Source organism: Pinus tabuliformis, chromosome 9 (genome assembly GCF_031772625.1).
Source record: "Pinus tabuliformis cultivar Carrire ecotype Pingquan chromosome 9, CPIR1, whole genome shotgun sequence".
Taxonomy (NCBI): Eukaryota; Viridiplantae; Streptophyta; class Pinopsida; order Pinales; family Pinaceae; genus Pinus; species Pinus tabuliformis.
The window spans coordinates 1,194,578,219-1,194,722,397 of record NC_142307.1 but is presented as its reverse complement, the minus strand read 5'-3'; positions in this window follow the sequence as shown (position 1 = coordinate 1,194,722,397).

Here is a 144,179-nt window from a genome sequence, read left to right as displayed (position 1 = left end):
GAATTGGTGGAGGATGCCCAAGCTAGCACCTTAGTGGATCTCTGTACAACCAACCCTGTTACTCCCAGAGTCAAGAATGTGGAGTTCGGCCCTGAGAAAGCATTGAAGATCAGCTCCTCCCTATCTCCTTCCCAGGAAAAGGAGCTGTGTAGTCTGTTGGCCAACCACCTAGATGCTTTTGCTTGGAGCTATAAGGAAATGAAAGGAGTCCATCCTTCGGTCTGTACCCATCATATATACATCAAAGAGGAATGTAAACCAGTTAGGCAACCTCAGAGGAGAATGAATCCAGCCCTTAAAGACATTGTCAAGGAAGAATTGCAGAAACTGTTGGATGCCGGATTCATCTACCCCATCTCAGATAGTGAATGGGTGTCCCCTCTAGTGTTGGTTCCCAAGAAAAATGAGAAATGGAGAATTTGTGTGGACTACCGAGAACTGAACAAAGCTACCAAGAAGGACCGTTTCCCTCTACCTTTCATAGATCAAGTGTTGGATGGACTGGCAGGAAAGAATTTCTTCTCTTTCCTGGATGGGTTTAGCGGGTACAATCAAATCCAAATCAGCCCAGAAGACCAAGATAAGACCACCTTCACTTGTCCTTGGGGTACCTTTGCCTATCGAGTCCTTCCCTTTGGGCTATGCAATGCTCCTGCTACCTTTCAGAGAGCTGTCTTGAGCATCTTCTCGGAGCTGGTCCATGATGCAGTGGAAATATACATGGATGACTTTACTCCTTATGGGGCCAACTTCTAGGAAGCATTGTCCAACCTGGGGAAAGTCCTAACCAAATGCACCGAGATGAACTTGTCCCTTAGTCCTGAAAAATGTGAATTCCTAATGACTGAGGGGACCGTGCTAGGCCATACCATTTCTTCCCAAGGATTGCAGGTGGATCCTAACAAAATTGCTCTCATCAAGAGGGTTCCAGCTCCTCAAAAGGTAAGGGATGTCCGGAGTTTCTTGGGATTAGCAGGATACTATCGGAGATTCATTAAAGATTTCAGCAAGCTAGCCTCGCCATTGTTTGGTCTGTTGGCAAAAGATGTGGAGTTTAAATGGACTGATGATTGTCAGAGGGCTTTAAATGAATTGAAGGACAAGTTGGTGTCAGCCCCAATCCTGAGAGGTCCAAACTGGGCCCTACCTTTCCACATCCACACTGATGCCTCGAACAAAGCCATAGATGCAGCTTTAGGACAAGTTGAGCAGAAACTTCCATATGCCATTTACTTTGTTAGCAAAAACTTGTCCAAAGCTGAGCTGAATTACACTGTAACCGAGAAAGAATTCTTGGCTGTGGTCCATGCATTGAACAAGTTCCGACATTATATTACTGGTTACCAGACCTTTGTACATACTAACCATGCTGCTATTAGATATTTGATGAATAAACCAGATGTGAATGCTCGTATTATTAGATGGTTACTTTTATTGCAGCAGTTTGATCTAACCATTGTTGATAAACCAGGTAGAGAAAATGTTGTTGCTGACTTTTTATCTAGATTGGATTTGTCTGCAGATGAGGATGGAACAGTGGACGATCAGATGCCTGATGAACATCTGTTTGCTATTTCAGTACTCTCTCCATGGTTTGCTGATATAGCAAACTATCTTGTTTCGGCACAGTTCCCTCCACACCTATCTTCCAGAGAGAAGAGCAGAATCATCAGAAAAAGTGCCTCATTCACTTGGATCGGGGGCAATCTGTTCAAGCTTGGCCCCGATCAGATCTTAAGGCGTTGTGTAAGGGAGGAGGAAGTCTTTGATATCCTCCTCACTTGTCATGATGGGCCTTGTGGAGGGCATTTTGCAGCAAAGAGAATTGCCTTCAAAATCCTGCAGGCAGGCTACTATTGGCCCACACTTCATCAAGATGTCAGAAGATATGTCAGTCAGTGTGACCAATGCCAAAGAATGGGGAAACCGACCCAAAGGGATGAGATGCCTCTCCAACCTCAAGTGACTCTTGAGCCATTTGAGAAGTGGGGCATGGCCTTTGTGGGCCCAATCAACCCCTCTTCGAGGCAAAGGACTTACATCATTGTGTGTACTGACTATTTGACAAAGTGGGAAGAGACCAAAGCAATCAAAGCAGCAACAGAAGAAAAGGTGGCCGAGTTCCTAAGAGAGAACATCTTCTATAAGTTTGGCTATCCAAGAGAGCTGGTCACCGATCAAGGGAGCCAGTTCACCTCCAACCTGGTTGAAGATCTCCTAGCTCATCACAAGATCAAGCACAGGACTTCCACCCCTTATCACCCTCAAGCAAATGGGCAGGTGGAAGTCACCAATAGAGCATTAGAAGGGATCTTGACTAAAGTGATGAGCAGCAGCAGAAAGGACTGGGCAGATCGCCTGGTAGAAGCCACATGGGCCTACAACACCACTTGGAAGACCACCACCGGTTTCACACCATATGAGCTGGTCTATGGGAAGAAAGCTTTGCTGTCCATTGAGTTTGAATACAACACCTTGAGGATGGCAGCTCAGCTGGACCTAGATCTCAGCCATACTCAACAAGAAAGGTTGTTGCAGCTGAATGGCCTGGACGAGCACCGGATGCAGGCCCTCCTTCACTCAGAAGTGGTTCAACTTCAGAGGAAGGTGTGGCATGACCAACATCTCCATGACAAGCAATTTCAGCCGGGAGATTGGGCTTTGTTGTATGATTCCAGATACAAAGATTTCAAGGGGAAGTTGAGAACCAGATGGCTAGGACCATATACAGTGGAGAAATGCCATGACAATGGATCTGTCCTCATTCAAACCATCGATGAGGAAGCCATTCCCATGCTTGTCAATGGGCATCGATTGAAGATCTACAGGAGACCTCTCTCAAGGCAAGAGTTTATCAAAACTATGGAGAAATCTGTATTGTTCATAGAGAAGGGTTCTGCCTCTGCCTCTGGCACACCCTGAAAAAATATCTGAAAAAAAAAAGAAAAAAAAGAAAAAAAAAAAGAAAAAATAAAAATAAAGATCCTTGGGTGAAAACCTCTCTGAGGCGCCCAAGGCAGGTAGTAGGGGTGAAAACCTCATTGAGGCGCTCCTATTGCTTTTGTTTATAAAAAAAAAAGAGAAAAGGTTGAAAAAGATCCTTGAGTGAAAACCTCTCTGAGGCGCTCAGGGCAGATGGCACGGGTGAAAACCTCCTTGAGGCACCCCTGTTATCTTTCAAAAAAAAAAAAAAAGAAGAAAAAAGAGAAAAGAAAAAAGAAAACACAATAAGCAAAATATGGTAAAAATTGCAGGTTGCAGATGCTCTATGGAGAAGAGGAAGCCCTTCAACTCACAGCCAAGGGTCCTTATCATGCTATCAAGGAACCTCATCAGTACCTCCTCCAAGAGCACCCATGTTTTTCAAGGTATGTGCAATTTTATCATGGTTTGAATCTTCTACAGGAAGCTGCTGTCTTTCTACAGGAAGGCATAGTCTTTCTACAGGAAGGCGCGGATTTTCTACAGGAAAGTGCAGACTTTCTACAGGAAGGCCGAACTTTCTACAGGAAGCTCTGTGTCTACAGGAAACTTCCTGTAGGAGTTTTGGACGGCCAGAATTCATCTTAAAAAGAGATTTCGCGACCATGGATTGGTTTGGATGCATGCAAGCCTCTGTTGGCATCCTTGCACGTTGCTGTCACCATGCTCCACCACCCGTGTCGACATGCGGCCAAGTCCCTGCACAAACAAAGAAAATCGATGAGTTCTCGCGGGAAAGCCATTTCCAAAGATTAACAAATGATGGAATCTCATACCACATGCATCAAGAGCTCCGGGATTGTGATCGAGAAGCCAGAACCGCCATCGTGCAGCATGCACCCAAGGAGAAAGGACTGTTACGAGACCCCTCGCGGGGATCCTGTAACAGTTCAACCTGCTCGAGTGGATACCATTCACAGCACCGCCATCCGAAATGAAACGCGGGCACATGCAAGCAAAACCACCCACTCCAGCGTTGGCAGCCTGTAACCACGAGCTTCCGGGTCTGTGTAAGTCGCACGCAGCAGGTAGATCCGCTCACCATCGTCCGAGAACTGGAAAAATCGTGTGCAGCCGCGCAGGTAAGTGTCTCCACCCTTCCTTCCATCAAATCGCATGAATCTAACTTTGAAATTGTTTGCAAAGCGTAAAATTGAATGGTTGAGCGGCCGTATGGCCAGTCGACTGGCCACGTCGGCTAGTTAAAGTGTAATTGGATGTTTGGGTGGCAGCCACGACAAAGAGAATCAACGGCATGCACGTGGGAACACTCTCGTCAGAAGCATAAGTTTAACAGGAAAGGCGGCGGCAAATCTGTGGGAATGAATGCAGCAGCAAGTGAATACGCAGGCGGAGGATGGATGACGTCGCCCAACGGTCCGGCGGGGACAGCTCATCCCCCGCGCCACGGATTGCGCCGATTCAAAATCCAATCGGCTAAATCATGCGCATGCATTTATCATCCAACACTTCAACTCGAGTAGCTATTCTGATCTCCTCTGCACTTTGATACACCGAGTTGTTGGCTACCAGAACGCTGGTCAAGCACACCGCGAGCGCGGCCAACTACAGTCCTCCCCGAGAATTGCGCATGGCTTCTACAGGAACGCAATTCTACAGGAGCGCAGTTCTACAGGAACGCAGTCTACAGGAACGTAGTCATCTACAGGAAAGCGGGTGCCTCGCGAAAAAGGAGGCCAATTAAGGAGGTAACCCTGAACTCTTAATGTAACTGGTTATTAGAAGTGGCAAGACCATCGTCCACGGTCGGGTTATAAAGATATTGGTGGGATTGTTGTTTGTTGTACCGTTGCTACCGTTCTACAGGATGTTGGTATAAGTAGTCTGTGTTGAAATTTTGTATGTGCATGCTCTGTCTTCATAGACCAAATCTCTTTTGCATCTGCCACCTTTAGTTAAAACGACCGTGTTCATCATGCCGGGTGGGTTTATAAGACGAGAGCCCACGGATTCAACTAAACTAAGGAGAAACCCGGCAGTGGTAGAGCTCTTCACCAGAGCACAATGGATGCCTTTTTGTGATAAGCTGCAGGGCTACGATGATGAAGTAGCCGAGGAATTCTTGCAGGCTTTGAAGCCTAAATCCCAAACACTGGCCACAGTAAACTTCAGAGGTCTAAGCCTCAAACTCACCCCAGAACATATCAGTCGGATCACAGAACTTCCTATGGGTCTGTCGTGGGATAAAGAGGAGAGAAAGCTGAGTCAGCAGGCAAAGAAGGAATTCTTTCCACCTGAGGAAGAATTCTCGGAGGATAAAAACGGGGTGAGAAGAACGAGTCTATCACCACCTTGGAATGAAGTCAGTTTGCAAATCATGAAATATATTACTTGTGAAGGCCGGTTCAGCATCGTGTATGCATATCACTTTCGGCTACTCACTGAGTTGAGGCACCGAATTGACCTTCCTGTAGAGCAAAAACTGAGCATCCCTTATTATCTCCTGCAGTCCCTAATGGAGTGTGCTACAAAGCTAAGAGAGGGCATACCTGATCAGATAGCCCACCATGGGTTAATAAAGCTGCTTGTGGAAGATGCATTGCACTCATATAAGGTCCCCCTCTCATGGGAATCCTTCCGCAATTTGACCAAATATGGGGATATTAAAATGTTGATCGAAGAAACGGGTTCCTCTAGCAGTGAGGAACACGAAGCAGTGGCCAAAGAACAAAGGAAGAAGCATGAGGAAAAGAAGGACCAAGAAAAAGGTGGCACACCTATCCTGTCAGCAAGGGAAAAGAGGATGAAGAGCAGAATGGACAAAGCAGAGGTGGCCCACGTCAGCCCAAGTACCTCAACAGCACCTGCACCCAAAGCAAAAAGCAAAACTCAAGCAGGCAAGCAAGCAGAAGTGGAGACACCTGTGTCTACAGGAAAGCAAAAACAGGCTTCTACAGGAAGCCCGAAAACACAAACTCAGGCTTCTACAGGAAGCCCAAAAATCATTGAAAAACAGGCTTCTACAGGAAGCCCAAAAGCAAAGACCAAGGCTTCTACAGGAAGCCCACAAACCATTAAGACACAGGCTTCTACAGGAAGCCCGAAATTGCAAAAACAGGCTTCTACAGGAAGCCCCAAAAAGGTAAAACCCAAAGAGAAGAAGGTGGATATTCTGGCACGGGAAGCAGCAGCGGTATTAGCTGGCCTCAGTACACCTCCAAAACCGAAGGAGAAAAGGGAGAGGGAGACCCCTCTACCATCTGAAACCAGGAGAAGCAAGAGGATAAAAACGGGCAAGCCACAGCCTCCACCCAGCAGCCAAACCACTTCAGGGGACGTCCCTACTTCACCCAGTGCAAGAACCCCCTCTAGAACATCAGCCACCCCCGAAAAGGGGAGCCCAAAAATAACTTCCTGGACACGAAAAATAGGCCAGTCGCCTTCCGAAGCCCGGCTCAAGGAAATAGGAAAGGGGAAGGAAGCATCACCTTCATCACCACCAGGGGCAGCAAAGGCAGGGCCGCCAAGAACGGGAAAGGAAGAAGCGCCACCCTCGGCAGAAAAGGCAGAACCACCAAAATCAGGGGAGGAAAAGTGTGCTCCGGGCTCTAGTTCTCGGCCAAAGACGAGGAGCCAGGGCAAAGTTGCTCAAGGATGAGCAAATAGTTTGCTGGGGGGTGATGATGAGCCCCAATTTTTGGTATAATTTGGGCTCATTTGGCCTACTTGCTTTGCTCAAACCATTCACTTTTTACTGCTTATGCATGCATTTCTTAGTTTATTCGTGTTGTTTGTAGGAAGAAGGGTAGACATTTTATCTACGTGACTAATGCATGATGCTTTCAGGTTTTTGGCATTAAAAGGGAGAAAAAGACAACAAAAAAGGAGACAAGGAGACAATGAGGTGGCACTGCTGGTTTTTAGGAGAGGATGTCCACGGTCTTGGGGACCTTCCTCGTGATTCCCACCAAGAACTCCGAGCTCCAATCCATCTCCCCACCGAGCTTAGAAGCAGCCAGCTGTTCTACAGGAACAGCAGTTATAACTATTCTACAGGAACAGTAGTTATGACTGTCCTACAGGATCAGCAGTTAAACTTTAGTTGGACAGCCGAGCTCCTAAAATCAAGGACATCTGTTGGATGATCGTTTTTGCATAAATACTGAGGCCGTAGCCTTGCAGAGAAGCTTTTTGAACCTTGGCATTACTCTTGTAATTGGAAAGTACGAGCTAGAGCTCAGTTTTTGTTCCTTTTTGTAAGCCAATTTGGCATGACATCAGATTATGAATAAAGAAGGCAGATTTTGATCTAGTTCTGAGTTTTCTCAAGGAGCTATAGCTCTCAGGTTAGGGCCCAACCTGAGAGCAATAGATCTCCTCAGTGTTGTAATGTGTTTGCATTTCATTCCAGCACTTTGAGTTTGTTTATTTTCACATGCAATTCGAATTCACAGTTTGGTAATTTAGTCGTTTTCATGAGCATAGATAGGACTAGTTTATGGTGATTTGCTTTCAGTTGCTTAAGTTTGATAGGAGGATAGATATAATCTCTTGGAGCTCCAAGGAAAAAAGGTTGAGGAAGTCTCCACTGCCATCTCTGTTTGGAGATTGGAGTGCAGCCTATACCAACCACAAAAATACGCAGTTCTTCACTTTATACATGCTACAACATAGTCTCGTTTATGATAGATCTTTCCATGCACTTCACTCTTGCACCATACACCTTCATCACCGCTTCATGCACATTCCTCTACACGCTTTATATTGCTGTTCATTGAGTTCATAGCACAGGTAGCATAAGTTAATGAATTTTCATCTTGGTAACAGTCATAAGCCATTTGTTTTATTTACACTGCTCTTCATCGTTCTATTACCTTCTTCTTCGTTTTGATCACGCATACAACCACATCCTTGACCTCTGCTCCGCTCTGTTATCTCCCAAACTCCTCCACTCCTTACGTAACTTCATTCTTTAGACATTTCGTTGTTATAACCTTCCATCCATCAACCCACTTCATACACTCGTTCTCCATCCTACTTCTCCACTCCTGAGCCATCACCAGCTTTATTCCTACCTTGCACATCTCCCCCTACCATTCCATCACTCCACCATCACCTCAAACACCCACGGTAGGTCATCCTGTAGCAATTTGTAGACTTCCTGTAGAAACCCCTGCGTTTCCTGTAGAATCCCCTGCAGACATCCTGTAGGAGGCCACTCACTCGGTTGTTGAGCCTCTGAACGTGAGGAACCTCTGTGGACTGATGCTAAGGATCTCTGGGGACCTCTCCTAGCCTCCCCAACCTTTCCCAAGCTTTCCTTCCTTCCGCATCACATCTGCACAACCAAACCCTAATAAGCACAAAATCGCAATCACTCCATCCACTTAAAGAAAAAAATACAAAAACATGTCTTTTAAGATGCAAGTAGATTAGATTCATGCATTTTCACTTATTAGAAGTAATGGCATCATTGGTAGAAGTTTCCTTCACATTCTTTGCATCATAGAGGTTAGACTAGTTAAATTAGGGTTTCCTAGGGTTTCCATGTTTTGATTTGCTTTCAGTTCATTTTTGCCAAGTAGATTAGTCTTCTTTGAGCTAGCTTTCGTCCATCATTTAACAAGCTTCTTCTGAGAGCCTATAAAAGTTGGCTTGAGCCCTAGCGGACTTGTGCCAGCTGACCAAGTGACAGCTGCGACAAGAGATAGTACTTGTGCATACAGCACCGTCGCTTCCAAGTTTGTATGAACTACCGGGTTGATAAAATTAAGAGACAGGAAGCCCCAGGAGTTGTAGCATTATTGCTACAATACTAGAGCTCACCAGTATGGTGGCTCTGACTGGATATTATGGGACTAGTTTCCCAATAAAGTTTGATTTGATGAATGGGTGTTTTGAATATGTAAAAATATGATAGATGGTTTAATCTATAAGCTCTAAAATATACAAATATATTATATAACCTGGGTGATCTCATAATAATTCAATTCTTGATGATTCCTAGCAGACAAATAATAATATAGATTATTTATTTATCTACAAAAAGATATACTTGAATAATGATTACTTTGTTTAAGAAATTAAACAAAGTAATATGAAAACATAGTGCATAACATACTAATATTTATTGTTGACATATGTATATAATATAACAATTCTAAATCATTCAGAAGTGAAATAATACAGAGTTGTTTGAGAACATGTGAATACATCAACAATAGCAAATTAATGGAATGTTAATTACACAAAACAAGACAAAAGAACAGTGATAGAAGTACCAATTGCATTTGAATCTCATTTATGCAAGTAACACTCTAGTTCAATCTTCTTATTCTGGAAACTCCAAGGAGATACAAAAATGTGAGTCTTTATGAAGCTCTTTCACAAAAAGTTTGAACCTCGATCCATGGCTTATAAAAAATAAATTAAGAAGTGCAGAAGTGCAAACTTCTCAAGTCTAGTTTTATACAAATTGAGGACCCTTTCTCAAGTGACATGAAAGGGTCTTTATAGTAAAATTAAAAACAAACTGTCCATAAAAATTGTTGATAGTTGTTGGAACTGCCTTTATCAAAATATGGGATTCTATTTCAAAAATAGAATTGTGATAAGCTTTGAAGAGATTCATCGCATCTAGGCTTTCTCTTGCATCTTTAACCGACAAATTGAGAGCATGCTTTGGATCTATGGAGGATGACTCATCGTGGAGTGTAAATGTCCTATGCATGTTGCATCTGAGAGCTCGAGCATCATGCGATAAATGGCATCAATAAGGCACTTGATAGTCATCTGTTGGCTGTGTGGCTTGACCAAAAAGGACCAATGCGCATCCCAGTTAAGACCTTGTATTTTGTTAAGCCACTCTTCCTTGGTGTCCAAATCTTGCTTCCATTGCTTCTCTAAAACTTTTGCCTTCAGAAGTTTTCCTGGGGAACAATCAGAAATTAAATTGGCACCATATAAGTTATCATTTACCAACTCAATAACATTATTCATTATAGCCCTGGCCCTAGAGGTAGCTCTTTCTGCTTTTATCAACTGTGTTTCCCATTCCGAAAACAATATCTCTTTATGAGACTCTTCAATCTTAGGTAAGTTAGCAGCTCTTCCATCTTCTATGCTTTTCCAGGAGAGAAAATTTGTGACTTTATCATCCACATCTTCAAATTCTAACCTAGTATTAACTGCTTGGTCAATCAGTGATGTCGTTATGATGCATAATGGATCAATAAAAGATATCTTCTGGTAGAGTAGATTCAGTTGTTGAGATAAAACCTTATTTGCCTCTAAGGCTTCCTTTTTGAACTCTTCAATCTTGGGATAATCTTTGAATTGTCCCAAGGAGAATTGTAGCTGTGTGATTTTCTCTTCTTTAGACTTAATTTCTTGTTGATGCGTAATTTTAAGCTGCTCGAGCTCTTGAGACAGTTGGTGTTGTCTCTGAATGGCCTGCTGGTCAATTTTCTGTTTTTCTATTGTTAATTGTTCCTCAATCCGATTAACATTTTGCTGCTCTCCTGCCAACTATTCTTCAAGCTGATTAATCTTTTGATCCTTTTCTTTGATTAATTAATTCACTTCAGTTGCCTTATCAATAGTAGCAGCTGTGTATGTGCCTACAAATTGAGATAACTTAGTAAAATCCTCAGAAGGATTGACCTCTGAATCTTTCCATATGACATTCATAAATTCGGATTGAGGAGTTGTGGATGATGTTTGATCTATTTTCCTCTTTTTCATCTGCCTCTCGACTACAGCCCTATGTTTTGGGCTGTAAAACACATCCAAGGGTGGAATCTCCTCGATATTCAATGTAATCTCTCTTGAAGGATTTTCAATGTATATTTCTATCTCTTTTTTAGTTGTGTCTTTGCTAGGTGTCCCTTCAATCACAATATCATGAATAATGGGCCGTTGTGTTTCAGGAGATGCTGATGTGATAATGTTTTGAGGATCATTTTGGCTTTTGATCTGTTGATCAAATTGCTCCCATTCTTTAATCAATATGGGATGGATATGTACATTAGTGCTTAGCGGCTCACTGGACTTATCACTTGTCTCTACTTCTTCAGAAACCTTCTCAATTACCTACTCTTCGTTGTGTTTTTCCTGCTGAATGATTGGTGTAGTACTTAACAAATCCAGAGGTACTATCAATAACCACTGTGTCCTGTATTCCATGAATTTGTCCATTTTCTCAGCTCCCAATTTGAATCTTTCCAGATGACTTACTGTTGAGAATAACTCTGTTGAAGCAAATAAGTCATCAAACTCATCATTCTCATGTATGAATTTACTAATTTTCACCTAAGTAGTGAAATTGAAAGCAACCTTATTTAATTGTCTTTTAGGGATAATCACTAGACTCAAATCCTTTGTTTTCTCTGATTCTTTCTCAGCATGTTTAAAATCATGCAATGTGTAGGTGCCACAACGGAGGGGAAAGGGAGGCCACAACTGTTTCTTGGATTCTTTAAGGTTTTTAGGCAACCCTTTTTCCTCTATCTGGTAGGCTACTTCCCTGGCTAATAGCTTATCTAGAATGTAAAGCGGAAGGACATGAGGATCTATAATACTACCAACAACCCTAATATAGGTGAACTTCTCCTCCCCGAACCAACTGCAAATTGAGGATAAATCGACGCTAGTCTCATCAAACAACCAAGTAGCAGGCTTATTAAAGATAGCTTGATGGACGGGTAAAATGAAACCATGGCAAATCTTGTATAAATGATTCTTGTATTCATACTTCCATAAGTACTTATGATAAATATGAATGGGGGTTGGATCTTGAACATTCCATTTCCAACGTAGGATGGGAAAGTCGGAATTAAAACAAATTGTGTCCATTATGTAATCACTGATAGGATAGTTGCCCAGTCCATTACAAAGGAGTTTATCGTTGCTTCTATCAATGGAACCATCTCAATGGAAAATCTAGCAGAGTCGAGGCTTCCGAAGAGTCTACACATCATAGCAGTAGCATAACAATATGGATATGCCAAGGAGTCCACGAAATACATACCAAATGATTCATGTTTGTTCTTGTTAGGAAAATGTCTGCATTGCTTGATAGGGTCTGATTCAATGTCATTTTCCTTGGCGAAAGCTTCCAGGAATGCTTTGTTGTAGTGTCGCTAGGGATTAGGCAAGTGCTACATTCTCTTGACATCTTTAGGTTTGAATGATCCGAACATCCTTCCATCAACTGTGAAGAAAACTCTGTCCGTTATATTAATGCTCTCAATTACACATCTCACTAGTTCATTATATGGTAAAACTTTTGCACGGGCTACTATTCTATGGAGGAAAGAGCTAGCCAAATCACTGAGTGTGTTGTCTGTTTCATCAATTCCATCAGTTGTTGCTTCATCTTCTATCTCCTTTGGATTTTCACCTTCAAGCAAAGCATATATGTCTTCCCATGAGATCTTACCAAGGCCTTGATAGGTAGTATCTGGGATTAACACCAATTTTACTTGTCCTTCTTCCACTGTAGTGGGAACCTTTATATTTTGGGATTTATTAGAAATCTTGACTACCTGTGTGATTCTGGATTAACACTACAAAATGAGAAAGAGGAGCATGATAGGCGAAAAACTTCAAGAGAAGATAATACAACAAATTGCAGACTAAAATCAGTTATGCGCATTAGATGCAAAAGATCTCATATTGTACATAGTCCCCACAGATGAAATCCTTAAAGGGTTGTAACCATAACTGCCCCTTAATTCTTTACCGTAACTTCATAATGTGAAACTTTAATGCCGAAGTAATATATGTCGCATCACAATTTTTCCAACGGTCCTTTTAGAATAGGTGCCGTGACTCTGCGATTTTCGATTAGCGATTGCATTATTTTAATATTTATGGAACTATGGCATATCACAAATCGGGAGTTACAAGCACCTGCTCAAAAGAATTCTTCATATTGTTGCGATTGTGACGAGTGGTGAGCTGGTATGTGGAGATGGCATATTTCCTTTCAAACTTGGGAAATCACATTTTTTCATTTATAATTGATTTATCCCTATATCGCGCATGTTCATAGTTTATATTACTTGTTTTTATTGAGAGCGCAATATGTGATAGTGATATCGCATCACAAAGTTTCAATGGATCGGCGATATGCGATTGTGATAGCCTTATCGCATTGCAAGGTTTCAACGAAATGTTGTGAGCTATTCCTTGGGATTAATGATATGTGAGATGCGATAGTTATATCACATCATATTTTTATAAATGGATTATTTCGATTAAAACTTCGCGATGAGGGATTTGCAATGACTTTAATCGCATTGCAACTTTTCAAATGGATGTTTATTGGTCTTAAACAATTGTGATTTGCAATGAGCGGTTCCAAATTCTCATAAAGCAACTTTTATATGAAAAATATGGAAAATCTATTTTATTCAAAAGTTTTATTGCTTTTTATATCCTAAAGGGGACCTATTTCTTATTTAGCATCTTTATACTAAAATTGAAAATTTGAAATGGGTGGGGGGTTGTTGTATAGCACAACAATTAGTGATTCACTGGAAGAACCAGTTATCTCTAAATAAAATAATGAAATTTCTAACACTTTCTTAAGTAGAATCAATTGAGGAAAAGAAAACTATCTAGGAATTAGTTAGATAAAAAATTTACTCTAAATAAAACAAAAATACAAACTTTGCAATTTCTTTTACAAACCCTAATCACAAAATAAAAACATTTTTTTTTTCTTCAAGATTTGATTGGTTGTTAAAGATAAAGTAGGGGGCTCTTCCAACTTAGCTTTTAAATTTACTCTTTTGGCATAGGTAGCACCACTGCTACCAGCAAACAACTATAGTCTCAACAGGGTTACCTTTCAACCATCAATTATTCATTGTCCCATCCATCTAAGAGTACAATCTTTTAAAGATAAATTTGAAAAGATATATATACATATACATATACATATACATATACATATACATATACATATATATACATACATATATATATATATATATATATATATATATATATATATATATATATATATATATATATATATATATATATATATATATATATATATATATATATATATATATATTCATATTTTGTTTTATTATTTGAATAAAAGTCATTTCCCTGGTTTGGTAGCCAGAAGATGACAATGCCATTCACTGGTTGTAATTAAACTAAACAAGTTGGCTCGTGATGAGACCCCTTGTCTTTTGATTTAAGCCATTACCCTGTTTTGGTATGCAGTATTGGTAATGTCAGCTTAACTAACTCCCTATGATCATGGTAAGCAAGCTCATAATGAGACCTCTTATCTTTTAAATCAGATATATTTTAGAATTACACTCTGAAAAATCATAAACCTAGTGGATGGGGTGAATATTTGACTCCTTAAGAGTTTATGGATGACAATTAAAGAGTTGTAGATGCTTAGTTGGAGAAAGTCTTTACTTTTTTATAAATAACCTTTCTCGACTGATAAAACTCAAAATGATTTACTGTGTTTTCAAGGTTTGAAAGATTTCACAAATTTAAAGAGGATTTCAGAGTTTTCTGTTTTTTATCCAATTTCCAAAACTGTAATCATTTCCTTAAAAGTTTCTATTTTTTAAAAGAAAGTAGTCACAATATTCTTTCAAAGAGCTTTTCAATAGTAGAAAGCCAATGATAGACTATTTACAACCTTATTTCTAAAATAAACCACAATTTGCATAAAGAATATGTACAAGTAAGAAGGGATTACCCCTTTAGAAAAAGAATTTCTTTAAGATAAGCCCATTCATAGGAAGAGAATCTCTCTTTCCTGATAGGTCTTGCAGTAGAAATGTTGATGAGCCTATCTTTCTAATGATCTGAAATGGTCCAAGCCACATCTTCTGAAATTTGGTATTCTTACCTTTGTCTTCATGTGCTTTGTCCCATTTCAAAATGAGATCACCAATCTGTAGTGTTTTTGAGCTGGCAAAACTTGCATCAAAAGAAGATTTAATGACTTGCTGATGTTTAGCATGAGTAATTTTGGCCTTTTCCCTTTCCTCATCCAATTTAAGAATTTGATCAAACCTTAATTGAATAGAGGAAGAAGGAGTTTCTTCAATAAATTGTACTAGGGATAAAGATGGGAGGGCTAAATTTGGTGGAATTACAGCTTCTTTCCCATACACTAAGTTAAAAGGAGCAGTATCTATTGAGGCCTTCTGAGTTATACAATCTGCCCATAATGTAAATACTAAATATTTATGCCAATTCTTTTGGTTTTGATCAACAATTCTTTTAATAATCCTAATGAGATTTCTGTTAGTTGAATCTGCTAAGCCATTTCCTTGAGGATAGTAATTTGCAGAGTATTTTAACTTAAAGCCTCTCTTAAGAGAAAATTCAACTATATCATTTCCAGAAAAATAAGATGCATTGTCAAAGATAAGTGCGTTAGGTAAACCAAACCTTGTAATGATGAACTGATCAATAAATTCAATAATCGCATCAGAATTGGCTACCTTTAGTGGAATTTCTTCTACCCACTTTGTGAAGTAGTCTATGGTTGTGAGGATGTATTTTTGTTGCTTGGAAGAATGTGGAACGATCTATCCTATAATATCAAGCCCCCACTGTTCAAATGGTTGCTCAATGTTAACTGGTTGTAAAGGAAAAGTTGGTTTCCTTTGTCTTCCGGTAGCAGTTTGGCATATCTTACATTTCCTCACATAGTCATGGGCATCTTTGAACAAAGTCGGCCAATAATACCCAACATGTAGTATTTTGTGGGCTGTAGTGTCTCCTCCAAAATGTCCACCTGTTGGGCCATCATGTAGTTCCTGCAAAACCTTCTGCACTTCAAATTTTTCAAGGCATCTTAATAGAACAGAATCATAATTTCTTCTGAATAACACATCATCAATGATTTCATAGTGTTTGGATTTTAACCTTAAGGCACGCTTTTTTTTGTAGCTGAATTCAGGGGGAGCATATCCATTTTTTAAGTAAAATATCATATTAGCATATTGAGATTCAGAATCAATGATACTTATCTTGTTTACTTGTGCAGTACTATCTGAGTCTTCATGATCTGGTATATTGGAAGCTCCTGCCAATAACCTGCAAAAACCTTTCCCTCTAACAATTTTCGCTGGTTTAATATCAATATCATACTCTTGTAAGTTTGTTACCCAATTAGCTCTTTTCTCTCCTACTTCTCTTTGAACTAGCAATTGTCTCACTGCAGGGAATGGAATTATTACTTTAGTGTGTGTTTTTAGGAGGAATGGTCTAAAACGTTTAACAGACTTAAACACTGTGAATGCTTGTTTTTCAACTTCAGAATAATTAAGCTCAGAACCCTTCAAATTAGAACTAAATAATTATATTGGTGCTTCTACTTGTTGATCGTTGATTTGTGTCAAAACAGCAAGATGTTTCAGTGGCCAAAGTATACAAAATAAACTAACTAGAAAAATTCGGAGTACTTAATGCATGAGCATTAATGATCGCTTGTTTGATCGAGTCAAAAGCCTCTTTTTCGTTATGTCCCCATTTGAAGACTAAGTTTTCTCAATCATGGATTGCAAGGGTAAAACAATATGAGAAAAATCAGGAACAAACATTTTTACAAAATTTATATGTCCCAAGAATGATTGCATAGACTTCTTATTATGTGGCAAAGGAATATCAGAAATTTCTTTTATTTTGCCAGGATCAATGTATATGCCATTTTTGGATACAATAAACCCTAAAAGTTTACCTTCATCAAAAGAAAAGAATGATTTCTTCGGATTTAAGGAAATCCCATATTTTTTGCAACGTTCAAAGATTTGCTTTAAATCATGTAGACGATTGCTCTTTTTCTTAGAATAGACAATTATAGCATCTAAGTAAACAATGATCGTCCTATTGATCAAACCTTTGAAATCTATGTCCATAGCTCTTTGGAAAGTAGCTCCAATGTTTATCAAACCAAAAGGCATTTTCTGATAAGCATATGTTCCCCATTTGGTTCTGAATGTCATCTTTAATCTATCATCTGGATGTACCAAGATCTGATTATATCCTGAAAAACCATCAAGAAAAGACATTAACTCTGAGCCTGCTACTGATTGAAGTATCTGCTCCATTGTTGGTAATGGGAAATTATCTTTCTGACATGCTTTGTTGAGATTTCTAAAATCTATGCAAATCCTAATATCACCATTCTTTTTCCTCATAGGTACTAAATTTGAGACCCATTTAGAATGTTTGACAGGAAAGATTATTTTGGCTTTAAGGAGTTTATTCAACTCTGCTTTGATTTGGCTTTCAAGATTTGGGTGAATTTTCCTTAGTTTCTATTGTACAGGTTTCTCATCAGAAATCATTGGAATTGTGTGTTGAATGATAGAGGTATCATAAGTTTTTAGATCTTCATAATTCCAAGCAAAAATATTTTTGTATTTCTTCAATAAACTGATGAAAGCAAATATTTCAGGCGATGAAAGTCCAAGTCCAAGATTGACGTTTTGTGGTTTGGCATCAGTGCCAAGATTTACCAATTCAAACCTTAAAGTTGAAATTTGAAGTTTTGCATTAGTGACCTTTTTGAATCTGTCCTTAATATCATAAAGATCTTCTAGCTTGACCATAGATTTAGGAATAGGATTTTCATTGAGTCTCTGCTTTAATTGAAGATCATGATCACTTTCATCGATAATTTGTTTGTCATAAGATCCTTCATATGTCAAGAAATTTAAGATATCCTCATCATGATTAAACACATGCCAATTGGTAACATTATCTAGGACAGATGGTCGAAAAATTAATTCAATAGAAAATCTATCTGGATTATAATCTTCAGATGGAAGGAGTTTAGAAGCAACATTAGCCAGAAGATCTCATGCTGCATTTTGTGATCTAGTAATAGGAGAAATGTAAAATGCTAGAAAATGAGTTATGAGATCTTGAACAAGCGAATGATAATGTTTTAAATGACCTGAAAGACAATGGATAGTATTTCTCACTTGTTTAATGACAATTTTAGAATCACCAAATACTTTCAGATATTGGATATTCAGGCCTATTTCTTTATAGAGACCTTGAATCAATGCTTCATATTCTGCAGTATTGTTGGTACATTCAAATTCTAATCTACATGATAGCATCATTTTTTCTCCTTCAGGACTGACTAAAATACATCCTGCTCTTGCACCATCATTAGATTTAGATCCATCAAAATACAAAGACCAAAATAAAGGCTTATTTATAGGTTTATCTACAAGTTCATCTGCAACACTAACACACTTAGAAGTATCGGTACTGGAGAAATTTTCGACTTGTGATATCACACTATTAACAGGAAACAAGGATTGTTGAGCATTGAAATTCCCAAAAAATGATTCAGCCGAATAGTTTCCAAGAATGTTATTATTGAAGGCTACAGGTTGATTTTCTTCTTCAAACTCAGTTACTGTGTGAGTCAAATGTTTTTCACGATCAATTCTAATTTGATTTGGTTTCCCATTATAGGGAAGCCACATGTGAGACCAATCAGTTGAAATATAACCATGAAGTTTTTCAAACCAATCTCTGCTAAGGATCAAACCATAAAACTCAGGGATGTCAGCAATTAATATATCAATTCTTTGGACAACCCTGGGATCAACAGATAATCTGATAGTAACTGAATTTATTTCTCCTAAAACTTGAACTTTAGTTCGATCTAATTGAACAATATGAACTGCAGATTTTTGAGGTTCAATATTTAATTTGGAGCAAACTGATGCTGGCATTATATTTGATGAAGCCCTTGAATCAATCAAGCAGTTATGCAAATTTCTATTGTAGATCTCATAAGTCAATAGAAAAGGAGGAGTATAAGAATTTGACCTATCCCCAATCAAAACGGCATTGGTAGCATCTACCTTATCAAATGGTGGCTTACCTGATCCTCTAGTAGCCTTTGATAATACACTAGTTGGAAGAGGAGAAGAAGGTACCACATTTAATTCTTTAAGCAACAACTTTTGTTGATGTTTGAGCTTGCTCAGTTCATGCAGAGAAATATTTGCTCGAGTCTTCTTCATATCTTCCACAATGTTATAATCCATGGAATCCGAAACTACTAGCATTTTAGATGATGAGGGAGGGTTGGAGGATGATGGTTGATTGTGGGGAGATACAACTAGAGCTTTCTTTGTGGGAACTTTCTCTTTAGTAACAGGGTTTGAGTTTTTCTTCTTTTGATTTGCTTGACTAGGCTCTACTATACTTTTACTTCTGGTATTTACTGGAAGAGCTTCTTGTTCACTTTCATTATCAGAGTTGGGTAAGATAAAGTCCCACATTCCATGACATTCAACTGTTTCATCTTCTTTTGTTTCTTTAGCTGATAAAACTGTATCTTCTTCTTCATCATCATCCAGGTCAGATTCTGCATTAGATATAGCATTGGGTGGTTTGGGATCAGTAGGTTGATTTCTTTTAAAGTTCCTAAATGGTCTTTTTGTAGAAGTTTCAGCTACTTGCTTTTTTATTTCAACCATTTCATTAGACATAGTTTTAAGAACTTTTTGTAAGCCTTCCATATCATATGGATCCTTGGTTTCCTTCTTCTTTGAATCATCTCTAAAGGTAACTTTCTTGGATTTCCTTTCTTCTAGAGCGTTTTTCTTTTCCAAAGCAAGGATGTGTTTTTCAACAGCTATTGCTTCCTTCATATTTTCTGCTAATGTTGGTTTGGCAACCCTATCAACAAAGATGGCTATGTTTGAAGGAAGAGTAGAAATGTACCATTCATTTTGGACCTCTTCACTAGGCTTGGATACCATAGGTATTTTATTCAACAACTTATTGAAGCATGAGTTGAAGTCCTTAATGGGCTCTTTTGATTCGGCTTTCAGGTTGGAGAGGTCATTAATCAAAGTTATTGTAGACCTATTGTCTCCAAACTTAGTTATAAATTGCTCTTGGAAAGCATCCCAACTATTTATAGAACCTGGTGGTAATGAAAAGTACCATGATCCTACTTCTCCTTGTAGAGTGTGTGGAAATAGTCTAACAAAAACATCTTCTTCCGTTACTCCATTAAAGTTAATTGATAACATGAAATTGTTTATGTGTTCTTCTACTAACAGGCCATTGTCAGGATTAAATTTAGGTAGCCATTTTTCAGGATGTGCTGGCAATTGGGTCAAAGGTGCAGGAATTTTGACAGCTCCTAGGTTGGTCCATGGCCTTGGTTGAGGTTGATTATGTGCCATTGTTGAGCTAATAGTAGAAGAGGGTGACGAAGGAGTTGAAAGTGATTGGGTAGAGGATGTTGAAGTTCCTGTACCTATTTGGACTATGATCTAAAGTTGGGAAATGGATGGATGACCTTGCAATGGTATGGAGGGAATGGATGATGAGGAGGACAAAGTCTCACTGTGAGATTCTGATGGTGTCTTTCTAGCCCTTTTTCGACTTGGTAAAGGGAATTCAACTGGTGGAATGCCAAGCTTTTCACTCTTTGCCCTAGTAAGCAGCTGGGATGGGATATATTGGGAAGTAACACTACCTTGGGATAACTCAGACTCTTCTTTGGATAATGAGATCCCTTGGAGTTTATGAATCAAAGATTGTACTTCAAGAGGTTCAGGAGAAGAATTGTCTGGCGTGTTTAGGATTTCAGCAGTGGGTTTTATATTTTTCTTTTCAACTTCTCGCTTAGGAATAGGGGATTTAAAATGCGAAGGAGAAGTTGGAGGTGATGGTGAGGGGGAATTACTCTTGGAATGGCCTATAGATTTAGATTTACTCGCCATTCACAGTCTGGCCCTCCTTCTAGCGCAAAAAATGTTGATGCCTCTAAAATCGTAGCACCAACATTGAAGGATAACCACTCGGTCTCGACCTTAGTGTAGCTCCTTATCCGTTTGGTATGGTGGCTCTAACTGGATATTATGGGACCAGTTTCCCAATAAAGTATGATTTGATGAATGGGTGTTTTGAATATGTAAAAATATGATAGGTGGTTTAATCTATAAGCTCTAAAATATACAGATATATCTATATAACCCAGGTGATCTCATAATAATGTGATTCTTGATGATTCCTAGCAGACAAATAATAATATAGATTCTTTATTTCTATATAGAAAGATATATTTGAATAATGATTAATTTGTTTAAGAAATTAAACAAAGTAATATGAAAACATATCGCATAACATACTAATATTTATTGCTGACATATGTATATAATATAACAATTCTAAATCATTCAGAAGTGAAATAATACATAGTTGTTTGAGAACATGTGAATACATCAACAATAGCAAATTAATGGAATGTTAATTACACAAAAAAAGACAAAAGAACAGTGATAGAAGTACCAATTGCATTTGAATCTCATTTATGCAAGTAACACTCTCGTTCAATCTTCTTATTCTAGAAACTCCAAGGACATACAAAAATGCAAGCTTTTATGAAGCTATTTCACAAAAAGTCTGAACCTCAATCCACGGCTTATAAAAAATAAATTAAGAAGTGCAGAACTGCAAGCTTCTCAAGTCTAGTTTTATACAAATTGAGGACCCTTTCTCAAGTGACATGAAAGGGTCTTTATAGTAAAATTAAAAACAAACTGTCGATAAAAATTGTTGATAGTTGTTGGAACTGCCTTTATCAAAATATGTGATTCTATTTCAAAAATAGAATTGTGATAAGCTTTGAAGAGATTCATTGCATCTAGGCTTTCTCTTGCATCTTTAACCGACAAATTGAGAGCATGCCTTATATCTCTGGAGGATGACTCATCCTAGAGTGTAACTGTCCTGTGTATGTGGCATTTGAGAGCTCGGGCATCATGTGATCAATGGCATCAATAAGGCACTTGATAGTCATCTGTTGGTTGTGCGGCTTGACTAGAAAGGACCAATGTGCATCCCAGTTAAGACCTTGTATTCTATTAAGCCGCTCTTCCTTGGTGTCCAAATCTTGCTTCCATTTCTTCTCTAAAACTTTTGCCTTCGGAAGTTTTCCTGGGGAACAATCAGAAATTGAATAGGCACCATATAAGTTATCATTTACCAACTCAATAACATTATTCATTATAGCCCTAGCCCTGGAGGTATCTCTTTCTGCTTTTATCAACTGTGTTTCCCATTCCAAAAATAATATCTTTTTATGGGACTCTTCAATCTTAGGTAAGTTAGCAGCTCTTCCATCTTCTGTGCTTTGCCAGGAGAGAAAATTTGTGACTTTATCATCTGCATCTTCAAATTCTAACCTGGTATTAACTGCTTGGTCAATCAGTGATGTCATTATGATGCATAATGGATCAATAAAAGATATCTTCTAGCAGAGTAGATTCAGTCGTTGAGATAAAACCTTATTTTCCTTTAAGGCTTCCTTTTTTAACTCTTCAATCTTGGGATAATATTTGAATTGTCCCAAGGAGAATTGTAGCTGTGTGATTTGCTCTTATTTAGACTTAATTTCTTGCTGATACGTAATTTTAAGCTACTCGAGCTCTTGAGACAACTGGTGTTGTCTCTGAATGGCCTGCTGGTCAATTTTCTATTTTTTTGTTGTTAACTGTTCCTCAAGCCAATTAACCTTTTGCTGCTCTACTACTAACTGTTCTTCAAGCTGATTAATCTTTTGATCCTTTTCTTTGATCAATTTATTCACTTCAGTTGCCTTATCAATTGTACCAGCTGTGTATGCGCCTACAAATTGAGATAACTTAGTCAAATCCTCAGAAGGATTGACCTCTGAATCTTTCCATATGACATTCATAAATTCAGATTGAGGAGCTGTGGATGATGTTTGATCTATTTTCCTCTTTTTCCTCTGCCTCTTGACCAAAACCCTATGTTTTGGGTTGTAAAACACATCCAAGGGTGGAATCTCCTCGATATTCAATGTAATCTCTCTTAAAGGATTTTCAGGGATTATTTCTCCCTCTTTTTGAGCTGTGTCTTTGCTCGCTGTCCCTTCAATCACAATATCATGAATAATGGGTTGTTGTGTTTCGAGAGATGTTGATGTGATAATGTTTTGAGGCTCATTCTGGCTTTTGATCTGTTGATCAAATTGCTCCCATTCTTTAATCTCTTCTTTCTATAATCCAGTATTTGACTAGCTATTTTTTCCGATAGGATGGTTGCCTAGTCCATGACAAAGGAGTTTATCATTGCTTCTATCAATGGAACCATCTCAATGGAAAATCTAGCAGAGTCGGGGTTTCCAAAGAGTCTACACATCATAGGAGCAGCATAACAATATGGAGATGCCAAGGAGTCCACGAAATACATACCAGATGATTCATGTTTGTGCTTGTTAGGAAAATGTCTCCATTGCTTGATAGGGTTTGATTCAATGTCATTTTCCTTGGCGAAAGCTTCCAGGGATGCTTTGTTGTAGTGTCATTGGGGATTACACAAGTGATACATTCTCTTGACATATTCAGGTTTGAATAATCCGAACATCCTTCCATCATCTGTGAAGAAAGCTCTACCCGTTATATTAATGCTCTCGATTACCCATCTCACTAGATCATTATATCGTAAAACTTTTGCACGGGCTGCTATTCTATGGAGGAAAGAGCTGGCCAAATCACTGAGCGTGTTTTCTATTTCATCAGTTCCATTGGTTGTTGCTTCCTCTTCAATCTCCTTTGGCTTTTCACCTTCAAGCAAATCATATATGCCTTCCCATGAGATCTTACCAAGGCCTTGATAGGTAGTATCTGAGATTAACACCAATTTTACTTGTCCTTCTTCCACTGTAGTGGGAACCTTTGTCTTTCGAGATTTCTTAGACATCTTGACTACCTGTGTGATTCTGGATTAACACTGCAAAATGAGAAAGAGGAGCATGATAGGTGAAAAACTTCAAGAGGAGATAATACAACAAATTGCAGACTAAAAGCAGTTATGCACATTAGATGCAAAAGATCTCACATTGTACATAGTCCCCATAGATGAAATCCTTAAAGGGCTGTAACCATAACTGCCCCTTAATGCTTTACCATAACTTCATAACGTGAAACTTTAATGCCGAAGTAATATATGTTGCATCGCAAATTTTCCAACAGTTCTTTTATAATAGGTTCCGTGGCTCTACGATTTTCGATTAGCGATTGCATTATTTTAATATTTGTGGAACTATCGCATATCGCAAATCGGGAGTTACAAGCGCCTGCTCAAAAGAATTCTTTGTATTGTTGGGATTGTGATGAGTGGTGAGCTGGCATGTGGAGATGGTAGATTTCCTTTTCAAACTTTGCAAATCACGTTTTTTTTTCCTTTATAATTTATTTATCCCTATATCGAGCGTGTTCATTATTTATATTACTTGTTTTTATTAAGAGCATGATATGCGATAGTGATATCACATCGCAAAGTTTCAATGGAGTGGTTCCAATGTTTTCCTATGGATCGGCGATATGCGATTATGATAGCCTTCGCAAGGTTTCAACGAAATGCAACTTTTGAAATGGATGTTTATTGGTCTTAAACAATTGTGATTTGCAATGAGTGGTTCTAAATTCTCATAAAGTAACTTTTATATGAAAAATATGGAAAATATATTTTATTAAAAAATTTTATTGCTTTTTATATCCTAAAGGGGACCTATTTCTTACTTAGCATCTTTATACTAAGATTGAAAATTTGAAATGGTGAGGGGCGGGGGGGTTGTTGTATAGCACAACAGGGAGATAGTTCATAGTTGATACTTGATACTTGATGTTAATGAATGTAATGGGTCTATGAGAGCTAAGAGCGAAGAGTCTTAGCATAGGAAGAGGCTCTGCAGCTAAGTGTGCAAAGGCCTGGGGTAGAAGTCTATAGCTGAGTGCGCAGACCCCTACAGCTGTGTGCACAAGTACATTAGAGTTTGTACTAGATATTTGAGTCAATAATAAAGAGGAGTATTCTGAAATTACCTGTGTATTTTACTGATGCTCATTGCATGCGATTATGTTATGTTGAATATTGGGTTTATGTTTTAATGCTACTCTAATGCACGAATCTATATGTTTCTCTATTTTATATGACTACAAGTAGAGATATATGCTTATGCGAAGATAACCATAATTGCATGTTAAAGTAACCAATACTTAAGCGAATCTGGTAGATACAGAAGTAAGAGTAATTACAGGGGCACATAAGTGCCTAATCTATCTATTTAGGGCCCATGAAGGACGACTAGAGACTTTCACGGAGCCTTCAAGGATGAATAAGAGAAGTACTTTGATAAGCCCTAAAGGGCTTATCGATCTGTGCAAAGGAAGGTGAGGGAAAATAACAGACATCACAACCATCTCAGGGTGTGGAAACTTGGTTCCTGCATCCCACCATACTTCTTCGAGTGAGACTTCAGTCCGTGCTTCGCGGATTGATGCCGAAAGGGCCAATGGTGTAGGGATTTGCTTAGCTGCTTAACGCTGAACCTAGGTTAGGGCCCATCAAGCCAACAAAAGACAACCACATACCTCCCTTCACAGGTAAGAAAGTGCTGCAACATCGTGATCAAAGGGTGCCACTGCTCTTCTATACAACTCCGCAATACACCTTTTTCCCAACTGAGTGATCGGTATGCTGGCTTCAAGAACATGGTGCAATTTGGAATATTTAGTTGCCCACCTTTGAAGAATGGTTCACCCTCCAAGGGCAACCCTATAGCTCTGCTCAGTGATTCTTCAATGACTTTGAAACTTAAATTCCCAATCTTGATGTGTTCCCCATCAAATTTTTGGGCAAACGATAGAGCAACCTTATCGTTATAGCCCTGAAATTTTTGTAAAAATGTCATCCATCCTCATCCTCCAAAACTCCTTTGCACTGTTGATATTCAAGACTGCATGCAAACTCGTTGAATGTAGGTTCATGATGGTCGGCCACCATGACGACTGGCACCATGATTCAGTTACAAATCCACCCTTGTAATACTGAAACGAAATTTTCTTCTCTGTTAATCAACAATTCCTCAGTCTCTGTTTAAATCGCTCCCAACATCTCAAAACTTCGGCTGAATTACAACATGGAGTCAATCATTACAAATTAAGGGAAGCATGGGATTTGAAATGCAATGATAGCAATGACCCATATGTAAATGATGTGGAGTGATGGTGTTGAGGCCGAGTGAAAGTTTTCACGAGCCATCATGATTGATCAGAGATACTATGAGATGGTAGTGGGGAGAGGATGGAGTATATGATTATACAAGATGGAAGGGAATATAGGAAGGGAATATAGGATTAAAGGATTATAGGAGTATAGTAGGAAGGGAGTATAGGATTAAAGGATTATAGAGTTATAGGAATATAGGATGACAGTAGGAAAGGAAGATGGGGTTATGATCATAATTTAGGAGAGGTGCATAACATATAGCATACATTTCAACTACTCATGATCAAATTCAAGCAACTTTAAGCACATACCTGAGCCAACTTATAATGATATAGGGTAATAATTTTGTGGAGATCACCCAGCTCTATAATAGCAGCAAGGTACTGAACAAAAAATAATGCTGATAGGAATGACACTTAGGCTGCAAGTGTGCTCTGCAAACATTGTTCTGGAAATGTAATTTTAATGGAAGAACTTAATTTTACACAGTTAAGTACAGAAGTAGAGTACAAAACCTATAAATTTCTCTTTGCATAGTGCCATATAGATTACTGAGTTGTAGAGATGACCATCCTTGGCTGATAATAGAAATGGACACTGGTTATGAAGCGATCCTTATGCAAATGAAACATAACACCAAACATGCTCTCAAAAAAATGTTGTTCTCAGAATACATCCATAATAACATACTGTAATTTTACACAGTATAGTATAGAAAGCTACTAAGTACAGAGTGTAGAATACAGAATCTAGAAATTTCTTTGCTCAATGCCATGTAATGTGTTGATTATTTCCTTTTAGAAGATAAGTAAAACCTGTTTATCACCCCATGGATTTTAACCAGGCCTGGGATGATGACTGCCTGAGGCATTTCTTATTTAGAGAGCTTGAAATGGTCGGAAAGAAGGCTCTAGGGGGGTTTATTTTCCGTACTTATTCTATTGAGTCCGGAAAAGAATAATTCTATACTCAATAGATCCCTAACTACTACTACTCTATTATTTTAATGAGCCTAAAGTAGCCACTGCTCGAGGTTGTCATATTTAGAGAGTCTGAACCACCCAAAGAAGACTCCAAGGGGCTTCTTTTCCATAAATATTTCCTTAAGGCCGGAAAAGAATAAATTTGTACTCAAGGAATCCCTAGGCTACCACTGTTCCATGTAGTTTTTATGATCTTGGATCAGTTACTGCTCGAGAGTTTCAATTTTTGAGAGTCTGAAAACGTCCAAAGAAGACTCCAAAAGGGCTCCTTTTCCATAATTAATCTATCAAGTCTGGTTAAAGGAATAAACCTACCCAAGACAAATTTCTCCTTTATTCTACATGGGTTGTGGGGAGAAACACCTAAAGATATAGAAAATGACAACCCACTAATTATTCTATATGTATATATATACATAAATAAAAGAAATCAACCAGATGAACCAGAAAGAGGCTGGTCATTTTCCTAGACCAGATCCATCTTTGGATCTCTTCTTACCTCTTGCAGAAATTGTTGTCGGGATAGCAGTTGGTGATAAATATTGAGTCGGTGGCCATTTACTACAAAAGAGGTCTAACTGTCATCAATAGTTTTAATGTGAATTGATCCATTGTCGAAAATCTGATCCACCTCATAGGGACCTAACCAGTGAGTGGAGAATTTTCCTTTAAATTGTTTGAACTTACTGTCATAAAGCAAGGCCCAATCTCCTGGACAGAAAATCTTCTTCTTAATAAACTTATCATGCGAACAATCTCTCTAATCTTGCACCAACATGGTTTGATGGAATGCATTATGTCTAATCTCGTCTAGTTCATTCAACTGCATTAACCTTTGTTCATGGGATTCATTAAGATTCATCCTGAGTTGAGTAGTAGTCCGAAATGTTTTCACTTGGAACTCAATAGGCAGCAGCACCTATTTACCATAAACTAACTTATATGGGGTGTGCCTTGTCACATTCCTCCAAGTTATGTAGTAAGCCCATAATGCCTCCAACAACTAGCTAGCCCAATCCCTATGATATAATTTAATGGTCTTGGTTAAGATGGATTCTAACACTTTTTTTGTGTACTCCACCTTCCCATTGGCTTGGGGGTGGTAAGGAGTAGATTTTGGATGTTTGATTCGGTATTTTTCAGTGAGAGCCTTGACCAATTTTGATGTGAACTGTGTGCCCTTGTCAGTAACAATCTCTTGAGGTACTCCAAATCTAGTGAAAATGTCTTCAAAAAGGAATTCCACTACTGCTTTCTTAGTTGTAGTGTACAATGCATTAGCTTCCACCCACTGCGTAACATAGTTGGTGCAAACTAAAATATACTTTTTCTTCTTTGACATGGGGGAGATAGGTCCCACGAAATCTAATGCCCACTTCCCAAAAGATTTTATTGATATCTGTCTCTAAAGGGGCATCTTGTCTGAAGGAATTGGCCTCCCCATACTCTACAAGTGTCACAACTGGATACAAACCTTTTTGCATCTTTGAAAAGTGAGGGCCAATAATACCCAGTACGAAGGACTTTGTATGCAGTCCTTTTTTCTGCAAAGTGCCCCCCACAAGGCTCATTGTGGCAGGCCTTCAACACATCAAATATTTCATTTTCTCACACACATATGCTCATGATCAAGTCGGGTCCAGTGTAGAATAAGTCTCCATCGATCCAGGAGTAGTTGGCACTCTGCTATATGATGTTATGTTTCTCCCTGGTAGACATATTCTGAGGCAACTTCCCCGACACCAGGTAATTGGCAACATCTACAAACCAGGGAGTAATGGTAGATATAGCAAACAATTCTTCATCTGAAAAATCATCTAGTACTGGATTTGGTATATTTCCCTGCATGACAATCATTCAAGACAAGAAGTCAACTTCCAAATTATCTCGCCCAGGCTTATCAATCACAGTTATATTAAAATCTTGCAAAAGCAACAACCATCTAGTGATCCTACCATTAGTGATAGGTTTTTTCATCAAGAATCTAATGGCAGAATGATCAATATGGACAAAAGTCTCATAACCGGTTATGTAATGTCTAAATTTGCTAATGGCATGGACAACTGCTAACAGTTCCTTTTCAGTAACTATATAGTTTATCATGACAGGGGAAAGATTCTTGCTAACGAAATAAATAGCATAAGGAGAGTGATCTTCCCTTTGTCCTAAATTGATCCAAGTGCGGTATCTGAAGCATTGGTGAAAATGTGGAATGGCAAGGACCAATTTGGTCCCCTCAATACTAGAGCGGTGGACAACCCATACTTTAATATCTAAAAACCATGTTGACAATCATCATTCCAAACAAAATCAACGTCCCTAGTTAATAATTTAAATAAAGGTGATGCAATTCTTGTAAAATTTTCAATAAATCAATGATAGTAACCCGCATGTCCCAAAAAGCTTCTTACCTCTTTTTGTGTACTAGGAATTGAAATATGTGAGATTACCTCAATCTTGGCTAGATCGACTTTGATTCCTTCAAATGAAACATGATGGCCTAAGACTATCCCCTTAGTTTGCATCATTTTACATTTACTACTGCTAAGGGCTAGGTTGGCTTCTTGACATCGAATCAACACTTTTTCTAGATTTTCCAAAGCTTGGGAAAAATCATCTCCATATATTGTGAAGTTGTCCATATAGACTTCTACACAGTCATGGATCAAGTCAATAGCTCACTGAAAGGTAGCTGGGGCATTGCAAACGCCAAAAGGGAGAACTCAATAGGCATAGGTACCCCAAGGGAAAGTGAAAGTGGTCTTCTCTTGGTCTTCCTCAACTATTTGAATCTAGTTATACACCTTGTACCCGTCTAGAAAGGAGAAATACTTCTTACCAGGGAGTGTGTCAAGTACCTGATCAATAAATGGTAGCAGAAAGTAATCTTGTAGGGTGGCTTTGTTTAAATCCCTATAATCAAAACATATTTGGCACTTACCATTCTTCTTCGGAACCACCACCAAAGGTGACACCCATCTACTATCTGAAATAGGATAGATAAAATCTGCAACCAATAACTTCTGCAACTCATCTTTTACAATTTCTTTCAAGGTTGGGTTCATGCATCTTTGCGGCTACCGGATTGGTCTCATCTCCTCATTGGTGTAGATGTGGTGGATGCATGTATCTGGGTGTATGCCTTTCATGTCCAAATAGTCCCAAGCGAAAGCTTCGGATTGTTCTTGAACCATGCTCAACAATTGCTACTTCTGTTCTTCATTTAGTTCATTGCCAATGTACAAAAATTTTCCTTCACTGATTTCAACTGGTTCGGTAGTGAGCTCATTATTGTCCTCTATTGTTGTGAATGAGGCAAATATAGTTGGATGACAAGCTTCCTGAAACTCATTACTGAAAACATGTTGATAACCGGTAAAAGAAATAGGATAATCAATATAAGAATGATTAGATAAAAATTTCTGCAAAATATGATCTTCTGATCGTTCATGGAGTGCTCTAGATTGTTTTAATGATAATAAAGGAAACATGCAATACTCATCTCCATAAGGACTCTCTACCCATAAGGGTACTTCAGAAATAGTTTGAGCAGGGGGGAATTGACAAGGTTTGATTATATAACCCATTAGAAATGACCATTTCTCCCCTTCGGCACCCTATCACAACATCTGAGTAGCTAACCAAGGGTGTCCTACATTTTTAAGACAAATGACAATAAAATCGATGGGACATTTCCAGGAAGAAATGGTTACTACTATGTCTTCTAGAGTTCCTATGGGTTTAATAATGGATTTATCTGCCAATTCTAAAATAATAGGTGTAGGTTTGATCCCTTGCAATTGTAAAGATGTCATGGTTTCGAAAGTCATAGCATTAATCACTGCTCCTAAGTCTACAAGGGTGTTTGGTAGAAGTACTCCATTAATTTCGATGGTTACTATGGGATTTCCTCGGTCACTATATTTTAATGGTAAAATTAAGATCATCCTGGACATTTCACTCATGACTTTTACATTTTGGTTCTTGTGTCCTTTCCTTCCTGGTTTCTTAATACAGAGGTCTTTAATGATTTTAGTGTAGATAGGAATGTCCCTAATGGCTTGTAATAGTGGAATTTTAATACAAACATTCCTTAATTCTGATTCTAAATCATATTCGATTGGGATATCTTCCTTCTTAACAAGTAATCTTTCCAGGTAAGGAGGTTCATTTGGTTCTTCTTTTTGTTTTTGTTTTTCTTGTTGAATGTGATTTTCAGTTTGTTCTTGAGGGGCCTCTTCCTGAATAATGACAGTTGATTTTTCCTTATTGACTGTTTTCCCAAATCATATTTGAATCTCATTTATTGGGATAGTAGTGATCATATAGGTAGGAAAAGGTTGTACTTCTATATTTTGTATAGGCTGAGGTTGTTTATTATGGTTGGGATTAGCTATGGGTTGTGCAGGCAACAAAGTAGGACGAGGCGGGTTCAATGATGGTGGTGCCTGTGAGGATGATGGGTTAGATGGTGCAGGTAAAAGATGGTGGAAAGGAGGAAGAGGCAGTGAGGGTTGTTGATAATGATTTGGGTTGTACCCCTGCTGATAAGGTTGAATGTTCGAATTGTAGGACATACTAGGCATGTTTGAGTATGGAGGATAGGATTGGTTTTGGGCTGGAAAGTATTTCCCCTCCAACACTGATTCCAAGGAGTGTTTTGTGATTGAGGATTAAACCAAGGAGGATAAGATGGCTAGAAACTATAGGGTTGATTTTGACCATAGGCTTGAAAACTAGGATCTTAAAACATGTTTTGATTTAGGCTCCTCTAAGAGAGTTTCTTGCTTGTTTGTGGAAAATCATTTGTTTCAACATTACCCTTATAAATAACCTGTAAACCGGGAAGATGGACACTTATCGGTTGCATTTTCGAAATCACAGATCCCATAAACCTCAATAACATTAATGGGACACTCCCTCTCAATATGCTTGTTTCTGCATTTAGGACAAAATATTGACATGGCAACCTGATCATCTTCTTATTTCTTTTTCAGTTTTATTGTGTCAATCTGGTTACAAATAGTGTTTAGGATATATGTTTTGAAGTTTTCTAATAAGCTTCCTAATTCCACTCTAGTGACAACATTGGGTACAGATTTCTGATTTCTTGACACATAATCTCGAGAATTGTCACAGAGCTTCTTGCCTACTTTAGCATGACTTTGTGAGTAAGTGTGACATAGTTCAACCACTTCAGCAAAAGGATTTTTATAAATATCCCCACCACTTAGAATATTTAGGGTTTCGATACATTCATCCCTCGGCCCCTTTAAAAAGATAGTTCTGACAGTCTTCTCATCTAGATGTGCCCCCCGAGATTTATGGAAATTATAAAAGAAATGTTCAAGATATTCTTCTAAGTTCTCGTCTTCTAATTGTTGCATCCTAAGAATATCGTTCACATCCCTACTTTTGCAGAAGTCTTGGTATTTCTTGAGAAAGACAGACTTCATATCATCCCAGGAGTAGATGGTATGTTCACCTAGGCTCATAAACCATCTAAGGGATGCATCTTTCAGGGTGGCTGGGAATAGCTTGAGCTTATGTGCATCCTCATAATAATTATAACTCCTACATAGAATGTCAAATTCAAATAAGAATGCATCTGGGTCTTCGGAGGACTTACCATAGAAGAGTGGAAGAGATGCCATTGGTATGTTTTTCATAGTGATATTCTTGGTTACATCTAGAATAGGAAACCCAAAAGTGGTTTCTTCCTCTTCCTCTTCCTCCGGTCCTCCCCTCGGTCCTTCATTGTTTCCTCTGAATAGGTTGTGACATGGGCCTTCTCCTTCCCCTTGACATTCTTCATTGTTTCCTCCAAATATGTTACGACGTTGACCTTCTCCTTCCCCCTAATGTTCCTCATTGTTTCTGTTCTCTCCTCCCTGGTTGGCCATGTCTACTACAGGTTCTTGAAGAGGTCTGTTGATGATTACCCGATCAACAAGAGGTACTGAAGGATGGTCCTTGATATTAGTTGATTCTAGATCTGTGACTGGTTCTTCGAATACAATTCCTTTTGTACTCCCAAAAATAATTTGTTCAACTATTTCCTCGTCTTGATTCAGAATCTCCCTCTCTGAAGCCACTTTGTTGTCAACACCTCCTTCTTCTTGCTTTATCCCTACATGCCGATTAATAGGATTATTGATTGGTGTTGTTGGACCAAAAGTTCTAGGAAATTTTGAACTAGCAATAAATCTACCTTGACTATCCCTAAGCCTACTTCTACTTCTACACATAAAGAAAAGGAAATAAAATTTCAAAGATAAGCACATACGATCAGACTTTGGAGCAGCCCCACAATAGTGGATGTGTGGCCCTTCACTCACGTCTTCCCGTACTTTCTCTGCCCTCTGACTACCTACAATACCCTTGAAACTCTGTAATAATAATCTTACCTGAACCAAAATACAACTCTTCAGCAACGACGCCAAAACGTTGAGAGTTTTAATTAGTGATTAAATCTCCTGATATTTAATTGTCAACCAGGACTCATAAGCACGAGTTGTACTGCATTTTTGGTTCAAGATTAAATTTAGAGTATGTAATTTTCCTTTGATCGTTAAGTACAGAATGATGGAAAAGAAAAAATACTAATTAAGCAAACTAGCACTCATCTCATTCTTAGAAAACATAAGAAATATGAAAGAAATCTACTTAACTCAATCCACTTTGTTCCTTATTCTAATTCTCTGCAATCGAAAGACAATCTTACTGAAACCAAAGGCTCAATGAAATTCACTCCAACTACAAATCTTAAGCGAGGATTTAAACTTCTAGTTATTAAAGAGACCAAGAATCTATTCACTTGTAACGAAATATGATAAGGAGGCTAAACTATAATTCTAAGATCAAATCCTGATCTGTTATCTTCAATCCATTCAAACCAAACTACTTTTACTTGGAAATGAAACACCTTCCAAACTTCACTTTGAATTACTACAGAGACTGACTCTACGAAAATGAAATCTTTGACAGAGTTATCTAAACTTGCTGCTATAAAATCAAATCCTATGCTACTGTATTTAAAATGGAAATCTAATCTATCCTAGAAGTAACTATCTTCAAACAACTCGAAGCAATGCAAAGAATCAAATCATACTAGGAATATAAACCACACAGTTCAATGCTTGAAACCAATCTTTATACTACAGTACTAGAAATGAAAATCAATTTTATTATATTATGCAAGAATGGATCTAAATTATCCTATGATAATTTAATAACTCAAATCAATGCTCTTGAAGGAAATGCTTTAAAATAAACCACACTGTGAAAACTAAATCATAATGCCTGAAACGAATCAAACAATTCAAATTGTGGAAATGGAAAACGCAATACCTATTGCTACTAACTCGAATTCATTTGAAAACACAATCGAAACTCATACCATAAATCAATCTCTCAATTATACACAAGGCAATCCACACTCATGCTCATACCATTCATCATAAAATTCATTAAAGAGACAGACACACCGAAATAAACACACAAATATTGTGTTATATATCAATGAATGCGAGGTTGTAATGATTATGATCAATCCAAAATCAAATGGAATATCTCACACATTTGCACAAGAAACCTTAGCGAATTCACACAATAACTGGATAGAAAATGAATGTAATGAGCTATCACACAACGATACACCTATGAACTAACAGTGAAGCTTGTTCCCAGATGATGGTGGGCCCTGCCACACCTGGGTAAGCTTTAAATGACTTGCAGTAAAAGAAAGATTTAAAACATTCAAATTAAGGACTCACAATAAACCATAACTCGGAACGATTTGGCTCAAAGCATAGCCATGGTATTAACCAGAATAGAGTCTTCAATTACAAATAACGATGTCTGAACAGTAACTTGATAACTTAATATCTTGCACCAATAACTAGTTCTAATTCATTACAATACTGGCCTTTATAGGCAATGATTCATATTCAGAATGGCAATAAACCCATACATGGAAAACTCAACGAATTTACTAAATCAAACTTGAGATCCGATTGCTTGAACAATTTTGCTCTCCTTGGCACAACGGGTTCCAACAAATGCCAACATTAGCATGGTCCTATTTCGATGAGGATATGGAGAATCTTCGTTGTGGAAAACATCAAGCTCGAGCTCAGTCAAAATCTTCAGCTGTGGTGTTTGATCTTCTAGAAGTACGAAGTCATGGAAAGAGTCTACTAGGCCTCCATGATTTTGAGTACAGATCATAGACTGAGTTTTTGAGTATAGAAATGACAAAGCAAGATTGTTGACAAGAATTCCCTCCATCTTTAGTTGACCTATCCATATTGCTGCAAATATTCACACTTAACCCATAATGATTAGTTAGCTTATTAGGAATATAACTCAAACTTACTTAAAATTAACCAAAAATAGCAAAATGACACTAATGTAATGCATTTACCTCATGTTAGGGTTTTAGCAGGGTTTAGGATAGTGATGGTGATGGAAAGGTAGGTGAAGGTGTAATTCCTTTGACAAAAGTGGGCAAAAATGGAGGTGATAAGTGGTAAAATTGGGGACAAAATGAGGCACCAACAGATCTCCACACTCAATAGTTTATTGATTAAAATATTGAATGCATGTAGGTGTTTTGTGACCGAATCACCCAATTTCATCCTCAAAATATAGAGTTTATTTCAAAGAAACAACTTATTGACCAAGGATTTTGACTAGTATAATTTTCCCAACTTATCCCACAATTTCTCAGCAATTTCTCCCCCCAAGACATTTAACAACACTAAATCTACAAGGCAAAGTAAAATCGCGCTCCTCACTTTTCTTTCCAATTTCTCCCAATCCTCCACCAAAATACTAGTTGGAGGTGTTATGGGATGCACAATGATCCATTGTTGGCTTGATCTATTAAGAGAACTTCCATTTTAAGCTTTCACATATCAAAAAATCCAACCATTAAACTTCTAGATGTCAATGCTTGCACTACTATTCATCCTTCTTTAACTTAATTTCTATCTTAAGACTCCCACTAAAATAGGCTTATCTCTGATCTCATCAAGAATGGAATTCTTGAACAAATCCAAGTTCAATATCCTCAACCTTTAATAATGGAGGTATCCCTCTACAGTGAAAATGAGATTTGATACCATGGTTAATTAGGGATGAAATGTACCAACTTCAAAATAAGAGATCCTGGTCAAGATGCTTGATTAAGTTCATTGGGAGACGTTAAATTCCTTTGAAAAGGCCTCATAATTTCTATGTTAATGCCAAGTTGTTCCTTTTATGTGGAAACATTTGGCATAGTTTGGGTCTGCATTTGGATGGCTAGTTTAACTTGGCCTTTGAGGCTCCTCTAAGAGACTTGATTTCTTTTACGAGGTTTGTCTAGTGTGGGTTTTAGGGGTGGCTTGGTGTCAAGTGGGTCTTTGGATTCTCTATGTGATTTGGGAAAGGATCCAATGTCACATTTTTAGTCTCCTTTTCTTTAGTTCTTTACCTCTGGTATTGGAATTTGAGATAGGTCTTATGTGAGGCTTTCAAGGAGTGGAATTAACCAATATGTTAGCTCCAAGGAGGTATTTTTTTTATCTCAAATTGGGGTTTCACTTTGACAACCATGTTTAGAAGGTTAGGGAAGAAGAATATGGAATCATATTTGTAATATCTTTAGAATGAACTTATGCAAATAAAAATCAACAACAATCAACCAAAAGCCCCTCATTGTCTCTGTGGACCAAATTTTCAAGTTGAAGATCAAAATTAGCCAAATGGAGGATGAGATGGATAGCCTGTGAACTTAGATTGAGGATATGAATTAGAATATGAATCTAGATCATCCTTATACTTCTGAGAACTCCTTCTCTGTTATCTCCAAGTATATTTCATATTTGAATCTTGCTAATTCTTCACAGAAAGTTGACCGTGTTAAAGAATCTAGGGCTAGTGTAATTAATGAGATTCTTCTTAGCATGATAACTATTTGTGAGGTGTTTTTCAATTTAATTCTTATTCTAATCTTCACTTATTATTATTAGAGTGTGTCTTCTTTAGTTCATCAAATAGCTACCAAAAACAAAGAGGCAATAACACAAGATGTTGGCATTCTGCTAAGGCCAAAACCTCTCCCTCCTGGAGAGGAAAACCCACACAAAAATTCTTCTTATAGAGATTCCAATTGACAAATACCAAGACCATGACCCTTGAACTTCTATGCCACTCCAAGACCAAGACATCAATCCTCTTCTTCGTTGTTATTGAGATCATCATCACTATTGTTTCATCATTGTTTCACTTAGATCATTGAAGCCTTCTCACTGAAGTCATCTCTACAACATATTTATTATTGTTACATCATTATTGCACCTTGTTGCACTACCAATGAGATCTTTATTTCCTATACAATGATTGTGTCTAGGATCATGATTGTATCTAAAAGATATGTCGAGATTGTATGATCATTGAGATCCTCTTCTTCATGAATACACTAAGACTGTGAGACAATAATCATTGTGACTTTGTTTATAGTATATATGTTGACACGGAGTATTGAGACCCTTCTTGTACTTATGTTGAGATTGTGAGATAGTATGTACCTTTGTAATACCAATCCGAGAACCTTAGAGTCCTTCTCCAACCGAATTATTGTAATTATGTCTTCATCTAAGGTTCCTACACTAAGTTACTTGTCCAAGATTTCAGGGAGGTGTCCAAAGTTATCACTATAACTATCACCGAGATTATGTCCTCCTGCACTTCCTGTACCCATCTGAAGTTGCAGACTAGTTGGAGATTTTTTTTGTACTTTCTACGAAGTTCAGTGGGGTATTTCTAATGGTTATACCTCCATAAATAAGTCGACATGAGTGTGAAATGTTGTGTCACTTCATTTGAGTCAGCATGACTATTATTTATGTCATTTTGTTGGCTAACTTGACTGTTCTTTTCATCGTTTTGATTGCAGACTTATTCTTGTGCTTGTCTTAGAGGATTGTGCTTGTCTTTGAGGGTTGTTTAGACTTTTCTAGACATGAAATTGGCTCTTTGACATCCTAAGGCTCTCAATGGGAGCCATTAAATAAATAAACCTCTTTCTCATGAAACCCATACAATAAGGAATAATAAATTCCTTTTACAAAAATCATAATTACAATGTCATGAAGACCGAACCTAGTTACATTTTCTTCAACACCCCCTCTTAACTAGGGAGGTATTCATGATGGTACTTGGTCATTCGTAATCTGAATAATTTCTCATAAGAAGAATTGGAGTGGTAACCCATCTATATAGAATCATAGTAACCAACATTGTTTCCACAGCAAGGCCTTGACCGAAAACTCTATATCTCACTAGATCATAGCACAATGTTGGTGAGACCAATGACTATAGACACCTTCGTCATTGTCTCTCAAGGTACATACCCACCCGGGTGTTCACTAAGTATGATCTTCTAGGACTATTCTTATCTTGGGTTCCCATCCCTCAAATAATATCAGTCCTCTTGCCTACGCTTGTCTTGGATGCCCTACACATCCTCAAAGATCATCAGATTCAAAATGATTACTAATCCTCCATTCTTTCTTCCAAAGTGAAGACAAGAATGTTGTGTCTATATCTCCCTCTCAACTAGGGAGGATATCATGTGTTTACATTTATATTCATGGCCTTCACCTAGACTTATGATTGTTAGTCCTGGTTTAGTGCATGACACATGAAATAGAAAAACACAACTGTCACTCCTTTTTAATCAGGGGTGATCCATTGAAATCTCCCTCTTGATCAGGGACCTGTCAAAGCTCCCTCTTATCTCGGGACTCTTCTATACATTTGAAACTTCTTCTTCGTGGGTCCTTCAGTTGCAACAACCATTGATCACTTTCCTCCTTAGTTCATCATGTCATTCCTTTCTTCATGGAAAGTGGCCTTCTTCATATCTGGAACCTTCATTATATGACTACTTATTTCTCATCATGCTTCTTCCATCCATCACATGAATCCTAGTTGTACTTGTATTTACAACTCTTGTTTGAGTAGCCATGCATTATCCAGATATTATTCAAGAAATAAAAACATCATATTAAATCAAATCATACCCTACGAGATGGCTCTTCATCATGACATCTTCTTGTAGGTATCAGCATCCCACACACATATTGACACATCTCCCAAAGATATCCATATTCAAGGGTCTTCATCTTTTTCAGACTTTCATCGGAGTCTTCATATCTTTTCGGGAGATTTCCTAGTCAAATCTTCTTGGTCTTTTGGATGTTTATTTCCTTCATTGATCCAGGTGGATATTGGTGGCCACCTGCCAAGTCAACCTGGACCCCCACCATTGTCTTTCTCAGAATTTTTAGTTTCCTTAATTGTAGCACAACTTACTATTTTTAGCAGTTTTTCGGGTCCTGAACTTCCGGAGCCGTTTTGAGGCCCTAAACGACGTTTTTTGGGGAATCCAGGGGCAACATGGGTCCATGGAATGGACCGATGTTGCCCGTTCCAACAATGATAGTGCTCGGATAGATCTTTCTAATGAGCTATTATATGCGTCAAACGGAGATCATATGCCAAAGTTACGACCCCGGGAAGTTGATGTACCAACTTACCCCCAAACGGGGCCCGCAGTTTGGCGTTTCATCTCCTAGGGTTAGGTTTTGGAATGTTAAGGGTTTTCCATTGTTTCTCAACAATAAATAGGCCTTCGAGCCTCATTGTAACACAGTTCAGAGGCATGTAGCCATCACATCTCTTCTCAGAGATAAGCTACCATCGCCCTAGCTAGTTTATTTCCATTTCTGGTTGTAAGCATATTTCAGTATTTTCCATTAATGAAATGAAGTATTATTTCCGCTGCATCTTTGTGTATATGGTTATCTCTGTAATTTGTTGCATTCCTGCTTAAATACGGATCAGTGGTATCAGAGCGGTCTGCTTTTTCTCTGTTTTTCTTTGCATGTCCCCAACAAGGTCGGGATATAAGGAGTTAGGGCTTGAACTGGTTGAACCTTTGCAAGACCAGCCTCGCAAATCCCGACGGCCTCCCATGGCGGACGAGAAGAAAGACGAGGGGGCAGGAGATCCCATCAAAATCTTGCTCGAAGAAGCCCTCGAGCGACAACGGAACGCGATGATGGACAGCTTTGCCCAGATCCTTCAGCGGCTACCCAGAAGCAACGCATCGGCTTCCAGCAGCTACTCTGGAAACGCCACACCCTTTAAGGTACAAGTTAATTTTGAAATCCCCATATTCGAGGGTCAGATAGACGCAGATGCCGTAGATAAATGGTTAAATCTGCTAGAGGGTTAATTTTCTGTTCATGAATTTTCGAGTCGGGAAAAGATTGTTTTTGCTCTCCTCAAAGCAGCCCCCCACGTCAAGGACTGGTGGGAAACCTACTGCGAGCAGAAGGATGAAAGTACTGGCTCACTATTTTCAGCCACACCCACCTGGGATTCGTTCTGGGATGCCATCAAGGAGCAGTACTACCCTGTCGGGAGCTATGAGGATGAATACATAAAGTGGACCACGCTGCGGCAGGGAAGGGACCAAGACGTGCCGGAGTTCACCAATCTTTTCCATACCCTTCGCACAAAGTTGGGTATCAAGGATTCGGAGCAACATTTGATACTCAAATACCGTGGCTGCCTGCACAAGTACATACAGGAAGAGATACAATTCCTAAACATCCCCTCGCTCGGCGCAGCATACCGGTATGCCGTCAAGGTCGAGCAGAAGTTTAAACAAAAGAAGCGAGACTTTGGATCTGCAAATCCAAAGCAGGGGAAAGGTGCCCCTAAACCACAGAACAAAGGACAAAGCCAAGGCGGGACAGCCCAAGACAACCAGCCGAAGCTGCAAGCAAAGAACAGCGCCGCGAAGCCGAGAAAGGACACTGGAAAATGGTGCGAGTTCCATAAGAGCTCCACTCACAACACAAGTGAGTGTCGGGCCAAGCAGTCACTGGTGGCTGAGCTAAAGGTTTCAGAATCAGATGCATGTTCCGACTCTGAGTCAGAACCCGATAAGGGGTATGAAAAAGGGAAGCAGATCATTGATGCGGACCCCAGCGCCACTGTTGCTACCGCAAAGATCCAGAAAAATGAACCCGAAGATCCAGAGGAGGAGGAGCGTCTCTTCCACTCCCAGATGTGGGTAAAGGGCTCCCCGATACAGTTCATTGTTGATAGCGGGAGTCAAAAGAACCTCATTTCGGCAGAGGTCGTGAAGCGGTTGGGCTTACCGACCACAGCACATCCACAACCATACACCATTGGGTGGCTTCACCAAGGACGAGATCTTCGCGTGAGCCAGCAGTGTCGCCTTCCATACATAATCAAGCCCTTCACGGATGAGGTATTGTGTGACATTGCTCCCCTTGAAGTTTGTGATGTATTACTAGGACAACCATACTTGTGGAAGCGACATGCTGTGTATGAATCAAGGCCCCGTGCTGTTATTATTACATTGGGAAATAAGTTGTTCAGGATACCAGAGGTAGCACCACCTGCCGCCCTCTCTTTGATTACTGCAAAACAATGCAGTAAGATCATTGCCAAAACCAAGAAATTTGTTTTCCTGATGATACGCCCTCAGGGAAAGAAGAAGACAGTGGCCGCAGCCTCCAAACGGGGCCCCTCTGCACGACAACTACAGATGGACAAGATTGTGGAGGAGTACGAGGACATCTTCACCTCCCCGGCAGGGGTTCCTCTGCACTGTCAAGTCAAGCACTCCATCAATTTGACCCCAGGTGCGCCGCTACCCAATGGACCAATTTATCGGTGCTCTGTTTTGGAGAACGATGAAATCAAGAGGCAGATTCAGGAACTCCTGCAGAAAGGTCACATCCGTCCGAGTTCATCGCCCTGTGGGAGCCCGATCGTGTTGGTACAGAAGAAGGATGGGACGTGGAGACTCTGTATTGACTATCGGGCGCTGAACAAGATCACTGTCCGTAATAGGTACCCGATCCCGCGAATTGATGACCTCCTAGACCAACTAAAGGGGGCGAAATATTTCAGCAAGATCGACCTGAAGTCGGGATATCACCAGGTACCAATCGAACCCTCCGATGTGTGGAAGACTGCTTTCAAATCCAAGGAGGGCCTCTTCGAATGGTTGGTCATGCCTTTCGGATTGACGAATGCTCCTGCAACCTTTATGAGGCTAATGGATGACATCTTGCGGCCATTCACCAACTCTGTAGTAGTATACTTGGATGACATTCTGATCTTCAGCCAGAGTTGGGAAGAGCACCTCCACCACATCCGACAGGTTCTCCAAACACTGCGGCAACACAAGCTATGTGCCAATTTGGAGAAATGCACTTTTGGCATGACCCAGGTTCAATATCTGGATACATCATTGATGAACAGGGGGTGCATGTCGATCCAGCCAAGATCCAAGTCATTCGGGATTGGCCCTCTCCAACCACTCTAACAGAGCTCCGCAGCTTTCTAGGTCTTGCCAACTTCTACCGCAGGTTTGTGTTGGGGTTTTCTCATATTTCTTGGCCCTTGAGTCAAGTCACCAAGGGCGGGGCGAAAGCAAAATTCTTTTGGTCTGAATCTCAACAGAAGGCATTCAGGGAGTTGAAGGATCGCCTCTGCACGGCACCAGTGCTCACGTTACCAGATTTACAACAACCATTTGAGGTCGAGACAGATGCCTCTGACTATGCTATTGGGGCAGTCCTTACTCAACATGGACATCCAGTGGCATATCACAGTGAAACACTTTCAGACGCAGTCCGGAAGTACCCCACTTATGATAAAGAGATGTATTCCATTGTACAAGCCTGCCGACAATGGAAGCATTACATTTTGGGGAAGGAAACGGTCATCCACACAGACCACCGACCTCTGCAGTTCATACAGACCCAAGGGAAATTGCAGAATGATCGCCATCAGAAGTGGTCTACATACCTGCAACAGTTTCACTTGAATATCAAGTATAAAAAGGGCAGCACCAATAATGTTGCAGATTGCCTCAGTCGACCACCAATCAGGGCGCTAACCACCGTGCTCAACTCTTGTGGGCATGAGACTTCTGATTGGCCACTTCTCTACAAAAGCGACCCAGAATTCGGCCACACATACCAGACACTCTTGGAGGGTCGGCAAGTTGCAGATTTTCACCTCCAGGATGCCCTATTGTGCCACCTCGGTCACCTTTGTGTTCCTTCAAGCGAGCGTGCCAAGATGATTTGGGAAGCACACTACAGTCGGGTTGCTGGGCATTTCGGGGTCGAGAAAACAGTGGCAGTACTGCAAAATTATTTCTATTGGCCGAATCTTCGACAGGATGTTGGGAAGTACATCCGATCATGTACTGCCTGTGCCATTGCCAAACCGTCCATTAAGAAGCACGACCTCTATACCCCGTTGCCTACCCCTAGTCGACCTTGGGAATCCATCTCCATGGATTACATGTCAGGCCTTCCTTCCACCAAGCATGGAAATGACTGTGTGTTTATGGTCATCGACAGGTTCTCGAAGATGGCCATTATGGTGGCCTGCAAGAAGAATATCACAGCAGAAGCCACTGCTAAACTCTTCTTTGAACGAGTGTGGGTGCACTTTGGGATCCCACAGTCTATCATCTCAGATCGGGACAGTCGGTTTCTCAGCACATTTTGGTCCAGTCTTTGGTCAATGCTGGACACCAAACTCACGAAGTCCACAGCCTTCCATCCTCAAACTGATGGCCAGACAGAGGTTGTCAATAGGATGATTGTGCACATTCTGCGCATGTATAACTCAAAGCATCCACGCACATGGGATGAGAGCCTCCCCTATGTTCAGCACAGCTACAACCGAGCTCTTCACAGCTCCACTGGCCATAGCCCTTTTCAGGTGGGTTTGGGATTCCAGCCACTATGCCCCATTGATGTGGCCATGCCCCTTGCAGCTACTCACATGAATTCAGCTCATGTCCAGTCCGAAACAGATAAGGCCACCAGCTTCATTGAGCGCATCCAACATATTCGCCAGCAGGTCCATGACATTCTTGAGAAATCAAATGCCAAGTACAAGCAGCGACATGATCAACATCGGGTGCCACACAAGTTTCAGGTGGGCGACAAAGTCTAGTTGCATCTGCAAAAGGAACGCCTTACTGGAGCCTATCGGAAATTGAGACCACTCTGATATGGTCCTTACACCATTACTAAGGCTATGGGAGACAATGCATTTGAGCTCAGCATTCCCCCATTCCTTGGCCTGCACCCAGTGTTCAATATGGACCGCCTTCGGCCATACTTTCCACCATTGCTAGACACATCCGACATTGCAGAACAGCTCAAACCCACAGAATTAAATCCAGATTGCATGGAACAAGCTGCAACTGATCGGATCATGGACACACAGATCAAGAACACTCGCCAACAGAATATCCAACTGTATCGAGTTGTCAAAGCAGGCCAACTCCTTCAGCAGGGCAAGTGGCTCACCAGGGAACAAGTTCAGCAGAAGTTTCCTCATCTCATGGAGGAGCTCAACGCAATGGGGACCATTGCTTCCTAAGGGGGGAGGAATGATCCAGGTGGATATTGGTGGCCACCTGCCAAGTCCACCTGGACCCCCACCATTGTCTTTCTCAGCATTTTCAGTTTCCTTAATTGTAGCACAACTTACTATTTTTAGCAGTTTTTCGGGTCCTGAACTTCCGGAGCCGTTTTGAGGCCCTAAATGACGTTTTTTGGGGAATCCGGGGGCAACATGGGTCCATGGAATGGACCGATGCCGCCTGTTCCAACAATGATAGTGCTCGGATAGATCTTTCTAATGAGCTATTGTACGCGTCAAACGGAGATCATATGCCAAAGTTACGACCCCGGGAAGTTGATGTACCAACTTACCCCCAAACGGGGCCCACAGTTTGGCGTTTCATCTCCTAGGGTTAGGTTTTGGAATGTTAAGGGTTTTCCATTGTTTCTCAACAATAAATAGGCCTTCGAGCCTCATTATAACACAATTCAGAGGCATGTAGCCATCACATCTCTTCTCAGAGATAAGCTACCATCTCCCTAGCTAGTTTATTTCCATTTCTGGTTGTAAGCATATTTCAGTATTTTCCATTAATGAAATGAAGTATTATTTCCACTGCATCTTTGTGTATATGGTTATCTCTGTAATTTGTTGCGTTCCTTCTTAAATCCTGATCATTCATCATGGTTGCATATATCACGATCTCTTATTTCCTCACACATTCCATTCCTAGGAGATTTCAATCAAAGTTTCTTAATTGTAGTTAACCACCTCATACTTCATATGAGGACATATTGTGTTGATTCCATCTAGTGTGACTTATGTGTTCCTGCATCCTTTCAGAGGAGGAGATATTTTTCTCTTGATTGTGCTTCTCAAGATAGAAGCAATGATCCATGCTACCTGCAACCATATCACATGACATTATAATATTAAAAATAAGCATACATATCGTATTTTACCTTCAGGTCATCGAGGCTTCTTCCAACAACTTCCTTGATTGAAAATATCTTCATTCCCTTTATCTGCTTCATGTCATTACATCATCATCTCATGGATTTCATAATTTGGAGTTCCTGTTGAAACACTTGCTTCTTCTCTAGATTAGTGAAACCTACGCTGAGGATTTCATCATAGAATTTTGAGGATCTTGTATATCCCCAACTGGCAGATGTTTCCTTTTTGACTTGATGTATGATGAGCCTTGGCCTAGATGACTTCTTCCTTTCCTTCAATTTCCTCTGTGGTTCCCAAGAGTTATATCCTTCATGTTTTGTCTGTTGTGGATTTTTTCCTTCACGATTCCAATGGTGATGTCACGGACTCTTGTTTCTAATGCTTCCATGATGCCATGGTTCATCTTATTATCTTGGTTATATCTATAACACAAGATTTAGGAGCTTATGATAGGACCCTTTTGTGAGGGACACCATCTTACTCATAGGAGATATTTGTTACTTCCTCTTTCCTTGGCCCCTTTCTTCAGCTTCCTCCATCTTTCTAGTGATATGAGATTTTTTTTATAAATTTTCCATAGCATTGAATCTTAGCTATACTTATTCTGTCTTGCTTGAGGACCAAACCTGCCTTTACTTTCTGCACATGTTTTAGTCCTTTAACCTTCAATGCTCCTACCATCAACTTGTCTTTCTCTATTTAGCATAGAGACCATAAGTTGTCAAATGAGGTAACTTTCTTATCCCTGGATATTTGTTACCTTGATTATTTGTTAGTGCATTATAGATCAATGATGGTTATATTCCTTCCTAGATCTTTGTTGGTGGGACCTTATGAAGATATCCTACATCCTTTAATACCCTTTACTTTCATGTAGATAGGATTTCATGTGACCTTCTTCATTGCACCTTCAGAGAGTGAGTTTTTCTTATACAATTTCTTTGTTGTCTCCGATATTGCTATATGATGGGATCTTATAAGTATCTCTTTCCGTAAATTCAGAGGAGACATTTTAATGAATTCATCTGCTTAGAGGACTATGACTATCCTCCTTCATGCAATGAATATTGATGACCCATTCAACCTATAGATGTCCTTGCAATCATGAAATCATTTAATAAAACTTGATTATAGAATGAAAAGATACTTACTTGTCATGTGAAGATGAAATATTCACCTAGATCATGTTGATGAAGAAGATGTATGAGGGCTTCTTCTTGGATGATCTTCTTTTATGTGAGAAAGCCTTTCAATAGAAAAGGTTTCTCCCTTTTGATGAGGATTATTTGTTGCTTCCTTGCATGATCTTCTTGGATGATCTTCTTCTCGGATAAAGAGATGCTCCTTGCTCTATTATAACCTTCAAGATGATAGTGCCTTCTTACCTTTAATTGTAGGGTAGGTCTAGACTACTTCAATCTTTTCCAAGATGATAAGATCTTCATTTTGAGGTCCTTTGAGTTTCATTGCTTTGTAGATATCTTGATGAGAGTCTTGGTGGTATTTGATGATGGTGATGTGGAGACCCAAGTTGTTGATGTGGAGTTACCTTGTTGTTGTATATTGCTTGTTTTAGACTTGATCCTTTAATCTTGACAAAACCCTTAAACTTGTTTCGATGTCCTTCTTGAAGACTGATCCTTCTATGTCTCTTTTGTTGCCCTTCCTTTGACTTCATCACCTTCGCTCCGATACCATGTGGAAGAGTCTAGGGATAGTGTAATTAATGAGATTATTCTTAGCATGATAACTATTTGTGAGGTGTTTCTCAATTTTCTTCTTATTCCAATTTTCACTTAGTATTATTAGAGTGTGTCTTTTTTAGTTCATCAAAGAGCTATCAAAAACAAAGAGAGAAGAACACAAGATGTTGGCTTCTACAAAGGCCAAAACCTCTCCCTCTTGGAGAGGAAAACCTACACAAAAATTCTTCTTATAGAGATTCCAATTGACGAATACCAAGACCATGACCCTTGTACTACTATGCCACTCCAAGGCCAAGACATCAATCCTCTTCTTCATTGCTGTTGAGATCATCATCACTATTGCTTCATCATTATTTCACTTAGATCATTGCAGCCTTCTCACTGAAGTCATCTCTACAACATCATTATTATTGTTACATCATTATTTCACCTTGTTGCACTACCACCAAGATCTTTGTTTCCTATACCATGATTGTGACTAGGATCATGATTGTATCTAGAAGATATGTCGAGACTGTATGATCACTGAGATCCTCTTCTTCATGAAAATGCTAAGATTGTGAGGCAATTATCACTCTGACTGTGTTTATAGTATATATGTTGAGACAGAGTATTAAGATCCTTCTTATACTTATGCTGAGACTGTGAGATAGTATATACCTCTGTAATACCCATCTGAGAAGTTAGAACCTTAGAGTACTTATCCAACCGGAATACTATAACTTTGTCTTCATCTGAGGTTCCAGCAATAAGTTACTTGTCCAATATTTCAAGCAGGTGTCTGAAGTTATCAATGTAACTATCACCGAGATTTTTTCCTCCTACACTTCATGTAGCCATCCGAAGTTGCAAACTAGCCTGAGATTTTGTTTGTACTTTCTACGAAGTTCAGTGGGGTATTTACAGTGGTTATACCTCCATAAATAAGCCGACATGAGTGTGAACTATAGTGTCACTTAATTTGAGCTGACATGACTATTATTTATGTCATTTTGTTGGCTGACTTGACTGTTCTTTTCATAGTTTTTATTGCAGACTTCTTCTTGTGCTTGTCTTGGAGGGTTATTTAGACTTTTTGATACATGACATTGATTCTTTGACATCCTAAGGCTCTCAATGGGAGCCACTAAATAAATAAAACTCTTGCTCATAAAACCCATGCAGTAAGGAATAATAAATTAATTTTGCAAAAATAATAATTACAATGTCATGAAGACCGAACCTAGTTACACTTTCTTCAACAGACCCTCCCATAGAGAGGTGGATAAATCACTTCGTTATCGTGTATAAATTATAAATATTATTGTATCCTAGGAGTGTTATGGAGAATATGAAAATGGAACAATGCATGGGTCATAAACCTTTTATGTAAGCACAATATAGGTATATGAAGGATGGTAGAGGAATTTCATCCTTTTCCACATTGTCCATATTTTGTATTAGAATTTGCCATATATGTACCTCTAGTGGAACTAATATGACCCCAACATAGTCCTTTAATATAATAAAAAATCATGGTTTCATTTTTTTAAAATATGATGTGATACCAAATGTTGGGCTCAAGGCACTTGTTTTACACTTGAAACACTAAAGGTTCAAATACATAGTTGATGAGACATAAACCAAACTAGAAGCATAATTAACTTAAACCTTTAAAGCTGATAGGAGAACTTAAAAATCATAAAATAAATAATGGAAAACCATAAAGAGTTACACAAAGCATGTATATTTTACCCTAGAAACTCTTAATCAAGAAAACCAACCAACTTTTGATCTTCGCCAGTATTATATTCTCAACTGGATATTAGAGCTAGTTTATAATGAACATCGACATTGGTCCACACCTAAGACCAATATGCTCATAAATCACCTTATTTCTATCAATGACTGATAGAAATAAGTTGATGTATGAAAATATTTGCTAATATCCCAAGAATCTTGAGATTCATTACCATTTTCCATATGGTTGAAAATATTTTCAACCATCTGTACTAGGTTTTTCTTTGTGATAACTGTTCTACTTGGTAATAAATGGATGTTTATTTATTTAGTGGCTCCCATTGAGAAAGAGGTTTATTTTCTGGTTTCATGAGAAAGAGGCATATGTCCAATTATTTAGTCCTATACCCTCCTACTTAGCCATCTTTAAAACATAATTTACCTTTATGGCTGGAGGAGGAGGAAGAAGATGAATTTTATTTCGCCCAACTTTATACTTTAGAAACAACCATGGGAGGAGGACAACAGGATGAAGATGATTTGATTGAACACCTACTCCAAAGTCCAACTCCCAGTACATTTCCCTTAGAATATGTAGTAAAGGAAACCCAAAACAATCATCATATTGACCTATGCTTGATGCATATACATCAAAGAAGGTACTCCCCTCAGTGTGTACTCACCACATATACATAAAAGAAGGTTTCAAGCCAGTCTGGAAACCCTAAAGGAGGATGAATCCAACTCTTCAAGATATAGTCAAAGAAGAACTGCAAAAACTGCTTGATGCAGGATTCATTTACCCTATCTCCGATAGTGGGTGGGTCTCTCCTTTGGTGTTAGTTCCAAAGAAAAATGGTAAGTGGAGGATTTGTGTCGATTACAGGGAGTTGAACAAAGCCACAAAGAAGGACTATTTTCCTCTACCTTCCATTGACCAAGTGTTAGATGGCCTAGTAGGGAAAAAAAAATTATCTTTCCTAGATGGATTCAGCGTGTACAACCAAATCCAGATCAGCCCAGAAGACCAAGATAAAACCACCTTCACTTTTCCTTGGGGTACTTTTACCTATAGGTTCCTTCCTTTTGGCCTATGCAATGCTCCTGCCACTTTCCATAGAGCAGTCCTGAGTACTTTCGTCGAGTTAGTCCATGATGCGGTACAAATTTATATGGATTATTTTACACCTTATGGTTGTGATTTTCAAGAGGCTTTGTCCAACTGAGGCAAAGTACTGCACAAATGCATTGAAATGAAATTGTCACTCAGTCTTGAAAAATGTGAATTCTTGATGACTACATGGACCGTGCTAGGTCATTCAATATCTCAACAAGGACTGTAGGTGGACCCAAACAAAATAGCTATCATCCAAAGGGTCCCACCTCCTCAAAAGCAGAGAGATGTCAGAAGTTTCCTAGGGTTAGCTAGATACTACTGAAGGTTCATAAAGGACTTCAGCAAGTTGGCCTCTCCTTTATTTGGTTTGTTGGCCAAGGACTCTGAGTTTATATGGTCAAAAAGATGTCAAGAGGCCTTAGACACCCTAAAGAACAAGTTAACCACTACACCGATTCTCCGAGGCCCAAATTGGGCCCTTCCTTTTCATATTCATGTTGATGCCTTACATAAAGCCATAAGAGCAGCCCTAGGTCAAATAGATGAAAAATTGCCTTATGCTATCTACTTTATCAGTAAGAATCTGTCAAAGGTTGAACTAAACTACAAAGTGATCGAAAAGGAACTCCAAGTTGTTGTGCATTCATTGAACAAATTTAGGTATTATATTATAGGATATCAAACATTTGTACATACTGACCATGTTGTAATCAAATATTTAATGAATTAACCATATGTGAATGCTCGGATTATAAGATGGTTACTTTTATTACAACAGTTTGATCTAACTATTGTTGATAAGCCTGGTAAGGAAAATGTTGTTGCAGACTATTTTCTAGATTAAATTTGCCTACAGGTGAAGAAGGAATGGTTGATGACCAGTTACTAGATGAGCACTTATTTGCTATTTCAGTTCTCTCTCCATGGTTTGCTGATATAGAAAACTATTTGGTATCTGCACAGTTCCCATCGAACTTGTCCTCCAAAGAGAAAATCAAGATAGTAAGGAAGAGTGCCCCCTTCACTTGGATTGGGGGAAATCTCTTCAAACTTGGCCCAAATCAAATCTTGAGAAGGTGTGTCAGGGAGGAGGAAGTCTTTGAGATGCTTCTGACCTGTCATGATGGGCCTTGTGGAGGTCACTTTGCAGCAAAGAGGACAACATTCAAAGTGTTGCAAGTAGGCTGTTATTTTCCCACTCTTCATCAAGATGTGAAAAGATATACTAGTCAGTGTGATTGGTGCCAAAGGATGGGAAGGCTTACTCCAAGAGATGAAATGCCTCTGCAGCCTCAAGTGACTTTCAATCCATTTGACAAGTGGGGCATGGACTTCATTGGACTTGTTGACCCTCCCTCCAAAAAAAAATATTACATGATTGTGTGCACTAACTATTTGACTAAGTGGGTTGAAACCAAGGAAATTAAAGCAGCAATAGAGGAGAAGGTAGTTGAGTTCCTAAGGGAGAATGTAATTTGGGTACCCTAGAGAGCTGGTCACAGACTAAGGTAGCCAGTTTACCTCCAACATGATTGAAGACTTGCTCAGCTAGCACAAGATCAAGCACAGAACCTCCACTCCATATCATCCACAAGCTAATGGGCAAGTGGAGTTGACCAACAGAGTGTTGGAGGGCATCTCGACCAAGGTGGTAAGCAGGAGCAGGAGCAGGAAGGATTGGGCGGATACTCTAGTTGAGGCCACCTAGGCCTATAATACCACCTGGACTACCACCACTGGATTCACACACCATGAGCTGGTCTATGGGAAAAAGACCCTGATGTCCATTGAATTTGAGCATAACACATTAAGGATGGTAGCCCAACTAGATCTAGATCTCAACAGTGCGCAAAAAGAGAGATTGCTCCAGTTGAATGGTTTAGATGAGTTCAGGATGCAGGCCCTCCTAGATACAGAGGTAATTCAACTTCAGAGGAATATCTGGCATGATAAGAACATCAAGGAAAAGAAATTTCAAGAAGGTGATTGGGCTTTGTTATATGATTCTAGGTATAAAGACTTCAAGGGCAATTTAAGGACAAGATGGCTAGGACCTTATGATGTAGAAAGATGCCATGATAATCGTTCAGTATAGATCAGAACCATAGATGAAGAGGGCATTTGTTTACTTGTTAATGGACACCTATTGAAAATTTACAAGAGGTCGTTGTCAAAACAAGAGTTCATTGATGGTATCAATAAAACAATGATGGTAGTGGAGAAACTTTCAACTCCTACATCATCAAATCACGGAAAAAAAAAAAAGAATAAGGACTCAGGTGAAAACCTCCATGAGGCGCCTGAGTCCCACTATCGAGTTGAAAACCTCTTGGGGCGACCCAATGGTGTCAATAAAAAAAAATGAGAATAAAAAGATCCTTGGGTGAAAAGCTCTCTTGAGGCGCCCAGGGAAAATAGCTAGGATGAAAACCTCTCAGAGGTAGCCTAGTTGTTTTCAAAAAAAAAAAGGAAAAAAGAGAAAAATCATGAAAATTTCTATTTTGCAGGTCAGCAAGAAAGATGATCAGAGAGCGAAGGAGGATCAAAAAGAGACCTATTTCACTCAGTTTGATTTTTCCACTCATTTTCATTCATCACTCCACCATTTCTTTCATTTTTTCCACTCCTTTGCTTCAGTTTACAAGGGGACTGTGTTTTCTACAGGATCCCCCGTAAACCTACACAATGATCCTGTAGGAATTATAGTGACCCAAAAATCCTACAGGAAGCGACAAAAAAAATGACCCTCTATGTCAATAAAATAGCACCCCTACATCATCATTCCATTACCGTGCCTATGTCCACCTTCATTACCCCTACATTCACCCTTAAAAAAAAATCAGTTTCAACTTTTTTTCACAATCTTTGAAAAAATAAGGAAACAGAGAGCAGAAGGGAGCATCACCTAAGAATTTCTCATTCTTCACACTCCTATTCTCCCTCTCCATCCATTTCACCATCCTCAAAATCCCAGCAAAGTGTATGATTAAGAGTTATGAGGGAGAAGTAGCTTTGGGACATCCTGTATGAAATCCTATAACAACCTATCCCACAGAATACAAATCATAAGAACAACAAGCTTCCAACATGATGATCCAAGAGCAAAAGGGACTCCAAAGCAACAACAGCACCGTCATCCTCAACACCAGGTACCTACACAACAAAGGAATCATCAGAGAACAACAAAAAAGGGAAGAGGAATAGCATGTAGCCAATACACACAGCAACCACCTCCAGTCTTCAACAACTACAGCAAGGTATTAGCACCATAGGTAAGTATTCCCATCACTCTATCATGTGCATAATGTAGTCAAAATATTTAAAGGTTACGAGTAAGTTGGTTTATAAGTGAAAGGTGGCCAGTTAACTTGGCCACCTTTAATCAGTCAACAAAGAAAAAACAATTTGTCCTCCCGCACATGGCAGTAGTCAACTCGAAAATAGAAAGAAGAAGGAAAAAAGCAGTTAAGGCTACAGAGCATGAAGTGGGAATTGATTATGAGGAGTGGGGAATGATGAGGTGGTAGTGTGGACCAACGATCCAAAAATGGAAATCGTACCTCGACTACCAGCACACCACCTCACCCCAAATGACCATAAGAGGAAATAATCATTTTCCCCATGCATTCATTTTCTCGAGGCTCACTCTCACAAGTCGCTTTCATACCTAGGAAACCTACAGAAAGGAAAACTCCATCATTTTTCTACACAAGAATTCCTATAAGATTGCAAAGGAAATCCTACAATATTGCACACAGGATTCCTACAGGATACACAGAGACAGTCTACAGGATAGGCCGAGAGGAGTTTCAGAGGGGAAAACACTGGGGTTGGCCAAAAAAAAAATATGAAGAGGTAGGCTCTGTAATTTCTCGGGAGCCCATTAACACTATGAGAATCCAACAACACCCTTAGGTGCTAGAAATATTCACAAGGCATAATTGGATGGGGTATTTTGAAAAAATTAGGGGGTATTATGATGAGGTCGCCCGATATTTTTCTCTCTCCCTCATTCCACTTACCAGAGTCCATGCCACTATTGTGATAAGAGGCATCTCCGTAGAGCTCACCCCTGCACTCATCAACAGAGTTACCACACTTCCCCTAGGAGTACCATGGAGGAAGGAAGACAAAGGAGATAGCCATATTTCCAAAAGGAAATTCTTTTTAGAAGGTGAGGAACCCATTAAGCACAAGAATGGAGTAAGGAGAGAAATTATGCCATATCCCTGGAATGAGGTGAGCTACCAAGTTATCAAATACATATCACGCGAGGGTAGGTATAGTGTGGTCTATGGCTATAATTTTAGGCTTCTTGAAGAGTTGAGATTTGGAGCAGAAACACCCCCTCACCATAGGCTCAGCACACCATAATTCCTGCTACAATCACTGATAGACACAAGCATCAAGGTGCAAGAGGGGGATTCCCAACAGTTAGCGCACCATGGGTTAATTAGAATCCTTATAGAAGATTCCCTCCAAAACCTCAGAATTCCTATACAATGGTTAGTTTTCAGAGACATGCAGGTAGAGGAGGACATCAAATCTCTCACATATGATGTTATTCCTACTGTCAGTGGAAAGGATGAGGAAGAGACTGAAGCAGAGGAAGAAGAAGTAGAGCAGGAAGAAGAAGAAGTAGAAGAAGATGAAGATGAGATGAATGAAGAAGAAGATTAAACAAAATAAAATGAGGAAGATGAAGAAGAAGAGGAGAAAGAGAAGGAGGATGATGAAGAAACAGAGGAGGATGTTAAGGAGGAAACCGATAAAGAAGATGTGGATCTACAAGAGGAAGAAGAAAGGAAAGACATAGGTGAAGAAATCAGTGGGAAAGAGGGAGCAGAAGACAAGGAGGAGTCACCTAGGGTGTCTCCAAAACCCACTGAGAGAGAGGCAGTAGCTACCCTCACTGCTCTTAGCACCCCCATCAAGCAAAAAGGCAAAAGACAGAGGCAAACCCCCTTATATTTCAAGACAAGGAAAAGAACAAGAATAAGGTAGGGGAAACCCCAAACACCAACAAAAATTCCCATTGTGATTGAGGACTCACCTAAACAACAAGATAAAATTCCTTCTCCTAAGTCTCATATCACCTATGTGAGAAGTCCTATGACTAGATCCACCTCTTCCAAGGGAAAAGCAATCCTACAGGATGCATAGCAGGATCTACATGAAGCTGAAGCAGTCCTATAGGATACTCTATTGAACCTATAGGAGACACAAAAATTGGAAAAGGAGGGAGGCCAACAGCAAGAAACAAAAGAAGAGGACCCAGATTTAAAGGAACCTAGCCCCCAACCTAACCTTGACTCCTACAGGTTTATTGAAGGAGGCAGGGTCATTCCTCAAAAATTTGTTATTCCACTATTCTTCGAGCTTGAGAAGGAGAGAGCTAGAACTCATTGATGGATGCAGATCACCAAATCCAAGGGGGTGGAAGAAATGGGGCACATGGAGGAGAAACTCAAGGAGATGAGCAAAGAGCTAAGTAGCTTGAGAGACAGAGAAACCATAATGAAGAATCAGCTAGAAATAGAAAATGCATGGTTAAGAGGATAACTGCAAGAAAGAGAGAATCAATTGGCATGTATGGCCAGTCTCTCTTTGGAAGCAATCCAGTGTAGGATTCCAGCTAAATCCTATGCCCTATACCTCAAGGAACAGTGGCTGCAATTCCAGATTAAGACCCTAGCACAGAGAGGCATGATGACATTTCAGGACTGCAGGCAGTTCATTGATCTTTGTGATCAAAGCACACTAGAATATAGGGCCAAGATGTTTGAGTTTTATTTGCATAAAATGGCCTTAACAGACATGAATGTTTGGGACCCTAATGACAAGCTAGGAGATTTACAATTGATGGCTTTGGCATCATGGATGAACCATGAGGAATCAAGGGTTGCAGAGATGAAGAAGATCTTGGAAAGAGAACAAACTGAACCTCTTATGATCAGAGTTGAATAGTTAGATCAATGTCCCTCATCAGTACACATAATTTGATTGCAAATGACCCTCAGCTTGCACCCAGGTATCTTGCTACCCAAGAGCAAGAAATTTCACATTTTGAGGACATGTTCAGGTTGTTAGGATATGATAGCACACATGCTTTCCTAAGGAGATGGAACACATTTCCATACAGCTTAAAGATAAGAGAGTACCATTCTCCTCAAATATTGAGAGAAACACTGAACAGGACACCCATGTACAAGCAATCTATGCAAAGGCTGAAAGTCAATTGGATTGGCTTGAAACTCAGTCCACCACTACTCTTAGGAATGCTAGAAGGAAGGAAGGAAGAAGAAGAAAAGAGGCAGTGGGAGGAGGTAGAAAAGAAAGCAGGCTTCTATGAACAAGAAGAGGAAACCACAGCAGAGGCATGGGATGTCAGGGAGGCCACTAGAGCTATGAAGGATATGGATATTGATTGAGTTGCTCAGAGGATGAGCAACACTTTCAGTAGGAGGATGATGATGAGCCTCATCATTGGGTAATTATATGGGCCTTAATTCACCTCCTAGCTTAGTCAAACCAACTTTTATCACAACTTATTACATGTTTTTTATTATATTTTGTTTATGAGATGAGTTAGAGTTGGATATTATGCCTAGTGTATTAATATGCATTAAATGCAGGATTGAAGGAGAAAATCAAGGAATTTTGGCAAAGACTAAGGTTAAAACACGAATGGGACAAGGAAGAGGGATTGTAGGAGGTAAATCCTCCTCATTTACTTCTCCCCCATTTGAATATTCCTCCATTTATCACACCGACTTGGAGTGCAAGCAGCCAAGTCACAAGGATTAGAAGCCAACTGAGCAAGTGAGAGACAAAGAGCTAGTTTATCTTGAGTTGGGAGCCGAGCCTTCCTAATTTTAAGGAAGTCATTGGGGACTTTAGTTGTATAAGTAGAGAGGCCTAAAGCCTCATTAGAATTCGAATTTTTGTTGTAAAAATCTAAGTTATTTTCGAGCTCCAGACTTGTGGAAGTTTTATTGATGTAATTTTATGTTTGGTAATAAGAATGAGTTTTGTTTTGAGCCAGCACTGAGTTAACTCAGAGGACTAAAGCTCTTGGGTTAGGGCCCAACCCTAGTAGCCAAGGCTCCCTCTTTCTTGTATCTTTATGTTTAGATTAGTCTCATAGCTTCATTGTTAATTTGTCTTTAGATGTATTTTCATTGCAAGTAGTGTAGATTGGATTGGTTGTTTATTAGTTTGATTCCATTTGTGCCTTACTCTAGGAGCAGGTTAGCAGGGATAAAAGGAGCACCACAAGGCTTTTAGTAGGTGTCTTGGCCTCATTTCCTCCCCTTGGGATCATGATTTGAGGAAGGGACCCTTATGCAACCCCAAAAACACAGATTTCTATTTCTTGTATGAGCTTTAGAGTTTATTGTATTTAAGTTAGCATTTGATCAGTTTTGCAAAGTAGGATTTCATTTCCATCTCTTCTATATTCATTCTTATATTAGATCTCATCCATGCTTTCATTCCTTTCAGCAACTTTCCTCATGCATAATGTAGGTAGTTAGTCATTAATTCTGCTTTTCTAGCTTATGAGAATGCTTCTTGTTTAGATAGCTTTTTGGAAATTACACATGTTTTATGCAGAGTAGGTGCTTCGGGAGTAGACAAAGACTTCATAACCAGCAACCACCTTCCACTTCATCCACCATATTCATTCCTTGTTTTCACCATTGCCTTCACTAGTTTTCATCATTTTACATAGAAATTCTTCCAAGCACAATGAGCGAATCCAACCATATTCTATCCTTGTTGTTGAATTCTGAGTGATCCTAGACCTTTTCTCACTTCATTCCACCCATATACCACCTTCCCTAAGCCTTCCATCACTTCCAACGCCTCTTTTCTCTCGGTTGTATCTTGTAGGTTTACAGGGAATCCTGTATGTTTCTAGTACATCCTGTAGGTTTTCTTGTAATGGCCTGTTTTGAGGCTGAATTGAGGGAAAAACTCTAGGAAAACACAAAGGTCACCCAAGGGTCTCCCACACCCTCCAACCATCTCCTAACCCTTCCATCCATCCTCCAACATCCTTAATTCACCTGCCACATCACCAAAAGAAATTAGTTTGCATACTTGATTTTGAATGAAAAGACAAAAACAGATTTATTTCAGTCCCTTTACTTGCACATTAGTGATGTTTGATGCTTTTTACTTCCATGCTTAGATAGTAACATTTGGTTCATGTTAATTTAGCATTATTGCAAAGCATAGTTTCTTGGCAGTTAATTAGGAAATGATGTGATTTAGCATTGAATTTCAGTCTTTTTCATTATTGCAGTAGAGTATCTCTCCCTTAGAGTATATTTCCCTTTCTTCCATCAAGAAACCAAGCTTCTTCTGACTCCATAGAATTCTAGCTTGAAAACCACAGTGGTCTCTCACTAGCTGAATCGTGACAAAAGGCAGAACCATCACTTTTACTTGTGTATACAAAACTGTCACCTCCAAGTTTGTACGAACCCCAGGTTGATAAAGTAAAGCTGGTAGCCCAGGATTTGTAGCATTCTTGCTGCAATACTGGTGCTCATCAACCATTGCTTACATTACATATCCAAAAAACCATAATTCATGTTCATATGACATTTTTTTAATTAATCAATTTAATTAAAAAAAAACACACATAAAGGGAATAATTACTTTTTAGATGTATTTAAACCTTTGATCTATGAATACTATGTTGAAAAATGGTTTTCATTGATGTAAACCCAAGCAGTAGCCAAAAGAATCCTCGCTTTCAATAATAAAATAACATGGAATATCAAGGTTCTCTGGCCCAAGATCGTATTCATTTGATGGTCCTCGCCTTACCAATTTTATCGGTAGGTGGAACGCCTTATAACTCTTCATGGTTGAGTAGATATGCCCAATCAAAGTTTGTGCCCCAAATTTGTGGTCAAGGAGCCCCAAATAGATATTCAAAATCAGCTTGGTGATTGGACAATATCAAAATAGTTTTTCTTATTATTGTGTGTATGGATTCATTTTTCCATTCGTAAGGATTAATGAGCCCCAAATTAGCTCAAAAATTCAAATTAAAATAACATTTCCTATCTTCTAAAGTCAGCCTCAAAGGAAATTGATTTTGGCTCCAAAAAATTAATTTATTTAAAATTCAAATTGAGGTTGACTTCCTTCCTTGAGTTGGTAAGCTTTCCCCTAAATAAATCTCTTCGACCTCTATAAATAGGGATTTTTCCCCTACAATTGATCTATCTTGAAAGCACTTAAGTGAGATATCTCTATGGTTTTCTAATGCCATTGTGGAGTCACTCCAATCTTCTATGGGAGGCCAAGATTTCCGAGCATAAAGATTATTTTTGTCTCTGGTTTCCGTGGGCTTATTGAGGCAAATTCATTTGAGGTTTTTCGACCCTTCAAGACCAAAACTCTACGGCCCTCCTGAGGCCTAAATTCAAGATTTTGGTTTATCATGAAAGGAAAGAGTTTGTTTATTATTGACGAGCATCGCTAATTTTTTTGATATCCTCTTTGCCTAATTATCTGAGGAATGTTCCTAAGGTCTGTTGTGGACTATTCAAGCCCTATTACATGCATATATGAGAGTAATTTTATGTCATTGTATTTGAGGTTAATTTGGACCTATGTTATGGACCTTCTTCCTGAATTTTGAGGTCATTGTGACCTATTTCTTGTGATTGTTGAAGGAGTAATTTTCACTTGTATGAGGTAGAGTTTACTTATAAGTTATTGGGATTAATCTAAGGAGGAGCATATTTGAAGTTTGTTGTGGGTTTTTAGGCCAATTCTGAAGCTTAATTTTGATACCCCCTATGGCATATTTTTTTACTAAACTCGCTACATCAAACAGTCAACAATTCAGTCGTCATTGATACTAATCTACGTCTTATTATGAAAAGAGTTGACTAATTATCTGAGGTAATATTAGTTGGAGGGAATATCAGTTGTGATGATTCAGAGAGGAGTACATTGATGTCAGTATTTTTAATCAATGTAAAGGTATATGCAATAGTCATTGAGTAGAACCAGAGATCAGAAATAAACCATTCACATCTTCTCAGCAGCATATTTGACAATTTTTTGTAGCATATCATCTTAAGGGCATCCTCAGCAGCAGACTTGAGGTATGAAAATTGTTAAGTGAATATCCTTATTGTTAAATCAAAAAAGTGAAAGTTTCTAATTTCAAAATGTTGTTCTAAATTTCTTGAAGGGTTTATGAAGTTTGTCACACCATTGCAATTATGAAGTTTACATTAGTAGTGAAGGGGTTTTAATTAAATATCTTGTAAGTGGGACATTGTCCCTGGTATGGGAACCCACAGTTATTTCTATATTTTATATTTTTGGGGTGGTTCAGTGGTGCAAGGCCGAAGAGTGAATTATCCTTTACGTTGGAGCTTGAAAACACTTCAATGTGGCGGGGTGGTGCTAGGGCAAGTTGAAGATTGTAGGGTGTTGGAGCATCCTATCAGTTGTAGCTAATAAAACTAGGGAATTAGATTGTCCTTCCGATTGGAGATGGTAAAACCAGGGTGTAGAAGAATCCTTTCAGGAGTTGGATCTTCTTGATAAATTGAATGTTTTTCTAGAGTACTACTGAATTGGAGATCCCCTTTCAGTTAGAGCTGAAAAATTTTGGTACTCGTGAATTATTTGAAAAGTGTTCTATGGTTTTTCTCCTGGAAGAGTTTCCATCCAAAAATATGTTGGGTACTACTATTGTGATCTGTTTATCATTATTTTTCTATTGTTCATGCTCTAAAATTTTATGATTACTTTTCTATTGTTCATGCTCTAAAATTTTATGATTAACTAATTGTAACTGAAATACTAATTCACCCTCTCTCAGTATTTCCAAAAATTGGTATCAGAGTAGGTTCCTTCACAAGCAGTTTAACAACTGGAAGGGAGATCATATATTTCACAAGAACAAAGTTCTAGTATATAATGGAAAGCTATGTTCTTTAGAGTGGAAGGATGAAAGCATATGTGCAACCAAAAGAATATGATGTTTGGCACTCTATAATAATTGGATACAAAGAAGCCTCATTTCCTCCAACGGATGATGCAGGTAAGAAGCTTTGTGATAGTAATGCTAAAGAAAGGAATGTTATTTTGAATGGTCTAACAAAGTCAGTGTATATTAAATTAATGCATTTCACATTTGCAAAAGAAGTTTAGGATAAGTTCCAAAACATATATGAAGGGGAAAAAAAGGTTAAGGAAGCCAACCTTCACAATGTCAGAGGAAAATTTGAGCAACTAAGAATGAACGAAGACAAAAATATTGCAACTTATTTTCTCTGGGTTGATGAAGTAGTAAATGCCATACAAGGATTGGGAGAACCAATGGAAAACAAGGTAATTGTTTCAAAAATATTGAGACCACTCCTAATGAGATTTGATGCTAAAGTATCAATGTTAGAAGAAATATCAAACTTAAAAAATGTCAGCATGGACAAGCTACATGCAATATTGTTATGAATATAATTATGTAAAAGTAATAAAAATAGATAATAAATAATAAACATAATCATATGTAAATAAATAATAATTAGTTAAATAAAGAGGCATGCCTAAGGAGGCATGGTCGTTCATAAAGGGTACTTACCTGGCTATATATACAGGACGCTCACTCTCAATTGTATCATAATTCTCATTCATACATTTTAATATATATATATATATATATATATATATATATATATATATATATATATATATATATATATATATATATATATATATATCTTGTATCTCAATGGACATCTACATATTCCAAGTCTTATGGAGTATTTAACTTGAGGTACGAACTTTGTTCGTTCCATTTGGTATCAAAGCAATTCGATCCTCTGGCCGCTCAATCGTTGCACAGAGCCACGTTCTCTAATCCAAGTATTTGATGGTCAAATTCATCAACATCGTTGTCGTTGAAGCATTTCACTGCCAGAATTTGGAGTTTCTCCATATCGCCATTTAGGCCTTTGGCCATTTTCAAAATTTATTAAAAAAACAAAACAAAATATTATATTCCAAAAAAAATAAAAATTCAAACTTCAAAAAAATAAATACAAATTCTAAAAAAAATAAAAAAATTTACAAAAGAAAAAAAAAGGCCAGACAATCTCGCCACATAGTCGTTGAACCTGGACACACTTGTCCTCACTCCTCACTTATTCCAACAAACATTCACCTTTTATAGTTACAACCGTCGTCTGATCACTAACTCCACCGAAAAAACACTTTTCACAAGCTCGGTTGTCTGATTACTGACATCGTCGGCCTGTAGTAGCTGCTACTCTACACTTATGTTTGTCACTACCATTGGAATTCATGGATAGCTACCACAGTTAGTCCATCGCCATCCTGCTACAATATCACTGACAAATGGTTGTCGTCAAACCTAGTACACTTGTCCTTAGCTTCCATCACACTCAGTACATTTGTTTAGGCGCTCAAACCACCACAAATGCATGAATATATGTGATTGTATTGGTTAATTGAACCCAAGTAAGGATATTAGTTTACGCGATGCTAACTATGATTGATTAAGTAAGATTAGTAAAACAGTTGAGATAACTTGGGAACCTACACAATACATTGTCATAGCTACGCGAAAGCACCTGGACCCTGGGTTAGGGTTGCCTGAAGGTCAATCATACACCTTCACGGAGGTACTAAAGGGCAAATATAGGATAGACTGACAGAGCCCTAAGGCTTAGCAACCTACGAGAAAGTAGGGGCAGAGGGAATAAACCAACATCACGACCATCTCAGGGTGCAGAAACATGGTTCCAACATCCCCCCATACTGCTTCAGGTGAGACTTCGGTTCGCACTCCACGAGCTGATGTCGAAAGGGCTAGTAGTGTAGGGATTTGTTCAGCTAACTAACGTTGAACCTGGGTCAGGGCCCACAAAGCCAACAAATGGTTCCGTTGCCAAGACCAAACTCTGCATGAGAGATGTGTGATGTCGTATCACTGGAATCCAACTAAAAAAAAGGTTGAAAACTAGTTGGATAGAAAGATCCATGAATTCATGGTCGATACCTCACTCAGTTATAGTGAGGCAGAGTGGTGCCTTTTAAAAGGTCTATGAGGTAAGTACTTGAAGTCTTTAAATACTTGGATTAAGATTTTATTGTGTGAAAAATGGGTTATGCAGATACCTTGATGTTCAGAGCTACGCGAAGTGGAAATACTTAGAGGAACGAAGAAAGAAAGGGTCTCGAATATAGCCCACTAATTTCACCTCCTTTGAGTGATGAAGAGGGAGTAGCACAGGCTTCTCCATGAAGTGCATTTCAGTTGATAAAACAAGGGTTCTCACGACTACCACCTCCACCCACACCACCTCCACCTTCACCACCATCACCCCCTGCAACTTCGCCCACACCTCCACCACCTCCACCACAGTTCAACATGGCTAATTCAGTGAAGATGCCTTTGTTTAAGGGCTTGGGAAATGAGGACCCAAACCAGTTTTGGTTCATCGTAAAAGATGTATGGAAAGCTCAGAGCGTCACAAACGATCACATGAAGAAGGCAACGTTGGTTAGTGCTTTATAGTATCGTGTGCTAACTTGGTACATTAAGTACTCTAATGATAACCCAAACCCTCAATTGGCAGAGATATAGACCGCATTGAATAAAGAGTTCACTAGGCCTAAATCCAAGGCACAGTCGATTGTGGGGTTCAAGGAAATTGCAATGAAACCAGGTGAGACACCTTGGGAATTGGATCAGAGATTGAAGTGTAAAATCCGCGAAGCTAATATGAACTTAACAGATGGATAGTACCGCGAGTGGTTCGTGGCTTCGCTCCTGCCTCGCCTAAGGGTTTCACTGTCATAATAGAAGATTACAACTCAGGCAGAGGCCTTGGAGATTGTAATAAGAATGCATGAAACACTGATGCAAGATTTGAATCTGGGGGTTTAGTAGATCCATGCGTAGTTGAAAAATCTTTGCCTCGAAATGCACCATTTGAAGCAGGACAGAACAGTTCAACCAGAGGTGTGCGAAGAGATATGGTGCCTGAAATGTAAAGGTAAAGGGAACGAAAAAGACCACTGCCTGGTCTTTGCAAACTATATTGCAGGAGGAGGACCGATTCCTTTGAGGTCAGAATCCCAACAAAGACCGAGCGCAGGGCCTGCATTGTGGTGCGCTATATGTCAGGTAGCAAGGAAACATACAACTGATAACTGTCATTTGCTGCAGAAGTTCATACAAACACCGCAGCAACTATTCTACAACTTCTGTAGGTTGGTAGGGCATGATGAGCACAACTGCTTAAGTTATGAATTGATGATGGATAGAACACCCACCTATAGAGTTCAGGCAGAAACGTGGCCCCCTGACCAGAGCGTTGGGATGGCATGAATAGGTTTTCAGGGACAAGGACAAGGCCGAGGCAGAGGAGGACTTGGCAAAGGTTGGGGATAGCTGATCTGTTATAATTGTGGAGGACCAGGACACTATGCCCATGAATGCACTAACCTAACATGTCCGTCGTGCAAATATTGTACTTAGTTTGATCATGAGATGGAGGATTGTCATACATTGATAGCAAGGATACACGACAAAGGGGTACTACCACCGCAACCAACTCAGAACCTGCAGATGATGAGGGCTGAGCCTCGCGAAGGGGATCTGAATGTGAATATAGTGCTCCGAAGTGGAATTGCAATAAGCGACGATAAAGGGAAACAACCTGAAGACAGCACATGGGTTCACAAAGCTTTAGAGAAAGAGGTTGAATTTGATTTGGAGCACGCACACAAAATGTTCATGGAAGCAAAAAAGAGTCTCGCTAAGGCCTCTACCTCAGGGAGCTGAGATAAGCCTATTCAGGAAATGGACCCTTCTATGCTTATGACCTTTCTAGAGACCTACATGAAGCTACTATGTCATAGCAAAGATGTGAAGGGGTTATAGGAACTTATAAATAGATGCATTGGAAATGTTCTGGGTGAACCGCACGTGGTATGGAAGATTGGTAAGCATAAAGCAAGGACAGGGTGTGAGATGAGACTCACCGCACAAATATGAGAATATGAAATGGATCAAGCTATTATGGATCTAGGGTTAGACGTGAACGTTTTGCCGAAGCAGACTTGGGAGCCGATGGGGAGACCCGCTCTGCAGTGGTCTCTGATTCAGTTAAGGATGGAAAATCAACAGAAGATCATCTCCATGGGATGTCTACAAGGAGTATCTGTAGATATTGAAGGTGCGAGCGCATTGGATGATTTTGAAGTAATAGAAATTGTGGATGATAGCAACCCCTACCCTATGCTCATTTGCATTGATTGGGCTACTGACATGAATGGGGTAATCAACCTAAAGAAGCGAAAGATGATATTTGAAAAGAAATCACTTCGCGTAATAGTACCCCAAGATCCTGTTGAAGGATCACATTATACAGAACCAGTCCACGATTACGAAAGAAATGATGATTTGGACTGCATATATAAGATAACAATGCGAGACCAAGATTGGGTGAATCCGACAGCAGATGGATGAATTACATGGGATTGCGAGAGTTCCTGCAACTCAGACTCGCACGAAGAATTAGAGCGCTAGCAGAATCGGCTACATGAAGTAACCACGTCAGGGAAAAATTTAAGAACCACCCTAAATTTATATGTATAATAAATGGGATAATCCCCATGATACATAAGAAAAATGGGAGGCAATTTTATCAATAATATAATATGTATATATAATTTTTTTGGCGAATCTCTCACCATATTATATTATATTGTACAGTGATGGAGAATCTTACGCTGAATTATAAAATATTGTAAGATCTTGGCAAATCTTTTACTGAATAATAAAACATTGTGAAGTCTTGGAAAATGTTTTGTTAAAGTATGAAACCATATATGATAATAAGAAATCATATTCATTAAACTGTAATATACTAACATACATGTTTGGAAAAAAGAAACATAATTTTCTCTTCCTACAAACAATGTTCCAAGTTTCAGTGGTCATGTTTGTCAAGGTTCTTACAATACACTCTTTCATATCCTTCTATTAGTTTTGATAATATTCCACAACAAAGTTCTTGTAGGTGTTGATATTGACAATGAGTTCTGTCAAGGTAGGATAGAATAATCTTTTCTCTACAACTTTTGTCAAGCTACCACTTTTTTCAAGTTATCAAATTTCTTTCTTATTCCATAGACTCCAACTACGAGAATAAAAAGAAACACATCAAGTTTGTTTACCCAACATGCCAAAAAGTAGCAAGCCCCAACTATATTATATAAGAAAGTATTAGGTATCCCAAAGGCTTGAAGGGGATCTAATTGAAAGAAGTGACCATTGTGAAAATCCTTCCAATCAATATATGAATATATAAATGTAGATTTATTATTATTTTAATTGGAAATCTTCAATTAAATAATAAAATTTAATTACGCCTCTCCCAATCTAAATTGCTTATTAGCATAATTCACTACCCTCATAGGTCTTGCATTTTTTAACAGTAACATGTAGATTAATTTCCTTTTTGGTGAATAATCTCCACCTTTTAGGAAAATATGGTGCAATGGCTCCAACCCCTACAAATCATTGGGACAAATAAAGAATAGCACAGAAGATGAAAGGTTGTACAAACCAACTTATTTTTCAAACAACTAATCCAACATCAGTACCTAAACTTTTTCATGGAGATATCATATTGAGAATGTTTGAAAAATGGTGAGAAATCTTCTGCAAGGGTGATGCAGAAAGAGTGATAAGGTTTCATTGTTTTCAATTATTTTTGTTAAATTAGAAAAAGTTAAAAACCAATATTAATGGAGATATTGGTATTGTTTTACTAAATTTTGTGAAGTGACTAAATGTAGCTTTAACCATTCACCTTAATATGTTTTTATAATATAATTTCCTAAGTCTATTTAATATCTTAATTATCATAAAAGCCAACCTATATCCATCTTAACTCCACATCTACCACTCTTAGGGGGATGAAATCTATTTATCCCTCCGAGCACTTGGTAGACCCATAATTAAGATGGATCTAAGATGATAGAATTTCCCTTTAAATAGTCTATGATCACATGAATACCATGGTATTACCATGGGTTATCATAAACCTGGAGCTTAAAAATTACTATTGGTAATTTATAAAAATTAAATTACTATTAGTAATTTATAAAAATTAATAAAATTAATAATTGATTTTTATTTTAACCAAGTTAAAATGTTTAACATACATTAAATTACAACATCCATTCTTACTCTTGATCCACCAAGCCCCGAGAGGGATCAAATATTTTCTTACTCTATGCTAGTTTTCATATCACGATATTTGATCCCTCTCAGGGCTTAGTAGATCCAGAGTAAAGATGGATTTATGCTGGTTTAATTCCCCCATTTAAATAGGCTACATTCCACGTGAATACCATGGGTCAATACCATGTGCCATTTTTATTTTTATTAATACTAATATTAGGGTTAAGAATGTTTTTTTGCATGGTATTAATAATAATCTAGCCCATGGTATTCGGCCCATAGTATTTTGCCCATAGGTTTCACCTAAATATAACTCATTTTTTGTGTGTTCGTAAATATAAAGTGACTTATGAAGTAAATATAAAAAAATATTTTATTTGGTTACCACACCTCTCGTTTATTTATATTTTTATTAATTTACCATACCTCTTTTACAGATATGGTATTTGGCACATAGGATTCACTTAAATAAAACATATTTTTTGAGTCTTCATAAATAGAAAGAGGGTTATGGACTAAACGCGTCGACAAATGATGTCTTATGTGATCTTCGCCGAATTTTTTTTTGTAAACTTGATATGGATCACAGAAGCCTAAACTCTACTATAAAAAGAGGCTTTATTTATTTAGCATACGTCTAGTTTATTTATATTTTTATTTATTTACCATACCTTTTGAGTAAGCATAAAAAGAGGTTTTATTTATTTACCATACCTCCACTTTATTTATATTTTTATTTGTTTACACCCTTGCATGGTGACTTATGGAGTAAATATAAAAAATGTTTTATTTATTTACCATACCTCTCATTTATTTATATTTTTATTAATTTACCATAACTCTTTTATAAATATGGTATTTGGCCCATAGGATTCACTTCAATAAAACCTATTCTTGAAAATTAGGGCAAATTGAAGGTTGTAACTCCTAATTTCAAGGGCTAAATTTACCTTTTTTACCCTCTCCCTTAAAATAAGGTGGGCTATTTGAGGCGATTTGTAAAAATGTACTATGATACAAAATATTTACACACTAAAAAGTTAAAACCCCTTAATTTCGCCAAAGGGCGAACATTCGTCCCTAAAATTTTTCATGAACCATGTTGAGCTATAACATGATGACTTGGTCGCTGCATTGTGTGTCTACAGAGGTAAGAAATCTACCTACTTATGATGGCTTGAATGATGTGGATGTGTTTTTGGATTCATTTGAGAGAGAATTACCAGAGAAGCAATGCTTCCAGGGTTTGGATTGGGAACTGCGCACTACACCCACGAGATGGTGGGTTACGAACAAGGGTAGTTTCAATGATTGGCGCGAGTGTAGGAGGATAATGAGAACATGATTTGGGAAGCTGAAGGTACAAGTGATAGACAAGTATGATGGGAAGGATGATCTGCACACACACTTGGCCAAATGGGCTAAGGCATATGGAGAGAAGCCCCAACCTGAATGGGTGCACTTGTTCTGTCACACCCTGGATGTCATCCCGATGAACTGGTACTTGAAGACAGAGCTCTACCATGGCACAGATGAATGGGATACTCTGCGTGAAGGGTTCATAATGATGTTTAGCTTCGAAGATGGGTTTTACTATATTGACGAAGCACTACAAGAAGTTAAAGCAGCAATCTTTAGGATACCGCGGGAACCTTTGGATCTGGTTCAACCCGATTGGACTACTCAACTGAGCCACGCGCTAGAATGCTATAACGTGACTGCTGAAGAAGAAGATGAGGACCCACAAAAGAATAATATTCCTGAAACTGAGGGTCACTGTGAGGTCGAGGGACCGCAGATCGAGAATCCTGATATAATTGTGCCACTAAAAACAAAACAGGTAAATATTGGTACGGAGGCGAAGCCCAAATTCGCGAAGATTGGAGATTACTAGGATGACGCAACGATAGATAAGGTTTCCAAATTGCTTCACGAATACCAGGATTTGTTCCCTACCAAGTTTACAGAGTTAAAGGGGATAATAGGAGACCTGGGCATTATGAAGATCACATTAAAACCTGACGCAAAGCTAGTTAAACAAAGACCTTACCATCTCAATCAGAAGTATAAGGAGAAGGTTCACTTAGAGTTAGATAAGATGCTCACAGCAGGCATCATTGAGCCCATAGAAGAATCTAATTGGGTAAGCCCAATGGTGGTGCAGTAAAAGAAGCAAAAGGATGAAATAAGGATATGTGTAGATCTTAGGAATTTGAATGACGCTTGCATGCATGATCCTTTCCCGACTCCATTCACTGATGAGGTATTGGATAATGTAGGTGGCCAGGAAGCGTACCCCTTCACTAATGGGTTTTTTGGGTACCATCAGATCAAAATCATGCCTGAAGACAGAAGCAAGACGAAATTCGCGACTGAATGGGGATGTTTTCAGTACACTGTAATGCCTTTCAGATTGAAGAATGCACCTGCGATTTTTTCGCACGTAGTCTTTGCTGCATTCAAAGACTTCATTCATAAGTTTTTGGAGGTGTACTTTGATGATTGGACTATGTTTGGGTTGGTAAAAGGCCATGTGGCAAGTTTGCGCTTAATGGTAGATACTTGTCGAAGGTACCAGATTACACTCAATCTGAAGAAAAGTCTGTTTTGTGTTCCTTTTGGGACTCTGTTGGGTCATGTGGTTTGTAGATAGGGACTTATAGTAGATACCGTGAAGATCGCAGTGATACTTAACCTGGAGGCACCAAGGAGTGTGAAAAAGTTGTGCACAACCTTGGGACATACTAGATATTATATCAATTTTATCAAGGGCTACGCCTAGATCACCGCGCCTATGGAGAAGTTGTTGAAAAAGAATGTCAGGTTCTGTTGGAACAAGGACTATCAAAAAAGCTTAGATGTATTGAAAGGAAAAATGATCATCGCGCCAATTTTAGTCTTCCAGAATTGGAAGAAGGAGTTTCATGTACATGTAGACACGTCATGTATAGCACTGGGTGCGGTATTGACACAGGCCGACAGAGGAGATCCTATAGTGTTCGCAAGCATAAGGTTATCTAAGGCTGAGAAGAACTATTCCACCACCGAGCGTGAAGGATTGGCCATGGTATACACGCTCCAGAAGTTTAGACACTATTTGCTAGGTGGACATTTTAAGATGTATACGAACCATTCTGCATTGAAGTACCTGGTCAATAAGCCTTTGTTGGGGGGGAGAATCTGTAGGTGGTTTTTATTTTTCCAGGAGTATGATTTTGAAGTTATTGTGAAGCCTGGATGACTGAACGTAAGACTAGACCATCTGTCATGCATCGAAACAGGGGAAGAGCCCACTAATTTGGAGGAGGGATTACCTGACACGTAGCTATTTGTAGTGTGTGTCGGGGATGGTCACCTTGAAGACATCATACTCTTCTTAATGACAGGAACTGCCCCGGAAGGATACATCATCTAGCAAAAAAAGGAGTTAGTGGTGCGTGCGGTAGACTTTTCTGTCATTGTCAAACATTTGTACAAAATGGGGTTTGATGAAGTATTACAATGATAAGTACCAGAGTTTGAAAGGAGCAGTATCCTTGTGGACACTCATAGGGGTATCGCGGGAGGACATTACGCAGGAAGGGTGACCACACAGAAGATTCTACGTGTAGGGTTGTGGTGGCCAACCTTCCATCATGATTCGAAAGCTTACTGCAAGGTGTGGGATGTGTGTCAAAGGACTGACAGGCCATCACGGAGAGATGAGTTGCCTCTGAACCCACAGATGACGTTACAACCTTTCAAGAAATGGGCCATAGATTTTGTAGGACCCATTCAGCCCCAAGGGAAGAAGACGAGAGCGCGGTACATTATCACCGCGACTAAGTATTTGACTCGATGGGTGGAGGCACAGCCTATGAAGGACTGCACAGGTGTGACCACTGTGAAGTTTCTCTTTGGGTATGTACTGACGTGATTTGTGTGTCCAAAGATTTTGATGAATGATCATGGTATGCACTTTCTGAACAAAACGATCAACTCGCTCACGGAGGAATTTCAGCTATATCACTAGAAAAGCACGCCTTATCACCCACAGGCTAAGGGGACGGTGAAAGTATTCAATAAGGTACTAGAGAACATGTTGACCAAGGTTTGCAACACTTAGTGAAGTGATTTGGACCCAGCATACCTGTGGTACTATGGGCCTATTGAACGACATGCAAAAAGTTGAATGGGCAGACACCCTTTAGGCTTGTATATGGTGTTGAAGCAGTAATGCCCATGGAATACATTGTGCCTAGTCTACGAATAGCGGCACTCATGGGTATGACGGATCATGGAGCCCTGGAAGAGAGGCTCACGCAGCTTGCTGCACTTGAGGAAGGAAGATTTCTGGCTGGATTTCACCAACAGGTCCAAAAGCAGCACAAGAAAGCATGGCATGATCGACACATTAAGCTGCGCACTTTTCAGGCAAATGATTTGGTTTTGTTATATGACAGCAAGTTTGATAAATTTCCAAGGAAATTCATAATGCACTGGCTAGGGCCCTATGTCATTAAGGAGATTACCAATGGTCAAGCAGTTCAGTTGGTTAAATTGAATGGAGATCGCTTCCTAGGAAAGGTGAATGGCAGTTGATTGAAGCCACACACTATGAAGGTAGCATATTCTTAGCGCTCCAGGCAGCTGAAAGGAGGCGCGGGACTATAAACTACACTTCCTAGGTTGGGGAACTGCGCAATTGGAGGATGGTGCAGAATGAGGAAATGTCACAGGGTTCATGACAGTGCGAAGAGAGCCGCGCTACCCAGGGAAAAATCGCACAGGTCAACCGGAAAGTGACTGTTAAAGTCACTGTTCATGATTTGATGATAAGAATATGGCCAAATAGAGTGGACGGTCGGCATTTAAGACAAAATTTATGGGTAAGATCCCTGGAAATCTGCCACCAATCCAGTATTAATGAACCGAATGTTGGGGGAATGGTCGGATTCAAATTCAAAATAGCCTATAAATTATAGGTGGAGACCCAACAAAAAACACTTGGCATTTTGAACATTGAGTTGGTGAGCTCTCAGATGTAGGTTTTAACCTCGTGCAGAAATTACCTGCATATGAATTCTGAAACACAGAAAATAAATAATGCGAGAGCATAACACATATACACAGATATTTCCCCTAGATCCCAAAACCAGGACTACCAGCTTGATTTTTCATTATGTTCCTTTCAATGTTATAATACATATTTATACATGTCGAAACATCCAATACCATGGACCAAAAACCATCGCGTCCAAAACCATGGACCGAAAACCATTGCATGCAAAAAACATGTGCGAAAATCATGCACAAAACCATAGGTGGGTCCGCCCAACCTAACATAGGGTCCAAAACCAAAATTTTCTGGGCCGCTGCCCCAGACCCCATAGAGTGGGGTTACCTGTACCCCTCAAACCCACTGTGACTCCCCCCACTATGCAATTGGCACAACGAAGGGAGGGCTCCGCCCCCCTTCTAACCCCCTGGCTAACTACGTGGGCTAGTCATGGAAAGAATATAACACAACCCAACATTCTCCCACTTGTTGTTTTCTTTCCATAGGGGGCCACAAGAGAGCTTAGTCATTTATCCAGCCCTGCAACACCCATTGTTTCTTTACACCAAGAGAACTTCTCAGAGCTCATAGATTTTGTCAATGCATCTGCAATATTCTTCAAAGCGTCCACCTTTACCAACAACACCTTTTTGTCTTCTATCATATCCCTCACAAAGTGATACTAAACATCAATGTGCTTTGTCTTTGAATGATATGCAGGGTTCTTTGCCAAGAAAATTGCACTTTGGTTGTCACATTCTATCCTTATAGCTCCCTTTACTAACCCCATACTTGAACACAATCTTTGCAACCAAAATGCTTCCTTGCTTGCATGAGTGGTTGCCATGTATTATGCCTCTATAGTTGATAGTGCCACTACAGATAGTTTCTTACTCATCCAACTGACTGCACCTCCAAATAGGTTAAACACATACCCACTTGTAGATCTTCTCTGATCTAGATCTCCAGCCCAATCTGCATCAACAAAGCCACGAATATCCAACGCTCTGTCCAATCCTGGTCTTCCTTGGTAGCACAAACCATAATCACTAGTGCCATGCAAATACCTGAAAACCCGCTTCACTGCTGTCCAATGCTCCTTTCCTAGTTTTGACATAAATCTGCTCAATACTCCCACTGCATGTGCAATGTATGGTCTAGTACAGACCATTGCATGCATCAGACTACCGACTACACTTGCATATAGAACACGGGACATGTCCTCTTCTTCTTCTTGTGTCTTGGGACACTATTCAACAGACAACTTTACACCTATAGGAATAGGAACCTTCACTAGCTTACTATCCTGAATATTAAACCTCTGCAGTATTTTCTCGACATACTTCCTCTGGTTTAACCAGAGCTTCCTCTTTTCCCTCTCTCTTTTAATTTCCATGCCCAAAATATAGTTTGCAGCACCAAGATCTTTCATGTCGAATTTGGAGGACAATTGGGTCTTCAAATCTTGGATAATTTCTTTGTCATTTCCAACCAGCAACATATCATCCACATACAAGTCCAGATAAACAACAGAGCCACCAATTAATTTAACATACACACAGTGATTTGCTTTGCTTCTGGTGAAGCCAAGTCCCCGTATAAATGTATCAAATTTCTTACACCACATCCTTGGTGACTGTTTTAACCCATACAAAGACTTCTTTAACTTGCATACCAGTTCTTTCTTACCCTTCATCGCAAAGCCTTCAGGTTGCTTCATGTGGATCTCCTCTTCCATATCCCCGTGAATAAATGTTGTCTTCACATCCATCTGTTCTACCTCAAAATCAAAAGCAGCAACAACATATAAAAGTAATCTAATAGAAGCTACCTTGGCAACAGGAGAAAAAATATCACCAAAATCAATTCCCGGCACCTGGGAATAACCTCTTGCTACCAACCGAGCTTTGTATTTCTCCAGCTTTCCTTCTGCATTTGTATTCTTCTTGAACACCCATTTGCTACCAATGGGTTTCCTTCCAGCCGGCAACTCCACCAGATCCCAAGCCTCATTTTTGTGCAAAGATGCCATTTCATCAACCATGTCCTCTTTCCAAAGTTTTCCATCCTCTGAATCTACTGCTTCCTTCACAGTTCTGGGATCATCATCAGTAATAGATAAAGCAAAATTTGAATAGAAAGCAGATGGACTATACCTTTTTGGCTACCTTCTTTCTCGAACTGATCTTCTTACACCCAGAGTTTGTGGCTCTTCATCTTTTGATTCCTCCTCTGCTGTAGAGTCTAATTCTTCCTCCTTTAGCTCAAACTCTATCTTCTTAGGTTCATTTGGTTGGACTTCATGTTTAATAACAACTTTCACCTCTCTGAACACCACATCTCGGCTGCACACAACCTTCCTTGTTTCTAGGTTCCAAAGCTTATAACCCTTTAAACCATCCTTATACCCAATAAAGATGCACTTTTCAGATTTACTATCCAACTTGGTTCGTTTCTTCTTTGGAACATGTACATATGCATCACATCCAAATACCCTCAAATGTGAAAGAGAGGGTTTCTTACCAGTCCATACCTCTTGTGGAGTCTTATCCTCCAACGCTAATGAAGGTGATCTATTGACCAGGTAACCTGTTGTCTCCACCACCTCCGTCCAGAATTCCTATCCTAACCCGACACCACTGAGCATGCTTCTTGCCCTTTCCATCAACGTCTTGTTCATTCTTTCTACAACTCCATTTTGCTGAGGTGTATATGTAGTAGTCTTTTGCCGTGCTATACCACACTTCTTACAGAATTCTTCAAATTCCTTACTGCAAAACTCTCCACCGTTATCTATCCTCAGCACCTTTATCTTCTTCTCTATCTGGTTTTCCACCAGAGCCTTGAATTATTTAAACCTGTCAAAGACTTCATATTTCTTCTTAAGGAAATATATCCATGTATTCCTTGAGAAGTCATCTATAAATGATACATAGTACACAAACTTACCCAGTGATGGAACCTTCACAGGTCCAAACACATCACTATGCACAAGCTCTTATATATTTTTCACCCTCTTACCACCAAAGGGGAAACTCACCCGACTCTACTTCCCATATACACAATTTTCACAGAAATCACAATCCAAAGAGCTATTACTCATACCTTCTACCATACCTTTACCATGAAGTATTCGAAGTCCCTTCTCTCCAATATGTCCAAGCCTTTGATGCCACAACATGGTCTTCTCTCCAGAGACAACTAGATGTTCTACTCCACTTTTAGGAACCACAGAACTATTTCACCCATCAACAACCATGCTACCTTGCAGCTTGTACAGAGTTCCAATCCAAACTCCTCGCATCAATACCAGTGCTCCCTGAACCATCTTGCGGGTATCCTTCTCGAACATTTTTTTCACCTGCATCATCCAACTTGCTTACTAAAATCAGATTTCTGGCCAATGCAGGAATATGGAGAACACCCGAAAGTGCTCTAACACTTCCACCTTGCAACTTCAACTTTACTTTTCTGCGACCAACGATTCTAGCCTTCCTATCATCCCCTAAGAAGACATCACCACCATCATATTTCTCATACTCGCAAAACCACTCTCTATTGGGAGTGAAGTGAAAGGATGCACCTGAGTCAATCAACCATGCCTCATGATCTACATGTGTACTTGAAGAAGCCAAGTACATATCCCCACCTTCATCTGAGGTGGTTTTCACCTCTGCAGAAGGAGTATCATCAGATACTTTTCCTTTATCAGGAGCTTTAGATTTACAGTCCCTTTTGTAGTGCCCTTCCTTTCCGCATTTCCAGCACACCACCTTTACAGGTTTTCTTGGAGATTTAGATCTCCCTTTAGATTTAGATCTCCCACTCGATGACTTATTTTTGTTTTTGTTCTGGGACTGTCATCGTACAAACAAGGCATCACCATTCTGGCTCTCCATATTTTTCTGTCTCATCTCCTCCATCAGCAAGGAAGAGACTATTTCATCAAACTATAAGGCAGTTGCATTGCTACATATTGCAATAACTAGACTATCCCACGAATCTGATAGAGAACACAACAAACTAATGCACTTATCTTCATTTGAAGTTTTGATATCAACAGACAATAACTGACTTACCACAGTATTAAATGCATTCAGATGCTCTATCACCGAGTCTCCATCTTTCATCCTCAGGTTATACAGTTTTTTTCGTAGGAACCGTTTATTCACCAGAGACTGAGATTGGTACAAAGTCCCTAAATTGTCCCATAAAGCCTTCGTCATAGCTTCCCCTAATACATCCAGAAATACTGAATCTAAGACACACAATCATCTTGTGCTCTTTTCCTTCTGATCGAACTTCTTCCATTCTTCATCGGTCACTCCCGTTGGTTTAGTACCCAGATCTACCACAATCAACTAATCTTTATCCACCAACAGATCCTCCATCTTGAGTTTCCAAAACTCAAAACTATGACCATTAAATTTCTCAATCTCCATCTTTCCAGTGCTTGCCATCTTCTTTCGCCACCAGAATCAATCTCACAGATCTCCCACTAAACAGGGTCTACCATAGGCCCGAGCGAAAACCCCTCAGCAACAAAGGAGTCCCCTTGAAGCCAAAAATAGCTCTGATACCAAATGTAGGTTTTAACCCCGTACAAAAATTACCTGCATATGAATTCTAAAACATAGAAAATAAACAATACGAGAGCATAACACATAAAACACATATACACAGAGATTTTCCCCTACATCCCAAAACCGAGACTACCAGCTTGATTTTTCATTATGTTCCTTTCAATGTTATAATACATATTTATACATGCCAAAACATCCAATACCATGGACCGAAAACCATCGCGTCCAAAAAACATGTGCAAAAATCATGCACAAAACCATAGGTGGATCCACCCAACCTAACATAGGGTCCAAAACCAAAATTTTCCGGCCCGCTGCCTCGGACCCCATAGAGTGGGGTTACCTGTACCCCTCAAACCCGCTATGACTCCCCCCGCTACACAATCAGTGCAATGAAAGGGGGGCTCAGCCCCCCTTCTAACCCCCCAGCTAACTACGTGGGCTCTCAGACGTGCGTGACCCACGCATTCTTCAAATAATTTCTTGACTTCTGAGTGTTTGATCGGTTTCCAGAGTCCAACCACAATTTCATCTATGATTTTATCCCAGGATCTGAAGCTATGGACGCCGAAGCAGTGACATCCGAGGGGGTTGTGCCGGAGGTTGTTATGGAGGCAGAGGGAGCTACTCCAGAGGTTGCAAAGGTGCTAGCTGAAGTCACCAAGTCACCACATATGCTTAGACCAAAGCCTACCCCGACCAAGGAGAGTGTGAAGGATAAGAAGGGAAAGCAGGCTGTGATACCAGTTTGCGCATCACCTAGAAGAAACCCACCGAAGGACAAGCCCACTGCATAGGAAAGGGGAAAAAATATTAACTTGGAGCCGAAGGAGGAAGAGATTGAGGATATCCGGATGGATCATAAGGATTTGGGGGTGTAAGTGGAGGAAGTTGAAGTCAAGGGTTCTTACCCTATCACTAAGTTACCCGAGTACGTCCCTCCACACAAGGGCAAGACTAAGATGCCAAATGACATTGACGAAAGCAAGGTCATCTTGCACATACCCCTACTGCCAGACAAGATTGTCTTTGAAGGACCGTACTTGGGGCAAGTTCCACTATTGAAACTGGAAGATTGGGAATTAGCTGATACTTAGAAGTTCCTGCACTTGGCAACAGAACAGCTAATGCACCGCGTTGTTCACACAACCACCAGGATGACTGCATTAGAACCACGGAAGTGGCTCAGGGGAGTAGACAAGGTAGGTCTGCTCAACCTGCTATGGGTGTCGCACTACAATCACACACCCATTACAGTATTGGTCATCAAGCAACTGTGTTGAGCGTGGAATCCCCCAAGAGAAGTTTTGGGGCTTAGAGCCTAGATTTTGGTCAAAGATTGTAATTCCGATGTAAAGACTCCACATTTTGTGAGCGAGGAGCACGTAGTTTGTAAAAGAGTCATAGGGTTGTCCACCCTTAATTTCGTTATTGTAATGTCGACTGTAGAGATCTACCCATGGTCCGCGGACCATGGGATTGTATAAATAGATCGAGGCTCTAAGGAGCTAAGACATCTAACCTAAGGAATGGAAGAATCAATGATGTATGCGAGATAGATCTGAGGAGAAAAGTCTAGTTTTGGGTCGTAAAGTAGGAGAAAGCTCTACAGCTGAGTGTGCAGAGGCCTAGTAGTCTGCAGCTAAGTGCGCAGACCCTGCCGCTAAGTGTGCAGGGTGAGTCGAGTCTGTAACAGTTAGAAGTATTAATAAAGAGAATTTTCCTATCATTTCTACGTATTTATTACCTTTTTTATGCATTTGTTACATTGGATATAAATTGCACTTTTAATGCTTATATGATGTGCGAATGTGTATAACTGTGTTGATTAAGTGAACGCAAGATAGAATAACTATTTACGCGAAGATAAGTAAGGTCTGTTAAGAAGATAAGTAAGATACACAGTGTAGTTTGGGAAAATAGCACAGGTCGTTGCCATAGCAGTGCTAAAGCATCTCAGCCCCTGGTTAGGGCTACACGAAAGACGATTATAACAGATCGCGAAGGTATTGAAGGTTAGAATAGTGCACAAAATGACCTGTGCAAAGGCAGACATAGTTGGAATAAACTGACATCATAGACATCTCAAGGGTGTGGAAACTTGGTTCCAGAGTCCCCCCATTCTGCTTCGGGGAGACTTCAATCCGGGCTCCGCGGGCTGATGCCAAAAGGGCCAGTACTGTAGGGATTTATTTGCTTAATAACTCTGAACCTGGGTTAGACCCCTATAAGCCAACAAATGGTTTCATTGCCAGGACCAGAATCTGCATAGAGATGTCTGATGTCGTATCATTGGAATCCAACTAAGAAAGAAATTAAAGGCTGGTTGGACAAAAGAATTCATGAGTTCGCAGCGGAGGAGAACAAGAACCCACGACTATCAAAAGAAGAGTATTTAGACTACTACATGTACATAGAGATCCATGAAATCCTCTTCGCATCCTTCCCTATTGAGCTATACGAGTGGATCGCGAAGCTAGTAGATAACCAAGGAAGCTAGCAGCTAGAAGATCATTAGCTCGATCGTATTATAAGAGGATTCGTTACTGAGTTTGCGGTTGACACCTTAGTTAGATAGAATGAGGCAGAGTGATTCTTTCTCAAAGGACCATGAGGTAAGTACGTAAAGTCTTTGAATACTTGGATTAAAATGCCATTGTGTGAAAAGAGGGTTATGCAGTTACCTTAATTTTTGGGGCCACGCAAAGTGGAAAAGCTTACAGGAACGAAGGAAATAAGGGACCATAAACTAGCCCCTTCATTTCACCTCCACAAGGGGACGAGGAAGAGCTCACAAAGGTCTCACTGCGAAGTGCGATCCACCTGATAAGACAAATAATTCCACGAATACCACCTCCACCCACACCACCACCAGCTTCACCACCATCACCTCCATCTTCACCCATACCCACTCCACCAACAACATGATTCAATATGGCAATCACAGTGAAGTTACCTGTGTTCAAAGGTTTTGGAAATGAGGATCCGAACCAATTCTGGTTCGTGGTAAGGGTTGTAAGGGAAGTGCAAGGAGTTACAAATGAAAATATAAAGAAAGCAACACTGGTTAGCACCCTACAAGACCACGTGCTGACCTGGTATATTAAGCTCTCTAATGATAATCCAAATGCGGGAATTGCATATATCCAAGCAGTGCTAAATAGAGAATTTAGTAGACCTAAATATGAAGCACAGTCGATCATTGGATTTAAAGATATTACGATGCTATCAGGCAAGACTCCTTGGGAGTTGGATAAGAGGCTGAAATGTACAATTCGCGAAGCCAATATGAATCTGACGGATGGACACCATTGCGAGTGATTTGTAGCTTTGCTAATGCCACATTTAAGGAGTGCGCTATCGCAGCAGAAGATAACAACTCAAGCAGAAGCCCTGGAGATTTCCATGAGGTTGCATGAGACCCTAATGTAGGATCCTAACTTAGGAGTTCAGTAGATCCACATGCAACTAAAGAATATGTGCCTTGAGATGTAGAGCCTGAAACAGGATAGGACGATTTGACCAGAACTGCACGAAGAAGTATGGTGTGTGAAATGCAAGAGTCAGGGTCATGACAAAGACCACTGAACAGTTTTTACAAATTACCTCGCAGGAGGAGGATCGATGCCTTTAAGGCCAGAAGCTCAAGCAGGACCTAGCGCGACGCTTTTTTTGTGGTGTGCAATCTGTCAAATAGCTGGAAAACATGCCATGGACAATTTTCACTTGTTACAGAAGTATATGTAAAATTCACAGCAGTTGTTTTGAAACTTTTGTAGGTCGGTGGGACATTACCAGCGCACTTGCAGAAGCTATGATTTTATGATGGATATAACTCCCACCTACCAAGTTCAGGCTGAAACGCGGCCCCTTGACCAGAATACAGGAATGGCGTGAACAGGATTTCAGGGGCATGGACGAGGCCGAGGTAGAGGAGGCGCTGGAAGATGTCACGGATAGTTGATTTTCTATAATTGTGGAGGGCCAGGACATTATGCCCGCGAGTGCATGAATCCAATGCACCTGTCACATTTGTATTGCATGTTGTTTGATCATGAGACAGAAGATTGTACTACGTTAATAGCTATGATACACGACAAAGGAGCGCTACTGCCTCCCCCGACTTAGAACTTGTAGATGATGAGGTCTGAGCCACACGAGGAAGATTCGAATGTGAACATTGTGGTCCGAAGTGTAATCGCGACGGGAGATGACAAAGGAAAACAGCCAGAATATAGTGATTGTGTTTGTAAGGCTTCGGTGAATGAAGTGGAGTTTGATTTGGAGTGCACTTAGAAAACCTTCATGGAAGCTAAGAAAAGCTTCACCGATGCCTCCACTTCAGGAAGCAAAGATAAACTAGAGTGGGAGATGGACCCATCTATGCTCACAACGTTCCTGGAAACCTGTATGAAGTTATTATGCGACAGTAAGGTTGTGAAAGGGTTACAAGAACTCATTAACAGATACGTTGGGACTTCGCCAGGAGAACCGTGCGTAGTCCGGAATATTGGAAAGCATAAGACAAGGACGGGATGAGAAATGATGCTAACCACACAAATCGGAGGATATGAGATGGATCAAGTCATCCTGGATTTGGGATCGAATGCGAATGTGCTGCCGAAATAGACATGGGAGTGAATGGGAAGACCTGCGCTATAGTGTTCTCCAATTCAGCTAAGGATGGTGAACCAGCAGAAAATAATACCCATGGGGCAGTTGCAAGGAATAACTGTGGATATTGAGGGAGCAAGCGTGCTGGCAAATTTTGAAGTGATAGAGATTGTTGATGATAGAAATCCCTACCCCATGCTCTTAGGAATTGACTGGGCCACTGACATGAATGGGGTAATCAATCTGAAGAAGTGCAAAATGATTTTTGAAAAGAAGTCACATCATGTAATTGTACCACTGGACCCTGCTGAAGGATCACGCTATACGGAGTCGGTGTGAAACTATGAAAGTGATGATGATTTGGAATGAATCTATAAGATAATAGCGTGAGACCAGGACTGGGTGAATCCCACCGTGGATGGGAGGATTGCATGGGCGTGTGAAAACTCCTATACTTCGGATTCGATGAGGAAATAGAGCGATGGTAGAATCTGTTACATGAGGTAACTACACTGAATTGTAGTATGATGACAAGGTCGCTACACTGCATATCGACAGAAGTAAGAGACCTGCCTACTTATGATGGTTTAAGTGAGGTAGATACCTTCTTGGATAAATTTGAAAGAGAAGTGCTGGAAAAGAAACGATTCCAAGCCTTGGACTGGGTACTGTGCGCTACGCCCGCGAGATGGTGGGGTATGCACAAAGGGAGCTTTGACAACTGGTGTGAATGTAGGAGAATGATGTGCACATGATTTGGGAAGCCTAGGGTGTGACTAACAGATAAGTACAATGGACAGGATGGTTCGTGCGTGCATCTGGCCAGGAGGATGCAGGCCTATGGAAAAGAGCCCCAACCTGCGCGGATGCACATGTACTCCGTGTTGAAAGACCTGGTCAATAAGCGTGTGTTGGGGGGACAAAGGTGAAAATGGCTCTTAATGTTGGGAAGACATTATACAGGAGGAGCTATCGCACAAAATATTCTACGTGTAGAGGCACTCAACAAGGTGTGCAACGCACTAAACAAGGTATGCAATGTGCAGTGAAGTGATTGGGACTTGCGTGTACTTGCAGTATTATGGGCTTATAGGACGACATGCAAGAAACTGATGGGACAAACACCTTTTAGGCTTGTCTATGGAGTGGAAGCCATAATGCCTATGGAATACATCATGCCTAATCTACGCATAGTAGCGCTCATAGGTGTCACGGACCATGGAGCCCTAGAGGAGAGCTATACAGGAGGAGCTCGAGGAAGAATGATTTTTTGTTGAATTTCACGAGCAGGTCCAAAAGCAGCGCGAAAAGGCTTGGCATGATCGACATATTAAGTTACGCACCTTCAAGGTGAATGATTTGGTATTGTTGTATGATATTAAGTTTGATAAATTCCCATGGAAGCTCAGAATTCATTTTATTAAGGAGATCACAAATGGTGGCGCGGTGCAGTTGGTAAAGTTAAATGGAGAACTCTTCCCAGGAAAAGTCAATGGCAGTCATTTGAAGCCATACATAGGGGGCTCGGCCATTTGACTAGCTGACAGAAGGACACTCTTAGCGCCCCAGGCAACTGAAAGGAGGCACGGGACTATAAACCACTCTACTCGGGGACCGCACGATGTCAGGCCTGCACATAGTAGCGAAGTGTCACAGGGTTCGCGATAGCATGAGGGTAGCTGCGCTGCCACACACCTCAACTGGAAAGTGACCATTACAGTCACTATTCACGATGTGATGCTTGGTTTGAGACCAAATGGAGCAGGCAGCAGACATTTAAGGCAAACTTTATGGGCTAGATTCTTGAAAATCTATCGCCAATCGAGCATTGACCGAATGTGGGGGGAACGGTCGAATTAAAATTCAAAAGGTGCTATAAATTACAAAGGGCTATCCAACAAACAACACTTGGCAATTTGAGGATTGAGTTGTTGCATGCATAGATATTCATGAACCGAGACTTGCTCGATCTTCTGAAGGTGAATTTGTTGCTTGGGCAATTACCCGAGACGTTGAGAGAATTGTGGAGCGCGCGAGCTGTAGCAGAGATATGACAAAGTAAAAGGGACCGCACAGAGAGTTGCCCTTACATATAGGCTCGTGAGGGTGCAGCAGGCTAAAGCTCTCAAGGAGCAGGTGGATGCTATTCGGCATAAGGAAGTAGTTTTCATGGCACACCTACAGCCGTGGATCAATGAGGCTTATACCATTACATCCTCCATTGAAGCAAAGCTCACATAGCTGCAAGCAACACAGGAGAGGATTCAGGGCAGCAGTTCAACCACAGCAGTCACTGAACAGCAGGTCGAGGAAGTACAGAAAGCAGTCGCTCAGTGCGTTGCCAAATTTGCAGTGATCCAGTGAGAGTTGGGAGGTCTTCACGGAAAGATCTCTACACCAACAGAGTGACTCGAGGGTGAGTCACGAAGTTTTTGTTGGGGGCATGTTGGGCACAGGATCCCCTAAGGGAAGTTTTGGAGCTTAGAGCCTAGCTTTTGGTCAAAGATTGTAATTTCGATGTAAAGACTCCGCATTTTGTGGGCACAGAGCACATAATTTGTAAAAGAGTCATAGGGTTGTCAACCCTTAATTTTGTTATTGTAATGTTGGCTGTAGAGATCTACCCATGGTCCATGGACCATGGGATTGTATAAAGAGAGTGAGGCTCTAAGTAGTTAAGACATCTAACCTAAGGAATGGAAGAATCAATGATGTATGCGAGATAGATCTGAGGAGAAAAGTCTAGTTTTGGGTCGTAGAGTAGGAGAAGGCTCTGCAGCTGAGTGAGCAGAGGCCTAGTAGTCCGCAATTGAGTGCACAGACCCCTACAGCTAAGCGCGCAGGGTGAGTCGAGTCTATAACAGTTGGAAGTATTAATAAAGAGAAGTTTCCTATCATTTCTGCATATTTATTACCTTTTTTATGCATTTGTTACATTGGATATAAATTGCACTTTTAATGCTTATATGATGCACGAATGTGTATAACTGTGTTGATTAAGTGAACGCAAGATAGAATAATTATTTACGCAAAGATAAGTAAGGTTTGTTAAGAAGATAAGATACACGGTGTAGTTTGGGAAAATAGCGCAGGTCGTTGCCATAGCAATGCGAAAGCATCTCCGCCCTGAGTTAGGGCTGCGCGAAAGATGATTATAACAGATCGCGAAGGTATTGAGGGTTAGAACAATGCATGAAATGACTTGCATGAAGGCAGACATAGTTGGACTAAACCGAAATCACAAACATCTCAAGGGTGTGGAAACTTGGTTCCAGCATCCCCCCATACTGCTTCGAGTGAGACTTCAGTCCGGGTTCCGCGGGCTGATGCCGAAAGGGCCAGTAGTGTAGGGATTTGTTTGGCTAAATAACTCTAAACCTGGTTCAGCCCCTATAAGCCAACAGGTTGTAATGCTTGGTGCACGATGGGTGTCCGTCGTTGGAGGAGCCGATACCCATCACCGACAAGTTGATCCATAGGATCACACAGCTTCCCTATACAGGGGAAAATCTGGCCATGATGTTTGGCGAAAAAGGTGGCGAACAGGCCCTCGTGGAGACCATGAAGGAGAAATTCAAGCTCGTGAAGAAGCAGTGAGGCTATGCCATCTCGAGTATCTACAATCCTGTGGTTAAGGTGGCCAAGAAGATTTTGGCAAGAAACGTTATGAGGAAGTGTTGTGCAGATGAAGTGTCGGCACCAGTCGTTGCTCTAGCAGCCCAATGCACCGAAGGAGTCCAATTTAATTGGGCGTGCTATCTCTGCAGTGAGTTCCTTGCGAACTGTCGCGAGGCACAACAGCTCAGCAAGACCTTCCACTATGTGTGGCTCTTGCTGTCCATTGTGCTTGTAGCCTTGAAGTTGCCGGAAGACAGTCAATTCCCCTCAGTTGCATCGGACCTACTAGAAGCACCAAAGTATGCTTCATTATGGGCGACCAAGGATGCTCAACGCATCAAGGATAACAAGATCTTTTGGATCTTGATGGAAATGAATATATACATGGCTATCAATCACAAGCCGCGATTGTCACCTACTATGTTTGCCAAACTGCAGGAGTACGTGGAGTTCAAGGTAGACTTTCAGCATGTATCAATCAGGGCATGGAAGGACCCTGAGCAGAAGTGGCATGACTTACCTTATTTGGCAACGAATGATATGATTGATGTAGTTCTTGATCGCGGGCCGATAGAGTGGTGCACTGCCTTAGACTTGGCAGTGGGGTCAAGCAAGTCCACCGCACAGCGCAAAACGGAGGAGGCCAAGCTCAAGATGGCGTAGCTAGCTGAGAAGAAGAAGGAGGTTGCTGATAAGGCCCAAGCAAAGCGTGATGTCTCCTAGCAGACGGAAAAGAAGACAGACGAAATAAAGCGTGGCTCTGACAAAGATGCGAGGTCGCCTTCGCCCGAAATAGAGGAATAAATGGACAAGAAAATAGAGCAGCATGGAGCGGACCTGCAAACGGCATCGTACCGCATCAAACGTCCAAGAGAACAAGAAAAAGTGGGGCTGCGGAAGAAATCCAAGGCCAGTAAGATGTCGCTGGACCCAATCACCCTCACAGAGGGAGATTTGAATGACATTTGAGACACGGTGTAGAATGTCACCACGAAGCTACTTCAGCAATTCGAGCAGCAGCAATAGAAACTATTGGGGGCCATCTAGATGGGTCTGCATGAGCTGCAAATCTACACATCACAAGCTGGAACGGTGTCTGCCAGCCTCGTTAATAGTACTTCAGAAGCTACTGAGATGTTGCATACGAAGGACTCCCAAGCGATAGTGCTACCGAATGGAGCACTGATCACATAAAATGAAGCTCACAAGCCCGATGTCAGCGCCCTCAAGGGAGTGGGGTTGAACTTGGCAACGCTTCCTGGCGAGACACTCCACTTACTGCAGGATGGGGTAATCGTGGAGCTGAGGGCCCACGAACAGAGCGCTATGCAGTGGATCAGTGAACAATAGATCAATAATGTGTAGTTGGCCCTATAGCGAAAATCTACCATCACCGCCATGACCAAGGTAAAGAACCGAAACAAGCGCATAGTTCAGGTTGTGGAGGAGGCATGCCGAATGGTCCTAGAGTTAGCCATTCTGGAGGGATAGTCGGTCAAGGTAAGCGTTCGCAAGCTTGCTACAGGGGTGCATGATGCTTGCACAGAGTTGGCTAAGGTTCAGCTGACGCTAAACCTACAGATTGCAGATTTACAGTTGAAGGCCCAGCCTTCAACTCCGCTGAAAGTAAAGGAGCAATGTGCAACCGTTGTCACAGAGGTGATAGCGGTAGTAGACAGTGCAGTAGCAGACTACACACGGCTTTTTGAACAGTTGTTCGAGGTCCTGACGAGTCTGCAGGAGGATCCTAATGCACAATGGCGGGACACAGAGGCATGAGAACTACAGCAGCGCTATGATGAAGTAAAAGGTACAGCGCGCACCGTCGCTCTCACACAAATATTGGTGAAGCTACAGGAGGCCAAAACATTGAAGGAACGGGTCGATGCAGCGCAACATAAAGAGGTAGTGTTGAAGGCACGCTTGAAACCCTAGTTGGACAAAGCTTATTTGATCACAGCCTCCATTGAAGGAAAGCTTGCTAATATGCAAGTGAATCAGCAAAAGATTCAAGCTGATAGTTCAAGACTAGCGACAGAGCAATTGGTTGAAGTGAAGCAGGCGGCTGCACAGTGCACCGCCGAAGTAGCAGTCATAAAGGCCGAGCTGGGACGTCTTCGTGCTAAGATCTTCGTACCCGCAAAGTGACTCGAGGGCGAGTCACCATGTTTGTGTTGGGGGCCTGTTGGGAATGGGTTCCCCCAAGAGCAGTTTTGGGGCTAAAAGCCCATGATTTGGTATAATTTTGTAATAGTGTTGTAAAGTCTCCGCATTTGTGGTTGTGGAGTGTGAAGGTGTCAAGAGTCATAAAGGGTTTTCTTCCCTTATTTTGTAAAGTGTAAAGTCGGCTATAAATATCCACCCATGGTTCGTGGACCATGGGATTGTATAAAAAGGAGCTAAGTAAGTAAGCTCTAAAAAGAAGAGAAGTTAAAAGAAGAGAAGTAAGGAAGAAAGTAGCGAAGTAGAGTAGAGAAGTCTAAGTGTTCTCAAGTCTTAGCATAGGTAGAGGCTTTGCAACTAAGTGCGCAAAGGCCTAGGGTGGAAATCTGCAGTTGAGTGCATGGACCGTTGCAGCTATGTGTGCAGGGCGGATAGAGTTTGTATTAAATTGAAAGATATCAAAAAAGAGAAGTATTATGCATTACTGTGTATTTAGTTCCTATTAATGCATCTGATTATATTACGTTTGGGTTTAATTTACAATGTTTATTGATGCGCGAATATATGTGATTGTATCTGTTAATTGAACCCAAGTAAGGATATCAGTTTATGCGGTGCTAACTGTGATTGATTAAGTAAGATAAATAAAACACTTAAGATAACTTGGGAACCTACACAATACAGTGTCATAGCTGCACCAAAAGTACCTAGACACCGGGTTATGCCTGCAGGAAGGTCAATCATACACCTTCGTGGAGGTACTGAAGGTTGGAATACAGGATAGACTGATGGAGCCCTAAGGCTTAGCGACCTGCACGAAAGTAGGGGCAGAGGGAATAAACCGACATCACAACCATCTCAGGGTGCGGAAACTTGGTTCAAGCATCCCCCCATACTACTTCAGGTGAGACTTCAGTCCGTGCTCCGCGGGCTAATGCCGAAAGGGCCAGTAGTGTAGGGATTTGTTTGGCTAACTAACGTTGAACCTGTGTCAGGCCCACAAAGCCAACAATGACAGACACTTTTTTTTAACTCAATAAATGTGAAATGAGAAGGGAGAAATTAGGTAGGTTAGTGGTGACAACAAAAATAACTCCAAATGATATATACATTCTGGATGAAATTCTAAAAGAAGGATGTGTTTTGGCTAAAGAGGATGAAACTTGGCTTTGGCATAGAAGGTTGGGACTCATAAACTTTGATAACCTTGTCAATATTAGTACAAAGGGAGGTGTAAGAGATATGCCAAAAATTTCAAAACCAACAAGTACCATGTGCAAACACTATAGGCATGGAAAATAGACAAGGGTTGATTTCAAGAGCAAGGAACATTCCACTTCAAAACCATTAGGTTTGGTACATACCGATCTATGTGGTCCCATGAGAACCAAAGGATTCGAATGTGAACAATACTTCATGGTATTTATTGAAGATTACACTAGAATGAAAACTGTAAGTTTTCTGAATAAAAATTCTGAAGCATTTGAATTTTTCTAGATATTCAAAGAGATGGTTGAGAGAAAAACTGATCTAAGAATCAAGTTTTTAAGATCTGATAATGGAGAAGAATTTACATCCAAAGAATTCCAACATTTATATAAAGAACAAGGGATAAAAAGACAATTCTCAGCAAGAAGGACACCACAATATAATGGAATCGTTGAAAGGGAAAACAAAATTATAGAAGAAATGGCTACGACCATATTGAATGGTTCCAAATTAAGTGACGTCTTCTGGGTTCAAGTAATGGATACGATGAAGCACATTCATAATAGAAGAATTCTTGGAAGAAATAGTGATAATACCCCATACGAATTATGGAAGGGGAGATCAAAAAATGTCAAGCACTTTACAATCTTCGAAAGAAAATACTACATAAAGAGGGAAGACAAGAAGATCAAAAAATTGATTCTCGAGTAGATGAAGGCATATTTCCTGGATACTCACACAAAAGTAAGGCATGCAAATGTCATAATTTGAGACTCAATAAGATAGTTGAAAGCATCAATGTAACATTTGATGAAGTTCATGGAAAAAAAGGCTAGGAAAGGAGGCTCATCCTCAAAGGAACAAGAAACAGAAGAACCAAAACAAGAAGGAAGAATAAAAGAAGAAGAACAATCAGATAAAGAGTCAATTGTCAACTAGGAAGAAATAGAAGACAATCAACAGACACCTTCTAAAACTCCTAAACGATGGTATCAAAAGAATCATCCATTAGAGAAAATCACCAGTGACATGAATGCATGAATAGGAACTAGAAGAAGTCGACAAATATGCATGCGAGAACAAGGACATCTTACACTCCTATCCATAGTTGAGCCTAGAAACTTTGAAGAAGCTAACCATGATGAACATTGGATCAAATCCATGGAAGAAGAATTAGATCAGAATGAAATAATAAAACATGGGAATTGGTTCCAAGACATAGGGACAAAAATGTCATTGGTACAAAATGGAACTTTAGGAACAAATTGAATGACAATGGACAAGTGACCAAGAACAAAGAAAGATTGGTATCAGAATATATGTGCAGGTTGAAGGAATAGACTTTGAAGAGACATTTTCCCCTGTTGTCAGGATGGAAGCTATTAGAATGTTATTGGTCTATGGTTGTTCCAGAAAGATTAAGGTTTATCAAATGGACGTCTAATCAACCTTTCTAAATGGAGAATTGGAAGAATAATTTTACATAGAGAAGCATAAAGGATTCCTACTTACAAAAAAGAAATATTGTATGTAGATTGAAGAAATCCTTGTACAATCTCAAGCAAGCTCCTAGAGCCTAGTATGCACGCCTAGACAAGTACTTCAAAAAACAAGGTTTCAAGAAAGGAAGTGTCGATAACAAATTATACATAAATATTGAACAAGACAACTTGACTCTCATTGAAGTATATGTGGATGATATCACCTTTGACAATGATGATGACATGTTGAGTAAGAAATTTTCCAATGATATGCAAAGTGAGTTTGAGATGTCCTTAATTGGTGAGTTTACCTTCTTCTTGGGACTCCATATATCTTAGGAAGATGATGGCACATTCTTTTCTCAAACCAAGTATTGATGATCGTAAAAGCACTAGTGGCGAAGCCTTTTATTTGGGTGATTGTCTTATTTCATGGTGAGAAAGTAGTCTTCAATCTCCTTGTCCATAGGAGAAGTACAATATATCGTAGCAGCAACATGTTGTACTCAAGTTCTCTTGATGAAGCAGACTTTGTAGGATGTCCAAGTGAATTGTGATGAGCCAATTTTGATATACTATGACAATGCCAATGCCATAAGCCTTTCCAAGAATCTTGTGATGCACTCAAAAACAAAACACATTCCTATTAAATATCACTTTCTTCAAGAAGATGTTACATACAAGAATATAAAAGTAGAATAAATTTGAACAAAGGAACAAATATCTAACATATTCACCAATCCTATACCTCGTGATACCTTTGATTATCTTTGGAAAATTCTTGAGATTCTACCAGGTTCACATTGATATACATTCCATCTAGTCTAGCAGATAGGGGGAGACATGCATTTTGTAGGAAATCAGAGGAATATATTTTGTCAAGTTGAGTTACCCTTTGCCATTGATGTCAAAGGGGAGAGAAATCAGGAAAATAAGATCAAAGGAATGGATTCATGGGGAGAAGTGATCATAAGGGGGAGAAGGTGCGTTTCCATCCATAATAAAGCGGGAGATGTTGAAAATTGGTTGTCATTGATGTCAACCCAAACAACAATCATAAGAAGATCCACTTTCAATAACAAACTGACAAGGGAGATAAAGGTTATTTGGATCAATATAATCTTCATTTTATGTTCCTTATCTTGTCGATTCTATTGGTAGGTGGCACGCCTTATAACTCCTCACGGTTGAGGATATATGCCCATTCAAAATTTTTGCTCCAAATGTGTGTTCAAGGAGCCCCAAATAGATATTGAAATTCGGCTTGATGATTGGACATTGTTAAAATAATTTTTCGTATTATTGTGTGTATGGATTTATTTTTCCATATATAAGTATTAATGAGCCCCAATTCATCTCCAAAAGTCAAATTAAAATAACATTTTCTATCTGCTAAAGTCAACCTAAAAGGAAATTGATTTTTCACTCCAAAAATTCAATTTATATTTAAAATACAATTTGAGGTCAACTTCCCTCCTTGAGTTGGTCATCTTGCCCCTCTAGAAAGCTCTTCGAACTCTATAGATAAGGAATCTTCCCTCCAATTGATCTATCATGCAAAGTCATTGTTAAGTCATGCCAATCTTCTATGGGGGGTCATTGTTAAGTCATGCCAATCTTCTATGGGATGTCAATATTTCTAAGCATAAATATTATTTTTTTCTCTAGTTTTTGTGGGTTTATGGAGGCATATCTATCTGAAATTTTTTGACCCTTCAAGGCCACAACTTTTCGGCCCTTCTGATGCCTAAATTCAGCATTTTGGTTGAACATCAAAGGCAAGGGTTCTTTGATTCCTAAGTCTAGTCTCTGGGTTTTCTAAAATCCTTTTTGTCTAATTCTCTAAGGATTGTTCTCGAGGTTTGTTATGGACTATTCATTCCCTATTACATGCATATCTTAGGGTAATTTTACAATGCTATATCTGAGGTTAATTCAGACCTATGTTATGGACATTCTTCCTAAATTTTTAGGTCGTTGTGGCATAATTATTGCGATTGTTGAAGGAATAATTTGCAATTGTATGAGGTAGAGTTTCCTTGTAAGTTGTTGGGATTAATCTGAGGAGGAGCATATTTGAAGCTCATTATGGGTTTGTAGGCCAGTTCTCGAGCTTAATTCATATCACCCTTGTGGCATATTTTGTGACCAAACTCGTTGCATCAAATAGTCAACAATCTAGTCTTCATATACACTAATTTGATTCTAACTGCAACAAGAGTTGACTAATTATCTAAGGTAATATTTTTTAGAAGGAATACCAAATATGGTGATCTATAGAGGCATATAGTGATATCAACATTTGTAATCAGTGTAAATGTTTTTCAATAGTCATTGAGTAGATGTAGAGATTTAAAGTAAACCAGTCACATATTTTGGGCAAAATATTTGACTAGTTTATTTAGTAGATCATCGCAAGGGCATCCTCAGTAGCATGCTTCTTAGTAGCAGCCTTGAGGTATGGAAATGTTTAAGTGAATATTGTTATTTTCAAAAGGTTGTTCTGAATTTCTTGAAGATTTGATGAAGTTTGGCTCACCATTGTAATTATGAAGCTTACATTAGGATTAAAGGGGTTTTTATTGAATATCTTGTAAGTGGGTCATTGTCCCTGGTATGGGAGCCCACATTTATTTCTCTATTTTATATTTTCAGGTTGGTTGGGTGATGCAAGGTAGGAGAGTGAAGTCTTCTTAATGTTGGATCTCGAAAACACTTCATGGTCGTAGGGTGGTGCTATGGAAAGTTGGAGCTTGCAGGGTGTTGGAGCATCCTATCAATTGTAGCTTATAAAACTAGGGAATTGGAACATCCTTCCAATTGTAGCTAGTAAAATCAGGGTGTAGGAGATGGGTCTTCCTGATAAATTGAAAATATTTCTAGAGTACCAAGGAGATGGAGCTTCCCTTTCAGTGGAAGTTGAAAAACAAAATACTCATAAATTATTAGAAAAGAGTTCAACCGTTTTTCTCCTAGAAGGTTTTCCACCTCAAAATGTGTTGTGTGCTTCTCTTGTGATGTGTTGATGATTATTGTTTTGTTTTCTTGCTCTAAAATTTTATAGTTAACTAATTATAAGTGAAATATTGATTGACCCCCCTCTCAGTGTTTCCAACACACTACTATGAATATTCTAGAATATTATCTACAGGTTAAATCCCTACCGTCCACCTAATAATTATTAATTATTAAATTAAAATTATAGAAATCCTATTCCAAAATAGATACGCCTATGTGCATAATTAAAATGTTAATATTTTATTTAATTATCACAAGCACCCTATTTTATGGAAAATATCCTTCTACGGACATAAGTAATCTCCCTAGACCTAGTGGCTTAGCTTAGAAACAACCAAGACAAAACTACAATGTTTTTCCTTAGAGATGTTTGAAATATGAAAGGAAAACCTACTTGGAATCCAATGAAATCTTCCTTCTTATGCTTACTTTTTAGTAATAGCTCCAAATCCAATTTCTAAAAGTGGAACCTGCAAATCATCCAAAACAAGCAAGAGAAAAAAATATACAAGATAACATATACAAACAAATCTAAACAAGAAGTCAAGGATTCATGTTCTACATATGCATAATCAAGACATAATGTATAGGAGAAATAATGCACTTTTGTATTAATAATGGCAGGAAAAGATTACAACCCTTGTAGGCCTTCACTTTGTGAATCTCTCCCAATTTTCTTATCCTTCCTTTGCCACAATGGTAAACCTTATATCACACCTAAAGCACATGGATGGATCATAGACCTATAGAAATAAAAGGAAAGCATAAAGGCATAATCAAAGTCTCCAAAAGCCAACCCAAACTCTAAGCTAGGTACTGCATTTATAGGATAAATGAGCTAGTTTTGGATTTACTATACTAGGGCTTAGATCCAATTTAGAAGGAGGTAATCTCTATGATATAAGAGATAAGACCTCATTACTAGGAGTTCAAGATAAGATCCAACAATAATGCTTAAATCCACTCCCGAAGCTTCTAGAGAGAGAGACTTTGAAATAATTTTTTATTTTTACTCATTTCCATGTGTCATCACACTTTCTGTAAGAGAAACCTCCACTAACCAACGCAAGCTCCATGTGTATATCTTGTGCCATCATAGTTTATCAAGAAAGTAAGTGCGATGAGGTCTTAAATTAGGGTTTTTGGCCAATGTAATCCAAGGCTTCTTATAACTTTTGGAGAGATAATGTTTTTTTCTTTGTAGGCATGATTGCTATGTGTAAATGGATTATGATAGATCTGGGTTCACGTCCATTTGTTTGAAGGTGACAAAATGACCTTTAATATTATTCCCCTTAAAGTACAAAGTCAAGAGTTGTGGCAAAGGACTGAAGTGCTTTATGTTGAAAATGCAACAAGATGATGGAGCTTAGTGAAAAGAAGTCGCCTTCACTAAGTGAGCCCGTAGGCTATTTTTGGCGCAAAGTCTATTTTTAGACTATGTCTATTTTTATACTATGTCTATTTTTAGACATATGGATCATGGTCTATGAGTTGCAGGATGCTATTTATGGATGATTGGTCATGTTGGTAAAAATAGATGGACCTCTATTTTTTAGACATATGGGCGGAGTCTATTTTTAGACTGCCAGTCAAAAAATAGAACAGTCAAATATTATTAGCTCTTAATAATATTTGGACTATAAACATTATCTTATCCTCTTGCAGCACTTCAGTTCGAGCTACGGATGTGGCACATGCAACTTCCAGAAGGAAATACGCTTTTCCAATGGGTTAGTTGATCTATTGCATGATGGACTTTAGTTAGAACTCAAGTGATTGAGTTTGGTGGAGTTGATTGAGGAGTTGATGGAGTTGTGTTCAGTTTGACTTAGTAGAACTAGTTGTATTTAGTCTAACTGCCAAATACACTAGTGATGAGTGATGTGAATTAATTATTAATTAATTCAATAATTATTAACTCATAAATCAACTAAATAATACATCAGTTAACTCAGTGCATGGACAGTTCAGTGGAGATAAGTGTTAGAGGTGGGTGAAAGGGTGAGACTACTATCAGTTGTGACTATAGTTGTGCATGAGATTAGCACAATCATTGATTGAGATTGCCAATGAGGATTGCGCAGCACAAGCCAAGGAAATTCGAACTTGGATCTGATCTATTCTCAACATGATTGCGCAGTAGAGGCAGGCAAACAGTGGAGGAGATTTGAACCCGTGACTTGTTCAGATCTGAGCTAGTTTGTGTGTAGCAGGTGGAGATAGTACTGAGTACTTGTGAGGAGTATTGTACTATGTATTCTTACATGTTCTCTATCATTATAATATACAGATAGTTGGGGGTTTTTAGCTATATGCTTTCCCCATTACATACTGTGTTGATATGTGTGATTGATGTTTCAATGTGCGCATGCGATTGTGTTTTAATTCCACAAAATTGATCATCAACGTAGAGGAGGTTATGTATTATGCCTGCATTCCACAAATAGTGTATAATCAGGATAATCTCTATGAATAAGTGTTATATTATTCAAATTTCTACATGGTATCAGAGCGAATTTGATCATCAGATCTATTATTCAGAAAGTGATTACATTTTATTTCTTCAGGCAAAGTCTGTAATCGGGCCAGGTAGCCTCTGGATTCGTCCTTCTTTTGGAAGGTGAGATATCCAATAAATGCCCATACAGTCAATCTCTGTACGAGAAATACTTTGTTCTCACTAATTTTAGATCAAAAGCGGTTGAGTTTTGAGCTGGTGGAATTCGAATTTGCAGCAGTGTTTTCTTGGTGTCGAAGTTGAAATGTCTTTCAATGGATTGCAATTGGAGTATGCCCTTGAAGGCAGCTCGAATTATATTGCATGGAAAGACAGGATGGAGGTGGTGTTAGATGACAATGGGTTGAAGGAGTTCATAGATGATGAGGTCCCAAAGCCTACTGATGCTGCTAAAGTTGAGGCTTGGCAAAAGAAGACAGTAAAGTGTCAAAGGATTCTGTTGGAGGGCATGAAGGATCACATTGTATCCAACCTGCATGGAAAGGCTTCTCCATACTTGATGTGGAAAGTGTTGACAAATTTATTCCAAAGCAAGAGCGACTAGAGGAAGTTGGCGCTCAAGGATAAACTCAGAAACATTAAGTGTGAGAAAGGACACAGTATGCCCAAGTATCTCACGAAGTTCACCCAATGTCGGGATGAGCTGGGAAGTGTGGGGGTGACTGTCGATGATGAGGACTTGGTGAGCTTGGCTCTCCTTGGTCTTCTAAAGAGTTCGCATTCCTATCAGGACTCTGTCAATGGTCGAGAGAAATTGCCACGATGGGAGAGACTTTGGTCTGATCTTGTGCAGGAGGAGATCAGGCGGAATACTAGGGACGAATCTTCATCAAATGCATCTGATGAAGAAAATTTCTCTTTGGCTGCCAAAGAAAAGAAGGGGAAGAACAAGAAATCTTCTCATTCTGGTGTGAAAGGCAAGAATCAGGACATGTCCAAGGTGAAGTGCTTTCACTGTTACCAACACCGACATTATGCCACAAATTGTCCGCAGAAGAAGAAAAATAAGCAAGCTGCTGGATCTGCAGCGGGAGAGGCCTTAGCCTCGTAGTTTGAGATGGATATTTCGTTGATCGCATGCTTGGTATCAAGTGTGATGGGATCAGTATGGTTCTTGGACAGTGGTGCATCTTTTCACATGATAGGAGATCAAGATTTGTTTTCTGATCTGGATGAGAAAGATCTTGGAGTGCACATCGAGATGGGTGATGATGGTAGATACAGTGTGACCGGTATTGGTACCATTTCCTTTGAGAGGGAGTCTAGTAAACCCTTCGTATTGAAGGAAGTGATGCATGTTCCAGGATTGAAGAAGAATCTTATCTCTGTGGCAATGTTAGAAGACAAGGGATATGATGTTGTCTTCACCGAGGGAAAGGCTTTCCTGCGCAATAAGACAACTGGAGAAACCTGGAAGATAGGGGTTCGAGTCAAGAACCTTTATCAATTGCATGTAGATGGCTGCACAGCAATGGCATGCAAGGTAGAAGGATTGGTGAGTTGGGATGATGTCGAGCTGTGGCACTAGAGATTGGGCCACCTTCACCATGGAGCCTTGAAGATACTGCAGCAGATTTCTACCGGGCTTCCTAAAGGCACTCTTGCACAGTCAGATCAGTGCAAGGGGTGTACTTTGGGAAAATTTATGAAAGCCACCTTTCATGAGAAGAATAGTCACGCCACGACGATCCTTGAGAGAATTCACACATACGTGTGTGGACCTTTCTCAGTAGCTTCAACAGCAAAGAAAAAGTACTATGTGATCTTTGTTGATGATTTCTCTCGAAAGTGATGGATCTTCTTCATGTAGAAGAAGAGCAAGACATACTCTCTATGAGTTCAAAGCACTGGTCGAGAAGGAATCGGGGAAGAAGGTGAAGGCTCTTAGGAGCGACAATGGTGGTGAATTCATCTCTGGCGAGTTCAAGGACTTCTGCAGCGCAGAAGGGATTCGAAGAGAGCTCATAGCTCCCCATAACCCATAGTAGAACGGGGTTGCTAAGTGGAAGAACAAAATGATTGTGGGTGTTGCACGGGCGATGTTGCATGATCAGGGCCTACCCCTTCACTTGTGGGCGGAGCCATGCAATACTACAGCATATGTGCAGAACCGTTGTCCTCATAAGATACTTGGCATGAGTACACCCGAGGAGGCTTATTCTGGTAAGAGGCCTAATATTTCCCATTTGAGGATTTTTGGTTCTCCTGTTTACATGCATGTGATGAAGGATGCCAGGAAGAAGTTGGAGCCAGCCACAGAGGTTGGGATATTGGTGGGGTAAACTGATACGCCCCAAAACTATCGTGTGTATTTGTAGACAGTCGCAAGACTTTTGTACGATGGGATATCAAATTTCAGGAGGAGAAAGCCATGAAGTGTTCTCTTGAGAGGGAGCCACACTTGCATGCAGATGAAGAGCTATTATTTCCTAAGGATGAGCTTCAGGATGTGGATCAGCCACAAGATGAAGTTCATGGAGTGGAAGAGACCACTCATGCAGCGCCAATCATCAGAGGGAAAAAGCGCACTACAGAAGCTGAGCAACTGGCTCAAGATGCAGAGAAGGTTGTAGGACCACCTACAGCACAGCGCAGATAGAGACAGTCACCTGATCGGTACACTGGATACATGGCTCTTGTGAGCAAATGTGTCGTGACTGAACCATCCTCTTTCGAGGAAGCTGTGGAGGATCCCGCATGGGTAGATGCCATGGTGGAAGAGTATGATTCGATTGTCAGAAACAGTGCATGGGAGATTGTCCCAAGACTGAAAGGGAAATTAGTGGTGGGTTCGAGATGGATCTACAAAGTGAAGCAGGTAGCTGACGAGAGTGTGGAGAAGTACAAGGCAAGATTTGTTACCTGAGGCTTCTCACAGATAGAGGGGATCGATTATGAGGAGACCTTTGCACCTGTCGCAAGGTATTCTTCCATACGGACGATTCTTGCTCTCAGCGTAGATGGGGTGGCACATCCATCAGATGGATGTGAAGACTGTGTTCCTCAACAGATTCATTGAGGAGGAGGTGTACATAGAGCAGCCCGAAGGTTTCAAGATCTTCAGCAGCGAGTCGCATGTGTGCAGGCTCAAGAGAGCGTTGTATGGGTTGAAACAAGCACCTCGTGCTTGATACACACGGATAGACAGTTATTTCATCGGACTTGGATTCTCCAAGAGTGAGGCAGATCCTAACCTATACCAGATTGTGGTGGAGGGTAAGTTGCTGATCATTTTACTTTATGTAGATGATTTTATTTTGACGGGAGATGAGCTGTTGATACTTTCATGCAAGGAGGATCTTGCTAGAGAGTTTGAGATGAAGGACATGGGCCTCCTTCATTATTTCCTGGGATTGGAAATTTGGCAGCGCAGTGATGGACTATTTATTTCTCAGGGTAGGTATGCTCGGGAGATACTGGAGAAGTTCAACATGCATGGCTACAAGCCTGTTGATACTCCTCTTCCTAGAGTTTGGAGGAAGGAGGATGCTACTTCAGCAGAGGTAGTGGATGCCACTGTTTATCGACAGTTGGTGGGGTCGCTTATGTATCTGGTCAATACATGACCTGATATATGCTATGCTATTAACCAGCTTTCGCAAGCTATGGTTAAGCCAACCAAGCTCTTCTGGAAGGCAGGCAAGCATGTATTGCGTTATTTCAGAGGCACATCGGGATATGGATTGTGGTACAGACAGGAGGATGAGGTGAAGCTATGTGGCTTCACGGATGCAGATTGGGCAGGGAGCCCAATGGACAGAAAGAGCACATCTGGAGGGATCTTCAGTATCGGGTCGACAGCAGTTTCTTGGTACAGCAGGAAGCAGAGATCCGTGGCACTCATTTCAGCAGAGGCCGAGTATATGGCAGCAAGTTTGGCTGCATGCGAGGCTATATGGATGAGGAAGATCCTAGTCGGGTTTTTCGGGTCACACTTGGAGCCTACTGTGATTTATTGTGATAACCAGAGTTGCATTAAACTCTCGGCTAATCCAGTATTTCATGATAGATCCAAGCACATCGACATCAGGTACCATCATATCAGAGATTGTGTGCAGCGGAGAATCATGTTACTTTCATACATTCCCACGGAGGATCAAGATGCTGATATCTTGATGAAGGCGCTCACCAGGAGCAAATTCGAATACTACAGAGGCAGGATAGGGGTTGCAGATAATCCATATCTTGTTGAGAGGGAGTGTTGAAAATTCAACAAGATGATGGAGCTTAGTGAAAAGAAGTCGCCTTCACTAAGTGAGCCCGCAGGCTATTTTTGGCACAAAGTCTATTTTAGACTATGTCTATTTTTAGACATATGGATCATGGTCTATGAGTTGCAGGATGCTATTTATGGATGATTGGTCATGTTGGTAAAAATAGATGGACCTCTATTTTTTAGACATATGGGCGGAGTCTATTTTTAGACTGCCAGTCAAAAAATAGAATAGTCGAATATCATTAGCTCTTAATAATATTTGGACTATAAACATTATCTTATCCTCTTGCAGCACTTCAGTTCGAGCTACGGATGTGGCACATGCAACTGCCAGAAGGAAATATGCTTTTCCTATGGGTTAGTTGAGCTATTGCATGATGGACTTCAGTTAGAATTCAAGTGATTGAGTTTGGTGGAGTTCATTGAGGAGTTGATAGAGTTGTGTTCAGTTTGACTTAGTGGAACTAGTTGTATTTAGTCTAACTGCCAAATACACTAGTGATGAGTGATGTGAATTAATTATTAATTAATTCACTAATTATTAACTCATAAATCAACTAAAGAATACATCAGTTAACTCAGTGCATGGACAGTTCAGTGGAGACAAGTGTTAGAGGTGGGTGAAAGGGTGATACTACTATCAGTTGTGACTATAGATGTGCATGAGATTTGTACAATCATTGATTGAGATTGCCAATGAGGATTGCACAGCACAAGCCAAGGAAATTCAAACTTGGATCTGATCTATTCTCAACTTGGATTGCGCAGTAGAGGCAGGCAAACAGTGGAGGAGATTTGAACTCGTGACTTGTTCAGATCTGAGCTAGTTTGTGTGTAGCAGGTGGAGATAGTACTGAGTACTTGTGAGGAGTATTGTACTATGTATTGTTACATGTTCTCTATCATTATAATATACAGATAGTTGGGGGTTTTTAGCTGTATGATTTCCCCATTACATACTGTGTTGATATGTGTGATTGATGTTTCAATGTGCGCATGCGATTATGTTTTAATTCCGCAAAATTGATGACCAACGTAGAGGAGGTTATGTATTATGCATGCATTCCACAAATAGTGTATAATTAGGATAATCTCTATGAATAAGTGTTATATTATTCAAATTTCTACACTTTACCATGTGAAACGTCATTATCAAGAATCAAATAGTTGAGATCGCCAGTTGACTGTTACAATACACGATCATTATGATGTCACTGTTGAGGTAGGCATACCCATACTTAGCATATAAGCCATTTTACATGTACAGTGATCAAGGTCAAATCCACTGATTACACACTGTGGACCCATAGGCTTGGATGAATTTTTGTAAAATCTTAACCATCATACTTTGTAGATCTCGTATGAATCATGAAATCGCAGTCTGGATGGATGAAACTCAATTCGAGGTCTTCTACCTCATCACTGGATAGTATGAGTCTAACCATGTGAATAGATGTGTTGGAATCAAACATGATAGACAACATATGATTATCGTCCAATGATGAAAGTTGTTAATAGATGTGATAGGAACCAACATTAATAATAATGGCCCTCAAGGTACTAAGCGCAATCAATGAGGTGTGAATAAGTGAGCTGAAGTAGAACACCCCATAGAATATTATGGTCCAAGGGAAATGATGAAAACCTAGTGTCAAAAGCAAGGAAAATTGTCATTGAGGCATGCAACTTCCAAGGCACTAAAAGGAGTTTCGAAGTCAACTTCCTAGATAATGTCTTGATGTCGATAGGAAGTGACTCATCTCAGGAGGGTCTTGATGTATCCCCATCAACAACATGAAACATATATCATTATTTTGAGATAGAATGTGATGATTTAGAGTTGATTTAGGGGCGGCAGACATGGAAAAGGGTTAAAGGTATTGTAGCAAATGTTAATTGAGGGTTATCTTGAACATATCGATGACACTTATATGGAATTGGCATGATTGACTCAGAGAACCATTATGAAGGCTTTCAATTAAGGTGTGATCAACAGAGAGGCAAGCGGATTCCCCAACCCAAAATAGTCACGAATGTGAAGGAGTGTCATGTTCAAGAGAGAATCACTTCCATAAATGGGTTTCATGTATTGTTTCCCAATTTTCCCACAATTCATGGCAACTACCTCTTTATTTTTTTATAATCTTGAGAAGGATAACATGTGCTTGACATGTAAGTTCATCCTTCAGATGAATCCTTTTGAGTAATTTTAATGAACCTTGAGAAGGAGTGGTTCGGTCTCATCTTGTTTGGTGAGTCTTATGATGTTTATATTTTTACAAGTCCAACGAAGGTATAACTTGACTCCTTTTTCATGTTTAAAGAGTTTAAAAAAGGCAAAAAAGAAAACTCCAAAAAGTTATTTTCTGTAAATTTAGTCTCTTGGGCATGAAAATGCATAAAAAAATACCCAATAGAACATTCTATTCATGCTTGACCAAAGTTCATTTTTTGTTAATCATTTATTTAGTCCAGAAAAGGGTTAAACTTATACTAGGCATATGTCCTTTCATTTACTTTAACGAGTGTGAAAGAGACAAGTGCTCAAAAATATTTTCTTGTTTTGGGAGTTTGAAAAGAGCTTAAAGAAGACTCCACCTGGAGGAATGAGTGGTATAAAGGGTAGAAACTAGTTACGATCATGATGGAACTTCTCAGAACATGTAGAGGTCAAGATTCAAGCTAAGACCACTCATTACAGTGGTTCCTCGACGAGTGGATAAAAAACCATGTGAAAGTGAATGATCAGCCAAGAAGATGGTGACGATGGAATGAAAAAATCAAGGCTCATCTTACAGAAACAGGCTAGTAAAAAGTGGCAATCATGAGGGATAAAGTGTGGAATCCTTCTAGGGTAAAGGCAAAAATATGACAAAGAAGAAGACAAGGGGCTCAGATTCTAGGTCATGGTGATTCAAAAGGATGGATTCCAAAAAGATAATAAAAATTACTAGTACTAATATTGGTTTTTGTAGCTGGAGAGATACTCCAAACCTTGAGGATCAAGGGTTTGGAAGAAGGAACTCCACAAGTGGCCTTGTGGGCTTAAAACCCAAGCCTAGGGTTTTGCACCCATCAATCTTGGGGACAAAATCATGGAGATATTTCAACATGTGATTGGTAAGGATGATAATGCATGTTGAGAAGAATTCAATGCATATAAAATCATTTGATTCTGAGTTGTCTTTGAAGAGTTATGATATTTTTAAGTTTTTGTGTGGGCTTGCACAAGAAGGGATCAAGTCGGCCTGGTGTGAAGAGGCCTAATGAAAGGTTTCCAGTCCCTCTTGGATGATTTGTTGGAGCCCTTGTATTGGATATAAATTCAAGGTGAGTGTAATTCATTTGGATATATCCTTGTGCAACAAAAGGCAGCTCGCATTAAGTGAAGGAGATCTCTATTTGGGTCGTAGAAAGAAGGCAGATTCAAGCGAAGGCGAAGATGGCTAGTTGAGGATATTCATGACTATTGTTGGAATCAAGTTAATCTGCAGTAAGGGCCGAGGTGTTTTAGGAATGATTGGATTGATTCTGGAAGATCCTGTAGGTGTGTCTTAGAGAGGGGCTAGAGGCCTAGAAGCATCCTCATGATAGATAGCATGCACAAGCAGTCTAAGCGCAGGATTGGAGGAGCATACTAGGGTTGATTTGTCACTAAAATAGGGTGCAAGCCTTTTTTTTGTAGTGTGGGTGATGGTAAGGTTGTTTGAAGGTGGCTAAGGGGCCTAAAAGGCAGCCTAGTATAAGACGTGGTCACAAGGAACAAAGGTGAAGTGTATGAGCCTGTTTTGGAGAAAAAACGTAGGTTGTTGCAGCAAGGAAGTCGGACTGTCAAGTACCCTAACAAGGTTTTCTAGAAGTATACAGGAGCCTAGGACAAGTGTTGGCTTGATGGGGCCTGACCCAGGTTCAATGTTATCCGGACCAGCCAACAAAACCTTAACTGTTGGCCATTTTGGTAACAACCTGCATACGTAGGTTGCAGTCTCACTGAAAGCAGTATTGGGGGATGACAGAACCAAGTTTCTGCATCCACAAGCCTATGTGATCGGTTCCTGCATTCCTTATGGCTCATATCTACCTTCGCGCACCTTTATCCCTTCCGAACCTATAATTACTGTAAAACCATTTAAACAACTTCCATATCTTTGCGAAGGTTCCTAATTATACTTAACATGCATAAATATTATAGATCTACTAGTTTCACACATAAAATAAGCATTAATCCATGTAAATCATAATACAGAGCGAAGATACATAAACTTGCAGAAGTAATAAATAGGGCATAGGTGCACCAGAATTGGCTCAAAACTGTCTTTATTAAGTATATTCAATTCAATACAGACTTCCTTCCCCTGCAAACTCAGATATTGGGGCCTGCACACTCAGCTTATGGACTTACCAAGGTCTCCGCACACTTAGTTGAAGAAGTCTTCCCCTTTTGCCTAAGTACAAGAAACAAACCTTTGTTGCCTTAGTACCTTGCCCTTACAACGATTCTTCAGCAAAAGTTACTTTTTTAGACTCACTATCGCTCATTTATATATAGCATTTTCTTTATAATACCATGGTCCATAGACCATGGGTGGTCTCAAAACCACTCTATCACTTACCCACCTAAGGGACTAAAGCCCCTTTGACTCATTCTAGCTTCGTGCTTCGCTTCCACATTTCGTGGAGACTTTACATTCGTTACAAAAATATATTACAAAATTCACCAAAACTTGACCAAAATGACCCCAGGTACCTTATCCCAACGGGAACCCAACACAAATTGGGTGACTTGCCCTCGAGTCACTTTACTAGCATAGCAATCTTCGCAAGGAGTTCGTGGAACTCCACCTTCAATACCTGCAAATCAAAAGTACCTAGCACCGCAACCTGTTGTACTTCCTCTACCAACTTCTCTCCAGTAGGGCCTTCCACAATGAGGCCCATCGTTCTTTGTGTCTGCTAGATGGTCTTCAATTTTTCCTGAACTGATAGAGTGAGTTAGATTTTTTCCTCTATCCATGGCTATGTCATGGCCTTCAAGATGGTCTCCTTTTGTTGCAGCTCCTCAATCTGTGTTTGCAATTGTTTCCCTTCTTGCAACCGAGCAAAGCGCTGGACTAGCACCAAAGTGCATGCAGTTGACCTAAGTTCATCAAATTGCTACTGCTTCTCTTGAATATCTGTACCAATTTTCTACAGAGTTAGGTCCTCCTGTAGAGACTTCCATAGTTCCATTGCCTAATCAAATAGATATGTGCAGTCCTTGACTGTTGCCTCCAAATTTTTCATTCCCTCTTTGATGGTTGCTCCATACTTCTCTCGGAATTATGGCGGAGTGGTTGGTTGCAACTTTAAATGTAATTCAGAGATCTACATTTGTAAATCAAATCAAACTTGGTCGATTTCCTCCTTTGATTTCAAGACTACGGCAGCCAACTTTCAAATCTTTGTTGCTAAGGCTACATCTTTAGGAATGTTGAGTTCTAGCAGTGCATTACATGTCTGTGTAATGCTGCCTCCAAGTTCTGGTTGTGCATGGCTAGTTCTTCCTTGTCTTTCATCACATGCACCTTTTCTACAAATATTTTTTAATTGTTGGTCTTCACCTCACTGATTACTAGCAGTGCACGCTGCTCCTTAACCCTGAGCTCGTTAGATACTCCCTCATGTAATTTATGGAGGGTCCAGATAGGCAGCGTTGCAAGGTTAACACCCACATCCTTGATTTGTGCAAGACAGGTGTTCACTTCATCTGTTTGTGCGCATAGGGATCCTTCTAATAATGGTATGACTCTGAGATACAGAATCTGATCTGTTTCTAGCACAGTTGTGCTCACTTGTTACAGGCTCGCTTGAATCTCACTCACTTTTCGAACGCTCGCTTGTAGTTGCCCTATCTGAATCTACAACTCACGTAGATCCTTCTACACATTCCCCAATGCCTACTGGTATTGCTACTCGAACTGCATCCACAGTTTTGTCGTCATGTCACAGACCTTATCCCCAATGCCATCCAATTCCCCTTCAATGAGGACTGTTGGATCAACATGTGCATGCTTATCGGATTTTTTCTTCTTCCTGGGTCTAGAAGTTGTCTCCTTGGTCTACTTCTATATTTTAAAGGGAGTGCTATGGTATTCACCGCCGCCTCCTTCAACATCAGTCTCTCCTTCATCCTCAGTGTGTTGAGAAGCAGACTCCTCAACATTAGTGGTGGTCTCCTTTGCCACCTGGTCTTTCTTAGTAGCTGCGTTAGCAACAAATTCCTTCTTCTACTGCGCAACTTTCTCTCGAGTTGTGGCTTGCTCAGCCTCCTTATGCTTCTATGCTATTGTGCCCTACACGGAGGAACTTTCCCCGGCCTTGCTAGTACCCACACCTAGATCTGAAGGGTGCAGCCACTCCCCTAGCCATTTCCCAATGACCTCTTGCATATCAGCCTCACTGACTAGGTAAGGTAACTTGTACCATGTTTTCTTTGGGTCTCATCACGCATGAATAGACACGTTGTGAATGTATGCCTTGAACTCTGCATAAGTATATAGTTGTTCAAATAGAGTTGGAGACAATCGCGGGCTCTGGTTGATCAACATGTGGAGATCCATATCCACTAGCACCAAGAACATCTTAGTTTCCATGACTCTTGTTGGGTCCTTCATCGCCCAGAGAGAAGTGAACTTCGCGGCTTCTGGTAAGTCAACTTCTTGTGGAGGGAATTGACTATCTTTTGGCAACCTCCACACGATGAGGGAAATAAATAGTAGCATCCAAGCATAGAGAAATGCTTTTCCGTTGTCTTGGGCCTCCTGGAATTTTTCCAAAAATTCCTTGCAGAGGTAATGCACCTAGTTTTATTGTACCCCCTTAGCACATTGCGCAGCTAGTGAAATTACAGCGCTAGAACCTTGTCCTTGAGACATTTCCGCATGATCTTGCAGGACAAGATCTTCGCGAAAAACTGCACTGCATTGTCTGTAATGGAGCAGATGGAATATCCATGTGAATTCTTCACTAAGACGAACTTGCTCTTCATTTTGTCCACGAGTTGCTTTTCCTTAGTCTTTCCTCCAAACTCCTCGGATGGATCCACCTCTTGGTATGGAAACCTTGTGATGCAATGGATTAGCATATCCCTAATGGGGATGGGTTCTCCCAAATAGAGACAACCATCATGTACCAAGTAAGAAATTTTTGAATGCAGACTATATTGATATTCATCCTGCTGAAATGCGGCACCCACAGCATGTTCAGCAACCCTGCCTTCTCAACCCCTATGACCCATTTCATTGGCTCTAGTTGCGTGACTCCAGTCTCCTCATAATAGATATTTGTCAAATACTTGTTTGGCACAAGCTGGGGGAATTTCTCATGATCCGTCAAAACCAATCTTCCATCTTTAGCATAGGAAGGTGCCCTAAGAGCACGCCTTCAAATACTACCTTCTCCGGTAGCAGTGGTGTAGAAACCATAAACTTTTCGGTATCTAGATCTTTCTAAACCTTTGCTTTTCCTTGTCGTGGTGGGATATACTTTGAGAGTCGAGCCATAGGCTTACCCTCTTCAATTTCCATCTCCTCAATTCCTCCGTGAAGCTCTTCTTCATCAAGATCCAGGGGTTCATGCGGTTGCTTGGACTTATCCATTTTCCCCTTTTGGCGGATCTCTTGGGGGTTTTTCCTCAGCAACTATCTCACCGGAACCGGTTGCAGTTTCTTTTTCTTCTTCTCAACAGTAGACTACTTAGGCCTAGGTGACCTCGATGTCGTAGGTACATAAGGTGTTTCTTCCATTGCCTATACTACTTCAGGGGCAGTGGCTTCAAAACTAGTGGCTTCTATGGGGATAGTGGTTGTCATTCTCTCTAAGAAAGCCTCACGGAATGCTTTGGGCATGTTAGCTAACCCTGTATGGAATAAAAGATCTTCCCAAATGGACTAGTTCATATACTTAAGGCACAAAAGCTCACAAGCGATTTTCATAGAGAAAAGTGTTCTAATGACGGGCAACATACCATATTTATAGGCGATTTCAAATTCAAATCCGACTGTTCTCTCCAAATATCTACCATAAATGCATCTTTGGCATCAGATTGCCTAATATTTGCACCATAAATGCAGACTACCTGCTCCTTTTAACGAAAATTTCACAATCCAATTATCTACAATGCACCCAATAGCTATTTTTCAACTCTGCTCCACGGCACCAACCTCCATGGCACAGCCCTCCTTGCGCAGCTCCTCCTGGTGCACTTCTTGATTCTATCAGGAAGCTCCCTTACTTCACTTTTCCACTTCTTGGGGATGTGTAGTTTATAGTCTCGTACTTCCTTGCAAATGCTTGGAGTACTAAGACTATCCCACCATCATGTAGCCATTATGCAAGGCCAAGGTCCCCTTTATAAAATTTCAAGTGACTCCCATTAACTCTACCTAGAAATAATTCCTCATTCATCTTTTAGAGCTGAACTACACCACCATCTGTAATTTCCTTGACTACATAGGGCCCCAACCAATGCATTTGAAACTTCCTAGGGAACTTTGTGAATCTGCTATCATAAAGTAGGACCAAATTGTTCACCTGAAAGGTGTGCAGCTTAATATGTCGATCATGTCAGGGCTTCTCACACTTCTTTTGCACCTGTTGGTGAAATCCTGCTAAAAAACGGTCTTCTTCAAGTTCCAGCAACTGGATGAAGCACTCCTCCATAGTCTCATGGTATACCATATCAGTCAATGCTACAATCTGTAGACTCTGCACAATATACTCCATGGGCATCACAGCGTCGATCCCATAGACCAACCTAAAGCAGAGTTTGGCCTGTCAAATTTTTACACGTCGTCCTATATGGCCATAGGACCGTTGGTATGTGTACATCCCAATCATTCATGTGCGCACTATAGACCTTTGTCAACGTGTTCTCTAGGATTTTATTGAATTCTTCCACCATACCGTTAGCTTGAGGATGATAGGGCGTACTCTTCTGATGATAAATCTGGAATTCTTCAAGCATCGTGCAATTGTTTCGTTTAAGAAATGTGTACCCAAATCACTCATCAATATCTTAGGAAAACCAAACCAAGTCAAGGCATTCTCAAATGGGAACTTTGCAGTTGTAGCAGCGTGACAGTCTTTGACTGGTTGTGCTTCCGCCCATCTCATCAAATACTCAATCACAATAATAATGTATCGCACTCCCATCTTATTCCCTGGTGGCTATATCAAACCCACAAAAGAAATCACCCATTTTTCAAATACCTGTAGTGAGATCTGTGGATTTAAGGGCAGTTTGTCCCTCCGTGACGGCTTCCCCTTCCGCTGACAAGCATCACATGCCTTGCAATATGCCTTAGAATCCTTATGCAACGTCGGCCACCACAATCCTATGCGCAGAAAATTCTGTGTGGTTTCTCTACCTGCATAGTGTCCTCCTGCCACTCCTCCATGTGCTTTGGAAAGGATGCTGGATCGTTCAAACTTCAGAACATATCGGCGCAGTGTTTCATCATTGCCCATTTTATACAAGTGTCCAACTATTACAGAAAAACAACGGTGCAAACCACCAATTCCTTTCTCTGTTGTGTATAATATCCTTCCGAGGTTGTACCAGTGGTTAAGAAATGAATCATGTCTTCAAAATGATCATGTGTGACTCGTACAGCAAAGAGTTGTGCATCTGGCAATCCTTCTTCCAAACTAGTGGGTTCTTCACCTCTCTCAATTCTGGATAGATGATTTGGTCCCACATTCAATCTACCGAGCTTCACAATCACCTCAAAATCATATTCTTGGAAGAGTAATAAACACCTACATATCTTCCCCCCCAACACAGGCTTGTTGACTAGGTACTTGAGAGTGGAGTGTTCTGTATACATCTTAAAGTGTGCACCCAACAGGTAATGTCGAAACTTCTGTAGTGCTTACACCATTTCCAACCCTTTTCTCTCTGTATTTGAGTAGTTCTTCTCGACCTTTGATAATTTCCTTCTCGTGAAGGCTATAGGATGATCAAGTTCACCTTCGCCTGCCTGGGTCAATACCGCACCTAGCGCAATATAGGAAGAATCCACATGAACATGAAATTCTTTCTTCTAGTCTGGAAACACCAAAGTGGGCGCAGTCACCATAATTTCCTTTAACACATCCAAACTATGCTGGCAATCCTCATCCTCGAAGAAATTCATGTCCTTTAGTATTTCTCCATTGGTGCAATTGTCTACGCTTACGCTTTGATAAACTTTCTATAGCATCCAGTGTGGCCCAGTGTTGCATGCAGATGCTTTACATTCTTAGAAGCCTCTAATTTGAAAATAACATCTATCTTCACAAGTTCAACCATTAATCCTTGCTTGCATACCACATGACCTAGCAAGATCCCATAAGGCACACAAAAGATACATTTCTTCAAATTCGGGGCAATCTGGTATCTATGACAAGTATCCAACATAAGGTGTAGACTTGAAACATGGCACTTTACCAATCCAAACATAGTCCAGTCATCAAAATAAACTTCTAAGAATTTATGGATGAACTCTTTAAAATCTGCAATTATGGCCCTTGAAAAGATCGCAGGCGCATTCTTCAGCTAAAATGGCATTACTGTGTACTGGAAGCATCCCACTCTGTCGCAAAGGTGGTCTTACTGCAATCCTCCAATCAAGTAATTCTAATAAACATGGTAGTGATCCTTATCATGTCCCTTTTTTTTGCATTTTATACACCAGACTTCAGCGTGCACCTCTGGTTGAGCTTCCTTTCCTGTCTTCAAGCTCTGTAACTCCATGTGCGGGCTTTCCAGTTGTGACTGAATATGTTGTACTCCAACATTTGTATCTTGCACTGGCAAGGCTTCCAACCTCATTGCAATATCCATAACCTCTGCTTGCATTCCTATCTTCTGTTGTGATAATGGTAATATCAGATGAGGCAATAGTGAAGCAATGTACTAGTCTCTGTGTTGATCATCCATGATCTTCATATTAGCCTATCGGATCATGCATTTTAGCCTTTGATCAATATCCCACAATGACTCATTTACCCTTTGTTGTATTTCCTTAAACTTGGTTACATATTGCGCCTGAGACATAGGATTTTTAAATTCATTGTTCAGAGCCTATTGAGTCTCTTCCATCGTCACTCTAGGTCTATCTGTATAAAACTTGATATACCAAGTCAATTCTCTGTCCTGCAGCATTGTGACCAGTTGCCCTTTCTTCATATTATCATTTGTAATCTGCTATGTTGTCCATACAGAATCCGTGACAAACCAGAATTGTTCGGGGTCTTCACTTCCCACCCCTTTGAAGATCGGCATCTTCATTGTGTTTGCCATGTTGAATGGTTGATGCAAAGGTGGAGGTTGAGGTGGAGGTGTAGGTGTATGCAGCGGAGGTGGAGGTGGCGGTGGAGTGGATGGATGGGGTATCCCTAGGATGCCCTGGCTAAATATCTAAAGCACGGTTCACAGTGCTCTCAGAATAATTCCTTCGTCATTGCTATCAGATGATCCTAACAGTGGACTATATTCAGAGCCTAATTCTTCATTCCTTCTGAAGGCTTTTCCACTTCGCATAATCCTAAACATCAATGTAATGGCATAACCCATTTCTCACACAACAGCATCTTAATCCAAGTTTTCAAAGATTTTAAGCACTTACCTCTTGGTCCCTTGAAGAATCTGTGCTCTAATTCACTATAGGTGATGCTCGTATCGATCATGAGCTCAACGATGAATCCTCCTAAGATATGATTGATCTAGTGATTGACACCCATGTGATGTTATTTTCTAAATCTTCCAAGCGCTTCAACAGTTCTAAAGTCCACACACAAGGGTCGTCAAGTCTCCATGTACCCTAGCTATCTGCTAATCTAGATAGCCACTCATGCAATTCTCAAGGAAAGAAGTAGAAGAAGGCTTCAGTCTTGTCTGTGTATAAGTATCTATTCAACCATTGTTCCTTGGATAACTGCAGGTTTATGTTCTCTTGAGCTACAAATGCATGTAACTTCTAATCAATCCACTTTTCTATTTATTTCTTAGTAGGGAACCACTTATTCAACATCACACATTCCTCAGACAGATCTCTGTGCCAACAACACAACCATTTGTTGGCTTGATGGGGCCTCACCTAGGTTCAACGTTATCCGTGCCAACCAACAAAACCCTAACTGTTGGCCCTTTCAGAAACAACCTTTGTAGCGCAGGTTGCAGTCTCACCCAAAGAAGTATTGGGGGATGACAAAACCAGGTTTCTACATCCAGAGGCCTATGTGATGGGTTCTTGCAGTCCTTATGGCTCAGATCTACCTTCACGCACCTTTAACCCTTCTGAACCTATAATTACTGTAAAACCATTTAAACAACTTCCATATCTTCGCGAAGGTTCCTAATTATACTTAAAATGCATAAATACTACATATTTACTAGTTTCACATAGAAAATTTGCATTCTTCATGTAAATCATAATACAGAGAAAAGATACATAAACTTGCAGAAGTAATAAATAAGGCACATATGCATCAAAATTGGCTCAAAACTGTGTTTATTAAGTATATTCAATTCAGTATAGACTTCCTTTCCCTCCGCACTCAGCTACAGGGGCCCGTGCACTCAACCTACGGACTTACCAAGGTCTCCACGCACTCAGCTGCAAGAGCCTTCCCCTTTCGCCTAAGTACAAGAAATAGACCTTTCCTGCCTTAGCACCTTACTCTTACAATGATTCTTCACCAAAAGCTACTTTTCTAGACTTGCTATGACTCATTTATATATAGAATTTGCTTTACAATACCATGGTCCACAAACCATGGGCGGGTCTCAAAACCACTCTATCACTTACCCACCTAAGGGACTAAAGCCCTTTTGACTCATACTAGCTTCACACTCTTCTTCCACATTTCACAGAGACTTTACATTCGTTACAAAAAGATATTACAAGATTTACCAAAACTTGACCAAAATGACCCCAGGGACCCTATCCCAACAACTAAAGCAAAGAATAAGGTATGGTTCTCTACATTTGTTAATGTTGGATGCTAGAGGATTGTTGGAAATAATACTAAGGGGGGGTGAATCAGTATTATCAAGTTCTTTTAAATAAATCTTCCTTATTTACACTTTGAATTATTCTTGTATGTCAGTACCATAAAATAATGAGCATGAACAAGAAAAATAGATAGTCACACCAAAGAACACCAGATATAAGGTGGAAACCCAATGTGGGTGAAAACCACCTGCTGCAATATGTTTCTATCTTCTTTCAATTACAAACTCCTTTTACAATGATTTTGTACTGGTGCAGTCCTTTACCAGTACGCAGGCTGCAACCTGCAGAGAGCTACAACTCTCTTTCGTTTTCCAGTCTCTCCTGGAAGGGAGCTACAACCCCCTACTTCTTTTCTTTCAAGGACCACTTTTCATAAATTTTCAAACTGGATCCAAGAATATCAAATAATCATCAAGTACATGCAAATTACCCAAACTCCTTATACAATCAACCAAGAATCACCCAACTTCTCATAATGTTGTAAACAGAAAGATAGTACCAGAAATATAAACCCAGAACTCTGCAGCAAGAGATAAAAGATAACCAACAAATGTTTTTAAGACAGATCCGCAGTTTTTCCTTATCTGGACTGCGTGACTCCGCACCCCGCCTTCTGTTTTCCTGCGTATCCACGCAGAGCGTCTTCTGCTTCACTGCGTATCACCGCAACTCACCTTCTGCCTTTCTGCGTACATTTACTGTGCCAACGCACCTGTTCCTTCTATCACGTCACGTACTTCTATGTAGCTACGCCGGATTTCCTTCTATCGCGTCGCGTACCTCTGATCTTGCTCCGCACTTCTTCTTCTGTCTCGCTGCGTGCGTCCGCACTGTGCCCTTTTCTTACGCCGCGTACCTCTACTGTATCTCCGCACTTTGTCTTCGTTCGTGCTGTGAGCCCCTGCACTGTGCCTTTATGTGAACCGCGTACCACCGCACTGGACCTTTCACCGAGCTGCGGTCCTCCGCACCTGAACTGTGAAATACCTGCGGACCTTTGATTTGAACCGAATTAACAACCCTCCAAACTTCCTCTGACAGTCAGATGCCCAGATCAGATCATGCGCCCGAGAGATCACACTTTATAGATTCGCTTTCAACTTCACTTTTATATAGATCAAGCATTTAAACCGATAACCCAATATTTCAGATCTTAAGATATTCAATTTGAAAATATCCTCTGGCCAAGCGATCTCCTTCCCTATTTATAGTCAAGCCCTCATTCACACCATGGGACAAAACCATCAAATAACCAAAACAATGGATCCAAACCGGGGCTAAATTAGATCCTATACCACGGGCCAAAACCATAGGAACATGAATGACAGGCTAAATACCATGGGCCAAACATAAGAAACCCCATATGAGCACGCTTCTCTGCCTTGAAGAGAGTGAACTGGGGGACCGCACCTTCTGAACGGGTAACCTGCGGGTATGACCGCATTTCCTGCACGGCGTACCTGCGGGTCCGCACCTTTTGAACCATTCACCTGCGAACCTCTTAATTTCCAACATTTTGAGAGCCTGAACAGAACATTTCCACTAGAGTGAGTTGCCATCAAGTACAACACCTGTAACATAGAGCCATACCAGAATCATAATGCCAACAATCTCCCCCTTTGGACTTGATGGCAACCTCAAGATCCTCAACGTCATTCTCCCCCTTTGACATCAAGGGCAAAGGGTTATGCTCCCCCTAAGAACATGCTCCCCCTGACTATAAACCAGATCTGCAAAGAAGAACCATAATCCACCAAACACCATAAATGACCATGAAAGAGATAGAGACATATTGCAGCAATATTCAGACCAGCATCCATGATCTCCTTCTGTACTTCCTCCATAATGCCAAAAATGTATTATATGCTCCCCCTGAACCTATGCCATTCGATCTTCGACCAATCCACAACCCAGCATATGTACGCATATACCCCAAACGATCCTTGCGTACAACCAACAATCAGAAGCGATTCAACAACAAGATGATGCATCAACAACCCCCAGCTTTTGCCTGAGGTATTCAAAGGTCTCCCTTGGAAAAGGTTTGGTGAGTATATCAGCAACTTGTTCCTTAGAAGGAACATACTCCAACTTGACCTTTTGTTCAAGCACTTGTTCTCGGAGAAAGTGATACTTGATTGGTATGTGCTTGGTTTTTGAATGCATGACTGGGTTCTTTGAAATGCTGATTGCACTTGTATTATCACATAAGATGGAGATGGGTGGTGTACAAGTAATTTGAAACTCCTGCAAGGTCTGCATCATCCAAAGGAGTTGAGTGCAGCAAGATGCAGTAGCAACATATTCCGCTTCAGCTGTAGACAAGGCAATCGAACTCTGTTTTTTGCTGAACCAAGATACTATTCTGGAACCCATAAAGAATGCACCACCACTTGTGCTCTTCCTGTCATCCACGCTTCCGGCCCAATCTGCATCAGTGTAAGCATGAAGTGTGAGATATGTATCTCTAGGATACCACAAGCCATAATTTTGAGTCCCTTGAAGATATCTGAAGATTCTCTTCACTGCCTGAAGATGAGTTTCCTTTGGATTTGCCTGAAATCTTCCAACTATTCCCACTACATGCATGATGTCTGGTCGGGTACCTGTCAAATAAAGTAGACTTCCAATCATAGATCTGTAGGTTGGTTGATGCACTGCTTCATGATTCATCAATTGCACTGAGGCTACATCCTGTGACCATGGGTGTACATACTGGTTTTGCATCTTCCATGCCATATTTCTTCAAAATCTGCTTGAGATACTTGGTTTGAGACAAAAAGATCCCTCCTTTTTGTTGGATTTGCAAACCAAGAAAATATGTCAGTTCTCCAAGCAAGGACATTTCAAATTCTTTCTGCATCACCAAGGCAAAGCTTTGACTCATAGCTTCTTCATTGCTGCCAAAGATAATGTCATCTACATACACAACAAGTATTAGCAATTTGTCATTTTCAACTTTTATATAAAGATTGCTATCTGCTGATCCTTTTGAAAAACCTTGTTGATGAAGATATTTGTCCAAACGATAGTACCAAGCCCTTGGAGCTTGTTTGAGACCATAGAGAGCCTTTTTCAATCTGCATACAAGATTTGGATCATTTCCAAGAATGAAACCATCTGGCTGCTCAATGTATACTTCTTCTTCTAAGTCTCCATTCAGAAAGGCTGATTTCACGTCCATTTGAAATACCTTGAAATTTTGAAAGCTTGAGAGAGCAAGGAACATTCGGATGGCCTCAAGTCTTGCAACAGGAGCAAAAATTTCTTCAAAATCTATTCCTTCTTGCTGCGCATACCCTTTACAAACAAGTCTGGCCTTGTTTCTAATTACTTCCCCATTTTCATTCAACTTATTTTTGAAGACCCATTTTGTCCCTATAACATTCTTATACTTTGGTCTAGGGACCAATTCCCAAGTGTTGTTCTTTTCGATTTGCTCAAGTTCTTCATCCATTGCTTTGACCCAACATTCATCTTTGCATGCCTCTTTCACATTTTGTGGTTTAGTGGAAGAGAGTAATGCCAAATAGCTTGAAGCTTCTGCAATTGTTCTTCTTGTTTGTACACCTGCTTCTTTCTGCCCCAAAATCTGAGATTTTGGATGATTCTTCTGAACATACCTGGATGGAGTCTTCTCTTCTATCCTTATCTGTTCTTCTGATGCTTCTTGAGGTTCTTCTTCTTCATCATTCTGTCTTTGAGGGTAGTCTTCATCTTCTTCGATATTTTCATGATTTACTTGCCTAGGAATGTATCCCTTTTCATCAACCACTACATCAATGCTGTCAACAATTCTTCCAAGTCTTTTATTATAGCATTTATATGCTTTGCTGTGTGGAGAATAACCATTAAGAATGCCTTCATCTGCTCTAGGTTCAAGTTTGCCAAGTTGCTCATCAGTATTCTTAATATAGCATTTGCTCCCAAATATTTTGAAGTGCTTTACCGAAGGAGTCTCACCATACCAGAGCTCTTGAGGGGTTTGAGTGTTGTTCACCCGAACATTTGTTTTGTTGAGAATAACAACCGCATCATATGCAGCTTCACCCCAGAAATTTGCGGGAGTTCCAGACTCATCAAGCATAGCACGAGCCATTTGTTGGACTATTCTGTTCATTCTTTCCACCACTCCATTTTGCTGAGGAGTTCTAGCTGTAGAGAACTCTCTTCTTATTCCATGTTCTTCACAGAAATTGAAAAATTCATTTGAGGTAAACTCCCCACCTCTGTCGGACCTGAGGCACTTAATTTTGTAACCTGATTCATTTTCAACCAAGGCTTTAAAGGATTTCAATTTTTCGAATGCTTCATCTTTGTGCTTCATAAGTCCTAACCAAAAAAACCTGGAGAAATCATCAATGAATAATATCAAGTATTCTTCTCCTCGAGGTGTCCTTTTCCTAAATGGACCACATACATCTGTATGTACTAGCTCAAGAGGCATGCTAGCTGATCCTTCCTTCTCCGGAAAGTTAGTTCTGGTTTGCTTTCCAAACTAACATGGTTTGCATATGGTGTTGTCTGGAATTTTGATATCTGGAAGACCACGAACTGCCTAATATTTGCATGCTTTCCTTATTTGTGAAAAGCTTAGATGCCCCAACCTCCGGTGCCATAACCAGTGTTCATCATCCTTGCTCAAATAGCATTGTTGTTGTCCTTCTTCAAATATGTATAGATTGTTTGGAGTTCTTCTACCTTTGATCACTATTTCACCTGTATCAAGATCACGAACACGACATCCATTTGATCTAAATATCACCTCGGTTCCTTGATCACACATCTGGCTGACACTCAGAAGATTATGCTTCAATCCATCAACATACAAAACATTTCCAGCTTTGACCTTTTCTTTTAACTAAGCAGTGCCTTTTCCTTTTATAGTCGCAGGAGTATCATTTCCAAAAAAAACTTTCTTTCCCTTTTCTAAAGCAGAATATGATTCAAGTTTTTCTTTATCACCTGTCATATGCTTCGAACATCCACTGTCAATGTACCATAGGTTTTCCTGTCCCTCTGCATAAAATGCTATCCTACATCTTTCTGTTTGTGGTTCCTTTATTCTCCATGTTCTGGTGCTTGAGGCTTGTTCCTTTGTCTGTTGAAACCTGCTCCTGCATTCAGAATCTTCATGACCAAAGTTATTGCAGATAGAACATTCAACTTCATTTTCAAGAGCCGAAAATTTGTTATAGGTCCTTTTTGTAATCCCGGTCATACTTCTTTGTTTTTGAGCTTCTCTAGTCATGATTGTTTTATACGCAACACATTGAGCTGCTTTGTGACCAAAGTTATGGCAAGAGAAACATTGCCCATTGAAGAAACTTCTGCGATTATCAAATCTACCGGCCAAATGATTGTAATTTCTATTGTCATCCATTCTTGAAGCAAATTGAGAAGATTTTACCTGTGGCTGGTTGTAGCTTTTGTTCACCCTTAAGACAGATTGCCCCTGGTTTACCTGATAGTCTTTGTTCGTTCTTGATGTAATTCGTCCCTGCTTTACCTGGTGATCTCCATTGTGCTTTTGCTCATTCCTTCTTGCTGCATCAAGATAACTCTTTGAGGTGGATGCTTGAGATGTTTCTCCATTATACCCCAGACCTGTCTTGTTTAGCGGAGAACATTGTACATTGATGATCTCATCCAGAGTTTCAGATCCTTTGACAAACTTAAGATTAATAGCCTTTGTTTTCTCAATTTCTTTCCTAAGGCCAACAATTTCACCTTCTAACTTTTCAAGATATTTTTCTTTTTCATCAATTTGAAATTGTAGAGTATCAATGATCATATTCTTTTCTTCTATACATGTCTTGAGTCTAGAAATCTCTTCATAAAAACTATCCACATCTATAGCATCCATGTAATCATCATCTTCAAATGCCATTAAAAGTTTATAGTCATTACCTCATTCATCTTCATCACTATTTGATAGACCATCACTGTCTTCATGAGTGTAGTAGCTTTTCTTATTTGCATTCTGTTTCTTGTTCCATCTAGCAGGTTCCTTTCCTTTGTCAATCTTATCCTTATGAGGACATTTGGCAGCATAATGACCTACTCTTCCACAAGCAAAACATTTAAAAGGTAGCTTACCTCTGAACCTTCCAGTACCCCGTTGAAGATTTCTGACAAAATTTGATTCTTCTTCTTCTTCTGGCACATGACTTGATTCATAGTAGTCTCCTTTGCCTGAAGCCTTAAAAGCAGCTTCTCTCCTGTCTGATGGACCTCCTTTTCTCATTTCATAAGCAGTTAGGATTCCGTGTAGCTGAGACATAGTAAGATTTCGTAGATTTTCCTTTTCTTCTATTGCAGACACTTTAGATTCAAACTTGGGGGACAATGATCTTAGAACTTTTTCAACCACAATAGCCTCTTTTATTTCTTCACCCAAGTTTTTCATGCAATTAACAATCTCATCTACCCGAAGGAAATAGTTAGCCACACTTTCATCATTATACATTCTGAGATTCTCATACTGAATCCTGAGGGTTTGAAGTTTAGCACGCTTTACCTGTTCATCTCCTTCGTAGCTCAAGACAATCTTGTCCCATATTTATTTTACGGATTTATATTGCATAACCTTCACGAATTCTGTTTGAGATAAGCATCCCAACAGAGTATTGACTGTTTTAGCATTTGTTTCATATTTCTTCTTCTCGGCCGGATCTGTAGGAGTAGCTGAAGGAAAAGTGTAGCCTATATCTATGATATCCCAAACTTCTGTACCAAGAGATTGAAGATAGGCAGTAACTCTTACCTTCCAATAATTGAAGTTTGTCCCATCAAAAATTGGTGGCCTGATTGATGCTTCCCTCTCGTAGTTGCTCATGATGAATGATCTTCCTTCAAGCGATGAAGCTTCTCTGAAGGACCTACTCTGATACCAATTGTTGGAAATAATACTAAGAGGGGGGGTGAATCAGTATTATCAAGTTCTTTTAAATAAATCTTCCTTATTTACACTTTGAATTATTCTTCTATGTCAGTACCATAAAATAATGAGCATGAACAAGAAAAACAGATAGTCACACCAAAGAGCACCAGATATAAGGTGGAAACCCAATGTGGGTGAAAACCACCTGCTGCAATATGTTTCTATCTTCTTTCAATTACAAACTCCTTTTACAATGATTTTGTACTGGTGCAGTCCTTTACCAGTATGCAGGCTGCAACCTGCAGAGAGCTACAACTCTCTTTCGTTTTCCAGTCTCTCTTGGAAGGGAGCTACAACCCCCTACTTCTTTTCTTTCAAGGACCACTTTTCATAAATTTTCAAACTGGATCCAAGAATATCAAATAATCATCAAGTACATGAAAATTACCCAAACTCCTTATACAATCAACCAAGAATCACCCAACTTCTCAGAATGCTGTAAACAGAAAGATAGTACCAGAAATATAAACCCAGAACTCTGCAGCAAGAGATAAAAGATAACCAACAAATGTTTTTAAGACAGATCCGCAGTTTTTCCTTATCTGGACTGCGTGACTCCGCACCCCGCCTTCTGTTTTCCTGCGTATCCACGCAGAGCGTCTTCTACTTCACTGCGTATCACCGCAACTCACCTTCTGCCTTTCTGCATACATTTACTGTGCCAACGCACCTGTTCCTTCTATCACGCCGCGTACTTCTATGTAGCTACGCCGGATTTCCTTCTATCACGCCGCGTACCTCTGATCTTTCTCCGCACTTCTTCTTCTGTCTCGCTGCGTGCGTCCGCACTGTGCCCTTTTCTTATGCCGCGTACCTCTACTGTATCTCTGCACTGCGTCTTCGTTCGCGCTGCGAGCCCCCGCACTGTGCCTTTCTGTGAACCGCATACCACCGCACTGGACCTTTCACCGAGCTGCAGTCCTCCGCACCTGAACCGTGAAATACCTGCGGACCTTTGATTTGAACCGAATTAACAACCCTCCAAACTTCCACTGACAGTCAGATGCCCAGATCAGATCATGTGCCCGAGAGATCACACTTTATAGATTCGCTTTCAACTTCACTTTTATATAGATCAAGCATTTAAACCGATAACCCAATATTTCAGATATTAAGATATTCAATTTGCAAAGATCCTCTGGCCAAGTGATCTCCTTCCCTATTTATAGTCAAGCCCTCATTCACACCATGGGACAAAACCATCCAATAATCAAAACAAGGGATCCAAACCGGGGCTAAATTAGATCCTATACCACGGGCCAAAACCATAGGAACATGAACGACAGGCTAAATACCACGGGCCAAACATAAGAAACCCCATATGAGCGCGCTTCTCTGCCTTGAAGAGAGTGGACTGGGGGACCGCACCTTCTGAACGGGTAACCTGCGGGTATGACCGCATTTCCTGCACGGCGTACCTGTGGGTTCGCACCTTTTGAACCATTCACCTGCGAACCTCTTAATTTCCAACATTTTGAGAGCCTGAATAGAACATTGCCACTAGAGTGAGTTGCCATCAAGTACAACACCTGTAACATAGAGCCATACCAGAATCATAATGCCAACAAGGATGTGGGTCCTTGATTAGGAAAAGTTGAGGACATCTAGAGGTGGAGATCATCATCAACATTACACAATGTCAAGAGGAGAAACAAAACATTGAAGGGAAGTTAGGTTATCCTCTTCAGTTGAAGATTTGAAGGTGGATGGATGTCCTAGGGGAGGACATGTTAAGAAATATGTTGTCATACAAGAGAAGGGTTTCCTAGATGTTTGGATTCCCTAACTAGGAGTAGATGCTACAACAAGGTTTGGTCACTCACGGACTGTTGGAGGGCAGCGTGAGAGTGGACCAAGTGTGGATAGTGATTGGGCATTTATGGTTTGTTGGAGGACAGCGTGATAGTGTCCAAGTTGGAGCCCAGTGTTGGGCATGGAATCCCCCCCAAAGGCATGTGTTGGAGCTTAAAGCCCAAGTTTTGACCAAATCTTGTTGTAAAAGCTCTGCGAATAGCGGGCGTAGGGCGCAAAAGTATGATAGAGTTACAGGGTTGTCCGACCTAGTTTTGTAATGTAATGTCGACTGGATATACCTACCCATGGTCCACGGACCATGGGATTGTAGAAATAGAGTGAGGCTCTAAGTGTAAACGAGGACTAACAAATAAGGAACTCTAAGTGATTGATTCAAAGTGTAAAGTGTGTTCCTGGGTCGTAGAGTAGGAGAAGGCTCTGCAACTGAGTGCAGAGGCCTAGTATTCTGCAGCTGAGTGCGCAAACCCCTGCAACTGAGTGCGCAAGGTAGGTCAAGTCTGTAACCATTGGATGAATCAATAAAGAGAATTTTTGCTATAATTATGTGTACTTTTTCCTGGTTTAATGCATGATTTATATAGTTTGAAAATATACTATTTATTTACTGCGAACCTATATGAATGTTCTGTATTGTTAAGTATAAATTAAGACACTTAAGTAGGTGAAGGTGCTTAAACAATACTGGAAGATAAATAAGATCTCGAGTAAGAGTGTGGCACAGCCCCTGGTTAGGGTTGCGCGAAGGCAGTCTACCAGGCTGTGAGGAACGGGAAATTGTGTGAAGCCACCTGCGCACAGGGACAAACGAAGGACCAGTCGAACTCATCAAACATCTCCAGGGTGCGAAAACCTGGTTCTAGAACCCTCCCATACTACTTCGGGTGAGACCTCAGTCCACGCTCCATAGACTATTGTCGAAAGGGCTAGTAGTACCGAGATTTGTTTGGCTAATTAACTTTGAACCTAGGTCAGGCCCCAGAAAGCCAACAAATGATTCCATTGCCGGGACCAGGATCTGCATAGAGATGTCTGATGTCGTATCACAGGAATCTGACAAATAAAGGAATTGAAGATTGGTTGGACAGAAAGATTCACGAGTTCGTGGCACAAGAAAACAGGAATCCGCAACTATCAAAAGAGGACTGGTTAAATTGCTACTTGTATACAGAGATCCATGAAATTTTCTTTACATCCTTCCCTACTGAGTTGTACGAGTGGATCGCGAAGCTAGCAGATAGCCAAGGAAGGTGTAAACTCGACAAACCTATTGTGTGGACTCTAGAATTGGTGCGTAGACTGGAAGCATCAGAAGATAATATCGCGCGCATTATTGACCACTAAATCGATCGAATCATAGGAGGAATAATCACAGAATTTGTGGTAGATACTTCAGTCAGTTACAGTGAGGCAGAATGATGCTTCCTCAAGGGACCGTGAGGTAAGTATGTTAAATCTTTGAACACTTAGATTAAAATGCTACTGTGTGAAAGCGGGTTATGTGAGTAAATTGATGTTAGGAGCTACATGAAGTGGGAGAATCTACAGAAACAAAGGTAGCATGGAACTAGAGACTAGACCCTTGATTTCACCTTCGCGAGGAGGCGAAGAAGATCTCGCGAAGGCTTCGCCAAGAAGTGTGATCAATCTGATAAGGCAGAGTATTCCATGCATACCACCCCCACCCACACCACCACCAGTTTAACCATCTTCACCCTCGACTTCACCCATACCACCTCCGCCCCCACCACGAAGTAGTATGGCCAGTGCAATAAAGCTACAAGTGTTCAAGGGAGTAGGGAATGAAGATCTGGACCAATTTTGGTTCGTGATAAAAGCTGTATGGGAAGCACAGGGTGTCACGGATGAAAATATAAAGAAAACAACGTTGGTTAGCACTCTACAGGATCACGCGCTGACTTGGTACATTAAGCATTCCAATGACAATCCGAATGCGAGGATAGCGGATATTCAAAGTGTGCTAAACAAAGAATTTAGCAGGCCAAAATCAGAGGCACAGTTGATTATTACATTCAAGGAAATCACAATGCTACCAGGTGAAACCCCATGGGAGTTGGATCAAAGACTAAAGTGCACAATTTGCGAAGCAAACATGACATTAACAGATGGGCAACACCACGAATGGTTTGTAGCATAGTTAATGCTGCATCTACGGAACGCGCTAGTGCAACAAAGACTAACCACTTAGGTTGAAGCTTTGGAGGTTGCAATGAGATGGCACGAGACTCTGATACAAGATCCTAAACTGGGAGTTCAGCAGATTCATGTGCAGCTGAAAAACTTGTGTCTTGAGATGCACAGTTTGAAACAAGACAGGACGGACCATCTAGAAGTGCGCGACGTGGTATGGTGCGTAAATTGCAAAGGCCAAGGGCACGACAAGGACCACCGCCTGGTGTTCGCGAATTACCTCACGGGAGGAGGACCAATGCCATTGAGACTGGAGGCACAAGCAGGACCAAGCGCGGCGCCTGCATTATGGTGCGAAATTTTTCAGATAGGAGAAAAGCATGCTACAGATAACTGCCATCTATTACAGAAGTATACGTAAAATTCCCATCAGTTGTTTTGTAATTTCTGTAGATCAGTAGGCCATGATGAGTGCAACTGTAGAAGTTATGAGCTGATGATGGACCGAAATCCTACCTACAGAGTTCAGGCCGAAACACGACCCCTTGACCAGAAACCAGGGATGGTGTGAACTGGATTTCAGGGGCGCGAATGAGGCCAAGGTGGAATGGGGCAAGGAAGAGGTTGCGGACAGCTGATATGTTACAATTGTGGAGGGACAAGACATTATGCACGCGACTGTACGAACCCAACGCGACCATCATGCTTGTATTTTACATTTTTTGATCATGAGACAGAGGACTGTCCAACACTGATAGCGAGGTTGCGCTATAAAGGAGCACTCCAACCTCCCCCGACTCAAAACCTGCAAATGATGAGGTTTGAGCCACGTGAGGAAGACCCTAATGTAAATATCGTGCTCCAGAGTGGTATTACAACAGGCGATGACAAAGGCAAGAAACCTGAAGAAAGTACCTGGGTTCGCAAGGCTCCAACGAAGGAACCATAATTTGATTTGGAGCGCACTAAGAAGTCCTTCATGGAAGCTAAGAGGAGCTTCACTGATGCCTCCACTTCAGGAAGTAAAGATAGACTGGAGCCAGAAATGGACCCATCAACGCTCACTATGTTCTTGTAGACATGCATGAAGCTGTTGTGCGGTAGTAAGGCTATAAAGGGGCTGCAAGAACTCATAACTAGATGCGTTGGAACCACGCCAGGAGAACTGTGCATAGTCTGGAAACTCAGGAAGCACACGACGCAAACAGGGAGGGAGATGAGATTGACCATGCAGATCAGGGAATATGAGATGGATCAAGTGATTATAGATCTATGATCGAACGCGAACGTCCTGCCAAAGCAGACATGGGAATGCATGGGCAGGCCTGTGTTGCAATGATCTCCTATCCAACTGCAGATGGTGAACCAGCAAAATATCCTACCTATGGGGATATTGCAAGGAATCACAGTAGACATCGAAGGAGCAAACGCGCTAGCAGATTTCGAAGTGATAGAGATTGTTGATGATAGCAATCCCTACCCCACACTATTGGGAATATATTGGGCCATTGACATGAATGAAGTGATAAATCTAAAGAAGCGCAAGATGATTTTTGAGAAAAAACTCACTGTGCGTAGTGGTACCATTAGACCCTGCAGAAGGATCGCACTACACAGAGCCAATGTGTGACTACGACAGCGACGATGATCTAGACTGCATCTACAAGATAACTGCATGCGAGCAAGACTGGGTAAATCCAACCGTGGTGGCCGAATCTCATGGGAGCGCGAAGGCTCCTGTACATCAGATTCCGATGAAGAGATAGAAAGATGGAAGAACTAGTTACATGAGGTAACCACGCTCAACTGTAACATGATGACGAGATCACTACGTTGTGTAACAAAAGAGATAAGGGATTTGCCTACGTATGACGGGTTAGGTGAAGTGAAGGAGTTCCTGAACAAATTTGAAAGAGAAGTGCTGAAACAACAACGTTTCGATGCTCTAAAATGAGTACTACGCGCTACACCCACAAGATGGTGGGGTATGCACCAAAAGAGTTTTGAGGACTGGCGTGATCGCCGAAGGATGATGCACATGTGATTTGGGAAGCCTCCAATGTGATTACCAGACAAAATTTTCGGATGAACCAGCCTACGCACCCACCTCTCCAGGTGGATACAAGCATATGGTGCGATACTTGTTGGAATGCACATTGTACTCGTGGTAGGAAACATGATCGGTAAGCAGGGGTGGGTAAGGCAATGGCGCGAATGACCCCTCCAGCTGGGACCATGAAGTATGGAAAGGCTAAGTGCGTAGAATAATATCCATGCAGAAGCTTTTAACAAAGTATGCGAAGTGCTGAACAAGGTCCACAATGTGAAGTGGACTGACTGGGACCTACGCGTACCAGCGGTTCTCTGGGCTTATAGGACCACGTGCAAAAACCTGACCGCGCAGGCACCACCAAGGCTGGAGTATGAAGCAACCACAGTAAGCCCTATAGTACTTGGAGAACTTAGACCGTGCATGATAGCACCAATAGATACGATGGTTCGCAGAACCGTGGAAGCAGAAATCCAACAGGGAAATCTCAGACTCCAAGAACTTGAAGAAGAAAGGATATTATTAAGGAAGAAAAGTACTCTAGTGGACGCGGAAGTTAAGAAGCTAGAGGATGAGATAAAGGAATATTTTCTCGACAAAACAACCAGGGTGATAAGGCAGGATGTGAATGATCATTTCTCGACAGGTTTAATACCTATCGCCATGAATTGGTCAGTCTGATTCCTTGGCTTGGACCGCACATTGCTAAGTGTATTGACCAAGGTAGCACATTGCAGATGGTAATGTGCGCGATGCCAACTGTAACAAAAAAAGGTGGGTATTCTCCAATAAACATGATGGATGATAGGATGAAACTTTTCACGGGTGGTAGGACCACCAGACTAGTCAACGGAAGAATAGTCTTAGCGCTCTAGGCAGTTGAAAGGAAGCGTAGGACTATAAACTATTCTTCCCAGGAGCTGCCTGATGTTGGAGCTACGCGCAGAAGCAAAGAGTCACAAGGTCTGTGACCGTGTATGGGGGGTACTGTTGTTGCGTAGGTTGGCTAGAAAGTGACCGTTGAAGTCACTATTCATGATGGGATGCTCGACTTGAGACCAAATGGAGCAGGCGGCAGGCGTTTAAGACGCAACTTATGGGCAAGGTTTGGGAAAATCTGCCGCTAAGAGAGCATTAATGAACCGGATTTGGGGGGAACAGTCAAATTCAAATTCAAAAAGCACTATAAAATACAAAGGGCTTCCCAACAAACAACACTTGGTCATTTGCAAATTGAGCTATTGAGCAGAGCCCTGATTGTTGTATGTCGAGCATTGATTGAGCCCCTGAGTTCGCGAGTGCGAGATTTCTGGACAGATACAATGGCATCAGCTGAGGATGTTATGGATACACAAATGACCGCCGAGGAGGCTGCGTAGGCCCTGACTGTGGGGGATGCTCTGGAAGGTGCCGACATTGTGGCAGAAATCCCAAAATCACCGTGCATGCCAAGACCCAAGAAGGACAAACAAGCAATGGTTCTCGTACGTGTGTCCCCGCGGAACCCGCTGCGCACCAAGATGTCGATGGAGGAGAAGGGGAAAGCCGTCACCATAGAGACCGATGACAAAGAAGAAGATCTAGAGGATCTTATCATCGCAGAGGATGAGGATGAAGGCATGGAGGAGGACACTCAGCCTGCGCACCCCGCAACAAAATTTCTCGCCTATGTCCCCCCGCAAAAAGGGAAGGCTAAAGTGCCCAAGGACTTGGACAAGTCGAAGAGCTCACTCCAGACCCCACTCCTCCCGGACAACATTATGTTTGAGGGCACGCACCTAGGATGCGTGCCGAGCCTGAAATTCGAAGATTGGTACCTCGCTAACCACTAGAAGTTCCCTCACCTTGAGACCAGGCACCTTATGAAGCCCAAGTAAAACACCACAGCAGGGGTTACAGAACTAGTTGCGAAAGTGGTTACGCGGAGTGGAAAAGGCGGGGCTACTGAATCTACTCTGGGTGTCGCGTTTCCACCGTGCCCCAATAACCATTTTTGTCATCAGGCAGCTGCTCTGCCTGGTGCATGATGGGTGTTTGTGGCTGAAGGAGCCCATTCCCATCACAGCAGACTTGAATCACCACATCTCCCGGCTTCCATGCAAAGGGGAGGACCCCATGGACATCTTAGAAGGAAGGGCAGTGACTTGTCCATCGCAAAGGCCATGAAGAAAAAGTACAAGCTGGAAAATAAGAAGAGGGGCTACGCCATCTCCAGCATCAAGGAGAAAGCAGTACGCATGGTGACCCAAATATTCGCAGGAAAGGTTATGTGCAAGTGTCGTGCGGACAAAGTCCCCATGCCAGTGGTAGCACTGGCTGAGCAGTGTGCTCTAGTTTAACTAGTCCAAGTTCCTCTACAATGATTTTTTAGAGTATTGCCGCGAAGCCCAGAAACAGGGCAAAAAGTTCCACTATTCATGGCTTCTACTGTCCATAGTGCTCATGGCAGGGGTGTTACCCAAGGATAGTTAATTCCCCATAATTGATAGGAACCTGCGAGAGGCCACAAAGTATGCTTCGCTATGGGCCACAAAGGATGCCAAGAGGATCCATGACAGCAAAATATTTTGGGTGTTCATGGAGATGAACCTCAGAATGGGGATCAACTGTAAGCCGTTGTTGCCACCCACTATTTATACCAGTCTACAGAGTTTTGCAGAATTCAAAGCGGACATGCATAACATTTATATCAGAGCGTGCAAGGATCCAACCAAACAATGGATAAAGCAACCCTTCATAGCTACAGATGATGTCATTTTTAACGTACTAGAGGCATGGCCGCCAGAGTGGCACACCCCAGACATCGCGGAGATAGAGAAGTTGATGGCACAGAGAAAGAAAGAAGAGGCCAAACTGTGCATCGCACAATTCGAAGAAAAGCGAAGGAAGGAAGCAGTGGCAGTAGAAGTGCGGGTGGCGCGGGATGCTACATAGAAAGAAACTGAGCAGGAAAAGGCTGCAACAGTAGCAGCAACACAGGAGGCAGCCACGAAGGAGGGCGGGGGCTAAATGACGCCTTCATAGGGGCAGGAAGTAGAGGAAGTAGAAACAGTAGAGGGAGGCACAGACCCACAAATAGCGTTAACACAGTTAAAGCAACAGCACCCAATAGAGTAGGCAGGGTCGCGTAAGAAGGTCAAGGCATCGAAGTTGTCTATTGACCCAATCACCCTAACCGAGGGTGATCTGCATGACATTGGCGAGATAGTGCACAATGTCACCTCTGAGGCTCTCCAAGATTTCATGCAGGAGAACCAGATTGTGTTGGGGGCCCTCAGAGCGCATTTGCAGGAACTACAAGCGTGCCCTCCTCAGGGTGGTACCATTTCGACCAGCCTCGCAGTCGGCTCAATAGCAGCAGAGAAGATGTTGCGCATGCGGATGACAAATACCATAGTGCTGCCGAAAGGGGCACTAGCGACATCAAATGAGGCTGATAGGCCTATGGTTAGCACATTGAAAGGTCTCGGTCTCAATATGGCTACACTTCTGCGAGAGACATTATATGTTTTGCAGGATGGGATAATTGTAGAGTTGCACGCTAGGGAGAGCTGCGCACAGCAATTCCTCAGTGAGCAGAAAATAAATATGGAACAACTCAGCTTGCAGCACGATGAAGTGGTGTTGCAGAACCAACAGCTGGTATAGGTAATAGACGATGCTTGCCAAAGCATCCCAGAGCTATCCATCCTAGCAGACATGCCAGTAGAGGCGTGAATCCACAGGTTAGCAGTAGGGGTCCACGAGGCAAGGGAAGAAATGACAAAGGTTCAGCTAGATTTGAACCTTCAGATCAATGAGTTGCGGTTGAAGGCACATCCGTCCACCCCCTCAGAAGTCAGATAATAGTGCACTAGCGCTATCACAGCAGAACTAGAAGAGATTGGCGGTGTAGTGCGATACTGCACCAATATGTTGGAAGTATCACTTGAGGTCATCACAAATTTTTAGGAGGACCCCAACATCTAGCGTTTAGAGACAGATACGTGAGAACTCCAACAGCAGTATGACAGCGTCTGAGGAACTACGCAGATGGTGGTCCTCACTCAGAGGCTCGCGTGGATGCAACAGGCAAAAGCGCTGAAAGAGCAGGTGGATGCGGCACGACATAAGGACGCAATCGTGAAGGTGCGCGTTCAGCCTTGGATCGATGAGGCCTTCACCATCACAACAGAAATTGAAGGCAAGCTCACACACATGCAAGGGATGCACACCCTAATGCAGAGAAGCACTTCTGACATAGAGGTTTCAGAACAACGTATGTAGTAGATCCAGCAAGCAGCAACTCAGTGTGCTGCTGACCTTGCCACAGTTTGAGAACAGTTGGAAGGACTCCATCCAAAGATCTTTGTGCCAATAGAGTGACTCAAGGGTGAGTCACGATGTTTGTGTTGGGGGCATTTTGGGCATGGAATCCCCCCAAAGGCATGTGTTGGGGCTTGAAGCCCAAGTTTTCATCAAATCTTGTTGTAAAAGGTCCGCGAATAGAGGGTGCGGGGCGCGAAAGTATGATAGAGTCATAGGGTTGTCCGCCCTAGTTTTGTAATGTAATGTCGGCTAGATAGACCTACCCATGGTCCTTGGACCATGCGATTGTATAAATAGAGCGAAGCTCTAAGTGTAAAAGAGGACTGATGAATAAGGAAGTCTAAGTGATTGAGTCAAAGTGTAAATTGTGTATGTGGGTCGTAGAGTAGGAGAAGGCTATGCAGCTGAGTGCGCAGAGGCCTATTAGTTTGCAGCTGAGTGCGCGGACCCCTACATCTGAATGCGCAGGGAAGGTTGAGTCTGTAACCGTTGGAAGAATCAATAAAGAAAATTTTTGCTATAATTTTGTGTATCTTTTCCTGGTTTAACGCATGATTGATATAGTTTGCAAATATACTATTTATTTACTACGCAAACCTATATGAATGTTTTGTATTGTTAAGTATAACTTAAGACACTTAAGTAGGTGAAGGTGCTTAAAAAATATTGGAAGATAAATAAGATCTTGGGTAATAGCGCAGAGCGTGGCACAACCCTTGGTTAGGGTTGCACGAAGACAGTGTACCAGGCAGTGAGGAACGGAAAATTGCGGGAAGCCACCTACATGTAGGGATAAACAAATTACTAGTCGAACTCATCAGATATCTCTAGAGTGTAGAAACCTGGTTCTAGCACCCTCCCATACTACTTCGGGTGAGACCTCAGTCCGCGCTTCGCACACTATTGCCGAAAGGGCCAGTAGTACCGGGATTTGTTTAGCTAATTAAATCTGAACCTGGGTCAGGCCCCAACAAGCCAACACCCAGTGTGCACCATCTTTATGGACTTAGCTCAAGGGTAAGGTAGCTCAAGAGTTTGATCATCCAGGAGCAGTTTTTGCAACCCTAGACTTGTGTGTAGAGAAGGACTTGTATAGCAGATGGTGGCAGTTCTCCTAGCTCGTGTTCACTGTAGGAAATGGACATATTGTAGTGATAGGTGCTAGCCCTTCATGCCCTATGTTGGTCTTCTTTGGAGCATCAAAGGAAGACCATAGTGTGTTGAAGTCCCTCAGTAGCTGAGGAGAAGTAATGGGAAGATGTGAGTTGTTCAAAAATAGAGTTATGAACAACTCGATAGGAGTCTCAATATGTTTTTCCCTTGATGGACTAAGGAAAAATTGGTGAGGAGATTGGATAGCTGAGATTCAGTGGCTAGATGGACTTGGATCATTGATAGAGGCAGTATTGCAAATCGGGAGTTGAAGGAGCAAGTAGGTACAGGGTACGACCGAGAGGAGCTAAGATAACATGTGACATCGAGATGGTCAAAGTATCTTGTTGAGCATATATTGGTTGTCGATGGATTGACACCAAGCTCCAGTTTTGTATTATTGTACTAGTGGATGTATAAGGGTCATTATCCCTGGTACAGGAGCCCTAGAATGTTGTATTATTCAGTTGGATTAATATAACGAAGTTGGGTTATTGTACAAAATTGTAAAATTTTGTCAATATTTTGTGCACTAGTAGATTTACTGTTGTTTATATTCGCTATACAAAGTAGTTTCGTTTTGATATTTGGTTTGCGTCGGTGATTTAAGATTCTATCTCAAATTTTAAGATCATGGAAAATCAACATGGTATCAAAGCATGTCTGAGCTACTTTGAGGGATAATGAATCAAAGTGTGCACAATGAAGTAGCTCAGAGGGAGTTGGGGTTATCTAGATCATGGAGCAGAGGGTTCAACTGAAGACATGGAGATGTGGTCTTGGCAGGTTATATGGTGAGATGGGTTGGGAGTTTTGGTGGATCGATGGTGAAACTGGCACACTTCAGTATGTTGTGTGGAAATTTGCATATCATGGGCTTCCTTTGTCTTGTCATGGATGATTGGGACAACTTGATGGTTTCCTTGGCATGTGAGAGATCAGGCTAATCGAGATGGCTTCATGTGATGGACTACAAATTGGCAGGCTAGTGTCTTCATCAGATCCTGATATTACATATCTAAGATTGGAGGCATTTTCACATCTAGTATTTGATCTAGGAGGATGAGTGCTAGCAGGATTGAGCCAGTGGAGATCATGTAGGCTCAGAGGGAGTCTACCCTCAAACGGAGAATCCCTATGGAGGTTTGGGATCTTCAGGTTCAGATGTGATGAGGCAGAGCCACTACAGAGATTGTCGAGTTCATTCTACAAGTTATGTTGTACTGATGGACACTATATGGACTAGTGTCGTCGGATGATGATGGTTACTTCCTAGTCTTTGAAGTACCTCCCTCGCTAAGAGGAAGTGTTGATTTTTGTAGCTTGATATGTACTCCAAGCCTTGAGGATCGAGGGTTTGGAGGAAGGAGCTATACAAGTGGCCTTGTAGGCTTGAAACCCAAGCCTGGGTTTTAAACCCATCGATGTTGGGGAGTAAATCATGGAGAGATTTCAACATGTGATGGATGAGGATGACAATGCACTTTGAGACGAATTTGACGCATCAAAAATCATCTAGTTCCAATTTGTCATTAAAGAGTTATGAATTTTTGAAGTTTGTGTGTGCACTTGCATAAGAAGAGATCAAGTCAAGCTAATGTGAAGAGACCTATTGACAGGTTCTCAAGCTCTCTTGGATGATTTGTTGGAGCCCTTGTATTGGATATAAATACAAGGTTAGTGTAAGTCATTTCAAGATATCCTTGTGCAGTGAAATCTAGCTTGCATTAAGTGAAGGAGAACTTTGTTTGGGCCGCAAAAAGAAGGCAGATTCCAGTGAAGAAGAAGATGGATAGTTGAGCATCTTCATGACTGTTCTGGGAGCCGAGTTAATCTGTAGTAAGGGATGAGGTGTTTGAGGCATGATTGGGTTGATTTGGAAATATTTTGTAGGTGTGTTTCCTCTCTTATTTGGATTAGCATGGATCTGTGTTATTATAGGAGCTTAGTTTGTCTCAAAGAGGCGTCAAGAGGCCTAGAAGCATCCTCATGCTAGGCTGCATGCACAAGCAGTCCAAGTGAAGGATTGGAGGAGCATACTAGGGCTGATTTGTCACTAAAATAGGCCACAATCCTTTCTGTTGTAGTGTAGGTGATGGTATATTTTTTTGAATGTCGTTGAGAGGCCTAGAAGGCATCCTAGTTTAAATCATAGTCACAAGGAAAAAAAGTGTAGTGTATGAGCCTATTTTGGAGGAAAAGTGTAGGTTGTTGCAACAAGGAACTGGGATTGTCAAGTACCCTCACCAAGTCTGCTAGCATTATATAGGAGCCCAGGACAAGTGAAGAAAATAATAAGGTATGGTTGCATTCATTTATTAATATTAGATGTTAGAGGATGTGCGTCCTGGATTAGGACAAGTTGAGGACATCTAGAGGTGTAGATCATCATCAGTATTACACAATGTCAACAGGAGAAGCAGAACGTTGCAGGGAAGTTTGGTAATCCTCTTGAGTTGATGATTTGCAGGTGGATGGGTGTCATGGGAGACAAGATGTTGAGAAATTTTTTGGCATCCAACAGGAGGGTTTCCTAGATTTTTGGTGCCCTAACTAGGAGCAGATGCTACAACAAGGATTGGTCACTTGTGGACGGTTAGAGGGAAGCATGAGAGTGGAACAAGTATGGATAGTGATTGGGAATTTATGGTTTGTTGGAGGATGGTGTGATAGTGTCCAAGTTGGAGCTCGGTGTGCACCATCTTCATGTACTTAGGTTGTTGCTAGGGTGGCAGAAGATACCTCAAGGGTTTGATCAACCAGGAGCAGTTTGTGCATCCCTAGACTTGTGTGTGGAGAAGGACTTCTACATTAGATGGTGGGAAGCCCTCCTAGCCTATGTTCATTATAGGATATGGGCATCTTGCAGTGATAGGTGGAAGCCCTTTGTGCCCTATTTTGGTCTTCATTAAAGCAGTGCAGGAAGACCATAGTGGGTTGAAGTCCAAGAGTAGTTGAGGAGCAACAATGGGAAGTTGTGAGTTGTGAACAAAATGAGTTGTGAACAACTCAACAGGAGTCTCAATGTGTTGTGCCTTTGATGGACTAAGGCACAACTAGTAAGAATATTAGATAGTTAAGATTTAGTGGCCATATGTACTTGGATCATTGATAGAGGCATTGCCACAGATCAAGAGTCGAAGGACCAGGAAGGTACAGCGTACAATCGAGAGGAGCTAAGAGAGCATGTGACAGATAGATGGTCAAACTATCTTATTGAGAGTATATTGGTTGTGGATGGATTGACATCAAGCCCAATTTTTATATTCTTGTACTAGTGGATGTATGAGGGCCATTATCCCTGGTCTAGGAGCCCTAGAGTATTGTATTATTCAGTTGGATTAATATAATGAAGTTGAGTTATTATACAAAATTGTAAAACAGTGTCTATATTTTGTGCACTAGTAGATTTATTGTTGTTTATATTCCGCTGTTAAAAGTATTTTCATTGCAATATTTGGTTTGGTAGTTCCAATCATTTAATATTATATCCCAGGAACCAAGAGCTTGGATAATACACATGGCATCAAAGCGTGCCTAAGCTACTTTGAGGGACAATGAATCAGAGTGTGCATAACGAAGCAACTCAGAGGGAGTTGGGGTTGTCTAGATCATGGAGTAGAAGGTTCAAGAGAAGACATGGAGATGCGGTCTTAACAAGTTACATGGCAAGATGGGTCGAGATTTCTGGTGGACCAGTGGTTAACTTGGCACACATCAGTATGTTGTGTGGTTCTTTTTAGATTGTGAGCTTACTTTGTCTTGTCATGTATGGTTGGGACAACTCGAGGGTTTCCTTGGCATGGATGAGATCAATTTAATCAAGATGGCTTTATGTGATGGGCTATAGATTGGTAGGCTAGTGTCTCCATCATATCGTGATGTTGCATATCCGAGATTGGAGGGATTTTCACGTGTAGTATTTGATACATCAGGATGAGTGCCTTCAGGACTGATCTAGTGGAGATCGTGTAGGCTCAAAGGGAGTCTAGCCTCAAAGGGAGCAACGCTATGGAGGTTTGGGATCTTCAAGTTCGTATGTGATGAGGAAGAGGCACTACCGAGATTATCGGGTTCATTCTATAGGGTATGTTGCAGTGATGAATGCGAGATGGGCTAGTGCCATGGATGATGATGGTTAATTTGTAGTCTTGGAAGTACCTCCCTTGCTAAGAGGCAGTGTTGACTTTTGTAGCTTGAGAGGTACTCCAAGCCTCGACGATCGAGTGTGTGGAGGAAGGAGTTCCACAAAGTGGCCTTGTGGGATTGAAATCCAAGCATGTGGGTTTGCACCCATCAATGTTGGGGAAAAAATCATGGAGATATTCCAACATGTGATGGATGAGGATGACAGTGCACGTTGACATGAATTTGATGCGTCAAAACTCACGAGTTTTCATTGAAGAGTTATGAATTTTTAAAGTTTGTATGTGGGCTTTCCTTAAGAAAAGATCAAGTCAACCTAGTGTGAATAGGCCTAATGAAAGGTTGTTAAGCCCTCTTGGATGATTTTTCTAAGCCCTTGTATTGGATATAAATATAAGGTGAGTGTAAGTCATTTGGAGATATCATTGTGCAACAAAAGGTAGCTCACATTAATTGTAGGAGACCTCTGTTTGGGCTACAAAAATAAGGGAGATTCCAGCGAAGGATAAGATGCCTATTTGAGCATCTTCATGACTATTTTGAGATCCGACTTAATCTGTAGTAAGTGTCAAGGTGTTTATGGCAAGATTGGGCTGATTTGGGCATATCCTCTAGGTGAGTTTCCTCTTTGTTTTGGAGCAGCGCAGACTTGTGTTATTGTAGGAGCTTAGTGTGTTTCGGAGGGGCATAAAGAAGCCTAGACACATCCTCATGTTAGGCCGCATGCACAAGCATTCCAATCACAGGATTGGAGGAGCATACTAGGGTTATTTTTCCACTAAAATAGGTAGAAATTGTTTATGTTGTAGTGCAGGTGATGGTACATTTGTTTGAAGGTGGTCGAGAGGCCTAGAAGGCAGCCTAGCCTAAGTGGTAGTCACAAGGAAAGGAAGCGAAGCGTATGAGCCTGTTTTGGAGGACAAACATAGGTTTTTGCAACAAAGAATTGGGACTGTCAAGTACCCTAACCAAGTCTGCTAGAAGTATATAGGAGCCCGTGAAAATTGAAGCAACAAATAAGGTATGGTTGTCTTCATTTGTTAATGTTAGATGCTATAGGATTTGGGTCCTAGATTAGGAAAAGTTGAGGACATCTAGAGGTGAAAATCATCATCAGCATTACACAATGTCAAGAGGAGCAGCAGAACATTGCAGGGCAGTTTGGTCATCCTCTTAAGTGTATGATTTGTAGGTGGATAGGTGTCCTAGGAGAGGACATGTTGAGAAATTTCTTAGCAACCAAGAGGAGGGTTTTGTAGATGTTTGGATGCCCTAACTAGGATAAAATGTTATAGCAAGGATTGGTCACTCATGAACTATTAGAGGGAAGCATGAGAGTGGACCGAGTGTGGATAATGATTGGGCATTTATGGCTTGTTGGAGGAGAGTGTGATAGGTCCAAGTTGGAGCCTAGTGTGCACCATCTTCATGGAATTAGGTGGTTTTTAGAGTGGAAAAAGATAGCTCAAGGGTTTTATCATCCAGGAGCAGTTTGTGCAGCCCTAGACTTGTGTGTGGAGAAGGACTTCTACAGCAGATGGTGGGCGGTCCTCCTACCCCATGTTCATTGTAGGAGATGGACATCTTGCAGTGATATGTCGAAGCCCTCTGTGCCCTATGTTAGTCTTCATTGTACCAGTGAAAGAAGACCATATTGGGTTGAAGTACCTGAGTAGCTGAGGAGCAGCAATTGGCAGTTGTGAGTTGTTCACATATAGAGTTGTGAACAACTCGATAGGAGTCTTGATGTGTTGTGCCCTTGATGGACTAAGGCACAACTAGTGAGTAGATTGGATAGCCGAGATTCAATGGCTAGATGGATTTGGATCATTGATAGAGGCAATGTTGTAGATCGGGAGCCAAAGGACAGGAAGGTACGGTGTACGACCGAGAGGAGGTGAGACCGCATGTGATAGCTAGATGGTTAGAGTATCTTGTTGAGGGTAGATTGGTTTTTATTGGATTGAAACCAAGCCCCAGTTTTGTATGCATGTACTAGTAGATGTATGAGGGTCATTATCCCTGGTATGGGAGCCCTATAATATTGTATTATTTAGTTGGATTAATATAACGAAGTTTGGTTATTGTACAAAATTGTAAAAAAATTTCTATATTTTATGCACTAGTAGATTTATTATTGTTTATATTTTGATGTGCAAAGTATTTTCGTTGTGATCTTTGGTTTGGTAGTGTTAGTGATTTAAGATTATATCCCAGAGACCAAGATCGTGGAAAATAAACAACTACATGGATACCAAGATAGAAAAAAGTTGTAATACTAGGGAATCCATGATCGGGTAAGCTCTACCATCAAGCTATGATGGCTTGGAGGTGGACCTAAGGCACAATGATGGTGAACTAAGACTAATCTCAGAATAGGTTTCATTTTTACACAAGCTTGAAACAAAGAAAAAACTATCCTTGAGAGTGGCTTCATTTTTACACAAACTTGAAATAGAGAAAAATTATTCATGAAATAAACACATTGCCCCCATCTTCGTTTTGTCTGCCAACTCTTCTCATGGACCTAGATAGACTGTTGGTTACTGATAGAAACATGTTCACTAGGAAAGAAGGAAGAGAATCATGTGATATGGGTGGATGAATGAAGGTTCATCTCTGAGATCAAGTAGAAGCAATTGAAATCGAAATTGAGATTTGGTCAAAGAATCAAATCAAATAGAGGGGGATCTGTTTCATTTTTTAATGAGCTTAACACAAGAAAGGAACCATGTTCAAATATTTGTTTCATTTTTATGTGATCTTGAAACATAGAAGAATATATGCTCACGGTTACTTGATTCATTTTTAACGAGCTTGAAACAGTAAAATTACTATGCTTGTAACACTATTTACCTTGATCATGGCTCCGAAGAGGCAAGGGCTCTAGAATGAATACATATCAAGGGCCTGATCATGGCTTCCAAGTGGTTTTCATCAAGTGGAAGAAAAATGCTCTAGAAGGAATACATATCAGGGGATCGAATAAGGGTAGGAAGATTAGGCTCCAATTCTCCCTGTAAATAATTTACCATATCACCTACTGGATCTAGGTTAAAATAAGTTGAGCAAGTAGTGATAGGTTCTTCTTCGTCGAGAGGTTCAGGCATGGAACAAGTTGCCAAAAAATTAACCCGTGGTGAGGGGGATACCACTTGCATATTAGGAACATTTAGGTAAGTTGGATGATTGGTAGTCAAATCAGGGCTAATGAATGAAAGTTGATCAAGAATACCAAAATATTTCGTCCCTTGGATATATCTAAGGACCCTTTTTTCTGCATTCTAGTGATTGTCCCTTGGTTCATGCATAAAGCACGATATAATACTAACTGCATAAGATAAGTTTGGATGAGTGGTTGTCAAATAAATCAAGTTTTCAATCAATTGTCTACAAGTAGTATTGTTCACCAATTCCCCCCCTTCAAATTTTGAAACTTTTAACTTTTGTTCCATGGGGGTGAGAATGGACTTGCAATATTGTATTCTAGATCTTCGAAGAAGTTCAGATGCATACTTTCTTTGAAAAATGAAATTATTGTTTGGATGTTGAAATACTTAAACTCCAAGATAGTAGTGAAGTAATCCCAAATGAGTGATTTCAAATCCAGTCTGCAACTCCTTATTTACCTGCAAAATATGAATATTATTGTTCCTAGTAATGATCAAGTCATCCACATACATAACTAGAATCACCATATTTTTACCCTGTTGGTGTACATATAAATTATAATCAGGTTCACTTCTCTTAAAGCCAACTTTGCAAAGGTACTCATCTAGTTTTTCATACCAAGCTCATGGAGCTTGTTTCAATCCGTATAAGGCCTTGATCAATTTTCATACTTTGTGTTCCTTCCCTTCAATCTCAAAACCTATTATACTTCTTCCTGCAAGTCCCCATTGAGGAAGGAACTTTTAACATCCATTTGATGTACTTTCCATCCTTTTTGAGTTGCTAATGCAATTGCTAATCTGATGATGTTCCATTTTGTTGTAGGTACAAATTTTTCCTCATAGTTGATTCCTTCTTGTTGTGCAAAACCTTTGGTAACAAGCCTTACCTTGTAATTTTCAATGTATCCATATGGCTTACACTTAATTCTGTAAACCCATTTGCATCCGATGGGTTTCACATTTTTAAGACAGTCAACAAGTTCGCAAGTGGTGTTTTCCATCAATGGCTTGTATTCTTCAACCATTGGATTTTTCCATTCTATATGTTTTACTGCCTCTTTGTATGTGGAGGGATCAATAAAATCATTTATTATTAAGGAAAAATTTCCTATATTTCTTTGTGAACTTTGTGTTCCTGTTTTTCTTTTCATTTGTCCTAACATCCTTCAAAAGTTGAATAACCCATTTTGGCAGTTGATCTTCGTTTTTTGTGGATCTAAAAATCACCACCATTATAAAGGGGATTGATCTAAATAGATTTTCTTCGATCATCGGAAGTTTCAAGAGGTGGAGAGAAGTTGTTAGATGAGCTACTGCTAGGAGATCCATATGAACTTCTAGAAGATCCATATGGTCTAGATGAAGTAGGTGAGCTGGATGAACCATTTTCTGATGAAGGCAATTCAATTTCAAACCAATTTTGTGTACTTGGTTGATTTTCCATTTTCATTTTCTTTTTGTCTCCATTAGTTTCCAAATTCTGTAGAATACTTTAAATCTTGATGGCACTCTTTCTTTCTATTTCATCAAATATGATATCCCTACTAAAAATAAACTTTCCATTGGACAGAAGACGATATCGTGTCTTTTCATTGGAGTACCCAATAAATGTACACTTCAAACATTGTGAATCAAACTTAGTTCACTTTTCTTTTGGAACTAAGGAATAACAAATTGAACCAAAAAATCTAATATGTTTGACTCAAGGTTTGAAACCAAACCATGCTTCATATGGTGTAATTTCATCCAAAGAAGCAGTAGGAGACTTGTTCCTTAAGTAGATTGTTGTATGTATTGCTTCTGCCCAATATAAAGGACTTAAATTTGTGAAAGTTAGCATGGATATTTCCACCCCTAACCAGGTGTGATTCATTCTCTCTCCTACTCCATTTTGTTGTGGATGGTAGACATTTGTAAGTTGTCTTTGAATACCATTGTCCCTACAATAAGTTTGGAATTAATTGGAATTGAGTTCTTCTCCATTGTATGTCCTGAGAGTGCCAATTTTCTCTTTAACTTCATTCTAAACAAGTTGGCGAAAATTCTTAAACTTTTCAAATTCTTCTGACATTTGTTTCAAAAATTAAAACCAAGTCATTCTACTAAAATCATCAATGAAGATTAAAAAGTATCTCCATCCTCCTATAGAAGTCTATAGAGGTCCAAAAAAGGCACTATGAACAAATTGCAAGCGGTTTTTTGCACACCATGAACTTGTTGGAAAATTCGCTCGACTTTGTTTCCCGTAAATGCAAGCTTCACATTTTGCATTTTATTTCTTAAAAGTTGGAAGTCCTTTATGTTAAAATTATGCAACTGTAGTCAAATTCCACTTGGAAAAATCATATGATGAAGATAATAATTGCAATAGATTCCTCTTTTTGAGAGCACCAAAATCAACCTAAATATCACCTTATTTGGACAAGCAAAAGTTGGTTTTTGAATTTATTTATTTACTCATGTATATTGGATTAAGTTAGCCCTAAGCGTATGTACAATTCGATAGGATGGCCTATGTTGGCTTAAGGGGGCCTGACCTAGGTTCAGAGTTATTTAGCCAAACAAATCCCTATACCACTGGCCCTTTCGGCAACAGCCCGCGGAGCGTGGACTGAGGTCTCACCTGAAGCAATCTGGGGGGATGTTGGAGCCAAGTTTCTGCACCCTTGAGAAGTCTGAGGGGTCGATTTAGTCCAATTGTGAATACCTTCGCACAAGTCATTTCGCGCACTTTCCTGACCTGCCAGGCCTTCGCGCTCTATTATACTCGCCTTCACACAACCCTAACCAGGGGCTGAGGAGCCTTCACGCTGCTAAAGTAGTGATCTGCGTTATTTCCCCAAGTTACACCACTGATCTTACGTATCTTCTTCTAACATGTAGTTTTCTTCATGTAAACAGATACTTTATCTTATATTCACTTATTCAACACATTCATATAAGTTCGCGTAGCAAATAAACAGTAAACTTGCAATTCATACCCAATATACTTGAATGCATAAAATAGGAAAAGATACACATAAATAATGTAAAACTTCTCTTTATTAATGCTTCAATTGGTTACAGACTCAACCTCCCCCGCACACTCAGCTGCGGACTACTAGGCCTCTGCGCACTTAGCTGCAGAGCCTTCTCCTCCTCTACGACCCAAAGGCTCGACTTTACACTTAGACTTAATAATTCATCATTAGATCTTTGATCTTCGATCTTCTTTACACTTAGAGCCTCGCTCTATTTATACAATCCCATGGTCTGCAAACCATGGCTAGAACTCTCAAGCAGACACTACATTACAAAAGTAAGGGCGGACAACCCTATGACTTAATTACAAATTCGCGCTCCATGCCCACAAATCGCAGAGTCTTTACTTCGGACTTATTCAAAACTTGAGCTTTAAGCCCCAAAACTTTCCTTGGGGGGATCCCACGCCCAACAAGCCCCCAACACAAACATCGTGACTCTCCCTTGAGTCACTTTGTCGATGCGGAGATCTTCGCGCAGAGACCTCCCAACTCTGCTCGGACTGCTGCAAGGTTGGCAACGCACTGAGCAGCTACCTATTGTATCTCCTGGACGCATTGTTCGGAGACCGCAGTATCTGAACTACTTCCCTGTATCTACTGTTGTGTCCCCTACATCTGTGCGAGCTTTCCTTCAATTTCTTTTGTGATTACGAAGGCCTCGTCAATCCAAGGCTAGACACGTGCCTTCAAAACCACTTCTCTATGTCGCGCTGCGTCTACCTGCTCCTTAAGCACTTTGGCCTGTTGCATCCGCATGAGCCTCTGTGTAAGGGCCACCGTCTGCATGGTCCCTTTGATGTTTTCATATTGTTGTTGTAGCTCACGCCCTATGTTTCTAAGCATTGTATCTTCGGGTCCTCCTGCAGAGTGATGAGGACCTCGAACGATTCTTCCAACATTTTGGTGCAGTCGTTCACTGTACTGCTGATCTCCTCCATCCCTAATGTAATGGCACTGGCGCACTGTTCCCTTACCTCTGGAGGATTTGAAGGTTGCACCTACAACCGCAACTCTGCTATCTAAAGGTTCAACTCCAGTTGAACCTTGGTCATCTCTTCTCGTGCCTCATGCACTCCTACTGCTAACCTCTAGATGCGGGCCTCTGTTGGTGCCTCTGCTATGATAGCCAACTCAGGGACCATCTAGCAGGCTTCCTCAACCACCTGCACCATCTTTCGGTTTTGCGCCACCACCTCGTCATGCTACAGGGTCAGATGCTCCATGTTGATTCTTTTTTCAATCAACACCTGTAGTGTGCAGCCCTCCTTAGCCCGCAGTTCTGCAGTCACTCCGCCTTGCAGGACATAGAGAGTCTCCATCGAGGGAGCGCAGCCATGTTGATTCCTACCCCTTTAAACGCACTGACCGTAGGCCTGTTGGCCTCGTTTTATGTAACCAGTGCCTCCTCTGGCAGCACTATTATGATGGTCGTTCGGGTGCACAGCATTTCCTCAGCCACAATTGTTCCTACTACGAGGCTGGTCGAGAGAGTACCAGCCTGGGGAGTTTGCACCTGCAACTCCTAAATCTATGCTCGAAGGGCCCCCAACACAATTTGATTCTCCTCCACCAACTGCTGGAGAGCCTCCACGGTGAATTTACACACCGTCTCCCCTATATCGTGAAAATATACCTCAATGAGGGTGATAGGGTCAAAAGAAGTCTTAGACGCTTTCAACTTCTTTCATGGCCCCACCTGCTCTCTCAAGCGCTGGCACTTTAACTGTGTCATCATCGTTTGTAGGTCGCACCACCCTCCTCTGTCTCTGCCTCCATTTCTTGTTCCTACTTAGGCGAAGGTGACTTCCAGCCCTCACGCTCCTTCTCTGCTGCCTTGTGTGCTTCTGCTATGGCCTCTTTTCTTCTCTTCTCTACCAACTGTGCCATCTGCAGTTTTTTCTCCTCCTTCTTCCGTTGTGTAGCAGACTTTTCTGTTTCCGTCGTGGAGATGGCTGGAGCGCGCCACTCCGGCGGCCATGCCTCAAGTACGTCGAAGATAACATCATCCATGGCTAGGTATGGTAGTTCATTCCACTTCTTCACGGGGTCCTTGCATGCCCTGATGTAGACGTGATGGAAGTCTACCTTAAACTCCACGAAGCTTTGTAAGCTATTATAGATAGTGGGCGATAACCACGGCTTGCGGTTAATCCCCATTCTGATGTTCATCTCCATGAACACCCAAAATATCTTACTATCTCGGATCCAGTTCGCATCTTTAGTGGCCCACAGCGAAGCATACTTCGTGGCCTCCAGGAGATCCCTCGCAATTGTGGGGAACTGGCTGTCCTCAGGCAATTCCCCAGCCACCAACACTATGGACAGCAAAAGCCATGCATAGTGGAAGGTTTTCCCCTATTCTTGTGCCTCACAGCAATTCTCCAAGAACTCCTTGCAGAAGAATTCAGACCAGCTAAACTGGACCCCCTCTGCGTACTGCTCAGCAAGTGCAACCACCGGTGCAGGCACCTCATCCGCGCGGCACTTCCGCGTGACCTTACCCTCTAGTATCTAAGTCATAACTCTGACTGCCTTGTTGCCGATAATAGAGATCATGTAGCCCCTCTTTTTCTTCTCTAGCTTATATTTCTTTTTCATGGCCTCCGCAATGGCCAAATCACTGCTTTTACCCTCTGAAATGTCTGTTGGGTCTTCCCCTTTACAAGGAAGCCGGGTAATTCTATGGA